Raw genomic sequence first — 144,179 nt, 5'->3', positions numbered from 1 at the left:
TCTGTTGTGGAAATTGCTGGATGCTCTTTTATGCAGAAAAAAAACCCTACATGTACGTTTACACAACATTCGCGTCCCTAGCGTCAAATTGACTACTACAAGTCTCGTTTGGGTCAAAGCTGAACATTCTGTAGCAAAAAAAAAAAAAACTTACGTATTCACATGTGAAATACATAAAGGAAACTATTGCAATCTACTCAGTAACAAAAAAAAAACTTCATTTCTACAGCATCTGTATATGTGTTATATAAGGTTTATGGCTAAGGTATCTTGAAGAAATCTTAACTGCAGCACATTTTTTTATTTGGTGTTAAACACAAATAAAGATTGTATTCAAACCTGTGACGTATAACTGGTTTGGATTTGTCAAACTAGCCGACAATATACACTTTGTCGTGTAAAATTGATCGATAGCCGCGCGTTTGAGTGACCTCATTGCTAATATAATATTCTTGTATACTGTATTAAGATGTGTTTTTTGATCAGTTGTCTAGAAAACAATAAGTGGAAGTCAGTTTGGACAATGATAACAATACACACATAACGACACACGTTATCGCTGTTTGGTTCGTTTCATTAATAGTGCAAACTATGCTATACCGCATAGGAAACACATTTCATATGATGCATACTACTTTCCAATTGGACCTCTTTTAGATATAGCAGACCGCCTACTCAATTTGTCCTTGTCTACCGGTGTCACTTGCTTATGAAGCGTTCACAATTAAACCAACGTTGAACTTTGTCAGACTCCAAAGGCCCTAAATTGTCTTGCTGTGTTGCTGTTCATTCTTGTCTGAAACCGCGTTATACACAAATAAGAAAGTTTTCATAACTTTTGCAGCACTAACCTTTTTTATTTCTTTAACGTTCTTGCATTTGTCTTTTTCTTTTTTAGTGATTCACTTGTTTTGGGCTCAAATTTGTAGTTATAAATAAATTAAATAATTAAATGGTCCTTTGTATTCTCAGCTTAGTTTTTAATTCATTATTTTTTTGTTTTGTGTATATTGCCTATGTTACAATATTTTCTTAAATTTTTTGAGCAACATATCTGTCGACATGTTCTTGTTTTATTTATTTGCTGCTAATTGTATCAATTGAGTTCTTGTCGACTTGGCATTTTGAGTTTCCATTTGACAATCGAGTCAACAATCTTTTACATTTATGTTGCTATATCTCATACTTAGCTTTATCATGCATCTTTACGTTTTCATTTACAATTAGTTTTTCTTCACAAAATGTTTGCATTTTGTCAAAGTAATATCGTTCCTGCAGTGTCCTGTAACTTTAGAACGGTGTATAACAAGAAGATACTGAAATTTTATGCATAGAGATTAGATAAAGTCTAGTGCTTGATACTAATATAGTCGAACATACTTTAATAACTACAATGTGATACAAAGCGTTAATTGATAAACGACATTATTTATGGCAACTTTTTTATCTCGGTAATTGAAATGTCAATATATACTTCTCGTAATAAATCAAAATGGCTGTTTTGGTTTGTTTTAAATGTATCTAGCAAATAAAGAAGTTTACGGTTAAGTGTTATCAGTATGTTTGTCAATGATGGCCAATTAATTTCTTCTTTGCCCACAGAAATCTGAATAAGGGTCAAATGTTGAACCGTTATAAACTATTGTATGAGTGAAGGTATGTACTTATATCCGTACATCGTCGAGTGTGTTTTGGTAACATGTATCTGGTATACCGAACGTTAACACGTAAAATGTTTTAGCATCACTCCTTGCGGAGAATTTACTACAATCAACATTACCACAACGAAAGAACCAAATTTCTTCATGGCACTTGTTACTGATTAATTAATATACTATAGCCAAGTAGACTAGAGATAACATGATTGCAGGTAAGTCATAGGCCTATGTTGCATTCCTATTTGAGAGTAACTTATATTGTTTCTTTAAGCATATTATAAAGGAAATTAGTGCTCATTCATCTAGTCAATAGACTTCAAACCGTTAATACCATAATCTCTTATTGCAACTTTCTTAGTTATTTACCAAATCCGAAGGGGCTTAAGCTCCGACATCATCTTCAACGACATTTGAAGAGTGTACATGTGGCAAAGAGGAAATATGTGTGTAATATGTGGCAAAGAGGAAATATGTGTGTAATACGTGTCAAAGGTCTTGCTCAAGACGGACGACTTAATACAATATGACCTAAAACACGATGTAGAGGACAACAGTTGGAAGTCTGACCCCGTGACCTCGAAGAATGATCAACGATCACGCATATCATTAAATTTGAATTTGCCCGCATTGAACGTAAAGTCGGTCCTACATTTCACTCACAGAATTTACAGACATTGATAGTTTACAACTTACCGGAACCTCACAGAATGGATTAAAAGTAATTCCAATGTATGGTAGGGCAAAGATACCCGAGAAAAAATCAACGAAAACCTATGAAACAACGATTGCAATCCAACTTCGTCCTCACACATGTATTCCTAACTGACACAAAATAGGTCAAAACGAACCAACGAAAGAGAGTTACAGCAAAAAAGTTCTCCCATTTGTGGATCTTGTACTCTCCTACATGATGCTGTAAAGTTTCGGTGAAATGGTTGTCTAAGACGGCCAGTCACAAAACGATTACCTAGACTCGGCGATTTTGTTGCTGTCGCCGCCATTTTGAAATTAGGTAGACTTTCGCCAAGCCGTTTTCATGCTATGGGCTACTACCTACAAGACTTCACTCAAATCGTTTTCAATGTAGTGGAACCCATTCCTTTAGTGTACGGTCTATTAGGAATGTTAGGTTTTGTGGCGTGAAATTAAGTAATTTAAGTTGTGCTAAGGTTTGGAAGAAATTTTGTCCCAAATTCTAATATATGATTAGGTAAAATGTGAAATTACTGAGAGCTGCGTATGGGAGGGGTAAGAGAGACAAAATTGGGGAGGGGGCAAGGGAGATGGTGTTTACTTTCTAGCTAAATTAATGGCGGTAACTATTAAGGTAACACAAATTTTCCAGAGTCTGTTGTCAAAACTGAAGGGGTCATACCACATGTCGAATATACAAAGGTAACATGGCCTAGGCCAAACCTTATTTCTAGTTGCTTTCTAAGGAACTTCCAACAATTCCGAATGATTTATACCTACAATACCAAATGATTTATACTTACCCACTTACCATAATTCCACAGTAGCCCTTACTCAGTGAGATTCTGCAAAGCTGGGTACTCATCTGTTGCTTATATTCATCAATAAATATCAGTTAACAGTTTTCCAGTCAATACCAATCCTTGTTTGGTTCATGTATCACACTACATAACCACTTGCCAATATTGAAGTTAAGTACTGTGGCTTGGGTAGGGGTGTGTTGTTTAGGGGAGGGGTGTGGTGTTTTTAGGGGTTTTGGGGAGGAAATGTGGTGCTTAGCGGATTTGGGGAAGGGTTTGGAGTTTTCCAGCTTTGGGATGGGTGTGGTGTTCACCAGCTTTGGGAAGAGTTAGGGTATTTTGGAGGGATGAGGTGGTTTTGCCACATATGGGGACTTTAATTAAAAGCGGACTGTCAGTACACAGGACGCGTTTGGATACATTACGTTCTATGGATACTCTGACCAAATATTTTGAGTAGGGCTGTTTTCTTTTTCTTTTGCACATGCATAGTAGAACATTAGTCAACAGTGGAAATAGAGTTGCCTGGTCTTTTATTGATTTTATAACTGTAACAATAAGGCACTTTAAGCAACAGAAAAAAGAAAACAAAAAACATTTGGTGTGACACTCTCCATGAAAGAACATGTTTTAATGTCCTGTGAAAATATGGGCATGAAATATAAATTACTTTGATCACTTCAAAGTGAAATACTTTGTTCAAATGGAAGGAACAGCTTAACAAAATTTGAATACTTCTTGAAATGAAACTCACTTCATACTGTGAAGACTTCATACAATAATATTGTCTGAAAAAAAATCACACACAATGTCAAGTGCATTATGACTGGAAGGGGTATTTCAAGGTGGCATAGTGAAGGCATGACATAACAAAAACAGTTCAGGTGGCAGGATGGATAGTTTTGTAACTTTGAAATGGTGAGATATACCTGTGACATATAGCATAAGATTAAAATTAAAAGACAAATATATAAAAGTAAAAGGTAAGAGTAGAAAGTAAATAAATAAGTCCAAACTTGACATATAACTTTAACAACCTGGTCTTCTTCAGAAATAGGAGCACCAATAGCATCCCAACGATTCATACTTCCTTTCATATAATTCAAATTATTTCCAACTGACTTGCCCTCTGCCATTTCAGTTCTGAGGTACTTTTTCTTGAGCTGAATTTTGTTGGTTAGAGAATCCTTTTCGAACAGAGTACGCAAGGCATCCTAAGCATCACTTGGTTTGTCACTTGTTGTAATTAATTCCAGCTGACTAGATGCTATTGCAAGCACAATGATGAAAAATGCCAGTTGTGTCTTTTTCAAGTTTGCACTCTTCTACTTCTCACATACAGTAACCCCCAACTTTCCTGAGCCATCCTCATAGCCCACAGGCCTTTTGCAAGAAACAAATGTCTCATCTGGAAATTCCATGTCAGCCAGTTCGAGCCATCCATTTTGTTAATTTTCCACGTCATATCTTCTGTTGTTCCAGCCACATTGGTCAGTTGTCACGACTAAATCAACCAATTTAAGTACCGACATTTCCCAAGAAATGGTTCCAAAATCAGCACATAAATTCCAAACAACAATCTATTCTACACAGTTTACTTCCAGTGTATGTGTCTGGGCCAATACCCTGTTCGAGTTAGCTAGAGAATAGGCATGAGACTGCTGAGTATATTACAGCCTGTTGCTGCACACAACTTGTTCTTTCTATAAGAGTATAACAGAAACTGAGGAAAAATGTAAATTACATATATATAGAAAACAAAATTGCTTAAAGGTAGCACACTAATAATACAACCTGATTAAACAAACAATAGTTTGGAGCAGAGTTGTAACAACAGGCACTTAACTGATCCACAGGCTGCATTCCTTCTTACTACGGGTACATATAACAGAGCTAGTAACTTAAAGATATATAGTATTAAATAGAATGTGAGACTACATTTATTAGCAGATTTCTATAAATAAACTCTTATATGAAGACTTCAGATATGAGGATAATAAACATGAGGATGTAATAAACTCTGGAAGCTCTCTGGGCTAATACTTAATACCAGTGGAACTGCATTTTGCAATGTTAGTCATTATACATAACAAAACAAATCTAATAGTGAATGAAACTTTTCTTCTTTTTGGGAATAACTTTTTTTTGGTCATATATACATGGGAAGCACCTTAGAGAAATCTGTGTGTGACACACACACATAGGGAAGACTGTACGTGAATGACTAACTAAGTACTTCTACTACTGTACCTATCATAGAAAACAACATAACAATAAAAAGATCGTAAACTCTCGTTAACAGCAAAACATGTTGTCACAAAATGATCCCTGATATTGTTTTAAGTCACCTGGAATTATAAGTAGCTATGTACAACTACATGGCTCTATGAGGTGCAATTGTTCTCAAGTACCAGCAGTAGGTCTAACTGTAATAGCAATAAGTAAAAAGTGTAAGCAGTATAAAGCAAGCTAGTTTTATTTCTGTGTTACGTATCTTGCTCTACATATTAAGAATAGGGAATTGGGCCTAGACTTAAGTCATGGATCTAATACCGGTCTTGAACACTTGTAACAAAGTGACATTGAAATGGATCCCGATCCCAGCATGGAGGAAATTTTCACCCAGTCCAGCTTTAATAAAACTCATAATAAGCCATGATCTTAACTTATACATAGTACAAAGGCAGTCTACTAGTACTACTAATAATTTTTGTATAATAATAATAATACTAAATTGTATCTTATGCAGTCCAAATCTTTTCAAGAACAGGCCCCTTAGAATTATTAATATTACACAAGGACAAGAAGGCGTAGGCTAAGAACTAAAGGTTATAAGCCTTAGTCCATTATTAAAATTGGACTAAACTATGCAGGTATTCTAGTATTACTAAAACTAGGCTAGGGCCTACCTGTGGTAAAAACTTGTCGTAGTATATTACTTTAGTAAATACAAAAGTACTAGGCCTATAGGCTAGCCTAGGCTTGTACTAGGAGTAATATTACTGTCCGCTATGCCCTCGAATTTTTAAATTTTAACTATTTAGTAGCAATCAGTAGTACCGTGACTTATCAACTCCCTGATTTTTCCATATTAACGCAAAAAAATGAAGGGAATCTATGCCGAATAGAAAGATTACGAAAAATACGAGACGTTGCAAATCTAGCACTAGCTACATCATAGTCGACATATAGCGCTAGGCTGCACGTTATAGGATACGGTGCTTTCGTGTATATGTGTATTATGTACGTTAGGATACATGTATTAGGGGCAACCAAAACCACATAGGAGCACCATTTTCGTTGACCAAAAAATCACACTTTTCGGGGGAGTTACAACTTTTCTGAAAAATATGAGTAAGATTCAAGCTTATATATTACAAAAATGCTATTTTTACGGTTAAAAGTTGTCTAAGACGCGAAAGTCACATAACGATAGACGTCGACTCGATTTGACTTACCTTTATGTTTTTGCGTTGGTCGTCGATAAGAAAATGCACTGTTCTATTGGTAAAATCTTCGTTTCTTTCCGGAAATGATCGTATTTGAGTCTCTAAAGTATCCTTTATCGAGCTACGATACTCGTAAACCCGAATGACATTGGGATGTTTGCGAATTTTACCGATTACATCCATACATGGAAGTAGCGAACCGAAGTCCGTAGAACCGGATTTGCGCGAAACAATTACTTCCGGGTCAAGTAGCTGTGCTCGAAAATTTGCTTGTAACGGTCATATATTGAGGTCAGACTCCCAACTGGACAAGACCAACGCATGTAACGTTTGTGAAAAGATATTCCTAAGCAGCTGGGATGCTTGAGTCAGAAACATGAAAACGCATCATATGTCATCTATTACGAAAACGACCGATCCTCTAAGCAATCACGAACATCATCAACCGTTCGTCAACTGGACATGTGGACGTTCAGGAAGGGGTCACGGAAAGATGAGAATCAGGTTCCGATGAAGACTGAGAGGAATGAGGTTTACTATGTGAAAGATGCAAAGAGATTACATACGACGAATCACGAGCAAGGGACCGGAACTATCTAGTGATGGTGATTTGGACTTTGGAGCAACCAAAAACGTTGAATGTGATACCAATGAGAAAGTATAGCTCGAAGATCCGGTACGCTTTCTCGATAACATGTCTTTCGACCGACGGTGTTAATGAACTATGCATAACAATGCGACAACCACGATTTGAATTGACTGTACAATCAAACTGGCTAGATATTCGTATTAAATTCCAAACGAAAGGCAGACTTAGATGTAGTTTCAAGTTCCGATTACAGACGATGATCATTCACAAAGCTAAAATTGTTGGTTTGATGCAAACGTCCTCACTTGTGGGCTCTCATGCAGAAGGTGCCCACAGTTCCATATCTAATACATTAGGAAGAAACGGGTTTCGAGAATGAAAGGAGTCGTCCTGTGAGTATCGAGTGGCTGGGGTGGGACCCTAACGTAGAGTGTTTTCGTATTCGACATCATTGGAAAGATAAAGAATACGATTTACACTTATACCCGCCGATGAATACAAACACTATTTACCAATTGCAAGGCAGCTGCATGTTGGCACGCTTATGATTGCTATCTGATAAACAAAGAAATATAACATAGAGACAGATTGCAAAGTTTTGAGACCAGAAAAAACAAAGGAAATTAGATAGTTCATTCAATCACTCCCTAATAATTTAACCGTATAATTACAAAGAATTGTTGGGAATGTCATTATTATCAGATGCGTGACAGAGCCAAACCATCCCATGATTTCCTCCAGACCATTCAGCTATTAAATTACACCGGAGACTATTGTACGTGATGTTCGAGATGATCACTTATTCGGTGTCATCGAGTCTGATGGTCTATTCATGTGCCCAAATTTGCGGAAACTTTCCCCATCTTCAAGAACCCAGAAATCCATATTTCATCTCAGTGTTCAGAGATGATCACTTATTCGGTGTCATAGGTGATAGTGTGGTAGGTCTATTTAAGTACCTGAAGCTCTGTAAACCTAAATTTGCGGAAATTGTTCCCATTTTCAAGGACATATCAGAAATCTTCATCGACGATATTGTTTTGGGTCTAGTTCAAGTAGAATTCTGTTAGAAAGCATTTTTGAGAGAAGATACTGTTAGCTACACCTCAAGTGGTATATTGACAAAGGTTTAAAACAAATATTCGAATTTTCAACAAAGTCTTGCATCAAAGCATTCGGAGAAGCAGTATCAGATGTAAGACGGGAAGGTGATGTCACATTAGAGTTGAAAGGCCAGTGTATTTTACTATTGGTATATAAGCTGGGTCATCTTTTGCATGAGTGAACAATCCTTTGTGTACTAAAACTTTAATCCAGGGATCTATAGTACAATGATGTTGGCTATATAGTAAGAAACGGAAAACCAGCCAAGCCACTTGTGTATCCGTTTGGGGTTAATTTGGATCCCATTCGTGACTTTCATCGGACTCAGCCTACTCAATCCACAATGACTGTTGTAACATCTCTATGGCTAAGAGAAACTAAAAAAATACTGAGAAGCGTTGGAAACTTTGAACTCTTAATATTGTGTTCACAAGTAAATACTGTTAATATTATGTTGTAAAATCAACATCCTCGATGTATGAGGTATAACCTAATTTGTGTAGGGTAAACGAACCGCTGGGGTATTGAGTAAATGTTCAGTTTGAAAACACAATGTCTGCCGAAAAACACTAACATTTGTTAATCTCGTGCAAATGGTTTCAATTTTGCGTAGTACCTCAACTCCATGCTCATACCAGGGTGATATTGGAATTATATTCAATTATTTATTAAAGAAAGGCAAAACTGTGTGTATCTTTGAAGAATTAAATGAACTATTAAGCTTATACTTGGATGTCTTGGTAAATTTCTTGAACTGTGTATTTATATTGGTCGGGACAGCCTCTATTCGAACAGGCCATATTGTACCCTGCTCTTGTAAGTGACACGTGACAGAGATCCTGCCAAGACCATTATTGCCGATACGATGAACCTCATTGGAAATTCTTCATACGACAAAACCATTACGAAACCATAGAAATGTCACCAGTGTGACTGAAGATAATGTTTCCGGACGGAATAACGAAACCACCTTTCGGGATTTGTGATGAATTTCATAGAATGGAACAAACATAGATAAGTTCAGCTGTCAAACAAAACAAAAGGCATCAACAGCAAACGTCAAAAAAAGAAATAAATTTAGACGTTCTCAAGACCGAGAACTCAAAGACTGGTGAAAACAAAAGTTTTAGAGTAAACAATAACCAATGTTTCCCCTTAGTTGAAACAGGGTTTACCTATTTTTACCCGGAGAGGAAGGTCTTAGCAAACGGCGTTCAGACCACTCACCACGATATCTAAGTATCGCCTGTGTGGTTTTTCAGTAAAACAACCAGTAAGCGGAAGGAGAAATATATCGTTGCGTCGCAGAAGGGCGAGGCCGTGGCTTTAACATACTCTACATACCTCTCGGAGAAATCCAACACCACCTCCACGTAGGTCTGAGGCGGTACCGCCCCATTATTTTCGAGCACGGCGAACATGGCTCTGGTACTTAAATACTTGTATTCATATAATATATTATTAAGGGGTCTAACATGGTTCTAAATATCTCACATATGAAAGTCAGGGGAACTGTCGGGACTTTTGATTTATTCTCAAAAAGTACTAGAGTAGGTATTGCCATGGTGGTATCACGTATGATACATCGATGTAATCGCTAGACAAAGCATTTCGTTAGCTTTAGCGTTATACACCGTTCCAACGTTAGGAATACTTTTTTATTTGTGTATAACGCGGTTTCAGACAAGTATACACAGAAAGTCAAGTTAGAGCCTTTGGAGTCTGACAAAGTTGAACGTTGACAAGTTCAACGTTGGTTTTATTGTGAACGCTTTATAAGCAAGTGACACCGTTAGACAAGGAAACATTGAGTAGGCGGTCTGCTATATCTGAAAGAGGACCAATTGTGAAAGTAGTATCCATCAGATAATAAAATGTGTTTCCTATGCGGTATAGCATAGTCTGCACTATTAATGAGACGAGCCAAACAGCGATAATTGTGTGTATTGTTATCATTGTCCAAAATGACTTTCACTTATCGTTTTCTAGACAACTGATCAACAAACAAATTTCAATACAGTATATACAAGAATATTATGTCGCCAATGAGGTCATTCAATACTCGCGGCTATCGATCGATTATTACACGACAAAGTGTTGTCCATTGTCAGCTAGTTTGACAAGTCTATCCCGTTATATAAAGTGACGTCACAGGTTGAATAAACTCTTTATGTGCGTGTCACGCCAAATAAAATAAAAATATGCTGCAGTTAAGATTTCTTCAAGATAGTTGAGCCATAAACCCAATAAAACACATAAAATAACGTTGTAGAATGCATTTTTGGTTGTTTGTTACCGTGTAGGTCGCAACAGTTTTCATTTTGAACCTTAGATGTGATTACGTGTACGGTATTTTTGCTCTACAGAACGTTCAACTTTGACTCAACGGCGTTGAGTTTAGTGTTGATGACGCCGGTGTTTTGAGATGATGATGAGCGAAAATCAGAGAGGAATCTCTGATGCTAAAAACCACGTGAGTATAGTCAGGCCACTGAATTATTTCATTGATACACTTTAGGCTGACTGAAAATTGTTTACTGAGTGTCATATACGGATATAACATGGATTTTACTGGTAGAAATTTACAATGTGTGGCGAGTATTAAATATTGAATCCGATAGATATGTACACTTAAATTTGCAATGGGTTGCTAGTTTTAAAGATTGAAACCGAGTGATATGTAAACGTAGCTATTCAGCTAACATTGAATAAGTAACTGATGAAGATCTCATTTCAGTCGTCCAAATAGTAAACGACCGTACGATAATTTGGCAATCAAACTGGCTCTGATAAATCTATAAGCTATACTCTATCCTTGAAATGGAAAGGTACTGGCTGTATGGAAGAAGTTGTAAAGTATAGTCACATTGGAAAGTCAAACTAAATTTATCAATGGGAACTTAACAGATAATCTTTGGAAGGTTAAGTCATTCTGTATCCCATCTTGACATCGTCCTTGGCATTCCTGGCTGGCCTACTACCAAACCAACTATCTACAATCTTGAAATCGTACTTGCCGTTAAATGCATTACATATGCAGCACAAGAGTAGTTAACAAGCTAACCCAGGCTGGTATTCATATTGCATGTACCTAAAACAGCAAGGAGGTTTTACTAGTATCAGGAAGCATAAGTTTCACATCTTCATTGAGACTGACCTTTGGGTAATTTACCGTGTATACATAATCGCTTTGGAAGGTTAAGTTCTCAAGATAAAGTACTTTTGATATTTTGCCCATTTGCACCTCTGCAGACCCCAAATGCCATGCACACTAAATAATAGAGTTCTTGTACCCATTATATGTGATGTAACCTATCTTGGTATATCGTGTTTATAAGGTTCGTGTTTATGAAGTGTTACAGAGTTTGACCTTTCATGACCCCAAGTGACCTTTGACCTCCACCAAAAATAACAGCGTTCTTGTAATCATTTTAGGGAAGCCACCTGCAAAATATGACAGCCAATAAAGCTTCCTATCTGGTAACAATGTTTACAAGGATTTCAAGTTTTTTAGATTTCCATAGTTTGCCCTCTGTTGACCCCAAATGACCTTTGACCTCCACCCAAAGACAACAGGGTTCTTGTATACTACTTAAGGGGAGCAACATTTCAAAAAAGAGGACTGCAGAGGTGACTTATCTTGAGGTATCGTGTTTACAAGCGTCACATTCACACAAACAGGCATACACATACGCTGACGGCAAACGTTACTTGCCAGGCTAAGGCAAGTAACCAAAAATTGATTAACAGAGTCTGCAATTCGGGAAAACTAGTGTGTAAAAAGAAACAAAAAATATCGTGTGTAAGTCCCTCATTCCTATAAATTCACCTAGCACATGCATTTGTCACTCATTGTTGTAAAAAAGAGATTTATTAACCATTTTGTAATTTCTATATATTACTTTTATTTTCATAATATGGCGGATCCTCAGCAGGAGACGGCGCGATTGGAGAGTATTTTCAAAACACCAACCTGCAGTCAATAAATCTCCTGCATCTAAAATTGTAAGGCACAAAACGTATACGATATAAAGTTTACTTAAGAAGAAGAACGTCTTAGTTATTCGAACTCTGTCATTGGTGTAAAACACGTTAAATATCTTTAGGTGTCCGTTCTACCGTAAGATTCTTCACATCTGTTACTGTACAAGTGTACACAGAGATGACTATACATAGACTGTAAGATTATGCAATCCAATTATGTTTTAATACGAAAGTCTTTAGTTTGCACGGTTTTGCATGTGAGTAAGAAACATCTGTTCTTACACTAAATATATGAGAAACCGTCACATGAACAAGACCTGCGTTCTTAAGCAAAATAACGTGAAACCCCAAAAAACATCATATTTCACATTGTTGACGTAGACTTTGTTTGTCAAAACACGTTGTCGTGTATAATTACTGTTTAAGTTTTGACCACTTCTTAACACTTTTTGACAAGAAATACCGTAAGGATTCTCCATAGCCTTACACCTACACGAACACAAAATGAGATGACAAATATACTTTCAAAGTTACTTAGTGGACGTTTATTTGCAAGAAATCCCCAAAACGTCTTCATATACCAAAGATAATTGAGGAAAGGATCAAAAGCAATTGAGGATACGGTAGGCTGATGTGTTCTGATACAACCAATTACATGTTGGACAATCAGTTACAACGTTATGCAGCACCAAACACAGTTGACGACATTTTTTGCAGACAAGGTATAGAGAGATGCGATTTTGTATACTGTTGAAAAGAATTAGCCTACTCAAACAAAACCTTTCTTTACAAAAGAATTAAACGTATGATGTTCTTTAGTAAAAACTTCTTTCCACCGACCATCGCAATATCCAGTTGTATTTTCACATAGGCCCATATTTAAACTAGTAGATGTCGATTTAAATTGACATATACCGATGTATTTTACATATCATTGATTTTAATTGGCATCTGTCGATTTCAATCGATGATATGTCGAATTAAATTGGTATAAGTCAATTTAAATCGACACCTACCAGTTTAAATCGATGTTATGCCAATTTAAATCGGTATAAGTCAATTTAAGCTGCTAGAAGCTGGTATAAGTCGAAGGAAATGGTTAATTTCAATTTAAATCGGTACATGTCGGTTCCCCTATGTTTTGAAGTTAATTCAAGTTGCAAAATATAGCACCATAGGACACTTAATTAATAAAAAAAATCCCAAAGGGGAGGGGGCCCGCCCTCCCCTTAGACCCTCCCCCAGAACGGCATTTACAAATAAACATTGTGCCCCCTAATTAAGTACTGTGCCCTCCCTGTGACCCCCAGATTGAAATGATCTGGCGACGCCATTGAAGAGGTGGGGAGGGGCGGGTAGAGCAGCGAATGGTTTATATGCCTACCTGATTCTCACGTGTGATTTATCATATAGCTCATACCATTCAGCCACTCTCTCATTTAGACCTTCGTTTCCTCCAGTCAAGGTCGGCATGTCCCAATGAGTAGGAACTGCAATGAGAACTTCCCCCAAGCTTACTCCTATTTCCCGTTTCGTTGCTTCAAACATGTTACGTGAGGCAGAAGTAAGAGCTTTCTGTGAAGGGTTGAAGTGACATTTAAAAAAATAAAAAATAAACATTTAAGTTGCATAAGTGTTACAGAATTGTTGGAAATGTGTAGAATTTCAACTAACAAATCAATGCAAAATGTAACAATATATTACAAATATATAAAATTAAACAATAAAAGCTCAGAAGCAGACTATACTAGAATTAATTTTACTATACAGTAATTAATAAAAATAAATAAAAGTAATAAATAAAATAATAAAAACAAAAAAATAAAATATAAAGAAACAAAAATTCAGTTCGCGTGTACAAACGTTGACGAGAATTTTGGAAGGTTTTTATCACAAACATGTAAATTTACAAAATAACAATGAATTTGGCTCAAGATTTGAATCGGCCTATATATGGTAGTTGTTTTCTGGAAATAGTTATTAATGTTAGCTAGAAAAGTTCAGAGACTTAGTTTACTACATGGTGTACCCGAAATAAAGTGAAAGCCACAGCCGTAGGCGTTTCAGTTTTAAAGTCTACTTATTCCTGAGATGGACAACTTTGATCCATATTTGTTAATGAATTTCAAGCCGGGAAGCATTTATAAGAAAGATTTTGCTTTTCATTCTTCGTTTTTCATAGAGACAATAGGCCTATACCAATCAAGGAATAATTCTTTGCACACTTTGACAGTCGCGGCACAGAATACTATTTCCTCGGTGGATAAATGAGTTTACATTATGAAGAAAAACAAAGACATCTTTAGCTAACTTGCCATGATCACATCATCACTAAACTCGGCTGGTGCCAGATATGCATTTATAAAATTAATTATATTCGAAAGAAAATTATCACCACGATACAAATGCAGCCCATTAGAATGTGGTTCTGCCTAAAAGCGTAGAACATTTCCAGCTATCATGTTAAACAGCTATTTAAATATCCTTTAAATACGCACTACTCACCATTATGTTTGGAATTATGTCATCATCCTGGTCAACAGTTTCATGTATTGCTACTAACAGCTTCTCATAACGTCCATTAATGAGTTGCAGGGGTAGTCTCCCCCACACTTCATCATCCTTAGAATATTCACTGTTGACGTAACCCGCTCCGAATCCAATCGTGAATATTAATATCCATGTACAAAGGTTCGGGCCTGCTTGAACTTCCATATTTAGCCAATGTTGGAGAGAACAATGCGAGGTTGAGTCTAAAAGTCACTTCAAACTGTCATCTGAAACAGTAACATTATGTAATGATAATCATGCGAGTTGCTATGACTATAATAGCATGTAGACTAAATATCAATATTTGGTAAACTTACAGAGTCGTGCCGAACTCATATCATTTTGTTGTATATGTACCTTCCACCGAGTAATGCTTTTTCCCCTGTGACGCTGTTAGTCCTGTAGTACAGGAGAGTGAACGTCAATTATATAATATATTCCGTCAAAGTTTACCCGCGTCGAATTAAGACTGTCCATCCTATTCACAGTAAATAATTCTTGCAATCTCTATTCGAATCAGTGCTGCTATAGCTTTATATGTACGTGACAGTGGCATGCATGCAGTTGTCTCTGTTCAGTTACCACTGTGCAGTTGGCGTATATAAGCATATTCTGTGGAAATTCGAGACAAATGATGAACTGTAGCCTGACACCGGGATGTCTGCTGTACACGCTACAGGTCCTGAACGACCTAAAAAATATTCGGGGAAATTCCCTCGCTGAACTTGATTGATCGCAACAACCAATCCTCACGTGACAGTATTGGTGATCACAGTATTCCTTACCATGCATCGCCAGGAAAAGAATATGGTGCGCCTGGTGTGCCATAGGTCCTGAAATCGATATATGTCGAATTAAATTGACATACATTAGTTTCTCGTGCTCCGATTGGATGAAATCAACCACTGGTGTGTCATAAGTGGTAAAATGGACATATATCAATATAAATTGACGTTCATGGAGGAGCTTAAATTTGAAAATTCCTAAATAAGACATTTTGGTAAAATTGAAGGTGAGTAGTGCTACAGTGTATGTTGAGACAATGATATATAGTGATATATAACTTTTTGATATATGTATGGTGCAATAGGAACTGTTTGCAATATTTGGTCCGTCGGCAGGGAGAGAAGAGGGAAAGAGAAGGATGAGTCTTATGATTTTATTCTGGTGTGGAGGTGGGGGGGGGGGCGTAGATGTATATGCAGTTGCGAGCCTGCACGTAGCACAATAGGCCTCCTAAATTAGTGGCAGGCTAGAACAGGAAGAAACTTTAACATATCGACTATTTCTACTGAATATAAGTACATTTCAACGATGAAGACGCTGACAATCCAAACAAAATCATTTTTTAGTAACCGGGATATCCGGCGCGCCTGCATGGTTGCTGCAGCTCCCTGGTGTATGGTGACTTCAGCTGCTGTATTGTTTTACCAGAGCATCGCTCTTTGATTTGACTACTACTAACAGTGAGTTGTTGCTCATCCACAGGTCAAGCAGGGCTTGACATATAACAACTCCCTGGTGTTTGCGTTGGTTTTCATGAAGTAGTAGAAGTAGCAACATGTTATTAGTTGCAATACTGTAGCTCGAAAATGCAACTTTGATGACAAATATTATCATGTTATTTTGATCTTTCGGTCTATATATATATATATATATATATATATATATATATATATATATATATATATATATATATATATATATATATATATATATATATATATATATATATATATATATATATATATATATATATATATATATATTTAATTCCATTTGTTTGGTGTAGTTGTACCTCCTGAAGAGCTAAAACTGAAGGTGCCAATAGTGGATTGGCTGCCAAGGGCAACGCTAGTAAATATTGACATTAAATTCTCAACGGCTTTAGAAACTTGAATTTGACGGAATAATAAACATTTATCACCGTACAAGAAGAAAACCGGCGTCGTTATAAACAGCGTTAACCTCAGATGAGTTATTTACGGAAGCTTAAAAGTGCCCACATATGAAGTATTGGTCTTGATGATGCGTATTCTTCCCGGCTGTTCGTCATGATCCAGCCGTATAGTTGGTTGCTATAAACCATGGCTCCATGCCATAACAGACAAATCAGTAGGATGCGTACCATGAACGTAAGCTGAGAGTTCTCATGAACAGTAACCGTGCCTAGTGGCGTCGCCAGACGTTTCAATCTTGGAGGGGGGGGGGGGGGCACAGTGGGGGGCACAACACTTAATGATGGGGCACAATGAGGTGGATAAAAAGTGTACAAAAAATAGAAATTAACACCTCTGCTTTGATAATTTTTCATGTTTAATGTTTATTAAGATGCAATTTGGTGCTATCTGGTGATTATCCATTATGAGAGAACAAAACATGTTTTCCGCTTGAATAGTTGGAGCGGAAGCACACTTCAGCCCCCATCAAGAGGGTTGGGGAAAGTTAACAACGTGTTGGAAATTAAAATTTTAAATTCATGCAGGGTAGTAGTGAAGTTTAAGCACTAGCGGTTCACGCCCCGCGAATTTTTTTTTCCCAAACAGGTTCTCAATTACGGAGTTTTCAGCCAATCAGATTGCTCGTGACGTCAGCATCAAACGCTTGATAGTTCGAAGACATACACTGAGTCACACACTGACACTTAATAAAGTCTTGTTACGCGGTTTCCCTGCAAACGCCCTAACTTTTACTTTTAATGCTTGGATAACATGTTTACCTTACTTATGATACATACGCTACATTCTATCGGTTTCGTGTTTACGCCATCCAAGATTCGTCAGCCGTTCTATTGAAATCGGAATTCGTTTCGTAGAATGGGTAGGCCTACACCAAAATCAACTTCACGACGCGAGTTCAGCCTTGAATGAATATACGCAAAACAGTTTAGTGTATAGTCAAGGCTTCATAATTGACGCACCCCCGTAATTGACGCACCCCCGTAATTGACGCACCTTCAATTATTACTAGCAACGATAGAGCAGGCCACCTAAGCTTTATGCAGTCAAGCAGAATTACATATTTCATGAGTTTGAATCCATTTCAGCTATTTGATGACCAAATTGTGGAATTTTTAAGCTTTTAACACACTTCCCCCGGTTTTGTACGTTCAGTTTTTGGGCATTTGGAAATCTTGTACCCTATAAATAACCAACATTTCCTCAATATCATGGACAACACTACACTCTGGGACCTGATCTGTCTAAGCTTAGCGGCTCAAAGTATAGCAAACAGCATCTAAAGTCAATGGATGTATACTAAAGCCTTCACTACAGTTAGCTTATCGACGAATGTGTCAATTTAGGGGTATGAAAAGAACTTGACACTGCAGACATTTTGTGGCCAAGTTCTGCTCAATTGTACGTTGCATATGCACAAAACAATAAATATATTGAGATCATTACATTTCTGAGGAACCACACACATGAAAAACACATACAGTTGAGTGATTTTGATTTTTCCTTCATAGAAATCGTTGATCAAATCCTTAAGTGCGTCACTTATGAGCCCACCATGCTACAGTATGATGTATTTCCGTCACTGCACTGTGTACACAGTTATAATACATATAGGCCTACATCGCATGTGTTATATACCCCTGTACGAAACTTTCACTGTGCGATGTTATCGATAAATGCCTTCACAGAAAACTTCGATCAACGTAGATCATACAATACTAGTGTGTTCATTATGTCTAAACCAATTCCAAACACATCTACATATATTTACGAAAAGCTGCGGGTAATTTTGAACGGGTATATCTTCGTTGCAACGAATGGATGCAGACATTTTGATAACCTCGAAGTGAAGGGTTTTATTGTTATGACGTAACTTTTCCGACCAATCATGAGAGACTATTTATACACAATTGAGAACCTGTTTGGGAAAAAATTCGCCGCCGGGACCTCAGTGACCTTGTTAGTGAGAAAACAACTGTTTATTGTGTTGGTCGGTGGAAAGAAGTTTTACTGATGCACACAATACGTTTCGTCATGTGTAAACAAAGATTTTGTTTGAGTAATTTTATTAACACTAACAATCGCATCTGGGGGGGCATCTTGGGCACTATTTTGGGGGGCACGTACCCCCCCCCCCAGGCCACCCCATGGCAACGCCACTGATCATACCTGTGTCAAATATATTTCAAATTCACTTTATAAATTGAAAAACAACTGGAAACTAGTACTGTACTCTAGGGGATGATTGTATTACGTAATTGCAAGATGTTAATCTTCATATGTGACGAAACAATTTTATGCATGTAATCGGCACTCGACCTGACAGCAGAATTTATTTGGGAATCTACAGATAAGTAATCTAAATAGGATACTATGTGGTACAAATAATGGAAATATTTAACCGAAAGTAAATTTAAGGAAACTTGGAACGATCGAAATATCTAACAATTGAAATAAGTTGGTGATTTGTTCTTCCGTTTCATTTGTCTTATCATACTTTCATTTTTTGTTATTTTATTTCGGAAGTCACGGGGTTCTTCGGAAACCAAGAACCGACCACCTTGTACGGACATGTCTACATACTTGAATACTGCCGTAATGAGAAGTTACAAGTTTAAAAATCCCATAAGAGAAGTCACGTGCACTGTAAACATTAGTTAGTCACGAATAGCAAAACTCTAGTCACAGTGACTAGAGTAAGCTAGTCATTACCAATTCGTTAGTTGCAGACCAATTTGCATGGTCGTTCGACAAACATAAATTAGTCACATAAATTTGTACGAACTTTTTTGACACTCACTATGCATGTCATGTATGTAAGCGTGACGAGAATATTCTAGTCTTCTGTTTGTTTACTTTCTATAACCTTCAGCTTTGACCAATGACGTCATTATTTTTATCCAATCATCGTACCGTAGAATACCGTGTAACTCAGCTGATCAGAGATCAAAAATTCAGACGACGGCCGGCGATTACATGTATACTGTATGCACGTACGTGGTACGTCGTACGTCGTACACTGCGGCCATTACCTAACTGCAGATAGAACATGCAGGGCCATCAACAAAATAAGAAGATTCTTAATCATTTAACAAATTGTCAAAAGCAGTTTCAAAATGTGGTCAGTTAGGTAAGCTCAATCACAACTGAAATTCTAATGAATAATAATTGACACAATTGACATAATGTTCAAAGAAGGTTTGAATATCCGCGATATGTTTGGCTGGAGAGTATGGGTAAAATTATAACGTTAGGCCATAGCAAGCAAAACTGTGGCTAACGCTAGGACGAAGCTAGGCTAGGAGTTTAGTCTACCTAGTGTAGCCCACATGCGCTCGTACTTCGTAGATGTATAGTACTATAGAAGCAGTAATACACACTTATATGACATATTTTATATAAATGTGTATGATTAGCTAGTATACTAGGCCTATATTCTATAATGTTACGAGCGCCTGTGGTGTAGGCTAGCATACGTCAAGTTTCTAGACACTTCGTCGACCACCAACCCGGTCTGCATTTCGTGCACTCTGAACTGAAGATCTTCGGAGTGGTACTTACCTTCTGCTCTAGTACATGGAACAAAGTACATGGTACTCATATTTTAGGTTATTTTTGATAAAGTTGAGAGTACCTGGTGTTTAACTAAGAACAAAAACTCAGTTTCAATGCATGAAATACCCATAATGTTGTTAGCTTAGGCCTCAGGTTCATAGTGGCGCTATCATGCTATGTTAGTATCCTACTTCCTAGACCAAGTCTACACCAGCTGTAGCCCAATGTTGTAGGGTTCTGTATCCTAAGTGGAGTGGCTGCTGAGTGCTAATACCCTGGATAGAGAATGTTTTGAGTCTTGTTTAGCAAATAATCCACAAAGGTATGCATTTTCTGCTCCTGCATATGAGCATCAAGGGGTTTTGAACCTACTCAGCCTATCATTAATTTTCTGTTGTTTGTCAATTTTCAGAGAAAGTTGATGTGCCAAGTCCTCAGCATTCACAGCTATATACTTTGAATGGTTGTGGTATCAATGGACTCAACTGGTTAGATGAGGGAACAACAAATTTCAAACAACTCTGACAGCAGAAATAGATATCCAGATACTTCCATGGGAGATCTACTGTAGTAACTATAGGAACCAGTGCTTGCCACCCATGGAGAATAAGGTAATTTGACGTTGTTGTTCTTTGACGAGCAACAAATTTGAATGTTTTATCACAAATTATGCCCCCTATCTACCTCTTGTCCCCTACACCTGTCTTTAATACATTATAACAACCTATGGATAAACCTGTAAATGGACTGGATATGTTATTGAGGTGAACTGTGTATTTAGATAGCATTTCAGTAAACTTTCCTTTAGACTACTGTACATACTGTTACAGTTAGGCTGTGGTTTACAAATCCCAATGATCCAGTTTTGGCAAAGAACACCTTCAATTCTCTTATTCTAAGTAACTTAACAGTTGCATTGAAGTGACAGGTAATATCAGTTTAACATGTTCCAAACAGTTCAGGAATATATTGGGGTATATCCTGTAGGTCAGTTTGGGAGGAATCAACTGAGCTAAACAAAAGTAGTTTTCAATTTCATCACATTTCAGAGCCAGAGACGAAAAAGCCCTCCCCGCTGACCCTTCTCTGGATGATGTTGCTGCAGGTATGGCAAGCCAGACCAAGTGGACTGTGATCCGGATACCAATAAAACCTGCAAGAATCAAAATGCACCCAACTTGGTCAAGTTTATCAAAATTGGTGACTGGAAATGTTGTTGCAGACGTAGACCTGGTTACTGCTTACACAGTATTGCTCATATGTGTATTTACACACTGCACAGTGCATACTGAAATCTCTGAAAAGACATCTTTATGGACCAAAAATGATAATTGCATTGAAATATGTTGTGGTTTATATTGTGACGACTATAAAAAGTATCATTTTGGTATGAAAAAAAATTAATCTCTCACTTAAGTTGGCATACTCCTATTAGAGCCTATATCCATCCCTTCGATTGTTCCCCTTCAGGAAAAGTGCCAAAAAGCAGCGGGGAACATCTTTTTTAACCCGTTATCAATCATAATATAGTTTTGTGTGGCTTGCATGTTGAAGAGCATGAATGTACATGTGGTGAGAAAATTGGGTCAATTGAGGCAGTTTTAGACCCCTTTAGGCTTCCCAGGAGCAGCGTAGGAAAATTGTTTACCTCTGAGTGAAGAGGTTTGTTTACAAGTGACGAAAACTTCCGGCTCGAATAGCAAAAAATCTACATGGTCATGATACAGAAAATTGTTAGTGCCATGAAAGGCCAACTTGTCAGCTATCCGGTGATAGGTAGCATTTAACTAGTGAAAACTTCTATCTAGACTTAGAGACCACATTACTTTTGTGATTTAGTGTGTAAGTCAATGGGGCTTTAAATGGGCTTATGCTACCTTAAGTTACATATAAGGAACAATCTGTGATATATAGTGCGCATTATGCAATCACTGAAATAACCACAGTACGTAAAGACATAGAGAAGTTGTGGCGGAATGGTTGGGGCACTGAACACATGATTCCATAATCGTAGGTTCATGTACCAACCTGGTCGATACGTATGTATCTTTAATGAAGACACTTAATCTCAATTGCCGCTCTTTACTCAGGTGTATAGGGTACCCTGGGAGGTAATTCAAAAATATAGCATTTGCACCGCTTCATGGCTGCAATGATATGGGATGTCCCCTGGGGAACATGTAGCTGTAGCTCAGCATTGTTTCTACCATTCAAGACATAACTTATAGTTTGTGATAAAGTACTTCTAGAAATGTTTTAACTACTTTGTTTTCTGTTCCACCCTAATGTTGCGTCAAGGATAATAACATATTCAACTTACATGTTCTGCATTAATATTGTACCATCACATCCATGGTCAGAAAATGATAATAATATCACTTCCAAGTTCCTAATTCGAGATGAAGATTATAAGGATATTTGCTGGCCCTTTTTAACAGCTAAGGTCATATAGAGCTACTCAAGGCCTTTTTATACCATTTGATTTGACATGGGGTATTATTTTTATAAAAAAATTTATAAATATGATATATTATTTTGTGTATATTAAATATATGTTATGTATATTTAAATATTAATTAAGATAATTTATTTGGCTAAACTTCTATTTATATATTTGAGCTGCGTACTCGCAAATTTTCCCTTTGTCTGCCCACACCTCTTCCATGCTGCTATTTTGATGAAACTGATAGAGCCCATAATGATGCATGGTCAGTGGACAATGAGGGTCTTTAAGAAATTGTAGGTATAGGTTCATCAGGGGGTCTAATTGTTTGAAAACTGTTGAACACTGCCAAATTAATGGCTTAGGAGCATTTCAAAGTAATCCCATAAGTATTCTCAAGATGTTTTGTGGGAAAAGATTTTGACAATTTTGTAAAAATAAGTTTTCCCAATTTTCCCATAAATATTTATTTTAGTTTTAAATGTTCTTTAACCTTTAGTGTTTGTTACTGTTCTTTATGAGATGACTTTTAAATGGAATGTTTATTTGTCACATTTTGCATTAATACTGAATGTTAATAAAAATTACCATGACACTTACAATGTGTGTCACTATCTCATTTCTTAACTAATCAGTACTTAATCTTAAACTAGTCTTGTGACCTAAATAAGTAGTCACAGTTGCAATGACTAATATTTTTAGTCACTGGACTAAGCTTTGGTCGATAGAGGCATCGTAGTAGGACTAATTTTAATTAGTCAAAAAACTCAATTTAATTAGTCACAAAACTAATGTTATACAGTCAAATGACTAGAAAAAACTGGTCGATAGAGACATCGTTGTGACTATTTTTTTTTAGTCATATTGACTAACTATTGTTCACAGTGTGGTTAATTTTAATACTATATCGTCGCAGTGGGGGCCAAGAATGGTCTGTAGGGGCGCTTTCGACACTATCTAAGCGGAGCGCCACCACAGGTTGGCGCGGAGCGTACAGAGATTTTTGAGTAAAGATACTCCCTAGATCGCAGGAAGTGACCCTTTCCAAGCCTTGCTAATTTGCAGATAAACGAAGAATAAATAGGTGTCATCGCCATTTTGTCAGAAAATTACACCAACAGAATGTGACAAATGTCAATAGGTAGATGAGAGCGCAATTAAAAAGTCAATAATCGCGAATAAGTAAAAAGTACTAAAAAGCTGTAAAGGGCGCCAGCAGTCCGTTTGAGTCCGTCAGGGGGGGGGGGGCATCCGCCCCCCTGACTGTACGGACGCTCCGCCAATGTATCGTCGGCCAACTTGAAGTGAACAAAAACGACTTCAGCACAGCCTTTACGTAAGGATGATCTCTCCCTTGATAACTGACTGGCATACCAAATACCAGGCAGTGCCACCTTATCGCAGACATCGGAGAGCAAGCGAGGTGGCTGTAAAGCATCGCAGACCTGTTGAACTAACATAACTCTCACGTCACGCAGTCATATATGCATGCACACCCATTTTAGTTCTAGCCAAGCACTGTCACGGTGCCAACGCTCATTACAATGTATACAGAACAAAAATTACAGTCCATATAATTCTCGTAGGTTGTCTCTAGATCTGATGTGTTCAATCTCAATGAAAGCAACATAGACCTCATGAAAAGTAAAGTTGCGATCGCGAAGTTTTTCATGATGCCGGTAACAATAATTTGATGGTGAGTGTGGGGTGTGGGTGGGATGGGGGGGGGGAGAGTCCGGGAATGATCTCCAAACTTAAAGAGGACTGTGAATTTGAATTGAAAAACAATTTGGATAAAACAGATATTATAGAACGCCGTTTGGGTATATATTAATGAATCATATATTCGAAGTAACAGTTTGTAAGAAATTTTAATAAATATGGACCGTGGACTTTTCCTAATTGAAGTCTCAAGGCCAAATTGATGGACAGAGCTTCCATCACATTCAACGGCAACATTTGGCTGAAAAAAACTCAGGATATGTGTGACTGTTTATGTTTTGTATTTAAGGTAATATTGTCTTTGTTCTAAAAACTTTTGGGGGGGGGGCGGGGAGGAGGGCGAGCATATAAACTCGAGGGCAGTGCCCCTCTTGGCTACGGGCCTGTGACACATTGTATGTGAACGCACCAGTGATCAGCTCAAAAGACATTACGTAATTACGACATTACAAGACACATTTACGTTTTTTTTTTTTGTATCATGGTCATGTTATCTCATATAAGCCGAGATTGGAAGAAGCAGCCAATGGCGATATGTAGGTTTATTTATTTCCGCATTACTACTTCTTATGACAACTATCTGGTAATTAAGGAGTTTGTCATTGCTATATGGTGGTTGAGATCGTAACTTCTGGCAGCGAAACCCTGATAAAGCCAACCCAGTACGTTACGTCTGCGTCTGATTACCAACTTTTTATCACCCCACACCAGTGAAGTGCTTTGACAGATCAAATGGCAGCGAAACACGCAATATGGTACACCAAGCTTGCTGGAAGTCTTCAAAATTGAACAAGTTTGCTCTTTGCAAGTCAGAAAACACTGAAAAACTCACTGAAAAGCATTAATGTCATCAATAGATAGATGACATTAACCTAAATGCCATATATATCTGATCACTTGTAGATTTTGTGGAATCCAGTATATTGGTGAAACCAAATCCACCCTCAAGAAGCGATTCTATGGTCACAGACCCACAGTCAACCCCATGAAGACTGAGATCCCCGGTTGGAGAACACTCTAACATTTCCAACCATACCATTAATGACATTTTCATACAGGGGATTGAATCCCTGGGTAGCCTTTCCTGACCTAGTACGAATCAGCAGAGAAAGACTGCCGATGCAACGCCTTCGCAACACTCAACCTTATGGGCTCAACATTCAGGAAGGACATGACTAACCTTTCTTCTGCCCCCCCCCCACCTTCCATTTCCCCTTGTTTCCCCCTCTGTCACCACTCTTCTCGTAGCTCTCTTCCACCTTTGTTTTTTCCACATCTTTCTGTCTTTGTCCTTCTGCAATTTACTCTCTACCATCTTCCCTTAATCCTCTCTTTGTGCTTCTGTGCTTCTACTGTTTATCTCCTACCTCTCCTCTTCCCATATGCGTAGGAGCCCAATTTGATTTCGGGGGCTGGAACGACTTGCCCGAAAAATGTAACCAAATTTTTTTCGCGCGCTCCACGCGCGTTCAACATCTTAATGTGCATATCATATAGGCATGTATCGGATATTACACCGCATGCCAATAACATACAATCCCGTGTTATCATAGGCGTACGGGACCATTTCAGTTCGGGGGCCAGAAAATTTGTGCCTGAAAGTTCCCGTGACCCTATCGAAGCGGAGCGCCACCATCAGTTGGCGCGTAGCATACAAGATATTTTTTTGGCAATAAATTCCTCTCAGATTGCCGGAAATGGCACTTCTGAGGCCTTGCAAGTTGCATCTAAACATTCTTTTTTTTATAATCACACGTTTTAGAAATTTACACTTCCCCAAAAATATGGTAAATTAGAAGAAGAAAAAATGGTAACATCACTTTCAAGGGGAAAATAGGACAGTATATTTTTAAGCTCCTTTTTAGTTACCGTATTTATTATTTTAACACAGTACTCAGCTACCTCCAGAAAAAAAATACATTGTTCAACGACACGTAGGCAGGATAATGTCGCTATGTCGGGTGAGACTGCAATTTGTCTCACAAAAAAGTATGAAAAATAACAAAGAATATTATAAACCTGTACTCCCCCCCCCCCCCCCACCATCCGTGAAAAAAGAAAATGTTTTTTTTTTATATACACTCATGTCGGGGATGTCCAGGTATACAGTTGACTAGTTAGAAAAAAATGTTGACTGCGTTTTTTTTCTGTGGCCAAAGATGTCGATAATCGGTGGTGTTACACGAAAATATTCGGGCATTATGATGCTAAATAAAGAAAATCATTAGGCCTATATTAATATTAATGTCACAAAACAAATAACACAAAAAGCTCTCCACGGAATTGTGGTTCAAAAATGTGAAAAAGATTCGGGCAAGCTACTGCATATTTATATATATATTTATATATAAAACCTTTTCTCCTCTAAGGCTGTCCGAATTTTCAGGACTTTTGCCCGAATTTCTTGTCCTCTAGAAATTGGGGGGAACTCTGCCCCCAGCCCCTTGCCCCCTGCCCCCCCCCCCCGCCTCATACAGCTATGCGTGTTATTACCCTTCCATATTGGTTACAATTATTGGGGAAGTCGTTACAATAATAATGATAATAATAAAATCAGTTTAACCATTGCAAAACACGTTACATTATTTTTCTTTTAGTAGGTGCCCGAGAAATTCTCAGCATATTGCCCGAATTTCAAAATAAGATTGATTGGGGGCTGCAGCCCCCAGCCCCCCCCCCCCCGTCTCCTACGCCTATGCCTCTTCCCCTGTTGGTTTCTCTCCGTCCCTTGTCTTCTTACATCTATCTCTTTTGTGTTCACCCTGCTCATTAACCTGTCTGTATTCTGCGCTTGTATTAAGAAGAAGCTAGGATTGAAACGTCAGGTCCACTTACTTTTAAGCAAACTTTCATTTTATCTTAAATTCACACTTTTTAAACGTTGCATTCACATTTTTATAAACGTATTTTGGCCCATCGGTGCTTCCGTGGTACGTAGACTATAACAGCAACTGCTAAATATCTATAGATCAACAATTGAGCCTAGATAAGAAATGTTTTCTGAACATCAACAACGTCCTCAAATGATCTCAATTGACCTTCAAAATGCACGAAAACAGATGTCCCCTATATTCCGCACTCCATGCGTATGGCGGGCCATCAGTCTCAAATCATGGGAGATCGACTTATACCGATTTAAATCGACATATACCAGTTTCCCTCGACATATCATCGATTTATTTTACTTATCATCGATTTAAATCGACATATACCAGTTTCCCTCGACATATCATCGATTTATTTTACTTATCATCGATTTAAATCGACATATACCAGTTTACTTCGACATATCATCGATTTAAATCGACATATACCAGTTTCATTCTACATATCATCGATTTATTTTACTTATCATCGATTTAAATCGATGATAAGTAAAATAAATCGATGATATGTAGAATAAATCGATGATATGTCGATTTAAATTGACATATACCAGTTTCATTCTACATATCATCGATTTAAATCGACATATACCAGTTTCCCTCGACATATCATCGATTTATTTTACTTATCATCGATTTAAATCGACATATACCAGTTTCCTTCTACATATCATCGATTTATTTTACTTATCATCGATTTAAATCGATGATAAGTAAAATAAATCGATGATATGTAGAATGAAACTGGTATATGTCGATTTAAATCGATGATATGTCGAAGTAAACTGGTATATGTCGCTTTAAATCGATGATAAGTAAAATAAATCGATGATATGTCGAGGGAAACTGGTATATGTCGATTTAAATCGGTATAAGTCGATCTCCCATGATTTGAGACTGATGGCCCGCCATACATGCGTACCCTTTAACCAAATTGCACGCATATCACACCGAAGATTGACGCATCAGATCATTTTAATGATCACGTTGACAAACAGTTCATGCCTCTCGATTATGGTAAGCCATTGAGGACATAAATGGTTGATATAAACGACGGCATGAATTTCAATATGTTGACATGAATTCGATTTAATTAATGCTCCCACTTTATAAAGGAATTTGAAATCGGATGTAGTTTAGTCGAATAAATTAATGCCAGTTCGAAATCAAATTTATTTCTGTGCTGGGACGGTGCTAGGAATGTGTACTATTATGCAACATTAAAATTGCATTTAAATAACAGTCGTGGTTGTAAACTAACAGCTGGAACTTAAGAAGGATTAACAATTATATGTGGAGCAAACATCCATCCCATGATGTTTCTAGTAAGAAGTTTTACTGAACCTGTGCATGACACGATTGTTGTTTTCCTATGAATCTGGATCTTAAAGACCTGCCAGCTCTTTTGACCCGTCACGTTTTGGGTTCCAAAAGCTAAAGACAAATACATAAAAATGAAGGATCGAGTTTCAAGCAAACTTTCTTTTCTTTACATTTCAACACCGCTTGTAACCATCGGTTCCTTGTTTCGACACGGAATGATATTGAAAGGGTAATTCATCAACTGTTCTTTTTGAGTTTCGAAACCTTTTTATATTGGAAGGGAATGCCCCTCGGAAATGTCAGGGCTTTCAAAGGTTATCACATGAATATATTTCGTAATGTCACCATGGTTATAGTAACAACTTGAAACCGACCACTAAAAGTAATGTGAAGGTGATTCAGATTATCATTGGAAACGGTGTGTTAAGTATAGAGCATGCAGAGATAAAACTACTTGTTAAGTGGTACGGTGATACTTCGTGATTGTTACTCACTTACTTGTTGACTAGTTTGGTACTCTAGTGCGCGTGGAGTAGTACTGGACGTACTACAATTCCATACTTAGAAATACAGATGGTAAAACCGACTGGTACTCTATTGACTGAAACTCGAATAGCTAGCTATCACCTGCTGGCTGGTGGTCTATATTTGTTTTGTGACTGGTATTCTATACTTCTTGTTTATTCGTAATCTATGTTGCGTTGACTGGTTCTCTACTTACAGTTCCATACATAGAGATTTATACATAGAGAACGAAATGGTAGCACTTTTGTTGCCATTACTCTTTTACTCGTTGATTGGTCATTGATGAAGTTGGTAGAACACAAACAGCAATGCGTAGTCACTGCATTGTACGTTGGCACATTTTCACTTGTTGTACTGGTACTTAGCCGACTGGTATTCTATATTACTTGTCAACCGTTCCTCATCGTACAATAACTTGTTATCTGTTACCCATCTCTTTTCCCATATTTAGAAGGAAACAAATGGTAGAGAATAGAAATAACACACCAGGTATATCGTAGAAATGATACAACATTGCTTCTTCAGTGGAACTTTTTTATCTGTTGAATCAGGAGATTAGCCAGTCTTCGTGATGTGGAGAAACAAAGACAAAGTTATGTACCCAAAGATTAATAGGTTCTACTTTCTGCTTCCTTGCTGGAATTGTAATAAAACCTAATATAGACATCCAACATCGCAGAAACGGTAATACGAATCTCGTTCTATGCTCACTATGTCTATGGCTAATGAGGAAAACCTTCTGAGAAGCAGATGACATCATGCCTTACAAACATGCAACCTATCGAGTACATATCTTATTCATTGCTGTTTATTTATTTATTTGCCCATTTTTCTGCCGTCCCCAGCCGAAATGTCTGTGGGGGAGTGGTGTGTCCCCTACCCCTACTCCTTCCCTCTGGCTACGCCTCGTGTTGACTGATAATCTGTATTGTTTGACTAACTGGTACTTTATATTAGTCTACTTGTTGAATAACGGGACTGTTATACAAGGTATACGTATGATGACGTAAGTTGGAAATAGTTGTATAGATAAATATAGAGATAGTTACTTTGATTTTGCAGTAGCCGCTTACTGCTTGTGTCGCTTTCAATGAGAGGTTTTGTTCTTTACTTTATGACTTTACAAATTCCACTTGCATATTAGTGATAAGATTTTTCACAGCAACGGCGTGCCTGTGATTTTTTTATTTTATTGTAGTTTATTGCAAACCTTGATGCAAACAAGGGCAGATAAAAACTGATTTTTCTTAGAAAATATATATATACGCCTCCTCCACCTCCCCCCCCCCCTCCTTTCCAGGCTCCCCTTCCCCACTGATGCAGGTTCCCATTCCCCACCAATGCAAGTTCCCATATCCAGAGTCCCCCCTCAACTTGGAGTGCGTTATGAGGAGTGCAACGACGGGATCCGGTTACATAACTGTTCCCACGTTGGATCTGGAAGTCCTGAAGTAGCGAGATTTTCGACTAATTTATAGCACAATAGCTTCCGAATTCGCAATAACTGAGTTCTTACATCTCAAACGGACTTCTAAAAGACTGCCATTCCTCGGCCTTAAATTTGGTGCTCTTAAATTTGGTGCACTCCCCTCGCGATAGTCAATCTCGACCTCTCAAACGTTCAAAATTACACAGTCCCAGAACTCAAACCTGATCTGCCTACCTATCAAACGGGCCGGATCATGATTTCTTCTCAATCATTAAGTTTGACATTACTAGTCCGACAATATTATACTTCTTAAATTAGATAATATAGCATTTCTGTAAGGTGCTTCACCTTCACTGTGTGTGTAGGATCATAGAAAACAGCGGCATGGCAATAACAACATGAGTGAGTGTGCATTAGTGTAGGGGGGAGGGAGGGGAAATCATAGTCAACAAAGGACAGCATCTGTCACAAGATCCATGAAGGACCAATTGATTTCAAGTTTGGCAGACGCATCTACACTGACGCAACATGTTGTGCCTACGTAACTCCATAAAGAGCCAAGATGCATGCAGATGTTAAACGAAAAAGAAAACAGCCGAAGTGCTGGTTTTGTTATTGCGTTTGCGAATGGTTATTGTATTAATGGAAAGCTATAAAGGTAATGACTATCCGTGAGTGGTGACATCATAACGTCAGCGGTCAAAGGTCATGCATGATGAGATCTTGCGCACTTTATTTCAGTTGCAAATTGATCAGGTAAAACAAAAGTCAAAACAGCGTAACAACTTAAACCACGTATAAGCTACATATATGACTGTGTAATAGTTGATTTAAAACGGTCTATTTAGTCCGGCCCCGCATTGTGAAGTAATCATTCTTCCTTAAGTAATTTATAACAATGGGAATACAATATGACAGTTGAGTCACCGACCCCGCATTGTGAAGTATTCATTCTTCCTTAAGTTATAACAATGGGAATACAGTATGACAATTGAGTCACCGGCCCCGCATTGTGAAGTATTCATTCTTCCTTAAGTAAGTTTATAACAATGGGAGTACACTATCCTCTATCTCTTGTTCCCCGGGACCCCTACTTGGCTCCGACACAAAGTTACATTTAAATGTTGTAGATCGTTAAAACCAAGAAGGAAGCGACTGCAACCAAACTGTTCAACATGACAAAGTAACGAAAAGGAATGCTTCAATGATGCGATGAATCAGAAAAGGAGAGACAAACCGGGGACAGTCAGGTCAACTCTGGTGAGTGGTCTGCTGTTTACAATATAGCACTGCGCTATATACGCAGTCACATTTTATCTAAATTTCGAATACACTTACGAAACGCCATTCCCTTTTGATCATAATGGTGAACCCTTAAAATGGTTACCTCCTCTTACGTTTTCTCAGGCCCAATACAAACAATACAGAAAAAAAGATGAAAAGACAAAAGAATGCAAACTAATTAAAAACGTATAACAGATTTTTGCCATAGTCTATTTTCATTATTTGGATATAGATTTCTCGGTAAGCCTACGTATAAGCTCAAGTCCAGGAATCCTTCATTCAGTATACTGCTCCGAACCATCGGTAACGATACGTTTCTACAGGTATCCACCTTACGTGCCCTCCGCCACTTACCGAAAGGACCCTTCAATTGCACCAGCCAAAATGAAGAGTTAAAAGTCTCGCGGAGAAGCATGCTCTGCCTCATGCCTTCCGACATCCACGTTACGTCATATAGGCAATAGTAGGTTGGCGAGACAAAGTTGAGACAATATCTACAGATACAAATTACTAACTTTCCATAAATCCCATAAGCCTCTTTCGTAGCCTAAATGTGTACGTGAATTGAAAGCCTCAAAAGCCACTGCAATAACGTAATTTTGAGGAACAGCATCGAGACATGGTAGGCCATTACGTTGCAGTAATCTGTACAATTTTCCTTTTATTATATCTTTGTAACGTTATTTACATGATTACAATATTACATATGCACAGTACCACATTTGTAGTTGTTAATTTCTTTAAAACGACGGACCTGGTCACACAACTATAACACTTAAAAAAGTCAATATAAGTATCATTTTATGCATTCAATCCAAAACTTACTTGTTTAGAATAAATCAACAATGTTACAATGTAGAGTTATTTCATCCATAAGGCTTAACATAAAGAGGTGTATCCGTTGTTTATAGCACATTTCTCTCGATTGTAACATGTCTACTGCCCGTCCAAGGTTTAGTTGATCGATTGATGATGTCCACGATTTCCAAAGACCAGTACAGACGTTGCGGATCAGGACGCATTGAAGTATGTTTGTTCTTGTGCTTCGGATGTTTATTTCAAAACCAACGGAATGGACCCAGACACCTTTTGCCTCGATTTTACTTTCTTTGCAACCAAAACTGATACTAAAACGAAAATCCCTGTTGCAGATAAAGTACCAATTAAAACTATTAAGGAAAATACAACTTTAGAAAGGTTGCCTTGATTTATCTCGGTTTGCCCTGTAGTTTGAAGTCTGTAGGGTGTCACCGGAACGGATGTGTTGCCGCTTATTAAACTGATTTCCAAAATGTTAGAAATATCACCGAAATTATTATATTCATCAAATGCTCTAATTGCTAAATAAATTCGACTGTCAGAGTAAAATGCGACTGTAACATTCAAGTATTCGGTGTTTAGTGCAGGCTTTGGCTTTTTTAATGTAGCGTAAATTAGCGTATCCTCTGTGACCTTTTCGACTTGACCAAAGTCGTCTCTTATTGCTGATCTGGTGGAGGTAAACATCAGTTCGTATCCTGTAGCTAAAATTACAAATAAGAAGAAAACTTTAAAAGGTATGGAAGTATATTTCCAACAAAATCGGGTGAACAATGAAAATTGTTACATAGAGAAATGTTTCCATCCATTCACTCACAGGAATGATGAAACTAGGTATAACCATGGACGTCTTAATTACTAATTTAGAAATAACTTACCTTGACCTTCCATGAAATCATCCCCTGGTGCGGTCCAAGCTAAAGTAAGGGTTGGTATGCTTTCCAAAACCGTCGTGACAAGACGTAGATCTGTTATGATAGCAGGAGGCAAGTAATCCAAAGTTTGAAAATCCTTTGGTACATCCGAAGCTGTAAATGTTATTGGCAGTGGAGCTCTTTGAAATGGTGGTAAACCTCCATATCGGTAACGAATAGGATATTCTTTAAAACAAACAAAAACAATAACAAAACAGAAAAAGCAACGATATAACCAGAAAGCCAGTTTACTTTGTGAGTCCTTGCTGTATAATTGGCTCAAACTTCCACGCTACTATCTGACTAATGCAGAGCAAGTTACTTAAATTTGTCTAAGAAATCAATGAAAACCAAAAAAGATCAGAGATTTCCAGCTCTTATGTGTATCACTCCCATGTGGGCATTAACCATTCAGTTCCCTGGTAAGGACTGAACAGTAGAAAATATTTATTTCAAAATCCAGAAATATATCGCAATATCTATATATAATATTAACACATAGATGTATTAATAAAAGGACGTTGTCTTTTACAAATTTCGGTGAAATCAGCTCTAACACCTACAATATCCGGTTAATAATTAAAATGAATGAATGAAAGTAATATTACTTTGTTTATACAATGAATAAAACAATTCTTCATATCAACTTTCCACTTTCCTGTATGTTATGTTAAATACTTATAGAGCCTCTTCACAGAACTGAACTGAACTGAATTTGACCAACAAGTTTCACCAAAAGAAAATCGTACAATTGGAGAATTGACAAATTAATTGTAGCTATACTTTTTGAGTTATCATGTTTAAAAGGATTTCCGACTTAAGCCCCTTTTGACCTCATTTGACCTTTAACCACTACCGATTTCAATAGGGCTCTTGTAATCACCAAGCTTGATCTCCAAACTTAGTATGAATTTCAAGAAAATGTACTTCTTGAGTCATCGTGTTTACAAGATTTTCAGACTTTGACCTCTGTTGACCCTAAATGAACATTGAACTTCACATAAAGTATTAGGGTTCATATAAGATGAATCGACATACCAAGTTTGAAGTTCATCCGCGATGGGCATTGTGCGGCAGAAAGCATCTACGGTATGTGTATGTAATATGAGACCATATAAAAGATGAGACCGAATCCATTCACTTAAAAGTAGGAGTTTTAGGGACTTTTACTCAACTACCTGAACCCTCCTTCGGCTCCTTTATACCCCCCCCCCCCTAAAAAAAAACACTTTCTCATCTTCGCCTTCAACCATTTTTGTCAGTCAAATACTTTGTTGTTCCACATATTCTCTATTAGCAATTTTGTTTTGGCCAGGTGGAGGTGGCTCTTTCGATATATTGGGGTCCCCTCATGATGAATATTCATGATGACAGCTTTTATTCCAGTCCGCCCCTGCTGGTACTACATGTTTATCTTCTACTTGCTGATACATTTCTAAGAAGTTGTGACTTACCATGACTCATGTAAATGCACTGTACTGAATGAAGAACAGCTGCTGGTTGTGCTAAACACAATATCTATATATTAACTCATTGAATATCTTCAAAGTACTGAGTCACCCACGCATGCCATTGCCTACCATTTCAAATCACATGATTTGTTGCCATCTGTTTATTCCTTTAAAGCAGCATTTTGCGTCCTCGACTATGGTATTTCTCAACCTCACTGACTCCACTATGCCATAACGACATACATAACTAGCTTATCTATTTATATTTTACTTCAAATGGTGGCATAAAAGTCGAAAAAATTGCAACTTTCAACTGTGTTGTTCTCCAAGATATTTTCCGTTGGGAACCCAATAAACCTCGCCCATAATATGAATATTTAAACACTACGAACGTCATTGACAGATACGTAATATAACACCACGCTTGATTTGTGTACAGTCTATATGGCAGTTGTACCAGGGAGTTGTACCAACGCAAAGTCTTGAATCTATTTTTAGCAACGGCTCATATAACTAAACCTGCATCTCTGATTGGTTGAATTCAAACTAGTGGGTTTGGGAACTGAATGCGATTTAATTTTGTTTGTGGAATACTCGCTAATTAACGTTTTTGGCAGCGAAAAACTTGGCTAATATCTTAATTTGCTGTTTTGTGATTTGATGTATGTAAAAAACTCGATGGACATGTCAAAAAAGTAGAAAACGGCGACCAAACGCAAAATGCTCATGAATAAACATACTATTCACTGATTGGTGGAATTCAAACTAGTGGATTTGGAGATATGAAAACTTTGTCGAGGACACTTTTACTCGTTATCGATATAAATCGTTAATTACTCGCTAATTAACGCTCTTGGCAGGATGAAACTTGGATGGTATCTTAGTTTGCTGTTTTATGATTGATACATGTAAAAAAAATCGATGCACATGTTAAAAAGGTGGAAAAAAGCGACCCAACGCAAAATGCTGCTTTAAGTATTATCTCACTTCGCATATGCATTTTAAAATGTTATTAGGATTTATTTATCTGACTATTGTGACTTTTACTCGTGACATGTTGATGACAGTTGTAAGATGTTCTTTGTATCCTACACGACCTCGCGCCAGCGCTGTACAGGAAGGAGCTTGTATTTGCAGGTCGTGACCTTCAATTGATATCCTCTGAACTAGGATAATGTTGTCAGCCAACATTAGCTTGACTTCTTGCACAGTTTTAAGTTATATTCCAAAGAACCAACGAGTAAACCATGGTTGTGTACTGCTTAAACACCCAATCTACTATATAAGGGTACTTGCAAATTAAACAGATATATGAGACCTTACTGTTACCGCACGAATCTTACTTAGTTTGGGTGTCATGGCGCCGCTAGTGAATAAATCATCAACTCTTTTCCATTTTCCTCGTTTTCTGATTTTGACGGACATGTCGACATGGTAATCCCCATTGGACGTGAAATTAGTGAAGTAGGCAGAATAAATACCATCCTCTCTGTGGTTGTCTATTCCTGGTAACAAAACAATAGTCATGTTAATGTATTGGTTTTCCCTACGTAAGATAAGGTGATGCATCACTCACTAAAGATACATTGTGCTTATTTTAAAAACGCCTACAACGTAACTATAATCGGCTTCGTAATATGAAGAAAGTGACATGAAGAATTATGTATGATGTATTTGTTTGTTTTGGAGTGAACTGATATGCATTTTGTTAGTTGAAATGTTAAATAAAAATATCTTTGAATAAAGCATCGATGAGACAAAATGAGAAACATTAAGCTTCGCTGGAGAGAAAACAATCGGCTGTGACAGAGATTTATTTCAATATACTTAGTAAATTGCTGACAGTGTTATAAACTGCATCCGGTTAGGTCAATACCATATCTTCATATCACTTTGTATCGCAAAGATATTTTTTTTTGGATGATATCTTGTGAATGCACCTGGCAACAACAGGTTGAATGTTGTAATCAGTGCAATGCAGCCGAAAGTTTTTTTATGTTTTCATCAAAATCTAACTATAGAAAATATTGAGAGCTAACGAAACATGCCAAATGTATCAGGTTTCATGGATAAATCAACACCAATTATGAAGCTTGTTACAACAATTGTGATGACGACAGCGCAGACCCCCTACTGTGACCCACTTCCTGGAATAACTTCGTATAGGTTAAGCCAACCAAATTAGGTTACATTCGATTAACCATATCTTGAGTTAGGAACAATATATTCAGATGGGATTTACAACTAACAATTGTAGAAATTGCCTTGTTCTTCAAAACAAACATCAAAAAGAGAACACACTATAAAAATAAGCTGCCTTTTTTACGCTATAATCACTAGGGTATTAAGGGTGGAGGGTGCTCAAAAGTTCAGTTTCTTTCTGAGAAATTTCGAATATATAACATTTTTACCCTTTCCGTCGTCTCGAAATAGCAAAGTTGTTTTTCCTCCTTCCGGGTTTATAACGTCTGCTTTTACGATACAAGCTGTGATTGGTCGTTCTACTTGCGAGACAGTTCCGTAAATGCGAATCATTCGCTCTTTTGTAACATTGACTAACGAAGAATACATCATTAGGGAAGCTCGAACAGGTCTCACAGCTACAAGAGCTTCGTCATTTCTTACTGAGAGACCAGTGAATACCTCAAAAGTGATAGTTTGTGGAGATGGTTCTGTGCTGTTTAGATATACATATATCTTTTGGCTGTTAATTAGCTGTGGAACAAAATATCAACGAAAAGCATTACATACGTTTTTATTAGGTTGAACAAACCGATGACAAATATGAATGAACTTGTGTTGTCACAGGTGCCATATGATACGATGTTGGTCAAAATGCTGTTCAACTTTGATCTCTAATGCTCTCTGTATGCTTACCTTGGAACGTACCAAAACATAATTTATTCATTGTAGTCCTTACAGGAAAATAAGTAAGTCACGATTCAGATCAAAGAGATGTTTAAGCTAATCAACTTGAGATACTGACCTATGCTGAACATTAACCAGAGGCTCCCTCAGAAACAATTTATCAACTATATTGAAATCTAATTATAGGTTAGCCTTTATGAAATAGTATATTTGTAACCACATGAACCACGCATTCGCACACCCTTAAATTTAGTTCCTTAAAATGGACCGGGTTGCATGAGCCAATCGGTCAACAAAATGTTTTACCATTGGATCTGCTTCCGAGTAATTGGTTTTCCGCCCGATGTAGTCGTTAAAATAGTTGGCTAAAGTCGTTCCATCTTCCATGGTTACAGAAACTTCAGGTTTACTATTCCTCCAAAAGAAGCGAAGGAATACTTCTTGACCGTCAAAGGCAACGTCGATAGTCACATGGAATCTGTACTCATCATCTGTATCGAGATACACTTCTTCCTTGGCTATCTGAAAAAGATCCCCAACAAGGCAACATGGTTAGTTATTCCTTGCCACTCTTCCATATACATCCATTAGTAACACCGATCACAATCTACATCAAAATCTAGCATCTGTTTACAATCATATTGACCAACGTATCATGTTCATCCACATTACGTAGAACACTTCTGGAGCTTTCGTACTTACATTATTTCGAACTTTGTCTATGGGACATGTGAGTATGATGTGAGTATGTTGTTCGCAATGGTATAGAAAAGGACACTGATTATGGAGTTCGGATAACCGTTACTTTTACAGTCACTATTTTTCCAACATCTTAAGACTTTTATCGACCTCAAATGGTATTTGTCCTCTACAAACAAAACATATAAGCAATATGAATCTTGTACGGAGTCGATCGATGGCATTGAAACATTACTATTGGAATTTTCCTCTTTACAAGGTATCTCATACAAAGTACCATGTTAAAGCGCCATGTATTTTTCAAAAGTATATACACAGACGATGTATCACATATACAAACACAGACACACACGAACATACATACAGGCTGTAACTGTCGTATATATTCTATTAGCTTTCAGCAAGAATCAAGAAACCAGTTATCGGGTGCTCTCTTTTGATATAGTAAAGACGGAAATTATTCCCCTTTTACCAATTTAAAAGCTCTGAGTAATAACTTCTCCGGCAATTTCATCGCGGGGGGGGGGGGGGGGTGAGGGGGATGGGGGAATCAGGTCATACCCTTATAAATCTTGTCCAATCCGTCACTCTTGTTCCTTGGTACCGTTGATGAATTTTGCCATTTTCAAGGAATTCTGTATATTTGACGTCAACGGTGTTGGGTAAGATAATGTTTTCCGAGAAGTTTGCGCTGAATGGCAAAGACGCCAGGACGACCCCCGCACTCGCGATATCATCTTGTACATCAGCGATGGTCGGTGTAATGTCATCAGTTCCGTCACTCATGATAAGTATGACAGAACCACTGATATTATCTCTCCGCTCCTGTAGAATCTGTCAACAGGAAACAAGGCAATTTAGAGAACTTCCACACCAAGTGATTAAAAACTGGAAAAAAAAGTAGCCAGACGAAAAAAATACAACGTGTGAACACATCTTTCATCGGAGGTGCTCGTCACTTTACGTTCCTATTGAAATTGACTCCTCCCATTCTTGTGGTTAGAAATTCATTTGAAGCAATAATGGAATACTTGCAAAACAGTGTATGAAGTTTGAGTTGCTTTAGTTGGCCCACACAGCTAACATGAACCGCTGTCTGACGTTGACACTGGCAGGTTGACAGATAAATCAGGATAACACTTAATCTTGTACCTTTTCATATTTTCTACGATCAAGTGATCGTAGTCGGAATATCAAATGCCACACTGTGGAAGACATTTTGTCTTCATTTATAGCTTAGAAATATTGAGGATTGCTAAATCACGCTTACCGTTAAATGTAAATAAACTTATTCACAGCTAAGGTTCATAGTATGACATGTAAGTACATATCTGTCTCATTTTGTTGAATAACTGGCTTATATTTCATCTTAGTTTTTCATGTCATGGTTTTATCATGATTGCGTAAAAACAAATTAACTATTTTCCTCGGTCGTTCTTCTCTCAGGTTAGTTTCTAACGTCATTGTAAAAAAATTGTTTTCGTAAAGCTCCACATAGCTATAATAGAAAGAGGAAATTAAATTTAACAATAATGAGGCAAATTACCCAATTTGGTGACAAGCGTCTTATGTTCTGCTAAGAAACGTTATGTTCTCAATCAGCAGAAGCGAAAGAGCACATTGAACCAATTCAACCTTTGCGTCCTATTGCCGGAGGGGAAACTAACATGAACATATTGTTATATCATTTGCTCTTGTGTAACAGTCATCCGATGAGTGCAGGGATCAATCGGGATGAAACTTAATTATTTGAAAAACGGAAGAAATTCTAAGATCCATCACATTTCTCATGCTATTCCAATGCCACTTATGACTTGCCTTGACAAACCCAGTCCTTTTTTAAACTTTCTATCTTGGCGTGCAGTAATAAAAGAATAATTGCATCACCACATGACAATTTTTTGCCTATACGAATGTGTCATAACATTGTATAATTCTTACAGATTTCAGAAATCATCCAGACCTGTATAAGTGGCGAGAGAAATGTTACAGTGGGAAGCATTTGCGACTATGTTCATTTGATGGAGTATGGTAATTGTGTACGGTTTTAGATTAAATTTGCAAGCTTGGTAGGTAAACTCACAGGATCTAGTCTTATTTGTTCAAAACATTTTACGAAGACACGGTGTGTAGACTATGCGTCCAAATTTAAATATGATTACAGTTTTGCCAAATGAAATAGATAATAACAAGATTTATAGCACTTTTATTATCGAATAAAACATAGATTGAGAATTTCCAAAAGGAAGATCGTATCAATGAGCACATTTCACCAGGACTGTAAACATGCATAACGTAGTCAGTGTTAGACAAAATGTTCCCATAACGTAGTCAGTGTTGGATAAATATTTCGCCCGAACTTTTTAGAGTGTAATCATTGTACCAGTATTTACAAGTCTTCATTTAAATTGGTAACTCTGATTAGCAAGGTATAATTATTCCTTAAAAGCAGTAGAGACATGTTTTCATGTTTACTTATGACGTTTAGTCTATAACAAGGATCCTCAAGTCGGCCCGCTAAAGATAACAAACCTACCCGCGAGAAGACCAATCGACCCACCATCATTTCCTAATTGGGTACCGTTTGAGGGTCCATTAGCCGATAGTCGTGACCACCCGGCCGACCTACCCTGCACATTATTCAATCTATACTGATAATTTGAATATTGAATATCCTTGTCCTCTAGAAACAAATTAACTAGTTTGTTTTGGTTTACAAGATATATAATATGTGAGTTTGGCATTTGTCAAAATATATAGTACCATTTCTTTTTCATTTCAAGCTTTCCTCTACACAAGGTGACAATTGGAATACTCTTAAATTAAAATTAAACATTGCGTACTTAAGGCTCAAAACTGAAAAATAACCTATTCAATGCAAAGATGTATCTAAACTATCCCAAATTTACTACATAATTCGGTTCATTTGAAATAGAACACAAGATGCTTTACCAAGTTACATATCCGGGTTAGGCGGGGACGGTTTGGTGAATTCATCTGATATTGCTTAGTGATAGGTAAACAAATATAGTGAGGGCGGTATGTTGAATTGATCGACTTTATTGAGTTAATTACAAGCAATACATAAACGTTAGGAATTTGAAACACTATACAAACGTTAGTCGTTTCAAGCACTATATGAACGTTAGTAATTTTGAAGAACTATAACGTTAGTCGTTTGAAACATTATATGAACGTTTGACGTTTGAAGCACTATGTGATCGTTAAACGTTTAAAACACTGTATGAACCTGCTAGTGATTTCAAGAACTATGTGAACGTTAGTTAGTCTTCCGAAAACGAAAACAAATATTTGATAAAGACAAGGACATCGTTGAATACTCCCATGCATGTGTTTATCTCTTGATCGTTATTGTATCTCTGGTGTACGAGCGAGTGGCGCTCTTTACAAACCACTATATGACCATCATGTTGCCAGAAGGAAACATATCTAAGGCTCAATAGTCTTCGAATTAGGTGTGCTTAAAATTTGCGGTGGGTCATCAGAGAACAGTACGAGGAATTAAATCTAAATATTTACCTCTATTGCCTTCGGTATTGAAGCGCCAAGACTGGAATGATTCACGGGAGCTGTTGGTAAATCTCTGTCCATAAACCATCGAAAGCCTGGGGTTTCCCAAAGTTTCAGGCAAGGGAAAACCTTCTCAGTGGTCTTATTAACGCTAACGACTCCAAGATGGCTGTATGGTGGAAACAAATCGTATACATAGTGCTTATACGCTTCCATCATTCGCTGGAATTTATTATTTTCCTGTAAAGAATAAGCGGAAACGAATAATTGCATTCAAGTTGGGTTACTTTTGTAAAATAATGTAAGTATGAGAGGGGAGGGGTGGGGGTCATGGTGGGTAAGAGGGGAACTATAATGATAAGGCTTTGTAAGAGATCGTCATTGCTGAAAGATAGAATTAACTAGCAAGAGTGCATTGATCAAATGTTCAGGCCCGTAAGCAGGTGTTTCTATGGGGTTGTGCGTTTACTGAAAATGTGGCCTTCTAATTAACCATCGTCTGAAGATGGGGAGGGGTCTACTCTTGTATATTAAGGGAGTATAGATGCAATGCGGTGCATCAAATGCTTCTGTGACATTTTCCGCAGTTAATATTTACTTTCCCCTTAGCAGCACGACATACCATACACTACCTAGGAAAATATTTATAATTTACCATAACTAGACCTATTTTATGTGCCTACAATACCGGAAACTGACAAAACGTACCGATAGCATGCATGTACCTTAGCTGTGTTATCACAGTCATTCAAACAGACGAATTATGTTTTCAACAATTTAATTGATTTTTTCAGGATATGAAAGAAACATATCACGAAATGACAGGTGTGCTTATTAAATCAAACCTCCATGTATATTCATAACAGTCCAACATATTACATTCATGTGATTACTCCCAACCTTCTTTACAGCATACTCCTCTCGGGACTAACATGCACACGATTTGGAGTCTGTCCGTCGGTCGCTGCGATACCCCTCCCTCCCACTAGCCATCACACTCCTCTCAGGACTAACATGCACACGATTTGGAGTCTGTCCGTCGGTCGCTGCGATACCCCTCCCTCCCACTAGCCATCACACTCCTCTCAGGACTAACATGCACACGATTTGGAGTCTGTCCGTCGGTCTCTGTTATACCCCTCCCTCCCACTAGCCATCACACTCCTCTCAGGACTAACATGCAGACGATTGGGAGTCTGTCCGTCGGTCGCTGCGATACCCCTCCCTCCCACTAGCCATCACACTCCTCTCAGGACTAACATGCACACGATTTGGAGTCTGTCCGTCGGTCGCTGCTATACCCCTCCCTCCCACTAGCCATCACACTCCTCTCGGGACTAACATGCACACGATTAGGAGTCTGTCCGTCGTTCGCTGTGATACCCCTCACTCCCACTAGCCATCATACTCCTTTCATGACTAACATGCACACGATTGGGAGTCTGTCCGTCGGTGGCTGAGATACCCCTCACCCCCACTAGCCATCATGCTCCTCTCAGCACTAACATGCACACGATTTGGAGTCTGTCCGTCGGTCGCTGCAATACCCCTCCCTCCCACTAGCCATCATACTCCTCTCAGCACTAACATGCACACGATTTGGAGTCTGTCCGTCGGTCGCTGCAATACCCCATACTCCCGCTAGCCACCATACTCCTCTCAGGACTAACATGCACACGATAAGGCGTCTGTCCGTCGGTCGCTGTGATACCCCTCCCTCCCACTAGCCATCATACTCCTTTCATGACTAACATGCACACGATTTGGAGTCTGTCCGTCGGTCGCTGCAATACCCCTCCCTCCCACTAGCCACCATACTCCTCTCAGGACTAACATGCAGACGATTTGGAGTCTGCCCGTCGGTCGCTGCAAAACCCCTCACTCCCACTAGCCACCATAATCCTCTCAGCACTAACATGCACACGATTAGGAGTCTGTCCGTCGGTCGCTGCAATACCCCTCCCTCCCACTAGCCACCATACTCCTCTCAGAACTAACATGCACACGATTTGGAGTCTGTCCGTCGTTCGCTGCAATACCCCTCTCTCCCACTAGCCACCATACTCCTTTTAGGACTAACATGCACACGATTTGGCGTCTGTCCGTCTGTCGCTGTGATACCCTCCTCCCACTAGCCATCATACTCCTCTCAGCACTAACATGCACACGATTTGGAGTCTGTCCGTCGGTCGCTGCAATACCCCTCACTCCCGCTAGCCACCATACTCCTCTCAGGACTAACATGCACACGATTAGGAGTCTGTCCGTCGGTCGCTGCAATACCCCTCCCTCCCACTAGCCACCATACTCCTCTCAGGACTAACATGCACACGATAAGGAGTCTGTCCATCGGTCGCTGCGATACCCCTCACTCCCACTAGCCATCATACTCCTTTCATGACTAACATGCACACGATTAGGAGTCTGTCCGTCGGTCGCTGCAATACCCCTCCCTCCCACTAGCCACCATACTCCTCTCAGGACTAACATGCACACTATAAGGAGTCTGTCCGTCGGTCGCTGTGATGCCCTTCCGTCCCACTAGCTATCCCACTTTCTCCGATGCCCTTCTGTTTCACGTTACCTCATGACAAATGGGGTCCCACAGAGCATACATACGCCGCTTTGCTAGTCACACTTTACTATACTGTCATCACCGGAGTTCTTGTTTAGCTCCCTTTGCCATTTTACATTTCACAATCAAATCCACACGCAGACAAAAACGTATAGTGATTATTGTTACCTCAAACCAAACCGAAACATCCTTAATTTCATATACCGTCCTAGACGGTAATCCAGGTTAACATTGACCTCTTAAAGATTCATCTTAAAAAATTCTATCCTCACCTTCATGTTTTCTCTGGCATCTAAGACAACGACAAATAACTGATCAACCTTTTGAACTATTCGGAAGTTTGGTTTAGCATGGTTCAGCCTACGTGTTTGTGACGTCATGATATCCCCAGATTCTACGATAACGTCCCAAGAGCTCTTTCCCAAACATAAACGATTTTGCTGAGTTGGAGCCTCGTGGTTATGACGGGAATTCACGTCACCTTCATCTTCACTGTGACAAAACTGTTTAACCTGTCGAGAAATTTAAGACAAATGAAACCGGGTCATCCGTAAAGGACATCCAGGATGCCTAGCATGGTTGCTTGAAAGTATAACAACCGTCAGGTGTTTAAATTATTATAATGTATTACTTACATAGTGAACATAGTATAAATATCCTTAGGATTTTTTCATTTTAACCTGGCATTCGAAACCGCCGACATAATGACGCAAGGACGCACTGTTTTGCCGTACAGACAAAACCATGCCAAGTTTGCGACACAACAAAAGACAGTCCTGTTTGGTCAATTCACTTAGAACAAAAATCTTTTTAAGTCCTGGATCCCGGTGCAAGAATTTGTTTACACTTTCATATATTGTTGAGGTGTATGGGACAAAGTACGGACTTGGTCTTTCTAGAAATGTGTGACTAGAAATGCTTTCAGAAGCGTTCACTTCATCCACGCTTGTAAGTTCAAGGAACACCATTGGATGTGATATCGTTCCTGGTTTGCTTTTAGAAAGATGATCATGCATGGTTGTTGCCTTCTTTCACCTCACAACGTGTGTTCTTTTATTTCTGAGTTGTTGCTTACCCCAAACAAATTATACGATTAACCTGTATTCTCCACTCTATGTGGTTACACAAACTATTCAGTCTGGCATTACATATTTCTACTCATTACATACATGACTTCAGATGATTGTGAAACTCATGTGAATCTGTGAAACATGTTGTACTTGATTTTGGCGATTGACACTGGCCTGTTAAAACATCCCCCAAATCGATTATACATGGAGTTAATTGCATTAAAATCGCGTCTTTTTTATGTATTACATTGTGTTCGTGTGGCTTGACGAGAATGATATATTTGATGAGACAGAAGTAATAGAACAATGTATCACATGCAACTAATGTTAGAACAATGTATCACATGCAAATAGCACTTACAGAATCTTGAAGATAGGATGACATCAATGAACCTCTCCCATTCGGTGTTCGTGTTAGCCAACCATCATCATTGTCAGTAAGAAGGAACTCACAAGAAACATTGTTTCCTCCGCCCGTACAAACAGACAAATTAGCGACCTCCCGATTTCCCTGTAAAACTTTCCCTGTTAATTCTGCAGGACAAAATGATGGTTCAACTCTGCCTTGGTTAGACTGAAAAAAGAATTGGTCATTCGGAGTTGTGGGAAATTCATCAAATAGTCCCCATCTCAGATGACCCCAAAGATGTACAATGACCTTTGCTAGAAATGAAAAAAAGCAGACATATATTAATTAGCATAAGATGCATATTAATATCACCGTTGTCCTCAGCATCTTCGCTCGCTAATATCCAAAGGAAATATTCTTGTTTGTGAATGATGTTCTAAATGACGTGACATTGACCTCGCCTCGTGATCGTTTGACCTCTGTTATGTCTGTTCTCACAGCTGACACATTGCCTAAACGGGAATATTTTCAATTTACGTATGACAGGGGTACGTTGAAGAGAGAAAACGGGGTGGGAGGGGGTAAGGGGACTAGAGAAGGTGGGGGAGGTGCACTAGCTGTTCACATACTAAAGTGATCTTAACCATCGATGAATGTTGCGAAAGGTAACTACATATTTTAAATATGGGCTACATATAACTAGACATGAATTCAACTGGTTGGAATCGTGATACGCTGATGCGCAGGTACAGAGGTATGTGATATCACATTCGTTTTAATCTTTCGAACCATCCTCCGAATTAGTGTAATAGATCTGCAGATTTTGATATGACATCTGCTTTAGGACATTGGAAAGAAGACATGGAACACCTGGAACATTTGATTTTTTGACCCACTTTTTCTTACTTGGTTTGTAATATGTTATATTTTTATGCCGTAAATGAAACATTATATCGTCATTTCAATTTTTGTTCGCTTATCTTACTCAAGTTAATATTTATATCGCAAAAAGAAATCCAAAATTGGCTTGCTACGGTACTCATTGCAATCATGGATACGAGAAAATCATGCATTCATGACAACTGATGACGGCTGCATATCATCGTGTGTCCGTTTGTTAATGTTCTGGGGGAAAACACAGCTTTTGATTGATACACTATAAGATCTACTGAAGGAAAATGACTTAAATCGATAAATGTGTCTTAAAGAAGGCAATTTCTTTATTATTTGTGAGGTCAATGTAGAATAATGTTATATTCACCAGGATCTCCGAATATAGAATGTTCAGATCCGAACAAGCGTCTTGGCAGGTACATATATTCTCCTTCCTCCCCACACCCTCCCGGCTGGCGAACAAATGGTACCGCTGGAGGGGCAGCATCACTCTCTTCATCTCTGCAACCATCAATGAAATATAACAAGTACTTATATATTTGTGTGTATGTTTGTAGTGCTTTGTTTAATGTAGCTATCCATTGTTGTTTATTTTCTACATTCTGCTGGGGGTAGGGGTGGGGTGGGGAGGGTGGAATGACCTTTGAATCATTTTATATAAGAAATCTCGCGGCAGATGGTGGAGATTCTGCAATTAAGCTGTCGATAGTGTAAGTTGCAAGAATTTTCTACTGTACAAGACATGAAGACCTAAATATAGTGAGTCCCTACTAGTTACTCGTATCCTAGCATAGTTTCATGTACTAATAATCTTTCATTGACTTGTGTTTGTACTAGTTACTCATATCCTAGCATAGTTTCTTGTACTAGTAATCTCTCATTGACTTGTGCTTGTACTCGGTACTCATATCCTAGCTAAGTTTCATGTACTAATAATCTTTCATTGACTTGTGTTTGTACTAGTTACTCATATCCTAGCATAGTTTCTTGTACTAGTAATCTCTCATTGACTTGTTCTTGTACTCGGTACTCATGTCTAAGGAAAGTTTAATGTACTTGTAATCTCTCATTGACTTGTGCTCGTACTCGGTGCTGGTATCAAACATAGTTTCCTGTAATCTCTTATTGACTTGTGCCTGTACTCGGTACTCATATCCTAGCTATGTTTCCTGTACTTGTAATCTCTTCGACTTGTTCTTGTACTCGGTACTCATATCCACGTAAAGTTTCATGTACGGTACTAGTAATCTCTCATTGACTTGTGCTTGTAATCCTACTTCGGATTTTGTGGGAGTCTGGAATAGCTATACTATAGTGCAACGTGAAGTACTCGCTCTTGCACTATGCACCTTGTACTCGCACTAATGATGTACTCATATACTTAAACTCGTACTCACATCAAGGGGAATTCTACTTGTACACATATTCATACTAGTTACTCCTACGACAAGACAGGTACAATACATGGAACACTATTGCCTATAACCTTTATTAGATATTCACGAAAAAGTACGATTACCTCAAATATAAGTTAAAGGGTGTGTTGAAATTAAATTGTGGCTTTTACCTGAGGATTACACGTGATGTATGGTACGTTTCGTTTGGTCGCGGTGATTCATATGAACTATTTTTGGACCACTGGCTGGGTACTAGAATAGAAATATCTTGAAAATAAACTCTCTGCTTCGTTGCTTCGTACAAAATTTGCGATGCTTTTGTGAAGGCGTCCTGTAAAGGAGCAAGAAGACAACATGTTATAAATACCAAACAATAAAACAGCAAAGAGAAGTCATAATCATGTTTAATGTTTATTCTGAGCCTGTACTCTTTACGCAAAGGAACACTGAGCTGGTACTAAGTTGCATTCTCATCCAATCCGAGGTCTGATCAATATATACAATGAAACTAGCGCAACATAAAATTAGCTTTAGTGTACAGCGGCGCCATTATATTACAACTATTTGTCTTGAAGTGATATTTATAGTCCTAAACAACTCAAAAGTGGTCCAAATAAATAGAATGCAAATCTATGTTCATCAATCAGTAAGAGATAAGTTTACCGCCGAATCCCTGAACAATCGTTTTAAGTAGATTATTTCCCAAATGACTGGTTCCTTTACCTACTGCGAAATTAAGAATATATATCAAAACAAATATTTAAATAAGATTTGGTTTGACTAACAATATTCTCTGACATGTTTCCTTTTCTCATGTGTTTTTTTTTTCTGCATTATTCCTGTGATATCATGTAAAAAACAACAGATGTACCTTTTTTTCCCCAGTCACTGAAGGGAGCACATGAGTGAATAATTTCCATTTATGTGGCTGTGGTTTGCTTACAATTTAAGCATGTCATGGAATTGGATGTAGTTTCTTTATTCTCATACCGTTAGCGATTTGCGCTGACATTATTTCCCGTGGACATGTACACAACAATAACTATTGTACAGTCGTTAAGTTATGTACCACAGTAAAAACTGGAGCTTGCCGATAAATCGGTGGTATGTGCTAATAGGATTACAGTAAGAAATGAGGATATGTGTAATCCCAACAAATACATCACACTTGATTTTTTGGGACAACACATATACTGAGTTCTTACTGTAATCCTAATAGCACAGGCTACCGATTTATAGCACGATCCAGTTTTTACTCTGGTACAAAACTTTAAGATCGCAGCAGAGCAACGCTCTTTCAAGCTTCACTTTTGGAGTTTTTGTATGGACAAAGGTTTCACAGTTTGAACTCTGTTGACGAGCTTCGAACTCCACAACACCAACAACAAAACAACCCCAAAACAACCCCAGAACAACCCCAAAACAACAGGGTGTTATCAGTATTTAAGGTGAATCAAAATAAACGAACTTCTGACACGCAGAAATTTGCAGTTATTGTGTTTGTAAAGACATGCTGAATTCCCTATTACTAGATTTGTTCTCCACATTACTTAGAATCCCTGTTGTGGATATAAAACTCGTTCCTTTCATAGCTACCATTGCTACACTAAACTGTCTCATGGGACATTTGAACTTTCTGATCTTATTACCAAAACTTTAACCACGATTTAATTTACGGAATTTCAAAGTTAATTTCCTCTGGGAAAATTTCTTTTGCATTGTACTTGGGGATGTACACGACATAAATGGTACACATAACTGTGCCTTTCTGTCCCTAACACGTTCTACTATGGATGGTCTCTTACACGTTCTAGTTAGTATATGATTATCATATAGTGAAGATTTATGAGATAACCGAGGATATCCACCAGCTGCAAAACATCATGTTCAATGATTTATTTATCCTTGTATTCCAAAGACCGTAAATTGTAAAAAATAAATTAAATTATAAATCAAAATACACTACCAATCTCATAAAGTCTATAGATTCTTTAGATTAGGAAATAATTATTCAGCTATAGTATTTTCTAAACAATGCCTCACTCAACAGGGTGTCGATATAGTCGCATAGATCACCACTCAATGGCAGAGCGAACAATCCTGTTATATTTTATGTTAACTTTTACAAAAAGCAATATATAAGTTAACTTTGATATCTTGTTTCTTCTGCTAGCCTATATCATTTGATGATATCATAATTATGATTGTACTCTGAAATATAAAGGTAACCTTTTGCGATTTGGATTGTTGCTTTGATATACGCGTGTTACAGATACTCTCCTACCTACCGTCGATAAATTTCAGAGTTGATGTTACGGTAACTTATATAACCGAACACTTCATGGACATTCATCCAAAACTGTAGTTAAGTATTACAGATAGAGATACGTCTGTACTGAGTGAGTGTCATTTAAAGATGGAAACCTACGAAGTTGCGCATTGTCTTTTGGGGGAGGCGTGGGTGAGGGGGGTTAGACATTCCATTTCATATCGTCTGTAACGGTGTTGTATAAACATCGTCCATCTTTTTCTTCGTTCACACTCTCTTAAACTCTTCTGGCCCTGATGCAGAATTCTTTATATGTCTATTTTGTAACAAGGGAAAACCCCATCGCCTTGATACGAAAGTTGAGGAACGTCACTCTACGCTTATCGTTTCTGAATAATGAACGAAGCTGTCTATGGTTTTAATCATTGCAGTAATGATAACTATCACATATAGTGACTTATATTCCGCCATTTTCACCATGTTGATCATGAGTTTAATAAGTCAACAAATCATTTATGTAGACGTGTGATGTTTTGGAAGCATATCAAGGAAGTTCACATTTTTGGCACGGTTCAAGATTCTAAGCTTGGAACGGGACACATTCGAGTAAATAAACTTGTCAACAAAACGATATCCGATTTCCTCACATTTGTCCTTAAGTTCTTTTCGAGTATTTCCGAGTATTTCACTAGTTTAGTCTGGCCCCTAAACTTAGATACTGGAACTTATGACCTGAGCTGAATCAACTGTTGATCTGTATATTTGTACAATGTTACGTATATCAACGCAACTTTATGGGGTTGTTATTGTGATTATACTTTGGGATTTCGCGTTTGGTCAAAATGTTGTGTCAGGGAGTAAGCTTTCATACAATATTTACTGACAGCTAGCCTACAGCAAGACGCTATCATACTATATACTATCATTTTAAACACCACAAGGCCCAACCTTATAGTACATATAAATACATTCCATCTTGAACTTGAACAAGATTATTTAGATGTGCAACAAGAAGTGATAGCGTAATAACGGTCTTAGCCGCATTTACTCAAACGTTTTGAGGCTTCCCCGTTTCAGTATACCAGGGAACTGCATCATGCAACTATACTTTACCATTAAATATTTGTTTGTCTCCTCGATTTAAAATCTGTTATTTTTCTTCAAGTTTTACTTCAAACAATATTTTAAAGATTATTTGTTGGTATAAAAAGGACTGGTTAATTAATTACGCAATAGTATTTGCTTTAAATACAATTAAATTATACCGTATAAATACTGTCTATACTAAAATACAGGTAGGTGTCATAACATTCATAATGTATTTGTGGGATTCTTCTATGAATATTCGCTAAAAATAGGCTATGACTTTATACAACTAATTTAAACATCGAAAACTTAAATACAACACACTGACACCAGGAAGATCTTACTTTAATGTTTTCGATTAGACCAATGGACTCTTTGACTTCTCCGTGGACCGCTACCAGTAGGTTCTGATAGCCTCCATCTTGGATAAGAATTGGTTGTCTTCTCCATGGACCTTCGGGATCCTGAAAATCTTGAAATTCAAGTAACTTGGAAAAAGAACCTTTCAAACTCCCAAAGACAAGAAAAGCCATCACTGTATTAACGACAAATAACTTCATTTCCTTAGCATCAAGGTTAAGTCAACTATACGGGATACAAATTGAGTTGTGACGTTCAAACTTCTCTGTTTATATTCCTTTGAGCGTATATACGTTTCTATATTGTTCGTCAATCTAACGTCATTTAATGTGTACGACGTTGTATGACACTATACAGGCTGGGATATCTCTCGTCATTTTATATCGCGTGGAAGTATAACAAAAACAGACCGTGAAACAAAGCTTAATCTTACAGTGTTTACTTTCAATCGGTCGTATCGGTATTCCCATAAGCATATACCAATAACCCTATAAATCCCCTGGTTTCAACGGTGCATCAAAAGTTGACCTACAAAAAACTTGAGTAAAGGATGCCTGGCTCTCATTTTTAGCGGGCAGATTCTGACTAACGCATTCAGTCATTGAACTTAGTAACCAGTTTGTTAAGAACGGCCTTTGACCAGACCTATGCGTGCAAACGGGACAAACTAAAACGAATGACAGCGAATGACAATTGACTTGGTACAGGGTTATTTATCATTTACGAATGACAGCGAATGACATCGTCTGTCAACTAATGACAGTGTCGAGTGGAGATAGAATGATTAACGGAGTGGAGTAAATGCGGTTATTGGTTTTCTGCGCAAAAAAGGTTTGAGGAAAATCGCATGTTACGTGGTTGCAGGGTTTTGGTGTAATTTACGGATAGAAACCACAGGGAAAGTTTTTGTGTGAGAATGCGCTTGAGTGCTTTGCTTTTTACCTCTGTAGATTTATATATAGAAAGATATAACTGAAGCCGTTTCAAAATTGTAGTATTGTTAGTTTCTCGGAAAAATGACGTTAAATTTACTTTTTAAAATCAGACTTACAATTTCGCTCACTTTAAGGTGCGTTTTTATCTTGTCCGTACTTTACTAGATCTAGATACCCACGAATTCTGAACTGTGATATCCTGTTGAAGCAAATGTCTGTGCTGTCATTACTGTCATTCGTTTTAGTCAACGCAATTTTTTAGTGTGTACAACATATTGTCATTCGTTATGTGAATCGCAATTGTCATTCGTTTTAGTAACACCCGTGCGAACTCCTGATTTATGGATGTAAACTTACGGCAACTCTTCTTACTCCTGATATTGCGTATATAAAAGCGATCGTACAACAGCCAGTTTTCAAACATTTGGGAGTTGTTTATAGGCTGAAAAGTATCTAGAAGAAATTATTCACTGATCTTATAACTGTAGAATATTCAACATAATCTTTAAATAACGATAAACAAAACAAAACAAAGAAAACCTTCGTGGGGAATTCGCCAGTGCGGCCGCACTGAAGCGCGCATGTTTCGAACGAACTGTGTCTGAGCATGCGCGAACGGGGTATGTTAGTATTTTCTCACTCATCATCACTTCATAAATACAAAGACCAAATTTCAAACATCGAAATTTCTCGTTTTATCAGTTTCATTTTACCATACAATGTGATATTTTATTTCATATTACTGCTGTAACTGCATATTACTCCATGTTATTGTTAGTGATATCTCATTTTATTATCGTCACCATAATTTCTATTTGTGAAGTTGTGAACGTTGAGATGGCACATATTATGTCACAAACATAGACTTCATAGTCACAGGAATAATGTACTTACACAATAACAGAAGGATGAGAAGACGAGAAAGAGGCTGTTAGAAATGTTCTTAAGTCTCTCTTCTTTTCTTTTTCAATATTGTTTGCTATTTTTTATCTCTAAGTTTTTTTTTTTTTTTGGGGGGGGGCGCTTGTTCATGGCATGATAAAATTATACAACAACTAAACACATACAATATTTGTTGATATAGGATTCTCTTCAAAATGAGGGTTTTTAATGTTACATGATCAGGTTTTCATTGCTTTCCCTGACTGTTTGGGGAGGGGGGGGGTCGGGTCGATGGGGATTCTTACGGGACTTCTGACTAGTTCCTCCTCCTTTCCTATGTAGGAACTGAGAAATAATTTATGGTGTGTGTATAATTTATGAGTAAAATATAATTAAAATTTTAGTCAACGATAGTTTTTTACTTAAAATTGATTAGTTACATTGACTTACAGTAACTTAAGCCAAAGTTTAGTTTATCAAAGTTTAGTTCATGTTCCTTGTTAAATTAGTGACGAATACATCAATGGTGACCACTGTTTGAATGGGGATCTGACCAAACCTTCCCTATTTGAAATATTTGTCAGTTTTTTGTTTGTAACCACAAGGTCAGTATTTGTATTCTTATCAGACTTTCCCGAATAGTCAATGTTTGACTCGCTAATACAGTCATTGAAAGATGGCGATGATTTACTTGATAAACATTGAATCAACGAACAGTATGTTAAAAAGCGGTGAATTAAATATTCCATAAGATTGATAGCAGATGACTCTGATATTAAATAAATGTTCTACCGAAAGGCAAGATACAGTACTATTGTATCATTGCGACACAAACATTGACAGTACGGCACGGAAAATCGTTTATTATGCTATTCATGTTTGATTATTCCAGTGTTGAGAAACAATTTTTAGAATTAATACAGATAAAAACACTTCAAGGATAATTAACAGTGAGCGTAATTAAACATGCACTGCGTTATTTGCTATTGCGCTAGAGGCTGAACATTAGAAAGGGTATACGTTGAACACATTAAGCAAAAGCAATGTTGTCCTTGTTGTCAGTCGAAAGTATAAATGTTGAAATGGAGAAAACAGGATATTCATGGTATTCCTCCTTTCAGTCTCACATATTTATTTTTTAATTGTTGAAGGTAAGGTGATATAGGTGTGGTTTGCTAAGTCTATCACGCGTGTAATGTTTGAGTACATATTTTCGAGTTGGTTAGCATCATGTTTGACATCTAGAGTAAGGCAAATATGTCATCAAAACAGAACTAGTATCGTTCGATCCATGTGTCAAGCGCCTACAGTGGAATTACGACCTTCCTTACCGGTTTTGAACCTCTGGACATACAATCAGCGTCCATAGCCTATAGTGGTTGGGGTGTTCGCATATACAGCGGGAGGCCCGGGTTCGAATACGGAAACCACAAGATGTCGCTCAACCACGAAAAACACCAAAACGCAACGGAACTCTCGAAGCACATCTGGCAGCTGAAAAAGAACAACCAGCCATTCACTATCAATTGGTCGATCGCCAGCAGAGCCAAAGCCTACAGCAACGAGTCGAAGCGGTGCAACCTCTGTCTCACTGAAAAACTCATCATTATCAACGCAGACAAACGGACCCTCCTGAACAAACGCCCAGAGCTCATATCGAAGTGTCGCCACGAAAACAAGTTCTACATAAACAACTCCAGTCCTACCACCAAACACCGTCAAGAGAACCACACACAACTAAGGAGCGAGCACCGAAGGAAGGCAAAAAACCCCAACAACAGAACGGACGCAAAAGACAATACACCAACAGCCGAACACCGAAGAAAGTCTTACAAACCCACCAACAGAACGGACGCAAAAGAGAATACACCGGCAGAACAATACACCAACAACCGCATTATCCCCGGTAATCCCGACGAGGATCCTATATATTCATGGAGCATAACTTGAAGCTACCAGTTGTCTGAAGATCGCTATAACGCTTGAAACTCCGAGTAACAACTACTAGTGTTCCACTAGTCTCATCTAGTATCAACATATATATATGTATATATATATATATATATATATATATATATATATATATATATATATATATATTGTAACGACACGTCAAAGCTCATTGTGTGTCGTTAGCGTTAACATGTATTTTCTCCAATCAAATGTTTTAACTTGGGTTGATTCTTTACATTATTAGACGTTTTACGGGAATTGTTTGTTAGATAAAATCTTATAAGGGGTGTCACTTACTTGATTTATGAACGACTGTTAAGGGGGAACTCTCTCTTGTTGACCGATTTTGGAGGTCACTGAGTAGGACGTCTAGTTTACGTTCCGGGGGGCCAAAAATGTTAGGTCTGGGTAAATCTTAACCAGCACGCATGTCGTATTTAATTGTGTTTTATTGGTTGATGGTTGTAGACTGGGCGTGGTTTATGTTTCTAATAGGTTTAAGTGTAGGTTCACACGTTATAGGTATAGGAAGTAGTTTCTGTTTAAAAGCAACTGCGGGCTCGGACCAGGGGTTGGTGAGGAGGATTCCATGCTCGGACGAGGGGCGGTTCCCGGCTCGGAATAGGAGGGGTAGAACGATTCTGACCATGAGTTAGGAGACGAACGAGTCATCTATTGGCGAAAACAGTGGTGGAACAGCCCAGGAAGTCGGATCGGACGACGAGTAAAATAACCTAGAAGACCAGGTTCAACACTTCGGTTCGACTGCGCCGCCGATCACCAATCCGCGCCGCAGTTCACCAATCCGCCGACTGCGCCGCAGTTCACCAATCCGCCAACTGCGCCGCCGATCACCAATCCGCGCCGCAGATCACCAATCCGCGCCGCATTTCACCAATCCGCCAACTGCGCCGCCGTTCACCAATCTGCCAACTGCGCCGCAGTTCACCAATACGCCGACTGCGCCGCAGTTCACCAATACGCCAACTGCGCCGCCGATCACCAATCCGCGCCGCAGTTCACCAATCGGCCAACTGCGCCGCCGATCACCAATCCGCGCCGCCGTTCACCAATTCGCTAACTGCGCCGCTGTTCACCAATCCGCCGACTGCGCCGCTGTTTACCATTCCGCCAACTGCGCCGCAGTTCATCAATCCGCCAACTGCGCCGCCGTTCACCATAGCCCAATCTTCAGCGCCGAAATCTATCGTTCTGCCCTCCGTGTCGAGACCCGCCATTAGTAATGTACTGTGTTGTATTTAACTTCATCGACTTCTGAGCATGTGTTAAAACTTGGTTTCGTATTTAATAATTGCCTCTGTAATGCACGACCACTGTGCACCATCTTGACATGTATATAGATCGTAAATAAACGGGTAAAACTTTAATATCTCCTGTCGACAGCCTCATTCCTGTGTTCCCGCATTTCCACTCTTCCTTGCGCTCACCACCGAGGACGGCGCGTTACAATATATATATATATATATATATGGCCTCCGTAATTTTAAAGGACTTGTTCAGGTGTTTGACATGTCTATTTTGTATGAAAGAGCATAAAAAGATCAAAAGAACAGTGAAGAAACTATCATATGACACTTTGAAGATATCAAAACTTCTTTGAAAATGACTGGTGTAGAAAGACTTACTGTGGGGGTGTGATGTCACATCCTCACTCCCTTAACATGTGTGAATATATTTCTTTAAAAATTATTTACATTTTTTAACACATTTGAAAATAATATAATCAAAAATTCTTCAGATGTTTAATCTCAAATACTTCCTTTGACAAATATGAGATCTCCGATATATCTTTTAGTTGAAAGTCATGAAATCTCACAAAATATTTAGGAAAAAAAACAAAGATTTTTCAGGAATGTGAGGATGTGACATGCACAGCTAGTCAGATTTCAGCAGTTTCTACACAATCTGATAAAACTTTACACTTGAATATCTCTTTAACCGAAAAAAAAGATATTTGAACAGTTTTTTAACCATTGTGGTCCTTTTATTGTCCACTTTCATATAACATAAACATGTATGACAACTGAACCAATCCTTAAAGGGGTCAAAGCTTCTGGATGAGATGGGGTGAATCTTCCGCCCTTGGAGTTTCTGAACATTAAATTTTTGGAGGTGGAACTGCTGTCGAATTTAATTTTATGGATGATGGTTACTACCAGGACTCCTGCACTAAATGTTAGAATATTACTGTTAGGGGTAGAATAGCGTTTTAACGAAATGGTCTTTAGCGGCTCACGTGCGGATGTGAAATTACACATTCATTATCATGCTTTATCAATGGTAGCATATATATAGCGGTAGCCGTTCAATTAGCATTTTTTTACATGAGTTGACTAATAGCGCGGGATCCAGGAGAGGGAATCCACCAACATTTATACTAATAGTAAATGTAAGAACAAACTGGTATTTCGTCCAAATGATATATGTCAAGGCCTCGTTCATATCCATAGATGCAAGATTCTGATAAGTCACAATATAACACCACATACGTTGGTACCATACCTTAAGGTAAAGAAGGAATCCTCCTGCAGTACTAAATTCATTTAATAAAAGTAACATAGTAAACAATTCTCAAGTACAGATTAGTTTCATTTAATTAACTCGTATATAGATGATGTGTGTGGACCACTTCAATTAATCCCAACGTAAACTATGCATTTCAAGACGGTGATATTGTTATATGTTAGCAGGGGCGTAGCCAGTATGTAGCACTGTAGGCCCGGGCCTACATTTTTTTTGGCCAAGTTATCTTTTTTTTAAAAGCACCCATAATTCAAATCCATAAGCTTGCTGGACGAGTTTAAGAGCCTAGTCAGGAAAAACTATTGAAATGAACGTAGCAAGAATATGGCTAAATAAGGTGACCTATTCTTCTGTCATCTAGGCTGTCATTTCTATCGCGTACCGTTTCATTCAACACTCTACCCGCCGAAAAAGACTAGGATCCGATCTTGTCAGTTTTTTAACATCTAGTTAAGACTAACGATGATTAACCATGCCAATAGCTTCGGCAACTGCTGAAAGGTCTTTCAGCGCAATGCACAGAATAAAAAACTACATGCATGCGTTCTACAATGAATGATGAGAGACTCAGCGGTTTGGCACTCATGCACATCCACCAATGGCGTAGCCAAGGGGGCGTAGGGGGCGACATCCCCCATGAAAGCTTGTCGCCCCCAGTCGCCCTCCCACTGGGATTTGGGTGTCGAATAAATTACATGTGCGAAAATATATCATTGGTCTGAATGGTCTCGAATCTCCATGATGACCACTTATGAACGACCATTCGACCGCAGTCGCACATGCAGTCGTGGCGGATAGCTTCCTTCGCCTATAGAAAGTCCGGTGACATTTTGTGGCATCGTTCCTATAGGCCTATGTCTGAGACCCTGAGGTCATTCCTTGACCGACTTGGTGCAATATAATGTGCCCATTTCGAAGTAAATTTATTCACAGATTGTTAGTTGTCATGGGCTTGAACAAATGAGGGGTATTCTATCCTGAAACATAGGGCAAAATGGGGCTGGGGTTTCTAGTTCGCCGCATCATTTGTCAACTTGCACTGGATTCTAATGTTGATGTCAATTGGAATCGCTAATAACAGAAATAATCCACCGAAAATTAAGGCCGCATGAACTTTATTGCAGATTTCCTGAGTGACGAATTTGTAATTTTCTCCCGAATTCACGCAACTAGATGGCTGCTATCCAGTCTGGCAAGTGCCATCTCCAGCGATCTGGCAGATATTGAAATCTGAAATTTTCTTGGTACGCTGCGCGCCAACCGATGGTGGCGCTCCGCTTAGATAGAACTTGCGGCCGGAATACTCGAATCAATTACGCCCCCCCCCCCCACGTTTCAATTTGGATTGACCACCCTGCTTACAAGGTTTGGGAAGTGTTATTTACGACGATCTAGTTTTTCTAGTTTTTAGGTACGCTGCGCGCCAACTCATGGTGGCGCTCCGCTTAGATAGTAACAAGACGCCCTTCCAGGAAATGGTCAAGCCCCCCAGCGCCCCCCACTGAAAAAATCCTGGCTACGCCACTGACATCTACAGAGACTTTGCAATTGACGTTGATGCTATGCTGAAGAAATTTGCATCAGATGGCTCTCGCCTTCGGATAGCTCTCGCCTTCTCTTATTAGGCTAACTTAAACATTTACTAGTTACAGTTGTATCAAAGACAATTACTGGCTATTGTTGTATCAAAGGCATTTCTGGCCTATCTTTGTATCTACAAGTATCAGAAGTTGAAAAGTAAGACTACTCTGTACATGTACCTTGCTAATTGTTTATACATTACGTAGTATTGCATTACGTACTATTTTAACTCGTTTGTTTTTGGGTTTAAAAGTGATATTGAATGAGGTGTCTCAAGTTATCATGAGGCCAGGGAACCAGAATGAACACTCGGAAAGGGCCGTTTCCGGCCATCTGGGGGGTTTGTAAAACCAAAAATTTTCTTGTACCCTCCGCGCCAACTGATGGTGGCGCTCCGCTCAGATAGTCGTGCCTACAACTTTGGAAATCCTGACTACGCCCCTGGTTAGGTCATTCGATATTTAAGTCATTTAACAATGTAGTTCATTAGTTGAACCGGGTAACTTTCATTTCAAATTAAATTAAGTTAATTAAGGAACAACTAAAACCAAAATATTATAATTATAAGTTTACAATTTGTTTTTTCACATGTGAAGGAAGTTGTCTACAGGCTGACAAAATGTTGACAACAGGACGGAGTCATGAACAAAATCTATAAGAAAATGATTTAAACTCATCAGTTCTAATCTTATCATCTTGAATACTAGGTCTAATAGTTGGTAAATTTGCTATTTCTGTAAATATTCGCAAATAGCTGCTTTTAAGGTATCCTTCTTCGCTTGTAATCAATAGCCTATATGTAAACATGTCATCGATATAGCTATAGGATGTTGCCACTACACATAACACATACAAATATTAACGATGACGCATTTCCACTGGATCATTATTGTGACGCAGTTTAGGGTTAAATGATCTGCTATATTTGTCACTCATTCGCCACAGGAGTTCTAACGCTGACAAGTACCTGGATAAGCGAGTAATATGTAAGGTTAAAGTTCATCCCCGCTTTCAGATTCTTTATCAATTCCCACCACTGTTTTATAACACGGACCAGCAGAACATCTCTCTCGATGTGATAACAGACAGGGTTGGGGTATTTGTGTGTGTGTGTGTGTGACTTGAATGTTGAAGAGGATGAATGGAAGTATAGGCCTACATGTGGTGCCAAATTTGGGGGAATTGAGCTAAGTTTAGACCGCTTCAACATGCCTTCCATGACCAGTGGACGAAAGTTGTTTACTGTTGAGTAAGAGGCTTGTTAACAGGTGACGCAAATATTAAGCTCTTCTAGCTATATAGTACCTGCCTGATGGTCATGAGACGGAAAATTAAAGGTGCCATAAATGGCCAACGTGTCAGCTGTCCAGCGATGGGTAGGATGAGCTCGTGAGAACTTCTGTAATGACTTATAAACCACGTGATGTAGTGTTTAAGCCAATGGGCCATTTATAAGGAGTATGCTACCTTAAACTTCAACATAAACATATTGCGCAATCTGATTGGTCGAATGAGACGGATATGAAATGGCATTGTCCAGGGAAAATCTTGAGAGAGAACAGATTAGAAGCATCCTGGTGAAAGTCGCATTCAACTCCAAAATAGCACAGCTAGGCACTCGCGATATTGATACTTGAAATCGTTACAGTTCTGCGTGTCATATAGTGAACTTGAAGCAAACAGGTGTTATGTCACACTTGCACACAGACAGGACAGTGTTTTGTTTGATATATGTTTCTTTATATTTTATAAGCCTTGGATTGGTTAGGGATCTAACTTTGATTTAAGTGGAAGTGCAGTGAACAATATCTCATACTTAGACTGTGTAGTGATTCATATTAAGCCATACACAGCCTCGACAATGATGGCGCAAAGAAATTAGTTCTATATGGGGTAAGGCATAATGGGGCACAGAAATAAGCTCTATATGGGGTAAGACATAGTGGGGCAAAACAATAACTCTCTGTGGGGTAAGGCATAATGGGGCACAGAAATAAGCTATTTGTGGGGTAAGACATATAATGGGGCAAAGATAAATCTCTATATTGGGGCAGACATAGTGGGGCAAAGAAATTAGCTCTCTATGGGGTAAGGCATAGTGGGGCACAGAAATAAGCTCTTTATGGGGTAAGACATAATTCAGCGGTATAAGGCAACAATAATCGGCGTTTTATTTTCAGATCAATTCCATTGAGGATATAAGCTACCGATTGTTAAAACCTAATGAAAACGTGACACTTCTAAACAATACAGCGTTCGTCACAATATTTTTTTATGTCCCCCCACCCCCCCCCCTAAAAAATACATGTAGTTTAGGAACCTGGTTAGTCAATGAACAACATGTGCAGAACAGCTGTTACAACGATACTTAATGATACTCTGCCGAATTATAATAGACTGTAAGAACAAAGGAGGTCTTCTAGGAATGCAAGATACATTAAAGCGGTACGCTTGACGTAATATAATTACTTTAATATAATTACTCAACTATGACACGTTTACCTCCGATCAGTGTCATAAACATTCAATTTCATCGATTGTTGATCGAAGAATGATAGAAACGAAATTTATCGATTGCTCATTATATCTTTGAATCCTTGGATGGATTTTGATGTAACTTTTCACCGATTCTGTTATGAGAGCGTGATTTTTTTAAAGATCATATCAAACTAGGTGGAAAATGTTTTATTCCGAGTCCTGGATTTTCATTTATGTAACTGAATCGCTTGGTTTTTTTAAATCTCTATGCAGGGATACTTCCCACGCCACCACGCTACTGACATTTTAGCTCAAATTTCCCCATTAAAAAAAATGAAAAATTTTGATTTTCTGGATCAATGTGTGACGCTAACCAATTGTTTAGTGTCAGTGAGATGTATGGCCATTATACAGATCAGAGCCTCGAATGTATACTACAAAGGTAAATGAAATGTACGCCATAATGAGGTTACTTTAACATCTCTGTATTTATTGACTTTTAGTACACGGTACCGCTATAGATTATGATATATGGCCCGCGCATTCGGTAAATGATGACATCGATTGACCTTTGTCCTTACCTCGCGCAGGATCAGTGAGATAGAGGCAGGTGCGTCTTCATGCCAGATAATAAAACAGTTAATTTCCTATATGGGGCTGATTTGTTTTTTTACCTTTTGGCTTGGACTTTTTTTAATACAGAAGTCGATCTATGCATGGGATTACAACCTGCTCGGCAGTCTTCCTCGAGTTACCGTTGTAAGCACTGCTTTGGAACCATTTCATCGTCCCCACCCAATAAATGTATTATCTTATTATATATATATATGCATAAATATATATATATATATATATATATATATATATATATATATATATATAAATATATGTTTATATATATATATATATATATATATATATATATATATATATATATATATATATATATATATATATATATATATATATATATATATATATATATATATATAAATTTTTTATTTGCTGCATATAGCGCCCTAACATTTTTGCAAACTTTCGACACAGAGGGTCCAGATAACTCCCTGTCCCTATGGTTACAGTGTTTATAGGGATTCTCCGGTGCCTGCTTGATTGTATTAATTTGATGGAACTCTTCTTTTTTTTTTTTTTCGACTTATGGCTGAAAGTAAAAGGAATCTATGTGACAACGATGATGTGTGTTTGTGCGTGCGTGGATGGGCGTATGTGTCTGCGCGCGCGTATGTATGTTTGGACGCATTGCTTTGTAAACACGATAACTCAAAACTCTACGGGTGGGTGAACTTCATATTTGATACATGGATGCACCTTATTGAGTAGCAGGACTCTGTTATTTTATGTAGAGGTCGAAGGTCATTCGAGGTTAACAGACGTCAAAGGCTGCAAACTTTGTAAATATGGTATCTCCAAAAACGAAGCTTGAGAAAACTTCATACTTGGCATGTGGATTTACCTTGAGAGGAAGAACCCCTATGCTTTCTGGAGAGTTTAAAGGTAATTTGAAGTGAACAGAGGTCAATTTCTGAAAACCTTATAAACTTACTTATAAGGAAATCTTGGATTTAGTTCATACTCGGTATGTGGATGTACCTTATTGAGTACAAGTACCCTTTTGTCTGCTGCAGAGTTCAAAAGTCAACAGAGGTCAAATTCTGAAAACGTTGTAAGCTCTCAAACTCAAAACGGAAAGTTTGAAGTTACGCGGATACAAATTATTGGGCACAAAAACCTTTCTGTTTTCTGTATATATTGTGATCTACTTCTGCATGGAATAAGAGAGGGTTTAGCTAGCCACAATAGGTTACATTCAATCAACCATATCTCGAGAAATGGATAAGGTATACAGATAGGGCTTTCAACTAACAGTAAATGCATGGGAACTTTGTTTCTCTTTATAATAAATGTTACACTGTTTGCCATCGGAATGTCCATTTAAGCCGTTCAAATACAAACTAATAATCTAAATTAAATCACAGAGGAGCCGATCACCGTCAGATTTAGTACCTACTGAATCTGTGTAAAGCATGCTTTAATCAGTATTTGTACCACGCAAAGTTGTGAAAACTGACAAGATTTTCAGTCTAAAAGAACTGTATAGATTCAACTAAAATGAGTTGTTATGGTAATTGATTGGGATGGGTGGGGGGGGGGGGGGGAGGTTGGGAGCAGGAAGCGACAGTTTCACTGCCATTGTCCTTAGAAGGATATTTGTCGAAAATGTATAAGTGTTCTTACCAATACAGTATACCCTGGCCTGTGACGTAGGCCGGATTCGAGAAAAGATCGGTACTTTAAGGGTTCCTGTTTAAAAAGTATACAAACTATCTATTTATGGATTGCACAACGATCGCTATATTTAACATTGTTTATGAACAGCATTGCAAGAGCGGCAGAGATTCATGACTATATACACTGTCAGTCTATCGCCATGTTCTTGTTTGTTATTTCATCAATACGTCGCTAACCCTATCACAGACGTAGTTGATGACGTCATGCGATATTCACCCAATCTCTATGCGTTTCCGTTTCTGCCCACGAGTCTATTGAACATGAAAGATGATCCCTGAGACTCCCGTCGTTGTCTTGTCATCATTACGTATATGGAAACCGTGTTAGCCGAACGTATACCTATGATAGCTACAACATGAACATGCGCTGCTAATAAGTTCAGTTTCTACATTTTATGTTGTTCCGTGTTTATCGTGAATGGCAGAGACATTTTGAAAGTTCTTTTAATTAATTTCATCGTTCCATTACTTCATCCAACATGCCTATTTACAAACATTGCATATTTCTAATAACCTTGTCTTTGAGTATAGCGTTAGTCGCGTACAGTGAGATCATCGAATTTGAGAAGTTCGTTTCTCCAGATGGTCCGTGGGGGAGACAACCAATCCTACTTGATGAGGATGGGGGATTCAGTAATATTCTGGTAGCCATTCACGCTGACGTCAAGGAATCCGAGATAGATTTAGAAACAATTACGGTAAGTACAATGAAAACACATTCTAATTATAGAACTATTAACTTAGAACGAGGAAACATATAAGACGAGAGCAAACAGGGATAAATTTATTCATTTCTTCCTTGTCATAATTTCCCACTTAGTTTTCCGTGGTTTTATTTATTTTACTTTTCATAATTTATAGTCTTCGCGATGATAATTCAAAAGATCTGAAATGTCAACTTGAACACTTTCATGTCATATTTGGTAAAAGTGAGCAGCAATTTGTTTGTCATGTGACTCTATCCTATATGCGCTTTCTGTTTTTGTTATTATGTCAGTTCATATCGGCCCCCTCATGCCCCCCCCCCTCCCTCATAGCAGTGATGTCCATAAATCTAATTTGTTAGGCCAACTCTGTTGAAATGTCATCCAAAATTAGAATATGAACATCTGTTTCTCCCACAAGATGAACCTCGGGTGTTGCATTCATTTACGAAAGTTTTGAGACTATAACTACATAGGTCTATGACTATTGAAGGGTTTCCCTAAATTCATTACAGTAGGAAGTATGCATGTGATATCACCATGCCACAGGTTCTTCAAAAGCTGTTCATCCTTTTTATAATGTTATTGTTGACTTGTCTTGGAATTTGAGAAAGTTGAAATGTTCTCTATAATCTCTCATGAGTTCATGATTTCATGTAAAATGGATACAAAACCTATATCCTTACATGGATTAATTATTTCAACATTGCTGAAACTCTAAAAGACAGTTTTAACACATCTACCATGGCGGTGGCACTCATGCACTCTGCTGTTGCAATACTTATATATTCACGAAAATTCACCAATAAAACTTGAAAAATTCACAACTTCACATTTGAACACAATATGCCTTGCATGGTTTTCAGTGACACTACTGGAAAAAAAAAAAAAAATTAATACACATGAAATACAACTATGTTTAACAGCATTCAAAGTTTGACCGCCGACATAATGTTTAATCGTTATAGTAACGACAGCAGGGTCAATAAATCTTTCCGCTTCCAAGATGTGTTTTTCAGCGGTTTCCACTAGATATAAACATTTCAGTGAGTCTTTCAGAGTATTTCCTAAGTATTTCTAACTGGAACGTACCTACCTGTTTGGAAATGTTCAAATTTGTGATATATATCTTCATTTTAAAAATATTTAAGATGTTAAGAGGTAAAAAAGAGAATCAATGATGAGAGACGTTGATTTTGCGGAAGTTGATATTGGAGGCTGCCATACTGCAATATGACGCTTATATAGTAGGTAAAGATTAAAAGGCGGGACAGTAAAATGCATAAACTTCGCTGTTGGTCCCTTTTCATTGAACTTTGAGTTATGCATTGGTTTTCCACTCCTGTGGCTGGTTAAAGTATTAGTATCGTGTATGATGAACATTAACATTAGGCCATATCACAAGTTGGATATGTTAGCAAGTCACATGATTGTTATCACAAATTATTACCAGTTTAACATTTTAACCCCCTCCCCCCCCCCCCGCCTTGTGCTTATTATTTGTGCCTATAACTTATTATCTTTTGCGAGAGGAAGCGCTTTAAACGACCAATCGTTGAGATACATTATCAGAAAGTCCGACCCATCTACAGGTACATTTCAAAATGGAAAATAAAATGAGCAAAATTTAAGCATAAAAAAATATAAATAAAAAATTTAAATATAAGATATGAAAAGAAGGTGTCAATGACCCAACCATCATCGTTGGCTGATATGACAGAGATATTTGTAAAGATGTAAAATTCCTCCAAACAGTTCAGATTAACAGCAAATACAGCTGAGAAATCCTATTGTTTAGTGTACTATAGGCTGTGTATGGGTCTCAGAAGGTACAGTCATTTTGTAATATGTGATGTCGGAGGGCCATAAGAGGAGTATAATGTTTCTGAGCTGTTGGGAAAGATGCAGGAAGTTAGTCTCAATCAAAAAACCCAATAATGTTGGTTGGCTTTTTGTCTACTATAACGTTTCATGTCTCGCGCACTGAGCGTAGGAGGAGCGGCACCTTCTTATTATTATTCTTTTGTGATAGGTTAAAGGTGTTCCAATTATATGTTAAATATCCAAGAAAAATTGCAAAATGTAGCTCATATCCTCTGGTCAAAGGTATTAACCCACCCCCCCCCCCCCTCCCTTCTCTCTCTCTCCTCCAAAATGCTTTTCTCGAAACAGCGAGTGACAAAGTTTACCATTCACGAATACATTACGGATTGGAAAGATTTCTTCATTGTGTATACATTTGCTATCTTTGTCTTTGTTTATCGGTGTATATTGTTTGGTCAGGTCAGGTCATTTTCTACTACCTGCTACTGGTATCCTGTAAGCCAGTACTACCTGTTTCAGGGTCGGGCCGTCGGTGACTAAACCGGCAACCCCACTAGTCATCTCCATCTAGACTAGTGAGGAGGGTGGTTGGACACCCTGATAGAACTAAAAACAAGATCTGTCTTAAGGGCGCTGGCTCAGTTAAGAGCCAACAGCGGCCATCCAGCAACCCTTATCTCTTCCAACCGGTCTTGGGCCAGCGTGGAAGAGTAGGCCCACAAACCAGCATGAATAAGTCTTCATTACCACGGCCCCCAGTCCCCAGCAGCTCTGCATCCTTGGACCAAGGTGGCGGTTCAGTCAGGAAAGGAGCAGGGGGTGCGAAGAATCTCTGGGTAAGGACAGGCCACCAATGGAACCTGAACGTAGGAACTTACAATGTCAGAACGCTACTGGGTGAAGATAGACTGATAGAGTTGGAACAAGAGCTAGAAGAGGTGAAGTGGGATGTCATTGGTCTCAGTGAAGTTCGGAGAAGAGGAGAACAACTTGAACAGCTAAAAAGTGGCCACCATCTATTCCATATAGGGAAGAAGGATAAAAGTGAGGCAGGAGTAGGATTTCTAGTTCATAAAAGTCTGGCAGGAAATGTAACGGAATTCAAAGGAGTCAATGAACGACTGGCACAGCTCACTATCAAGATAAATAAAAGATACAGTCTCAAAATCATTCAAGTATATGCACCCACTAGCAGTTATGATGATGAAGAGGTAGATAAACTGTATGAGGAAATCAATGAACTGCTTCAAAACAACAAGACACACTTTACTATAATGATGGGAGATCTAAATGCAAAGGTCGGAAAGAAGGAAGATGGGGAAGAATCAGTGATTGGAAATTTTGGACATGGACAGCGCAATGACAGGGGAGACAGACTAGTCGAATTTGCCATCAGCAGCAAGTTAAAATTCCTGAATACATTTTTCAAGAAAAAAGCAAACAGAAAGTGGACTTGGATAAGTCCAGACAGAGCGACAAAGAATGAAATTGATTTCATTCTTTCATCAGATCTAAACATTGTCAAGGACGTAAATGTTCTCAACAAAGTCAACATAGGCAGCGACCACAGAATGATAATTGGGAAGTTTCAAATCAACACTAAGTTAGAGAGACAGAAGCTACTTAGACCAAAGTATAGCAACATTAACCTAGACAAACTCACAGAAAGAAACCATGAATTCCAACTGGAACTAGCAAACAAGTTTGGTACACTTAACGACGAGTGGAGAGAGCAAGATCTAGACACATGGAACCAAGAGACAATAGACATCATTCAAGAAACTGCACTCAATGTAGCAGGCAGGAAACCCAAAGACAGAGTTAGCAAACTATCAGACAGCACAAGGAAACTGATTGGAAAACGTAGACAGATGAAGATGGACAGTCAAGGTACTGACAACATAGAGTACAGGGAAACCTGCAAAACTATCAGGAAGAAGATACGTGAGGATGTCAGAAACTACAACACCAAAATGATACATGACACAATAGAAAACAACAGGAGTATTAAGAAAACCAACAAGAAGCTTGGCCAGGGAACAAAGAAAATCAATAAACTTCTGGACTCAAATGGGCAGGAAATAACAGACCAGGATGATATTCTGCGGAGAATAGAGAATTTTTATGAAGAACTATACCAAAGCAATCAGCAAACCGGAGACATAGATGATTCTCAGGAGGAAGTACCCAAAGTTGAATGCTGGGAAGTAGAATATGCTTTAAGCCAAATGAAACGGGGCAAGGCCCCTGGACAGGACAACATAATGATCGACACACTAAAAGAAGCAGGGGATGCAGTTGAAAAGGAACTGGCAAAGCTCTTCACAGCTTGTCTTCACCAAGGGAAGGTGCCTCAAAAGTGGAAAGATGCCAACATGATAATATTGCACAAAAAAGGAGACAAAAGGGACTTGAAGAACTACCGGCCCATTAGCCTTCTATCCAATATATACAAGCTTTTTACAAAGATTCTACAAACAGATTGGAAAGACTTCTAGACGACAACCAACCAAGGGAGCAGGCGGGATTCAGAAGAAATTTCTCAACAATAGATCACATTCACACCCTCAACCAACTGAAGGAAAAATGTCAGGAGTTCAATATACCTGTATGCGTCGCTTTCGTAGACTATGAGAAAGCTTTCGATTCCGTTGAAACCTGGGCAGTTCTCGAGGCACTGAAAGAGCAAGACATCAACCCTAACTACATCAAAGTAATCAAAGACATCTATACTGGCAGCACAACTACTGTTAAGTTACACAAAGAAAGCAACAAAATACCAATAAGGAAAGGTGTGAGGCAGGGAGATACCATATCTCCAAAGCTCTTTACTGCATGCTTAGAACACATCTTCAAAGACATCAATTGGGAAGATAAAGGTATCAATGTGAATGGGGAGAAGTTCAACCACCTCCGTTTTGCTGATGATATAGTCATCATAGCTAACAACTTCAACGAAATGGAGAGCATGCTACAGGACTTGGACATAGCAAGCAGGAAAAGAGGACTGAAAATGAATATGAAGAAGACCAAAGTTATGGCAGACCAATCAGTTAAACACAAACCAATCATCATTAATGGAACAGAATTGGAACATGTATCTGAATACATTTACCTGGGACAAAGGTTCACTCTCACCGAAAGGAATCAAGATAATGAAATAAGGAGAAGGATCAAAGCAGGGTGGCAAGCATTTGGCAGATACAGCCACATCATGAAGGGCAATCTACCATTATGCTTAAAAAGGAAAGTGTATGACCAATGCATTCTCCCATCAATGACATATGCATCAGAAACATGGACACTAACAATTAAAATGGAAAGAAAGTTAGCAGCCGCACAACATAACATGGAGAGGAGTATGCTTAACATAACATACAAAGATCACAAAACCAATAAGTGGATAAGGGAACAGACAAAGGTACAGGATATAATGGAAGTAATCAAACATCGTAAATGGACATGGGCCGGCCATGTCACTAGAAGGGGAGATGGAAGATGGAGCACGCTAACCACTGTATGGACACCGCTTGACGGGAAAAGGAACAGAGGCAGGCAAAGGAAGAGATGGAGAGATGACATACAGAAATTCTGGAATGAAACCAATTGGTACACAAATGCAAGGGAGAGAGAGAGTTGGAGATATCATGCTGAGGCCTTCATCCAGCAGTGGATCGACAACGGCTGAAGAAGAAGTATATTGTTTGTATTTGTGGTAAACCTGATATGTAAAATGTATGTAGAATTCTATAGTGCTTTTGAGAGAATTAAATATATATATAAATATAAATATATATATATATATATATATATATATATATATATATATATATATATATATATATATATAGCCTAGTTGATTAGGGTGTCCGCGTACAAAGCGGGAGGCCCGGGTTCGAATCCCGGTGGAGGCTGGAAGTTTTTTCACTGTTCTGGATTTTCCTTCTCATTACGTTTTCATTTATATATATATAGCCTATATATATATATATATATATATATATATATATATATATATATATATATATATATATATATAGACACATATATATATATAGACATATATATATATATATATATATATATATATATATATATATATATATAAATGAAAATCGTAATGAGTTGGAAAATCAAGAACAGTGAAAAAACTTTCAGCCTCCACCGGGATTCGAACCACGGGCCTATATATAGACACACTCCTGGCGATAAAGCCTACATTCTGATAACGTTTTTCCACACTTTTGCTAGCTCTTGAAGTTCCCCTTTCAAATAGTAAATCATGAGAACATGATATTTCTGAATTTGTTCTTGTCGGCAGTTACTAACAATCGGCATGGAAAGTGTTTAATTTAGTTCATGTATATTCATTTGATTATGATATCACGAAGGATATCTTACTTTGATTATTGTAAGATTGGTTCCAGCAATAAGGTTTGAGAAAAAGAAGATAAAACTCAAAACAATTGTTGTGAACGTGCGTTGTTACAATTATACAAAACTGGTTCCATGGCAGTAAACCGTTAGCTGTATAAGCATATTAGAGTAGCAGCTCCCTGTGTTAAAATAATATTCCTGACGAAATTTAACCTTTTGACTGAGATACATGATCAGTAGACGACGACATCACCTCTAAAGAGGATTGTGTCAGAGTACATCAGTTTAGAATCCGAGTACCGAGTACAATCACTTTTCATACGAGACCTTTAGAGTACTTGTATAAGTTTATAAAATACAAGGGCCTTAGGCTTATAATTGCTCCATGGTGGTCATGTAACAGTTGAATGTGATGACAGTGTTTTGGTTATTGTTACGGTTTTGCCAAATTCAAAACGTTTCCTTCTGATATTGGAATGGCTAAGAAGCAGTACGAGACAACAAGGTGTATAGACACAGACAGAGCTGTTAGACTTACAGTAATACTGCAATACTTTTCTGGAGTAGAGAGGCATGTACACTATTACAGAGTAAGAAGCCTACAATTGAATGTCAAAACGACCGAAAAATATCAGGCTTCCCATATATGTTGTTTAGAAAAGTCGTTTCTACGAAACTTCTTTTAAGCAAGCCTACTCGTCCTGAGCGAGCACCAAGTACAAGGAAGAATACGATAGCATCCGAGTGTCGCGACTACTAAGTGACGAGTATACGAGCTATTCAACATCCGAGTGCTTTTCACTACATGAGCACGAGTACCAAGAATTCACAAAAAGGTACCCGAGTAGCGAGTGTCTCTCGAGTACTATACATCACTGGATATTCTTCCATGACATTTGACCTTTGACCAGACTTTGATTATGTGGGTCTTATTGTTCTTTATTAGACAGATTATCAAGTAAACAGCAAACATAATGTGGTTTCTTTAATGCCTCAAAAGCTGGATCGTTCATCTATCTTAAGAACAATTAATGTAATATTTTCCAGAAATGGAAGGGATTGCGTGGGGAGGGGAGGGGATGAGATATCTGGCGAGGTAGGGCTAGGAGCATCATAATCCTTGGAAACATTTGCTTATAGAGCGTGGTATAAATTAAGGGAATCTCCAGAAATCTCAAGCCGATTCTTTTGACAATAATGGGAATTTTTACCCTGTCACCCTATATAGTAGGCCTAAATGTTATAGGTATATGTTAGATTGAGAGAAATAAATGATTACTTTAAATTAAATTGCTTCATTAATAACATTACTCCATGTTTATAATTATTTAATTTACAGTGATTTTTTCGAATGATATGTAGACGTGTGACATTAAGTTTCTTTCTTTGTTTCAATGTTCGTTCACAGGGGATGTTCAGCAATATGTCTCAGATACTGTTTGACACCAGAAAGCAATATTTGAGTGAAATTTCAATCCTTATTCCGGACAATTGGAAGTCGAAACCAGAATACGAACAAATTCGTCCTAATCAAACACTGCACACAGCCAGAGTGATTATAAGGTATATACATTCATGATATTCCTTCCGATGACAGGTAATGTTACAGTTAAAGAAATGATAAACGTTGTACGACGAAAACGCCAGAAATAAAACTAGATTTCTAATCGATAAAACTTCGTTGCTTTGTTTTAACTCGTGATTCTTGATACGAATCTAATTGAGGAGAGCAGTCAATAAATGCATACCAGAGTAGATCCGCGAAACTGGTTGTTACTATTTCAGCCTTAGGGTTAGTAGTACATATATCGCCTAGTACATATAGGAAGACGAGCGGCGGTCGAACAACCAAACCGACGACTGCAACCATGCATATATTTGTCTGATCAATAATTTCTCTAATAAATTACAGTGAGTGGTCGGTTTTATATTATCGCCGTCCATTTCCTAAGCTTCAAATTGTTGTTCTCGAATCACGAGTCCAATAAAATGTGAAACATTGGAATGTTTTCTTAGCTGTCATTTTAGTAAGAATTCAAAAAGTCATATAAATGTTTGACTTTATTTCTCTGTCTCTTTACTTTTGAATGAATATTAAATTACATGTGGATGTATTGAAATATATTTACTTTATTAAGAAAGGAAAATAATACATGGTCAGCGAGAATACCATGATGATGTCACTCCGCACTCCATGGAAGGAATACACTTTCAAATCCTCGCTGTCAAGTTGTGAGGGTAGTGACAAATTATGTAGCATACGTACGATAAAACATGCTTCAAAGATGTGTTTTAACATTGCAGCGTACGAAATAACACGATTTCTTGCAGTTTTTACGTTCATTCGAAATATCCTTTAAAGGATATTCCATGCCGTTGAAGGGACGATTCATATAACAGTAAGGTTGTCATCAGGTATATTTAGTTATATTTACCAGGCCCGTACGGTCCTGGTAATTCAAAAGTCAATCTGCTTTGTTATTCTTCCTTTATGCTTTTATGGTCTGCAATTTTCAACACAGACGCGGAGACAGACATAGGATAAATTAAAGTTTCTACTGTTTAAGTGATAACGAACTGTTAAGAAGAACCCTTGATTTAAATTATAATGAGTTCATATGACTGTGGCCACACGGGTATTGTGTAAATTTATTGAAAAAGTCCAAAAACATAAACATAAAAAAGTTGCATTTGTTACTTTTTTGCAATTCCACATGGGTATACAGTGCGGCTGATACGTGCCATTGATAGCAATCATCAATATCGAAGGTTAAACCTTTCTCAAATAAACATACAACCGGAAATTGAATGGTTCTCAGAATCAGTCTCGAGTTACGTTTCACCAAGCGCGTCCCCTGCATCACCCCCACATGTCAACCTTTGAACCTACAGGATAAACAACAGTCTAACGTGGCTCACCGATTGCCATGCCCCTGTGTATCGCTAAATAACTCATCCTATGTTGGTAGGGTACGCGCAGATTTAAAGTACACATGCGTCACACTGGCTGTGCTTTACATGCATGAAACGTGGTCAAAGTCGCCTCGTCCGCACCTTCAACGTGTGTTTGTGAACCTTTATTAGGTCAAGCCAAACGCCACGACTATACGTATGAGTTGTGACGTCATTGTGGATAAAGAATGACGTAAATTGTTCTGCATAGGTGCAGCGACGTAGCCAGGAATTTGAAAGGGGGGGGAGCACTTTTTGCGATTGATATGGATTTTCAAAGTTGTAGGCACGACTATCTGAGCGGAGCGCCACCATCGGTTGGCGCGGAGCGTACAAGAAAATTTTTGGTTTTACAAACCCCCCAGATGGCCGGAAACGGCCCTTCCCTAGTGTTCATTCTGGTTCCCTGGCCTCTTGCTAACTTGAGACACCTCATTCAATATCACTTTTAAACCCAAAAAACAAACGAGTTAAAATAGTACGTAATTCAATAATACATAATGTATTAAAATTAGCAAGTTAAACAAGGGCGGCGGAAGCACTTTTAATCTGGGGGGGGGGGGCACCGACATCAAAGGGCACTTTGCAGAAATTCGATTGGACTGATGCAGCCTGATATTTAGTACCCTTTATAAATCTTATTGTATTATCTTATTTGCGTATGCACATCACTCCATCAATGCCCCTCCCCCCCCCCCCCCCCCCGTCTTAGTAGTCTTACTTTTCAACTTCTGATACTTGTAGATACAAAGATAGGCCAGAAATGTCTTTGATACAACCATAACCAGTATTTGTCTTTGATACAACTGTAGCTAGTAAATGTTTATCGAAAAGGCTGTTTGGAACTTGGAACGCCGATCGTGACAACAACAGGCAACAAAGTGCTGCAGCTCTATACATATAAAGTCTGTTAATCAACGATAGGCTTATTTGACTGTGGAATGTTCTCAACTGAAATTTCATCTGCGTAAACGGGTTCTTAAGTAGATGTTAAAAAACTGACAAGATCGTATCCTAGTCTTTTTCGGCGGGTAGAGTATTGAATGAAACGGCACGCGATATGAATGACAGCCTAGATGACAGAAGAATAGGTCACCTAATTTAGCCATTATCTTGCTACGTTCATTTTAAGATTTTTTCCTGTCTTAAATTCGTCCAGCAAGCTTATGGATTTGAAATTATGGGTGTTTTAATGAAAAAGATAACTTGGCCAAAAGAAGTGTAGGCCCGGGCCTACAGTGCTACATACTGGCTACGCCCTGATAGTTCTAAATTAGGATTAGATCTCTTACTGAAATATCGCTGACCTAATAAGGTGCTCAAGAGTACAAGTTTTATGTAGAAAAAGGGCACATTTTTAACCTGAGGAAAAGTGGGGGGGGGGCACTTGCCCCCTGTGCCCCCCGGTTCCGCCGCCCTTGAAGGTACATGTACAGAGTAGTCTTACTTTTCAACTTCTGATACTTGTAGATACAAAGATAGTCCAGAAATGTCTTTGATACAACTGTAGCTAGTAAATGTTTAAGTTAGCCTAATAAGAGAAGGCGAGAGCTATCCGACGATTGCCATCTGATGCAAATTTCTCAAGTGTTGTCTCAACTGAAAAATTATCTGCGTAAACGGGTTCTTAAATTAACTACATGTTAAAAAACTGACAAGATCGGATCCTATAGTCTTTTTCGGCGGGTAGAGTGTTGAATGAAACTATCGTGCTACATACTGGCTACGCCCTGATCATATGATATCAGTATCAGCAGATTTTGTTTCCTGTTTAAATTCTTTTACATGTTCTTTTACATAATATATCAGAAAGACAAACATAGTGCTCTTTTACAAGTTTTCCAGTAGGATGATTCTTGTTTATTGTCCAATGTCTGGACTTCAATACATTTGACGAACTTAACTGATGGACAATATAAACTTCCATATTTTGTAATACAGCCAGATATGCAGTGGCCTAAAAACAAATATCGTTATCGCAGTGTATTAGCAGTGTAATAATTATTTATAGGAAGTGCGTATCACGTACGATTGCTAGCTTAGCTTCATAACATGCTGTTCGTGCAACAACTTAGGACGACTCATTGAACGCACGTTGTCGACGTTGTTGTGCATACAGTTCGTGACATTCCATAGAGTCCGGTTAGGTAGGCAATATGTATTTTATAACGCAGTGGCCAACTGTAGGCTTGTAATTGGCTATAAGCTAAATTTAGCTAATTGCATCTGCCAAACTAAGTAAGTAGTTGAATCAGTAGGCGTGAATGTTACTACGATTACAATCGAGTTAACGGAGCTGACGAGTATTCAAGATCAAAAGAGCACTGACAAAATACCATGCTAAAAAAACGACAGTTTAAAAAAAAAAAAAAAATCGACACTGAAAGGGGGGGAGCGGTCGCTCCCCCTGCTCCCCCCCCCCCTGGCTACGTCCCTGCATAGGTGAACGTCGACGTAGCGTAGTCATGTACTTACGGTAACATTTTCTTATCGTTTGCAGAAACGAGACCAGTATTGGTATGCCGCCATCTTATCCCTTTGTCCGCCGTTTCAGTGGTGGCTGTGGTGAGGAGGGGGAGTACATTTACCTACCATATGGCAATCTAACATCCGAGAAATCGTCCACCCAAGGTTATAACACTTTTGATATGTTTTAATGTTTTGCTCACAGTCATGTCGCAAAATATAGTCCTAGTAATCGTAAAGTATTTCCCGAGTATATAATCCCAAAATATCTCATCGATGTTCTGAAGTTTAGCAAAGGTTAGCAAAGGTTGGCAAAGGTTGGTTAATATATGAGTTGGTATGTCTTAACAGACGTATGGTTACAAACAACAATACCAAGTAAGACAAATGAAGCCATAAAACGAATAAACTAGCGAAGCTCTGGCTTGTTCATGGAGAAGATAAAGATAAAGTTAGTCTAGGTTTACGTTTATCATTTATATCTTTACAGCCGATACCATGATCGAACTTTGGGAACTGCTCCTCGCCGAAGGTACGGAGTATTGTGGCTCTATTGCGGGAAGAGTGAGTTTCATTTCACTTCTTCGTTTTCAACCAGCTTGTTAACATTGGTCGGTATCCACACTGTAGTAGAACTACTGTAATTTGTTTGAAACTATACAATTTTCCCTGTTCCTTGCAGAGCCTTCGGTGATGAGGAAATGCAATGTGCGGCCGTCAATTTTCCTCTCACATGAAGTAGCTTTAGCCAGGGAGTGAGAAAGTTCCACCTCCCTGGTTTTATACCAGCTATGTGATAAATTAATCTCATCCAAATTCGACTTTGTCAAAGGTATCAAACACCAAATGTCCAAATGTGTTATGATGAGTTCTGAAAGTATGTGACCTATACAAGACAAAGATGCTTCCTCTTGCAAATATTAACATTAGCTAACTCATGAATAAATAAGAGTAATGATACTTTCCACAATTCATCACAAAACATGTTATGATGTGAAACGGAAAAGGTAGTAATGTTATTCATTAATATTATTTTAATCGTAGAAAAGAACGACAGTTAATCAAGTTTGCGTCCCTTTCTCTGTTAGGAAAGAGAGAAGACATCCGAACAATCTTTCACGCCGGGTCCTCCCTCGTTTAGACTCCTGAGGAGGAGGAATGAACTGAATGTCGTAATTCTAGATGCAAGAGAGACTATGCAGGTATAGATTTCTCTACCACGAAACGTATGATTATGGCATCAAATATATAAAGAAGAATGTATATTTTCATGAAAAATACAGCTGCATTGTTGAGTTCCATGACTCTTTATCTCCCAACGTTAATCCTGAGTGCATTTTCAAATGTTCATTGGAGATACACATACAATGACGCTTAACAGGTCTTTGATAACCACCTTCTTATCCGTGTTATAGTTTTATAATAAAGTAAGAGGGTGAGGGAAGGGTTGTCGAAGAATGCCCAATAGTAGAGCAAAGGAAATGTATGTATTTTAGATCCTCATGCAAGCAGGAACTCCCGAAGAAGCCTCATTGGATTATCAAAGCTGACCGAAGTCAGTCTCTTACATTCATATTTAACGTCCATGATTATGAATTGTCAATTGTCAACAACTCTGTAACTGGACGACATACATTAATCTGGGAGTGACTCGAACCGGGGACCTTATGATTGAAAGGTACCGGCGTTAACCACTGAGCTAACACTCCTATACTTGAAATGGAGGGTACTTGAAATGGTTTATAATGCAATTGGGGGAAGGGGAGGGATGGTGTCTTTGGGATAAACGTGGTTTATTGATCAATGACCCCTTACAGACTGAAGAGTAACGAGCTTTTATTCTTCGTCTGAAAACAGCCCGGTCTTGTCTGGCATCTGAAAAAAAAGTAAAATGTTCTTTGTCTTTATTTTCTTTGTTTGTCTGTACACAATGCACAGGATAACAATAAGTTTTCCAGAATGATGGAAAGGTTTGAGTACTATATATGGCACCTATTCCCGACTTACAGTTGGCTGGGTATTGTCACTGCAACAGACACAGTAAAGAAGATGGTACCTTGCTTAAAACTTTGGGAAAGTCCGAACTTTCGACAGTCGTTTTTGTTAAGGAGCAACGTTCCGCAATTCGCAAGAGGATCGTCAAGCCTTGCTGATGCAGTGGTAAAAGCGTTGGAGGTAAACACAGATAGATTGACGTTTTAATTATGGCATCACCATGTGCTTTTCCATGAAATATACTGCATTAAGTACACGTAAAACATCTCCGTTTGTGCAAAGCGTATTTTGTTCCGCATGGATTATGTGTAATCTAACGCACTTAATGTTGATCCTATGACATTAATTGTAAATTATTGTGTAAACACAGTATGCGATGTAAGAGTTATGATATGTTTACAAGAAACAGAAATATAAACTTTACTTCATACCAAAATGCTTCTGTTAAAAAAGACATTTACTTAAAGTACAATTCTCAGAATAAATAGAGTAAGCACAAATTATTTAAAGTTAAGACGTTGTAGTTTCATCTTCCAGATCAACCTAATAAATTTTGTCTGTCTGTATAGGTAATATTTCGTAAGTGAAGTGCCTGCATACAGTTTATATTTCTCTAACTGTCACCTTACATAGCGAAGTGCCTGCATACAGTTTATATTTCTCTAACTGTCACCTTACATAGTGAAGTGCCTGCATACAGTTTATATTTCTCTAACTGTCACCTTACATAGTGAAGTGCCTGCATACAGTTTATATTTCTCTAACTGTCACCTTACATAGTGAAGTGCCTGCATACAGTTTATATTTCTCTAACTGTCACCTTACATAGTGGAGTGCCTGCATACAGTTTATATTTCTCTAACTGTCACCTTACATAGTGAAGTGCCTGCATACAGTTTCTATTTCTCTAACTGTCACCTTACATAGTGAAGTGCCTGCATACAAGTTGTCTATAACTTGGGGAGGGAGCATGGTTGTCGTACATTTCAAACCTTCAGCTGATTTGACTTTTCTTCAGGTTTTAAAGGAACGCAGAACTGACGTAAGTGGCTCAAGGATTTTTGTCATGAGTGACGGGACAGACGTCAATTCGACGCTTGATGACGTTTATGAGCTAGTTGCCAGTGCTGGTGTTATTCTAGCGTCACTTCCTTTCAGTCAGAACGCCTCTGAGAATATCCAGCTGAATCATACAATAAATGAGAACTTTACCGTTAGTGACCTCGATATGCTGTACCGTCTAGAAGACCAGAACATATATTCCAAAGTAAGTCAATATTCAGTTGGAAGTTTTCTTAGTCCCATATTCAAAATCACATTTAACACATTAAGATAATAATAATGTTAAAGAGAGTAAATCTAAACAATCAGTACTAAGCAGACTTCAGGGTGTATGCGTACTGTGCCCACGACCGGTTCCTGTCACGGGCTCTTTTGAGTGAATATACTTGAACTTGGTAGTTGGTAAGCCCCTCCCCCCCCCCCCCTTCCAAAGTTTGAAATCCTGCGAACGTCACTGATTTGAACAATCTATGCATCTTCTCTAGTTGAAATTGTGCTGCATACATTGTGATATTATATACATGTATTGGAAATATGTCGAATAACACAGAACATTCCCATTTTCATCATTTACAACACCTTGATATATTTTCACTGATTCGACGGGAGTAATGGTGTTTCTCGTATGAAAGTGACGGTTCTGTAGTATGGATTTATAAATTAGTACTCTCTCGTGTTTAAGATAGCTTTATTTTATTTTTTGTTCAGATTTTAGCCGTAGATATGAAGGAAGTGGATGACTTAAATCCTTTAAGTTTTCGAGTTGAAGGGGACTTTTCTAATCGAGCGGCCTTGGTCAGAATAAAGAGTAACAATGCAGCGTTTCTGAACATCAGTGGTTTTTGTGAGAACAGCGTATGTGTACCGGAAGAAATCATCTTTACTGAAGAATATTTGGATGCAGTATTTTATACAGAGGTAAGAGAAAGAGCATAAATCGGCAGCCTGAATTATGGTGAATGTTATACTTTATTCGCACCAAATCCCACTTACTTTGTTATTCCTTGCAGAATGTAGAAGTAATATTTGATGGTGATTGCGTGTGGTGTGTGGTGGTGTGGTAGTTACAAATGTATTGTTTTTCTATAGAGGTGGAAGATCATTGTGGAAGATTCAAGTCCAAAAACCTGGTGAACACGTTAATTTACAAATTGGAGGTTGGCTAAATTCCATATTTAGTACATGAATGCACCTTATTGAGTAGACGAAACATTTTCTTTCTATGGAAGTCAAAGGTCATTTGAAATAAACAGATGTCACAGTCTGAAAACCTTGTTAACACAATAACACACACACCTTAAGGTGGATGACCTTGATATTTACAATGTGGATGCACCATATTTAGTCAAAAAATGTTTTCTGTGGTGGCTTCTGTTGAGGCTTCTGTGCAGGCTTCTGAAAACGTTGTAAGCTCTCATACTCAAAATAGAAAGCTTCAATTCACGAGGACCCAACTTATTGAGTACAAGAGCCCTTTGTTTCTACTGAAATCTAACGTTATTTGAGGTGGTCAGTGGTTAACATGTAAAGTTACATAACTGACCCAACTACAGAATTGATGAATATTGTAGTTGGGTAATTGTTGCCTATACTACCTGCATTTAGGCAGACAAATACTTAACATATTTAATACCTTCTTTCGCAAAGTTACACAGGTTACAATGGTTTCCTGTCAATCTATGTTGACGAGGGGGTTGGGAATGGGGCATTCTTCTGCAATTTCATATTTGACATTTGGTAGGGGGCTGTTACATTTCACACTAGGGAGGGTACTTTGAAATTGTGCCATATTGGTCACCATTTACCTACTGTAAGTACCAGTTCTATATTTCCGAAACAGGTTCATCACGTTAATAGCTGGGAAAATTTCAGGCAAATATAAGTCTTGAGTTCAGAAATGAATATTGAAGAAGCAATATGACAGACTGCTTCCTTGACTGTTTTAAGTTTGGGGATTGTAAGTGGGCTTAGACGATTTTCCGCTGTTATCTGTCATCAACTTTGAGACGGGTTTAGTACCTTTCCAATGGTCAAGATACCTGGCACTCTTTCCTCAGTTGTTCTATCAATCAGGACTTATCCTAGCCTTCGTTTACATACAACATGAATATTGAAGTGAATATTGAAGAAGCAATATGACAGACTGCTTCCTTGACTGTTTTAAGTTTGGGGATTGTAAGTGGGCTTAGACGATTTTCCGCTGTTATCTGTCATCAACTTTGAGACGGGTTTAGTACCTTTCCAATGGTCAAGATACCTGGCACTCTTTCCTCAGTTGTTCTATCAATCAGGACTTATCCTAGCCTTCGTTTACATACAACATCCTGGGCAGACGGTGATCTTGATTTTTACTACTGATACTAATTTTGGGACGTATTTTCTGTTTGAGTTGAAAACAAGATATAGTCGCTGGAATCGTGTCCTCTGTTGCCACGATAATGCAACATGTTTTGTTAGTGTATTTTCTTGGCTAAGGATCATGGTCGCAAACGCAACTATAGTCTCGTGATGAGAGCATCGATATTTGTTTAATAGAGAACTTTTGGTTGCTATGCTAAAATTGATTCGATGCCACACATGTGCGTACGTATGTATGTAGCCTACCATATACCTAAAGTATACTTAATTACATATGCCTACATTTGTACTTTCAAATGAGTTGATTTTTTAAATTATTTGAGAAGCCTTTTTATCCGAATCTTTTATTTGCAGACTTTAGATGAACTTGAGATAAATTCGTTCGTCGAACAGAATATATCACTTGAGGTGTTTTCAACTTTTCTCGGTCCTGTTCTTACGTATGGTCAATCCATTTATGTCAACGAATATCTTAAAGCTCGCGCCATCTTAAAACCCATCGTCGTTAATTTTACTACAGTAGAAGAAGGTGTATCCCTGTTTACAATTCTAACCAAGAATGAAAGACCAGTTCTAAATGTCAGCCTAGTGGAAGCCAACGCTATTTTTCCTGACGGTATGACCGCAAGTTGGCAACTTACTGACAACGGAAAAGGTACTATACCCACTTCTTGATCAGAGTTGTTGTCAATTGACAATTCATAATCATGGACGTTAAATATGAATGTAAGAGACTGACTTCGGCCAGCTTGCGGCTTTGATAAGCCAAGGAGGCTTCTTGGCGAGTTCATGCTTGCATGAGGATCTAGAATACAAACATGCAATACATACATAACTATCAAACACGTCGTTATAGACAGGTAACACAAAATTATGTAAATTGGAATTACAAATGTAAAAATACTAATTTTTTCCAAGGAGCGACAGAAGGGGGGGGGGGCAAGGGGAGGTTTGCGAAGCGGGCGGGCGGGTGGAAGGTAGATGAAGTGTGCTCTAGTAATAATCAGCTGGTAATTTGTGTGATTCTCAAATACCGTAAATATCCTGCAGGAATTGATGAATAGAATTTGCTTGGTTGATTATCGGAATTGATTGATTGATAGATTGTTGATTAATCGATATATTTCATTTGTATCTTCTCAGATGCCGATGAGTCGATAAATGATGGTTCATATTCTGGTTACTTCAATGACTTTACAATCGAAGGAGACTATTCAGTTGCAGTCCATGTAACAAGTGGGGATCGTAGCTGCATCGCTAAAGTTAACACTAATGGAGAGTCTGGTAATCACATTACCAATTTACATTGCAATCTGCATTTTCTTTGTAACTACATGGAGTTGTATACCTTCGTGGTAACAGATACGTTTCGTATTTGTGTTTCTCTCGCCACTCAAACGATGCTCAATTTGTATATATATATATATATATATATATATATATATATATATATATATATCATTTTTTCATTAAACCTTCTTAGTAAAAGCATCAGGGAGCAGAAGTATATCAATGCAATATTCGTATTGCAATAGACCCCACCATAGATGCACTGGCTCGCGCATATATGTAATTTTGTCATGTATGAGCATTAATCACAAAGTATTGCTCATCTGATAACATCAAGGGCACAGAAGTGGCTTGTTTATATACCCAGATGACCTCCTTGTTCTGGTGTCTTTCTTCCAAGTAATGATCATAATTATATTTAAACCCATGATAATACTATATATCTTTAAATGTTATCAGTATTTGCCTCCAGGTATTTCTAGAAATTCGAATAATGTTCAATCATTCTCAAATGTAAACAAACATTTTACATTTAGCCCCCCTAAAATGATGATTTTTTACATTTCGTTGTGTAATGTTGCCGGAGAACTCCAAAATGAACACTTCTTAAACGTATGTGAATAATTAGGAGTGCCAGAGCCTCCCAGAACGTGCCAACAACATCTAGCTAGTTAATATAATGTTGTGAGAGTAATGCAAACCTGAAGGCTTCAAGTTAGTAGCGTACTTTTGTTTATATTGTTGTCTCTTTTGGATTCATTTACCGGAGGCAGAAGGAATCTACACGATGGTGACGGTTTGTGTTTATGTTTGTGCGCACGCGCGAGCGTACGTCGGTGCGTCGGTACGTGTGTGTGTGACACATGTTTGTAAACACAATAAGTCATACTTAGTATGTAGATTCTGATTGATGAGTACAAGAATCCTATTGAAATTGGTGACAGTTACCGTACTGTTCATTTAAAGGCAAAGTTTGAAAACCTTGCAAACAAGATAACTCAGAAAATACATCTTGTTTGAACTTGATACGTGGCATGTATTGTATAGTAAATACATGAAACCTATTGACATTGGTAGAAGTCAAGTGTCATTAGAGGTCAACAGAGGTCAAAGTTTGAAAACATTGTAAACCCGATGACTTATAAGGTACAACATGGTTGCAGTTCATATTTGGTATGTAGATCCCGCTAGGTGCAACTATAATCCTTTGAAATTTGTAGAGGCCAAAGGTCATTTCAGGTCAACAGAATTAACAACATGTAAAGCGTTTAAACATGATAACTGCCAAAGTATAACTGAGATGGACTTCGTACGTGATAGGTAAGTCCGCATGTTTGCAAGAATATCGCTAATCACTTGAAGTGAGTCATAGTCAACATAACTCTTGTTTCCATTTTGACTGTTAAATGTTCTTACGCAACATGTGGCAAGGAATGACTAATCCAAGTGGCTTTCTGGTTCATTGTGTTCACTAGTTGGTGGTTGTGACGCCATACCATACTTCGAACAATACATCAGTGCACAGACATTCACAGTCATTGGCATCCCTCCAAGCCCTATTGATGACGTCACCATTACGTCAGTGAATATAAGGACAGTGAACCTAGAATGGACAGCACCAGGTGAAGACTTTATGATTGGCAAAGGTAAACTTGTTTTTCCTAATACATCCGAATAATGTCGACTTGTTTACGTAATAGAGACACCAGTACAAATTACATGCGATACTACATCTCCGCATGTATAACGTTTGCATCACGTGCATTATATACAATCATAGAATGAAAACAACTTCAACAGAGCATCCATGTAGGATTGTTAAGTATCATTATTATGTTAGATTCCAACAGAATATGCCAAAATTGTGTCCTGTCAATGATTTGTGTCCAGACGTTGTTCCCACATTTTAGTTATCAAAATCAAATTACCAAGGTAAGATTACGAACCTGAAAACATCCAATTTACATTAATATGAACTTTTAAATTGTTAATCTCTTCAGCTGCACGGTACGACGTCAGGTTTAGTCAAACTGAAGACTCACAAGATTTCGATCTTGCTACACCTGTTACCTTCGACTCACTCTTGTCTGGAACTGTGACTTCACCTCAAGAAGCACTCTCCAGTGAATCTATCGAGCTACATTTCAGCGAAAATAGCGGCGCTGTTTTTTACATCACTATCAAAACTATTGACAGTTCTGGTAACGTTGCTGACGTTTCAAATGTAGCGAAAGTGGTATTTGAGGAAATTAAAGTAGAAACCGTCGACGATGATAAGGACGGTTCGACAGAAGTATCCTTCATCGATACCGTGAAAGGAGTAATGGGAACACCGTCCTTTATCGGTGCGGTTTGCGTTATCGGTGTTGTGATACTTGGTATTTTTTTAATTCAATGGTGGAAACATTCGAGGAAGGGATCATCAAGTAGTGTGATATTTTTAAAACCTTCGCCGTCACGTGTTACCCCACAGGTGGTCAGGCGATCAGATCCACGTGGACCAGCGGAAAATGCCATTATCATCGAGGATTTTTGATCGTGAAAAAGAAGTCATTATTTAAGAGATTTCGAATGTAAAGTCGCTGATGATATTAGTGGATAACATCAGAGTCTGAGACACATAGGAGGAAGACACATCGGAGCCTGCGACACATAGAATTACGCAAAGCAGCGACAAGTTCACTGTAAAGGAAAATACTCTGAATTGATATAATTACAGGTGGCGTCAGGTCGCCTTGTATATAATCTGTATCTGTAATCATTGGGTTTATGGTATGGCGTAACTGACTGTATAGCGTCGCTAGTATGGCTTGATTTAGTAAGGCATTGATCACCATGTATTATGCAATGATTGTGTTCATTATCACTTTGGAGAAGATTAGTAAAAAGTTGTGAAATATACATGTTCTAGTTAAACGTACTATAGTGTAACAATTGAAGATGATACGCACAATAAGGTTGGTATTGTAAATACAAATTTAGTTGGTTTAGTCCTACGCAGAGAATTTCAAACATTTCTTATCCGACCATTTACATTTGCTCCATGACAGTTTTTCGTCATTTATACGCAACTTAAATTTTTACTTTTGTTTTATTTTTACTGCATAGTATGAAATCAAGTGTACATGTAATTGATGCTAAAATGTCACCATGTAGTAGTATGACTATAGTATAAATAAGGAGAAGGACGTAAACACATGCATGTAAGCCATGAAAGTGTCAAGAAAAATAACAGATACTAGGAATCGGACCAAGTTCAATATCTCAAAAAATGGACATTTATTGGATGCTCATTAGTATTGCAAACTTATAATATAAAATGTATTTCTCCTTTTGCGAGCAGAATTCAATTTGCGAAAGAATTCACTACGGTTTAGATAGTAAGACCTGCTTTTCCGTAAGACAAAAACTCCTAATGATGTTTTGGCGATAAGCAGTTTTTGTAAACCTTTAATTCGTTTCATGAACATTTCTTGGTCACTCAAGCCACATCGATTCACCAAGTAAAAGCATTGACTCAAAAACAGTGAATTAACCACCTTTCGCCCCACCATTAGAGCAATTGGGTTATGATGGCTTGTATTTATATATTTTTATATTTTTTGTTACTTTTCGTATGATGTATAGTGTACAATGATATCACGTGTAGGCTAAGTCTTTCATCAAATTCTTTTTCTTTCTAAACGAAGCTTACATACATTCCGAAAAGTGTGTTTCTCATTACGTAGTTAGATCACATTTACATGCAAATGCTTAGTTTATACAATAATGTGTCCAAAAGGAACGATATAGACAAATGCTAAGGACATTTCTTAATTGAACGATTCGCTTTTGAAAGAATTGAATAAACATACCAAAATGGAAGACCTAATCCTAACTCTACTTTCTTTGTACATAATGGTAAAGTTCCTCTGGGATATGCCTCATTATCATATATAAGACAAGGGCAAGGACAGAATCTCTTTATTCAAGGCCTCCCTCTTTCATGCAAGCACCATAATTGTGTCGAAATGACGTCGTTGTCTAATTTCATTCAGTTTTTGGGGTTATTAATCAACAATTTCAACTGTATCTTTCTGTTAATAAAGTATGTTGGCTCGTCCATACAGATCACATAAAGAGGCTTCAATGACCTCAGTATCGCACCCGCTACTTTTTGGTTACTTGCCGTAGACAGACAAGTAACCTATGCAGTCAAGTTGGCGAATGAGCGCGCGTGTGTGTGTGTGTATACGACGCCCTAGCTTTAAAAACGATATCTCAAGATAGGTAACACTTGCAGTTCTCATTATTGCAATGTTGCTTCCTCATAATTAGTACAAGAATCTTATTGTTTTCGGTGGAGGTCAAAGGTCACTTGAGTCAGCAGTGGGCAAAATATGAAAATCTCAAAACGCTGTATATCCAGAACCATAACATCAGCTCATATATTCATTGTATGATGTGGTGTAAAGTTTTACCAAATTTGGTGTAGATCAGATTTCATTTAAAGATGAACGATAGTGATTTTTAAGCATCGACGAAAAAATACGATTTTATTCAAGAGTATCCTAGTTGGTTTCCATTTTACACATGTGAAAATTCAAGTCAATCCGATGTTGGGAAAGGCTTAAAATAAATTCCTAAACTCGTTGATTTTTTAAACAAAAGTTGGGCTTTTCGCGAAAAGCGATATGATGATCACGTGATCTACAGTGACATGTGACGTAATTATGATGATAACAAAGTGAGCTCGGCGTAGTGTACTGCAGCAGTGTGCACTTAGTGTGTAAGTTTAGTTGCAACCTACTCTATATTGGACTCGACAAACAACCTAAACCACTAGAAAAATGCCAAGAAATTGCGTTGTAGGGGGATGCATCAGAACGAATGTGGACTCTACAATAAGTTTTTTCAATTTTCCAAACGGAAAAAAGTAGTGAGAGATATCGGAAACTCTGGATACGATTTGTGAGGAGAACCAGGAAAGACTTCATCGCACCAGGAGTTTCTCATGGCAAGAATGTGAAAGTTTGTTCTGCCCACTTCACAGAAGAAGTGGCTCAAATAAATAGGGATTTACTCCCATTTGAGGCACATGAGCTTCGTCTGCATCGTCTCCAACTCCGTCAAGTTCAATGTCATCATTTTCGTTTTCTGATTCACGCTCCGAAGATGATGAAGAATCGCTGAAGGGTGAAGCTACGCATTCCAATTCAATGTAGCCACCAGCTGGTTCTTCTTCGACTTCAACCTCGGATTCGGATATGTTGGAGGCCATGTTTAGCGCAGTAGGCCTACCTCAATGTGCGTCAATGAATCAACGAATTTTAAGGCCGACTTTGAAACTCATGCGATAAAGTCAGCACTAACGCTGTAATAAATATGGGCCTTAGCCGGAAATGGGACAAGAGCCCCTCATCGATTTTTTAACTTAAACGTAAACGTAACATTGAAAGGGAAGAGAGGAGATTTGATATACTGCGGGAGACATTTAACGGTGTAATTTTAATAAGGTGTTATTGTTCCTGCTTTTTCTTGTCGTTTTAGTGAAGCCGACTGCCCCAATGTAAATTACGGAATAATCGGTCATAGAGCCATCTCGGGCCCAATTAAAATTTGCATGTGGCAAGGTCACTAAAGTAAAAAAAGTTTGAAAGATTGATGCTTTTATGCCGCATTATTTATATATATCCCGATAAATGCAACAGTAAGTGTTGGAACTGGAAGACTTGTCAGACGTGAACAACCTAATGACTATGTGAGGAGAGAATCCACGTGCAAATTTCAATTGGGGCATGGACGTCGCTTAGGCAGAGTTTTTTTGGGGGGGCAGAGATGTGTTCATACCCTCCAAACCACTTCAAATGTAATACGAATAGGAAATGTGTGTATGCTCGAGCGAAGCAAAACATCGTGTAAGTATATACTTACGGTAGCGCACACTGTCACTTATGTTTGCACAGTGTGAAAGTACCGTTTGCGGACCTACGTGAAGTTGGGCTATAGAATACAATTCCTCCTGAAGCCCAAACCTAGAGGCATGCATGTGAATAAACGCAATAGGCATTGCATGTAGTGAGAAAATTGTTCGAGCTAGACTAACTACTCGATTGAGTTCGAATTCGGTTGTATTTCAAGCTCAATGAAACCTTTCTGTTGGATTTAATGACGCACGGAACAAGGAACGTTTATGTTTTACAGTACTAGGCCTAGTGCATACAAGCGAATCTACTTTGTTTAGAACTTTGGATTTTCTTTTGGATGTTATACTAATCTACGTTTGAGACTATCATCACTATTGTTATTGTGCCAGTTTGACTGGTAAGTGAGCACATTCATACAGCACTCTGTGTAAAACCCGCCAAAAACGTGATCTTGATGAGATTTACGTTACTTTGGGTCAGCTTGCGAGTTACCTCTTCAGATATTGGGAAATCGTTGCGAAATTTCGTAAAAAACTTGTAAACACGTGGTGAAGAAATCAAGAAACACCATGATATTCATATCTATATATGTCTTGAACATTATGCCGGAAAATTAAACTAAAATAATAGTTATGCTGACACGAAATGCACGCACAGCTCCGTACTGAACAGTGCACAACAGAAAAGATCATCACAGTGACGTCATTCACTGACTTGAGGGCTGTTCAAGGTCGTTGCAGTGTTTGCAAATTCCTAAATTACGGAGACGAAAAACGATGTTTTAATTCCCTTTTTTATAACTTTCCGGTGTGCTATTTGGAAAATTAAAAAAATATGTTTCTTGGTAACATATAAACTACATTATATATGAAAATGGGAGATTTTTTTTCTGTCACTATCGTTCTACTTTAAGGTCACAAGGGGTCAAAACTTGAAATCCTTGTAAACACGATATCTCCAGATATGAACTTGATTGGCTCTCATAGTTTGCATGTGGCTTCCCTATGAAGAGTAGAAGAACCTTACTGTTTTTGGTGGAGCTCAAAGGTCATTTGGGTCATCAAAGAGGACACTCTGTAAGGCCACAAACCTTGTAAACACGATATCCCCAGATAGGTACGACACAGCTCATCTTTGGCATGTGTATTTCTTATAAATAATATAAGAATCCTAATATTTTAGGTGGAGGTCAAAGGTCATTTGGTCAGCAGAGGGCAAAATCTGAAAATCACAGCTCATCTTTGGCCTGTATCTTTCTTATAGTGAGTGAAAGAACCCTATTATTTTGGGTGGAGGTCTAAAGTCATTTGGGGTCATCAGAGTTCCAAATGTCAAAATATCAAATGGATCTCATCGGGTTAACTATTACAAATACAAATTCAGCTCTTTATTGGTAGGTTGTGCATGTAAAATAGATTACTAACAACAAGCAATGTCCCTCTATCTATATTTCATCGTTGTTGTATTATGTCACATGATCACCAGTCATCAAACCATGTAAGAACTCACTCTGTTTAGATTTATACTGCTATCCATCTGCAGTATTAACTTCAGCCAGGTCAGTAGCTTGCAGGTTAGTAGTGTCTGCATGGGCCAAGCTAGCTTGGTAATGATATCAAAGTCGAAAGGAAATTAAATGAAAAACATGGTTAAACTGTAGGGTACAAACATTACGTCACATAGCATGATTCGAATGCGACCTGTAGGCCTACTCCAATACACCCTCATTGTGACACACGTTTAATGGGGCGGTCTCACCCATCACCTTGTGACAACCGTATCTCTTTTAATATTGTCTGACCTTAGACATACGTTTCTCAAGTTGAGAAACATAATCCGCTAAGTACAAGTCGTTCTATCTAATGATAGAAGATTCAATTGGCTCATTAAAACTGTTTGGAACTATAGGTCCCATGGATTACTTGACGAGAGGTCCCATGGATTACTAGACGAAAGGTCCCATGGATTACTTGATGAAAGGTCCCATGGATTACTTGATGAAAGGTCCCATGGATTACTAGACGAAAGGTCCCATGGATTACCTGTAACCTCGTAGTGAAACTGTTTTATCAACAACTGTTATAAAGTATATGAACAGATTCGGTACATCGATGTTAGAGATACAGATAACATGGGTCGCTTTTTTCCTGCAGTAAAATCGTGTGAAATTGTAAACAAAATAATTTTTGAAAATGTTTCTTCATCATACTACGATTCGAATGATTTTCATCGAGAGATGAACTGAAACCTTCCAAAACGCTGTCATGCAGCCTATTAGCCACTGCAGTCCTTCTTATATACGTAATGTAGTTTTACACGATTCAGAAGCTTATGGGTGATTGGTTGATATGTAAACGTTCTTTTGAATGGTTCCACTGTATTTTCCAACTTCGCCACAGCCCACTTAATTAATATCAAGAAATGTAGAATGATTATCTTGCCTTATATTAATATGATATCGAACATCTCGAATATGACTCGTCCCCAATACTGCCTGCTTTGATGTTTTGTAATGACATGTTTCGCATTCATACGTTTTTTTGCTTTTGTTTTTTGCTTTTTCGGATCAATCAAATAATTATCGTATCAATTGATAATTCTAAATTACTTGTTGGTACTACTATTCTATTATCGATTAAGAAAGTCGAATCATACGTCGAAAATTATGTATCATCGTGTGCTTTGAGTTTTCTGGCGACATTGCTGTGTTCTAACTATTCATAATTCTGGATTATCGCATCATTTATTCTCGATTCATAATCTTAGATCACTCATTGAAAAATGTATTTTATTTTACTACATGATCATACCGTATCGATTGATTGAACAAGACATGCGACGGTCACCAAAGAGTACTTTCACCACAGATGTGATGAACAGCTAAGAATTAAAGTCGTGGTGTTCACCTTAGACAACCTCTAATGTATCTTCAAAGGTTACCGACCGGGAATATATCAACATGTAAACGTGGTATGTGAGACTGTTTAGTTGAAAAGAAAATAAACCTTACGGATACCAGGTCGCTTACCGGGGAGTGAACTTCCATAACGAGGGAATATGAAACTCCTTTAGTTTATCTGCACTTTTTTAAGTACCTCGGGGGGAAATTAGAAAAATTTACATTCTAGCAAAGTACAGTAGCATTTCGTTTCCAGGAATTCTTTAAGTAATTTGGATTTGTAACGTAAGCTGTGATACAGAGGAAAGGAGTTCAAGGAAGGAACTGGTGGTGGTGAGGTGGTGGTGAGGTGGTGGTAAGTGGGGGGGGGGGGGAGATTAATAGGATGGCTGAGGGTCCATGTACAATATATTACCTGGGTTCTGTACATATAATTACCGGACCACCATAATGGAAGAAGAAAACTGTATACCAAAAGACCTGGATTCACTTATCATTCAGCAAAAACATGATTTTATTATTCAGGCTGCTCAACGTGTTTTACTTTTGTTCCCTAAGGTGGACATAATAAGGAGTAATCATCCTGAAAGTAACAGACTAAATTGTATCATTATATAACATGTGCAGAGTTCAGGGGCGACACCAGGCATACTTCTGGCTTCAACCCCTCCCCCTCACATCACCCCACCCTCCTCATCCCCCTCAAGTAAAACCAGCGGGCCTTCCACTGGCTGACAGATTATTACAAGAAATGCTGGTGTACAGTACATAAATATATAACACGTATATACGGTACGACGTAAACAATCGAAAATTCCTCAACATTATTTCAAAAGTACAGGTCTTTTCAAGAAGCGTCTTACATAAAGAAGCAAGTAGTTATCACCCCCAGATGTTATCAAATTACTCAGAAGTCACTGGATCGTATAAACAAACTGAACCTTTATCATTCATCCATGGAGCTATAAACAAACTCCATGGTTCACCAGAGACTGCAGAGGTTCCTCAGGTCACAGTTATCGTTCGCTGTTAAATATTTATATCACTTTCTGCAGGGCATTACTAAATTCAACACTTTACATTTTCAGATCACTTTATTCTCAGGATTATTACCACATACTACCGCTGGTTGCATTTGGCGTTATCAAAGAGTGGGTCAACCCCCACCCCACCCCACCGCCCCAACCCCATCGCCCCAACCCCACCCCCACCCCCACACCCCCTAAAAAACCCAGTTATGACAAGCAAATATGAATACCTTTAGTTTAGTTCCGTTGAAACCAACGTCAATTATAGTTGTGAAGTGTGAAGTGTGAAATAAAGCCCATTAATACTATTTGGTAGCCAAGAAGTCCTAATACATATTACTTATGATCTTTGGGGAAATGCCTTTGTAGTTTACTTAAGCTTTTGGGCAGATAGAAAACAAAGTCGTAAATGACAATAAAATGTGACAGATGGAAGGCCAGCAATAGTAATTTTGCTAGTGAATATGTACTTACCCCAAAAGCTGGTACACAACCTGTAATATACTTTAGTTAGTAAAAATAAAATATAAATTAAATGCCATAATAATGATCCCGAATATAAAATATAAACAATATATAAACATATACATAAAAATATATAATTAATATGCATTAACAAACTCAAATATGGTACCCAAGAGCAAATGGATATACGGATTAAAAAAACCTTTTTGTGTGTTGATAATCATTCATGGGTAGTGCCCCCCCCGCCCCATCCCCGCGCCCCATCCCCGCGCCCCTACCTCCCAAACAACACGTCTCCGTCGTCAAAGCTGATTCTGTAACATGTTAGATATATTCAATTTGAGCTAGGTAGGTATACGGTTGCGACACGGTAACCCGTGTCCCTTAAAGCTGTCCCACCCACGCAATAGTACACAGACAGACATACACATTGCATTCCAAAACAAGCGAAGGTTTCAGTGAGATTTATGATTGCCTATCCTCTTCAAAAATCTTCTACGTGAGAACATTCAGGTGGCATCAAAAAGGAGATGTATCCTTTAATATAATTTTTTCAGGCAAAGTAATCCCCAATACTAAGAAGTAGCCTACATTAAAAGTACAAGTAACTTTGCAGACGTATAAATGTATCATCGACCCTTTTTGAGACCCTGAAGTAATGTAATTCTTATCGTTAAATATTTTATCCGACGGGAATTTTTTGGGTATTTTCCCTCACTCTAGCTCTCATGAAACAATACATGTGAACACAGGTCACAATTATTGGCGGTGATGTGCAATCCAGGGGGTAATTAATTGGTGTCAGCTCCCGAATAAATGTGAAGGTCACATAACGAGATGGATATCTGTATCCCGCAGTGATATCATTGTAAGCAACAACAATATGAATATTGCTTATCCCGATTCTATTCTCATCGATACAGCTATAGATATGTCTACCTATTTCAACTGTTTTACTTTAAAACAAAATATATTCTTCTTGTTTTAAGTTGCTTAATTACTTCCTGATGTAGCTGTTTTGACAAAGGAAAAAGAAGGGAGGAGGATCGTTCAGTAGTAGGTGAAATTATTATCATAGTTCTTGCATGTTTAGTAGTGTATAAAATGATAGTTGAAAATCACAGCATGTTTTGTTGCTATCAGCAGCCGGTCATTACCCCCACTAAAGTCTCCAACATCGGGTAGATGTACGTGTCGTATACCACAATTAATTGCACCAATAACTTGCAAACTAAATTTGTTATTTTCCAAGATCGCCATAGGCTATATCACACACATAGAACGTTTCAACTGATATGTCACAGAGTATGATAGCCGATGGATTGGGTTATCACGGCACAGTCAACATTTCTCGCTTTTGGCCGTTTAGATTTGAGCCAGAAGATGTCGAAGTTTTATCAATTATTCCCCATCCCAACTGCAAGCTCTCGCTGCGAAATCTGTTTCACCTACGAAGTTATAAAGCGGTGCATTATTGCTATCTATATCATCATCTTTATCAAGTATAAAACATAATAATGATCTCAGGAGACATACAGAAGTAAAATAATAATAAAACACATCAGAGAGGCCATTTAATTTAGGGACTTCGGTTAACCTTCCAGGCAGATGCATTAAATTATGTTGTACTATATGATATGTGTTTGAGAAAATCGGACAACCTGAAATGTAAGGGACTGCTGGCGTTACACGTGTTGGTCGCGGAAAGAACCTTCTGATAACGTCAGAGTCCAACATAGCTATAATAAGCAATTTATTCGGCTATGTGGGCCTGCTGTTTACAAAGCTTTCACAATAGGAGCTGTGTGTGAACCATAGCGATGTCATGGTGGTTTGTCCAGTACGGCGTTCGTTACCTTATAAATCGTTATGTATCCCTTGAGCAAACACTCCTTACAGTGATTTTGCGATGAGATATGAAACTCCGAGGATTGCTCTCTTGTTCTGTGTTTTTTTTTTTTTTTTTTTTTTTGGGGGGGGGGGGGGGGTCGGGGGTCTATCTAGATGTGAATAAAGGTAATCTCTAAGGTTATCATGGAGGCTCTGTACATAAAATCAGACATAAAATCGAAAGTAATTCTATCTTACCAAGTATTATTTTCTTTAGAGCCGGATCTGCGTAGGTGGCTAAACCATTCTCTCGCCATCAATTCACATGATAAAGTGTTTCGTGAACGTCACCAAGAAAAATGGGCTTTAATGAAAGGATGTTGATTTGAATGTCTCTGGTGATGGTGAGTTTTGTTTGAGCAACTGCCCAAACTGGCAAGGAATGTCTTGTTTCATTTTTGAGATATATCCTTGTTCCAAGGGGCAATGCCTGACTTGTCATATTGCTGTTGGGGGATCTTACTTTTCTATTCAATTTCTGTAGTTTGAGTAAGTTAATTAGTGTGAAAGTTGGAGGTATTAGTAATGTCCGTGGTTGTATACCGACATCAACGCCAGTGTATATGTCGTAATGTTGTGGTAATGTAGGACACTTCATCATTGTATAGGTAACACATTTGTAATTAACATCTTATCACGAAACATAAACAGAATAGCCATAACAAAAGAATCAAATATTAATTACAATTGCATGTTGGTTCCTGTGATGATACTGTTAAACTTGCTCAAAGTCCTTATCTAGTGTACGAAGAAACAAAGAAGATATCACCCAGAGTCAAGATTGCTTAGGAGAGATGATCATCGGAATTAGCATCTCCAACACGTACCGGTACCATTTTAATAATGGTTGGGTTTGTGATATAGAATACGGATCTAATTCACATTGCATTATTCCATATAGACCTACCTAAGTGAGTGATAGTTATGTCCGACCCATATATGACACAACAAATGGTGAAGAGTGCTGAGCAAAATGGCTGGCATCGACTCTTAGCGATAACAATAGCTTACCGTTATGGAAAGATTAAATCCTGGAAATTGATGAGAGAAAGAACACTTTTCTCTGCAGTATTGTTAGTTGAATAATATCGATAATCATGAAAAAGATATGAGAAATAATGATAAGTCCTCTGGAAAAGTTAGAATGTTATTGTCGAGCAGTTGCGTCGTGCCCATTGGGGCCCGGGGGGGGCACAGGCCCCCCAAATTTTGTCAAAGGTGTCATACAATTTTGTCATAATTTAAAAAAAAAAAGTGTTTTCGAAATCGAAAAGTAGACTAAATAGTCAATAGCTCTTTGATGGTCGTTGCGGATTTTCCACACACCTCAAAGACGACATATCGGGATTAGTAATGCCATTCGGGATAGGTAGTTTCGAAAAAAATGAATAATAATAATCATTTCAAATACAGTCACAATTAACCTGGAAAATAATCACTTCGTTGTCGCACGTTTTACCTTAGGTTTCGCTACTTTCGCTTTTTCTGCCCATGTTTTCAAACGGCATAGCTTTTTCTTCACCCAGTCACCACTTCTCACGGGCATGTGCGGCGATCATGGATCAGCCAACACAAAAATGTTTCGATTTCTTCAATTTTGGGCCCTTCTGGGAGACGAGGAATTGGTAAACTGAGGAATGATTTGCGATCACTTCCTTCAAGAATATTTCCCAAAATAAAAAATTGCCGGAAATTTTTATCAATTTTAGGGGTGTTGCTTACTGCCATAAGGCACGGGAAGTGCCGTTTCCTGCAATCTGAGGGGTCTGCCAGACGAAAATTTTTCCAACCTGTGGTGGCGCTCCACTTAGATAGTCATCACCTGCTCACGGGCCCCCCAAAATTTATTTTCGCACGACGCCCCTGTTGTCGAGTGCTCTGAAGCGTCTCAGTTGAGGAGATTATTCTCTAACTAAAGTAAGTAGCTGAGCGGAATTGTTGTCTGAGAATGACTAAACAGTTACAGTTCTTGACTTGTAAATAAATCGACAGTATAAATCACAAAATGTACACAAACTAAAGGGTGATTATATCTCCTATTAGGGGTTAATGTGTTTGCTTGATAATAAACTAACCGATAAATCATTTATTTAACAAGGAAATTTGGGATTTTCCCTCTGCCGTCAACGTTCATATTTATGATAAACAGTACCTTATTGACGCTGAGACGTTTTCGCAATATACCGCATTAACCTGTTGAGGGAATAACCCTGTTTAATCCCTAGGAACGGAACCTCAAGAGTTAGGCGTTACTATCAATTCAAGAGGCAAAAGTAAGATTTTGTCATAGCGATGGTTAGATTGCAAACACAACTGAAAGGTGGTTTCCCCAGTTATAGTTAAAACTAGTGAAGCAATTAGAGCCGTCCCAAAGTTTCCCTACCCCACAGATAACGTGACGACACCCTCCGTAGGGCTACTACGGGATACCACTCCTCCCCTCCCCCTCCACCACTTATGGCATATAATATCCACATAATAGAATGTCTGAAGAAGGTCTACCTAGTAATTAAACCTACCCTAGCAACCAACACCCCCTCTCCGGCATGTCATCCAACTAGAAAATATATACATGATAATGCTCACAATAGTTCCGTCATTAACATGGTTGCTGTAGGAGTGTTGACACTTTACATGGTTTAAATGTTGCACGAATAGTTAGAATCAATGTCGTCACATTAGGTGTAAGAGGGATGTCTTATAGTTTTAATAGGTGCCTGGAAGAGGAAGACAGGGACACTAGGTGTAAGAGTCTTAGTTTTGATAGGTGCATGAAGAGGAAGGCAGGGACACTAGGTATATAAGAGTGGTGTCTTAGTTTGATAGGGGCCTGTAAGAGGAAGACAGGGACACTAGGTATATAAGAGTGGTGTCTTAGTTTGATAGGGGCCTGTAAGAGGAAGACAGGGACAATAGGTATTAGAGGGGTGTCTTAGTTTGATAGGGGTCTGTAAAAGGAAGACATGGACACTAGGTATAAGAGCGGTGTCTCATTTTTGATAGGTGCCTGGAAAGAGGAAGGCAGGGACACTGGGTATAAGAGCTGTGTCTCATTTTTGATAGGGGCCTTTAAGAGGAAGGCAGAAACACTAGGTATATAAGAGTGGTGTCTTAGTTTGATAGGGGCCTGTAAGAGGAAGACAGGGACAATAGGTATTAGAGGGGTGTCTTAGTTTGATAGGGGTATGTAAAAGGAAGACATGGACACTAGGTATAAGAGCGGTGTCTCATTTTTGATAGGTGCCTGGAAAGAGGAAGGCAGGGACACTGGGTATAAGAGAGGTGTCTCATTTTTGATAGGGGCCTTTAAGAGGAAGGCAGGGACACTGGGTATAAGAGCGGTGTCTCATTTTTGATAGGGGCCTTTAAGAGGAAGGCAGGGACAATAGGTATTAGAGGGGTGTCTTAGTTTGATAGGGGCCTGTAAGAGGAAGACAGGGACAATAGGTATTAGAGGGGTGTCTTAGTTTGATAGGGGCCTGTAGGAGACAGGGACACTTGGTATAAGAGCGGTGTCTCATTTTTGATAGGGGCCTGTAAGAGGAAGACAGGGACAATAGGTATTAGAGGGGTGTCTTAGTTTGATAGGGGCCTGTAGGAGACAGGGACACTTGGTATAAGAGCGGTGTCTCATTTTTGATAGGGGCCTGTAAGAGGAAGACAGGGACAATAGGTATATAAGAGTGGTGTCTTAGCTTGATAGGGGCGTTTAAGAGGAAGACAGGGACAATAGGTATTAGAGGGGTGTCTTAGTTTGATAGGGGCTTGTAAGAGGAAGACAGGGACAATAGGTATTAGAGGGGTGTCTTAGTTTGATAGGGGCCTGTAGGAGACAGGGACACTTGGTATAAGAGCGGTGTCTCATTTTTGATAGGGGCCTGTAAGAGGAAGACAGGGACAATAGGTATTAGAGGGGTGTCTTAGTTTGATAGGGGCCTGTAGGAGACAGGGACACTTGGTATAAGAGCGGTGTCTCATTTTTGATAGGGGCCTGTAAGAGGAAGACAGGGACAATAGGTATTAGAGGGGTGTCTTAGTTTGATAGGGGCCTGTAGGAGACAGGGACACTTGGTATAAGAGCGGTGTCTCATTTTTGATAGGGGCCTATAAGAGGAAGACAGGGACAATAGGTATATAAGAGTGGTGTCTTAGCTTGATAGGGGCCTTTAAGAGGAAGGCAGGGACAATAGGTATTAGAGGGGTGTCTTAGCTTGATAGGGGCCTGTAGGAGACAGGGACACTAGGTATAAGAGCGGTGTCTCATTTTTGATAGGTGCCTGGAAAGAGGAAGGCAGGGACACTGGGTATACGAGGGGTGGCTTATTTTTTATCACTTTTGGAACATTGCCACCTGAACGCAAGCAGCTGTATTAAAACTACGGGTCACGTCGATAGTAATAAATGCATGGTGGGAGACCGATTGCGGGCTTCAAATAAAAGAAAATTTTAAAAAGTAACTCTAGGCACAATCTTAATTTCGATACGTTGTAGATCATAAAAACTATGATGTTAGGCGCGGTTGTAATTCTACCACATTTATTATTTTGAGAAATGACCAGTAAGTATTTGAGGTTCATCAATGACAATGCCTGAACTATTTGGTCAACTAGAATTCAGGCAATTAGGGCAGTTCCTCGGTAGCAAACTAATAGAATATGATATGTAGGTATAAATTGTAATTCTACCATTAGACTCTAGATAGTAATTCTACCATTAGACTATAAAATGTAAGTACTGGTTGTAATTCTATCATTAGACTTGAACATGTACCGTATGTGTAGTTTGTAATTCTACCGTGGACTCTAACAAGTAAGTATAGGTTGTAATTCTACCATTAGAATCTAATATGGAAGTATATATTGTGATTCTACCATTATACTATAATATGTAAGTATAGGTTGTAATTTTACCATTAGGCTATCATATGTAAGTATATGTTGTAATTTTGCCATTAGATTATACATATCAGTCAGTCAGTTGACTTGTCTACTATGTAGAACAACTACACGCAGTGTTTGCAAGTGAACCGAGGGCGCTCTGTTAGAATGAAATTAAAAAGTTTTCGTTGAGTTATTATTAGCCCTAACCCCAAAACCGCTACCAAGACATCGACATCATCGTCAATTTGCCCTAAAGGAGCACTCCGGAGATTTGAGACCGAATATCTTAGAAACCTGAATAGATTTTTAATAATTATATCAAAAAAATTGTCACTGTGTCTGATGTTTTTCTTCTTTTAACTGACACTATAACATATAAGGACTGAGATACTGCATAAAGTCTTCTAAGCTATATCCGTCGGAGATCCGAGATTTATTAATGATTCGAGATCATATGGCAAAGATATACGAACGGAGAGAAAACAATTAAAGTATAGGTAACTCATATTTAATGTTAACTGACGGCAGAATAAATCCTAAATATGGAGAACAAACACTAGAATGTTCTAACAACAAGAACGGTATTGCAGAGATGAAGTTGTGCTTGGTTAGGTTTCATCTCCCAACCAATTACTCGTGCGTTGATGTAATCATAACGATCACAAGCGACATATTCAAGTTGTTGAGGATCAACGGAAAAATGTTAGGTCTACACTCTGCATATAGAATGCACAGTGTTTGTAATATTTCTCATACAAAGACTTCAACAACTTCAAGAGAACTCTAAATAGTTGCAGCATTTTGTAAAGTAGAGAGCGCTATTTCGTTTTTGAGCAAGTTATACTCTACATGATGATAAACATGAATGGCGTACTATATTGGCAAAGTGACATTATATTTTTATCGGTCACGTCATAATCCGGGTGTTCCATATATCCCGGATGTTGAAATCTGAACTAATCAATCAATCGATCGATGCTTCTAAGTACTAAGTTCCATTAGCCGTTTGCATCATCATGGACCACATGTGGAAGAGGGGCGGGGGGGAGAAGATCGGTATCCGTTGTGAGGGAAGATGTATTCATATTTATCAATGATATGAATAGGAGGCATACTACGGAGCATACTCGTGATATAAATATGTATGCATGTTATTAGTAAACAGTTTGTTGCATGTATAGCTAACTATGGATACCTTGGCTATAGATACCCTAGCAACGATAGCATAATGTTACATTAGCTATAAGTTTACCCAGCCTGTATATATTAATGTGTGTTTGAAGCAAATAAACAGTGAATGCATATAACTGGAAAAATAAAGTCGGGTATAGGGTAGGTATGTATTATAATGAATAGTGAAAACATAACTGGATTCCTATCACGCAGCAGATTGAATTTTCAAACACGATTGGTTCATACCAAGCCTGTAATATGGTGTGGTATACACACACACATATATATATATATATATATATATATATATATATATATATATATATATATATATATATATATATATATATATATATATATATATATTTATATATATATATATATATATATATATTATATATATATATATATATATATATATATATATATATATATATATATAATATAACGGAAATCCACGTTTACTCCAAAAGTAAATATTATTAGAGAAAACCAGAGAAATAAGATATGACTCATAATTGACAAATAAGGAGAAAGTTTTAGAAAATATATTGGAATTTTCGGTCCCCCTGGGACCTTCGTCAGCAATACTTGGCAGTCGAATGAAAAGTACAAAATGTAACACAATGAAAGTATGACGCTAGATAAGTGTAAGTTGTATTGATGGAATTAAAACCAAAATAAACCATGACTATATAGGAAGCGGATTAATGAGCAAAGAACGGATTACATATGCTTGTAGAACTGATAGTTGTTAAGGGGTCCCAAGTCTTTCTTGAGGCCTATGTTATGTATTAGGTCAAAGCGTATTAGAACATGCGTATCAATACGTAGGCTTATATAGTAATTTCCCGTTGCTCTAGGCCTAACCTTTGTACAGAATATGCAGAGTGTTTTGTAATACGATAACTTCAACTGCGGACACAACTTCCCTTCTTGTAATGTGATCTCTGCATGGCAAAAGTCAGTTAAGCATATGTTCATCAAATGTGGGTTTTAAACAAAACAAAGTATTCTTGAAAACTGTGCGAAAGGTTATCAATTCTAGAAAGACCTTTCTCCATAGTGAGCATCTTAAACACTTGAAGAAATGCTCATTTTCAGTAATTTCTTAATATGTAAACGATATAGGTGTTGCCAACCAACCTTGATCTACATATCTATAGCTTATATTGATAAACCTAAAGATTAGACGACAGTATAACCATCTTTCCCTCGTTTGTGATATTTCTATGTTTATATTGTACGAAGAGTAATTAAGGCCTCACACAAGATGACATTCAAGCATACTGAAATAAACTTTACGTGCGAGTCTATATACATGTTTCAGGTATACAACCTTTAGTCCCAGCCTTCAAACCCACAGTTTTGTCCTATTCGTATCTTCCGCGTCCCTCAAAATGTGATATAGTTAATTTCGAAGAATTTATATTCTTTATTTGAAATTACACTTGACTAGTCAAACCAACGGGTAAAATTTGTATGGAATTTTGGAGAAATTTGTAAAAATCAATTAAGATATAAGTTTAAATTGATACATGAAAGTTTTACCAATGTCTTGGTTCGCAATTTTGATGGTATTTATCTAACGTCACTCAAATTCGACGTCAAAAAACAAAACAAAAAGGTTTTAAATAATACATGAACCATGTTAACAAAGCAGATATTTCATTTTATAAAGTGCGTACTTAATCTCCTATACTTTAAAGTCGGCATATATTGTTTATAATTAGCTTAACACTTCAACAACCTGCCTTGCGTGTGATATACTCATTTTGATCATATCGTAACATTACTCAAACACTATATAATGCTGTGTACATTTCTACAAGAAACGAAACTGTAAAAAGTTAACGTTTTGCTTTCACTGTTAACATATGAAAGATTCTTAGAGGATCAAATGGGTTTTATCAGGAAACCAAAATAAAGTTTAGTTAACCATAGGTCGTCTTCCTCGGATTACACGTCTGAGTAAATAAATAGAAGGAAGCATATTATAAACAAGGCACAAAGCAAGGTAACATGGGACAACAGTTGGTAGAGATTGAATTCAGTCGGGGAGGGGGGGGGGGGCTGTCCCAGACCTGGCACTACCCTCCCCAGGAAAAATACTGGAGCCCCACTGATTTCACGCGGACTGGTTCACTCGCAAGTACTCTAGCCACCGAGTCCTAAACTAGAGTATGCCATGTCGCAGAACGGAGGTAAACATAGAAACAAATTAAGCTGTTAAATACTGGTTTCTTCTTTCTTTGCTTTTTGTTTGTTTTATTGGGGGAGGGAGGTGGTTGAAGGTGGGGTGGCACGAATTTATGGTACTTGTTCGTGTAATGATCTTAAAAAGGATACCTTGTCAGGGAAGTGCCGTGCGGATTTGTACGGTAGTGTAATCCACGTCCTGAGGGAGAGGTCTAAGATGTGGGGTTACCCCTCCCCTTGGAAAATCCTTTGCAAATGAAGTATGCTTAGATGGCACATGGTGTTATAATTTTCCTATTCTGAAGCTAAATTCTGTGTTAAGTATTCTCTCATATTTGTGGTAATGATAAAATGCGCTAAATTAATCATAAAAAATCGCGCCCGGCGGAAATGTTTAACATAGGCCTACTGTTTGAACTGACGGGCTCTGCTAGACTATCCTATACATTTATTGATCCCCTTTATGTACTTGGTAATCGGTAAAATATCTAAGTGGTATTGAAATGTACAACAAAAAGATAGTGGTGTTAATGTCTTGATATTCTGCCTTTAATTTACGTCGTCATAGTAGCAGGATTAGTCCACGCAGCCGGTATATTAATCACCCTTTAGTAAGAACACAGGATGCTTTACATCCCATTATTCACAACGTCATAGATTAATTTGATTTAACTGTGTATGCACAAGATCAGGGTTAGCGCCCTCGCATTTATCGTATCAATATAAATAGACTATAGTCACTTTTTAATCTTCATTACGGAAGTAATTTTTGACTATAAATGTAAACTGGCCCTCCCTCGACAAGTAATTTCATGCGGCAATCAGCGACAGAAACTTCTCAAGAACGGAGTAAGGTCATAATTTTACTCACAAATATTATTTGGTGTGAATAATCCTGTTGGAATTATAAGTGAAGGGACCGTTCGAATTATTTTCGAGGAGTGACTGTATGGTTCATTGCTTAGGTCAACTGGCTATACACGGGGTACAAGATTGGTACCATTCTGGACTGCTAGTCAGGGTGGATAAACACTTTGAAGGTCGTTTATACATTGAACAGCCTGCACGGAGCAGTAGAAGACTGGAGACGTACTGCAAAATCGAGATGGAAGTTACAAAATGTGTTTGTTTGACTGTTTCTCTACTCTTGGTTTGTAGCCTTCCGGTAAAGTCAACGATTATTGAATTCGAGGAATTCGAGGACCCAGGTGGTTCATGGGGACGACAACCCATTATTTTATCTGAAGGAGGGTACAGCAATATCTTGGTTGCTATACACTGGGACGTGACGGAGTCGCCCCTCGTGATCGAAAACATTAAGGTGAGTATATTATAAGTATTGTCAGAAAAGCATTTCACGATTGGCAGAGTAAATTCATATAAAACTGTTGAAATGGACAAAAGCGAGCGATCTCTTACATATCTCACCCCAAAAGTACGAAGTCAATGTGGGTCCGGGCTCGAATAAAGAACACCATCATTTTTAGGACCAACCAGAAATTGCATTTGATTTTCATTGATATGGCATTGATAAGCGTTGAATGAGGCAAATTTCAAATTTGAAATGACACCAAGACAGTTTCCAAAGTAAGAGAAAACCACATAAGAAAATTATACAAAACTGGAACCTTTTCATTCCCCCACCACCCACCCAAGTATTCTCATAATCTCATATCCGTGTATATGTGTACTTTTAGGCTAATTCCTCTTCGTGGCACATCAGATGATGTTCCCGTGCATCATGGCACCCTACTACTCCCCAACTCTCTCATCCCACAATGATCCCAGTTATACGAGACGCCTTCCTTACACTGATGGCATCTGACTATAAATAGAACTTCAAGGAATATACATCACTTTTATCACCCCTCATTAGGCACACCGATGCCGATATTACTTACATAACGTTTTCAAATTGCAATTTTTCTTGTTATTTAATACACGTTCCTGCGTTGAATTTTTTACACTATTTATTAAACAAGTTTACAACCTATACGATACATACAGACTTATTAGTACAATGAGCATAGACTGACTAATGTATAATAACAGTGCCGTAGGAAGGGGACTTTTGAGTGGGGGCTGAAGACTGATGGCCGGCCTGGGGGAGGGGTCTAAGGGGAGGGGGGTGTCCCCCTCTGGAATTTCTGGAAATCCTCTGGAAATTGGAAATTTTTTGCATTTCCAGGTGGCCTCAGATGCAATTTGGTGCAATATAGCACACTTCAACACCCACTCCATTTTGTAAATAATTTTTCATTTTCACCTGGCCTTAGATGCAATTTGGTGCTCCAAATGAGATTTTTTTCTCATTTGGAAATGAAAAAGGGGTTTTCTGACTAGCGAAGCGGGGGGGGGCGGAATGATACTTCCGCCCCACCATATTTTTCACTGGTTCCTACGCCCTTGTATAATAACGTCAGCAGAAGCCTGAACAAATCATCAAAATCATCTTTGAGTGCTGCCATTTCAGCCTTCTGGTTTTAAGTATACCCCAGCAGTTTAGTGACTGGCGTACAGATATGACTTTCTGCGGCATTATATTAACTTGTCAACAAATTATATCATAGTGAGTCCACTGGTCATCGTTTAGACACTCAACCTTTGACCTTCGGCTTAAACAAATATGAAAGAATGAGTTGTCAGCGAGTTTTAAATCCCAGAGGCTAATCTGTCAATTTGTTAAGACACTGAGTCTCATATGATAGAACTACTATCCGTCCTATCCATCTATCAGTACATATTAACCTGCATTAGATAAAATTGTCAACGGAAACTTAAAATCATTTAATATTGTATAAATAAATCAGAAGGTCAAGTAACCACATGTAGTTTGTTACCTTCGACGATATCGGATGATCAAGTTGACAGGTTGCAATGTTATTCCGTTGTGGACCTCACTTTAACCACCAGCAAAAGCTGGTTTTAACTTAAATACGATCTATTTATGTTATTGTTCACCAAGAATGATATATTAATATCTCAAAAACGCTCATAAACAATAGTATAGTATATGTGTATCCACCGAGAAATGTCTAAAAAATTGCCATGTAACACACTTAATGTTGATAAATAAACTGTTTACTTAGATTACAGCGAATGCTATATTTTCGCTTTAATCGATTCAGAGCGATTGAAACATCGAAAGCCTCCCACTGGTATATGACTCTGAGCCTCTCCTGGGTTTTTCTGTCGAAGAAATTTTAACGATGCCCAATTCCAAATTAATATCGTAGGTTTCAATAATATTGAGATATTATAATACAACCGGTGTAGTTTGAATCAGATTTAATAATTTAGTGTGAACTTTCTGCTCTGTTTGTAACCTTTCTAACGACCCATTACATGATTGGCCTTTAACGTTCGTTGTGATCCGGCCTGTCTTATACATATTACAACATGTGAATAATATATTGAGTGGTGGTCCGGAATCAACAATCATCATAAAACTATGTGCAGAGGAGTATACCGCAGGGTATGGCCTATACGAGGGTATAACACACAGCTAACTGTGTGTGATAAACGTAACCATATCAAATATCGAATATATTAATATTTCTTCACCTGGTCTCACTTTGAACGAATCGTATATGATGTATCCATTTTCCTATAATGCAATTACATGAGTGTAGATTTGTACTCAACTGGCTGATTTTGTAATATTTCTGAATGTGCTGGTATCGCATGGGTGAAGCCAATAAAACCCGATGCTTTCACATCATGCGACTGAAGTCGATCTAAATATAGGTAATGCAATAAATATCTTAAATTATAATGTAACTCCATGTTTATGATTGTACATATATGTATGATTGTACATATATACATATGTATGATTGTACATGTATGATTGTACATGTATATAAGCATGATTGTACATATAACTAAAATGCAAAACGTATCACGCAAACAAGTGGTAGCTCTCGATATGATTTGGCTGCACACATTTAAAAGAATCCAAACTCTTGTAAACTTTACTGGTTCTATTCGCCCCCCCCCCCCAACGCCTCCTTTTTTCGGTGTTGTTTTAGGTCTACTCTGTTTGTTCTCATTTTTATACCGGTAAGGTTCATTGACCTTCTCGAGATTGAATTCAGATAATCTTCACTCATCTTACAGTATCTGTTACCAACCCTTTGCAATTTATAATTTCCTGCTTAGCGTGATACTTCTGCTATATTTTATTGCTTTAAAAGTCATAATATGTTTATGTGCCTCGTGTTTGGTCTCTTTCTTTTCTTTAGGGTTGTTGGTGTGGGGATTTAAAGTACTTTATCCAATTCTCATTTTGGTTTACAAAGTTTTGAATGTTAATGTAGCAGCCCTAAAATGTCCTAATAATAGTAGTGTCTATACAGTTTTGGCCCCCTGTATAGTGAACATTTCCTCTTCACTTGTTTTATTTTCCATTTCCTCCCATTTCTTCATTGTCCGCTTCTTAGTAATGTTCACAGAGTCGGTGACCCTGGTTACCCCTATTGTTTGCTTGACTAATTCCTGCTGGGGGGGGGGGGGAGCCGCCTCTTTGTGCTCTTGGTAGGCTACCACAAGCCCCATTATAGGCCTTGTGTGTTAAGTTTCATATAAGTGTACTCTGAGGTTATCCTAAGTAATCGGTGTGTAACCTGTGTTTCCCTTCGAATTAATACTAATAGGCAAGGCTTTGTTTATATTCTCCTTTAAGAGTTATGTCTTGCTCTCTGTAATCTCTGGTGGAATAAGTTAAAGTTGTGGGAAGACATTTTGTCTACTTCCTGGAAGATGTGTGGCCAAGTCTAAAGTCAAATCTTGTATGGTAGGTTGAGTGGAATCACAAAATGTCTGTCATAGTTTCCATTGTTCTAAAATTGCTTCAAACACCTAAATTTGCAAGAAACTCTACCATTCACCAAGACACTTCAAGCTGCCATACATTTGCAGTAAAGACGAGCTGTAGAAGAATATTTGAAAATAAATGTATTAATTTCCAAAGAGTAAGAGTTCATCTTTTAATTTGCCCCAGAGCTACAGGAGCCTAGTCATTTTGTTGTACATACCTTGTGTACATTAGTTGTGAATGTATACATGTTTTCATACAATGTAGTGGAGGTCAAAGGTCATTTAAGGTCATTAGAGTTCAAACCCTGAAAACCTTGTAAGCACAATATTTCACAATAGGAAACTGACATATGGCTTCCCTATAATGAGTATAAGATCCTTAATGTTTTCGGTGGAGGTCAAAGGTTATTTAAGATCAGCAATTGCCAAAATGTGAAAACCATATATGTTTCTCTGTCCAAAGAACAAAATTTACTCTACCAGGCTCTCATATGACAATTGGAACACTAAGCATTTGGTTTTGGGTTTCATGGGTTTTGGAACTATCAAGTGCTATTGGAAAACTCCTGCCGTGCAACATATCTTCGAAATATAATGTATTTTAAATTTAAATAATTGTAAAGTTGTTACCTTATAGTGATTATGATGTTGTTTAAGATATACTGTCTAATGAAATTCGATTCATAAAGACAGCACAAAGAAAGGAAATATCGGGGATGCCTCGAAGGATGACGGAAGGAAGAAAGAGTATATTCAATGTTTGACAAATGTAAATACAAAAACGAGCAAATGCAACTTATCTTGTTTAACGTGTTCAATGAATATAAACAAGTGGTTGAATCTAAACATCACGTTTTCGCAAACTACTTAGAAATGGAACCTTTTTTGTTTTTTTATAACGAAATATTAATATCAATGCGGGTCAATAACTGTGATATTTTCGAGGACAGGAGGAGTACATCGAAAAAAGACTTACACTTCCACTTTACAGTATATGCTAAACTGAGATTTTGCTATTTGGGGATGAAACGGTTTAGGTGTGTACCCTAATATACACCCGAAATACTGTAGTTACTAAGATTCGATATGCTAGTCAGAGCACTGTATAAAATCATTTCATTATCGATTCCATGCGTTCATTTCAATAATATATATATATATATATATATATATATATATATATATATATATATATATATATATATATATATATATATATATATATATATATATATACATATATGTATATGTATATGTATATATATATATATATATATGTATATATATATATATATATATATATATATATATATATATATATAATGAAATTGAAATTGTAGTGAGTTGAAAAATCCAGAACAATGAAAAACCTTCCAGCCTCCATCGGGATTCGAACCCGGACCTCCCGCTTTATGCGCGGACACTCTAACCAACTAGGCTATGGACGCTGATTGGAATGTCCAGAGGTTCGAAACCGATAAGGAAGGTCGTAATTCCACTGTGTAAATATCAGTGTCCATAGCCTAGTTGGTTATGGCGGTAAACGGGAGGCCAGGGTTCCAAACTGAATAGAAATGCAACATCTGCGGATAACAGTATTACGGATCTAGTCATCCTGTAATCATTATTGGTATTGTAGTGTATACGTGAATAATCTCTGCATATCATGTCATGTCATGTCTGCCTACTATTATGTATTGTTTTGTATTTTACAGGCAGTTTTAACAAGGGCTTCTCATATTCTCAATTCATCATCGGAAGGAGTTCTGTACTTTAAGGAGATTTCAATTCTGGTTCCGAGTGTGTGGAATTATAGCCTACAATATGAAAAATCAAGACCAAACGAAACTTACGACACAGCTAGAATTGTGTTAAGGTAATGAATCACACAGCTATAAATTCGCATAGCTTGGTAAGTCGGAAGACAATGGATATTACATTGCTCAAACAATCGTAATTATTGGACGGTACAGCTAATGAATTAAACATAGCATCGTAATTATTGGACGGTATACATAGCATCGTAATTAATGGACGGTGCAGTTAATGAATTAAACATAGCATCGATATTAAAAGACTACAGAACGATATAATTGGTTTGCAGGTATGGACTGTTAATGGATTGAATATGGGGTTACTTGATTGGAACAAGTTCCTGGATTAGTTAGATATTCATCTTTATGTCATCTTTAATTTCCCACTAGTTGTGAACATTTAATTTATGTCAATTTTTACGAGAGACTGTACATATGCTGTCCCACATATACTGTTGATAATTTTATCTCATCATTACATGACAGTTATGCTTTATAATCACATTGTAAAGTTTACATTTTTCAAAATATGTGTTCGTATGATGATTTTTGTTGTTGTATTATATCTATTTTCACTTGTGAACAGGAATGAATCGAGCGAAGGATCTCCTCCTGGTAAACCATTCGTTCTTCATCCCGGTAGTTGTGGGGAGGAGGGAGAATATATCTACTTCCCGGAGAAAGGGCTGGAATCGAAGAACGATACATTAGATCGTGAAATTGGTAAATATTCTGAAATTCGATACTTAGTTCAGTTGATTGTAAGCGAACAATTTTCATCACTCCTTTATATAAGCCGTTTACATGCATAACATTGATTGATTTAAAATCCTTTTCTCTTTTACTAGGTGAACTATGTGTTTGGTTTTAACGTTTTAGTTGCCTTGACTTCGGCGCTGTTAAAATGTAATTTTAATAAACCATATATCGTGCAATTACTGAAATCGAGATACTAGTGGGTGCCGGTATAACTTACACTGGTATTTTACCAACAAATGAATCTTGTTTACAGCAAATTCCTAAATGATTCTAGTAATTTCTCGTTCATATTACTAAAAAATATTGTATTCAATATTTGACTACATGAATGTTGATTATGAAGTCCCAGGGTCGAAAATGTGGCAATGCTATCACAATGATTTAATTCAATCAGCTATTAGCTATTATTAATTTACAATGTTCATATTTAACGTTGTGTGTTTCATTCATTACTATCTTTAAATTGGTCTTAATCGCCTTAGATATATTTAATATCACAGTTTGTTGTCTTAACAATTCTTGATTTGTTTTGGTCTGATTCCTCGATGTTTGCGTTGTTTGTGTTTATGTGGCTCGGCTTGTACACATGCACGACAGCTCATTTGTTGCATTAATATCATACTTAGTATTTATATTAGCTTGTGGTGCACATACACATGTGTGGAACAGAAATATACACATGCCTACAGACATTGCTAGACGGGCAAGGCTAGAACAGCGAACAAACTTCCAGCTTCCACCGGAATTGGAACCCAGACCTCCTGCTTTAACAGCTCTAACCATGGAGTTGTTATAACAACTCCCTGCTCTAACCAACTATATGGACACTGATTGCTTCGTACACTGTTAAAACAAAGAGTTGATCCCTCATGTAACAAGAGAGTGGTTTACTGGCTTCTTCCGGACAAAGTTTATGTCCGGACAGCTTAATACGACACGTTATAGAATCCGATAAAATATATAGGGTTCATGTAGTTGTTGATGCTGGGATGTATGTAGAACATGTGGAATGATAATATTAATTAAAGGCACGAGTTTAAACCCAAACTTTGTTATTCTTTAATTACGTTAACATAATTAATGATCCTTACGTGGGTAAACTACATGTTAGACTGTTATGCTGTTTTAGCCAAGTGTAACTACAGTATATCTAACCAATGCCATGAGAGCTATAATTAAAGAATAATTTGATATGCCTTGTTACCAAGTTTTTATGATTTTATTTTCATGTTAATGCGTTCTTAGAAGTGTTAACATTTGTCACACATGAATTCATATTACTATAGTTTTGTTTGCGTTTCATTTTAGGAGAACTTTTTGTGAGTTTGTGGAGCCAATTAAAATGGGGAATGCACCAACCACGGATGGAAACAACGTATGAGACACCACCGTCATACTGTACCATGGATTCGGTGAGAACATGCGCCCTCTACTGTGTAAATTGACAAATTAAAAAAACAACAATAGTATCCAGCTGGCAATCACTACGAACGGCATGCATGTGAAGTCGTTCTTCATTCAGCGCGTCTTACATATAGATTTAACACTACTAACGAAGACAAAAGTTAGTAACATCGAACTCAATCAAGTGTTATTATATGTTTACCGATATTGATAACGACACTTCACACCCCTCCCCTAACCCCTCCAAAGTTGACCCTCTGAGTCATGAAGTCTTGCAATCTAATGTGCATATCTCACCTCTGCAGAATACCGTCCGGCCTTTGCTAAAGCAGCGTACAGTTTGACCTAAATTTTCTATTTATTTTATGATGGTTTCGCGCGTCTGTGATATGACTCTCAAATAATAAAGTTATGGCAAACCGAAAATATCCTCACTCTCTATGAAGTTGAGAAAAGTCTAATACCAAATAAAATAATGTAATAGGCAATATATCCTTGTCCATTGTGCATTGTAATAACCACATGGGACCTTGGTTCCCATGGCATATATTATATTTATTTTTATTGAAACTGTAATCCTACACGTTTTGCCTACCACGTATTTTTTTATTTTTTTTTATTACAGAGCCTATGGGAAAAGTTACTGCCGTACACAGAAGATTACCAGTTTAGCTTACAAAGTGCAGCTATTCTAGAGCCAAGCTCCGTAACCCCGGTCTTTCGTTTATTAAGACATTCTGACGAATTCTCAGTTGTTATTTTAGACGCACGTGAAAACATGAAGGTAGGAAAAGCCTTTCTTCTTACGCTCTTTTTTTTTCTAGAATGAAGAACCCTTTTTGCACTCTAGAAATATGGCAAGTCTAGGACCATCGTGTACAACGTTAACGCTACCCACAACTAGATGCGCAATTGCTTCATGGGTAATGCCGCGCTATATACGCAGTAGCCTGAACCACGCGAAAGGTTTACATGCAGCTGTTCCGTTATGATATGAATAGTGCATGTGGTGATGTTTGATTAAATGTGTGTTTGGTGACGTTATGTCCGTCTAACAGTTCCTATGGTTAAGTTACGAAAGAACCGTTTACTTGATTTGCATGAATGTTACGAGCTGTTATGAATGTTACGAGCTGTTATGAATGTTGCAAGCTGTTGTGAATGTTACGAGCTGTTATGAATGTTGCGAGCTGTTGTGAATGTTGCGAGCTGTTATGAATGTTGCGAGCTCGTGTGAATGTTGCGAGCTGTTATGAATGTTACGAGCTGTTATGAATGTTACGAGCTGTTATGAATTTTACGAGCTGTTATGAATGTTACGAGCTGTTGTGAATGTTGCAAGCTGTTATGAATTTTACGAGCTGTCATGAATGTTGCGAGTTGTTACCAAACTTGTACCTGTTATTGTCACCATATTAAAGCTGTTTATTGCTTTGTAATATTACATCAGATCTAACCAACTCGGGTTAATTTTTATAAAGATATATGTTGTAACAACCGTTTAATTGCTCATTAATGCATTCTATAAACAGTTGGGCAGTTAAGTAGTTATGTTGGGTTCAATTTACGCAATTATTTTGCAAGACTTGCAATATTCGTGAGCACAAGTTTGCTTCATGAGTGTGGCTCTGTGTTTTACTGCGTTTAATTCAATACATATAAACTGTCGTCTCCCAGAAGCTTTAATTTGAAGTGCTTGCCTAAAGTCATTGCTAGTTGACTACAAGTGATAATTACCTTTTCAGATACTCACTTCAATGTTCTAGAATAGCGCCACCAGTTACGGCAAAGTCACCTCAACATGTTGCAATTAGGGCAGCCGAGGAATACTACCACGTGGCAAAAGAAGCTCACTTCATTATATTTGTTATTCCCTCTCATATCATGTCCACAATGTTCGCTGGTTTTGTTATATATATAACAAAGACTGGGCGATAAACTTCTGATGCATCCCATTTTTGGTATTTCTCGGTCCCAACAGTGACTTCATATTTTCCATTATGCTAATGACTGCATGTACAGGTACTTAATATTTCGTACTTTATCAATGTTCATAATTTAACAGCTGAATGTTTCTTTATAATTCTCTTTTAAAAGGAAAACAACAAATTTCACAGGATGATAGGAAAATTCAGAGAATATATCTGGCATTTCTTCCCGACGCACAGTCGGGTTGGAGTTGTATCAGTAAATAACACAGTGACGCAGGTTAAGCCTTGCCTTAAAATCTGGGAGAACTACGCATTTCGTTGGCAGCTTTATCAAGGTTTACCAAAGTTCCCAACTGGTACTTCAAGTCTAGGCGACGCTGTCATTGAAGCCATTCGGGTTAGTATTCATTTAGTATGTATAGTTGTATGGAAGGTAAGTCGCGTGAGTGATCTTGAGGGGAGAGTCGTTAGAGGGAGAGGTGAGTTGGGGGGGGGGGGGGCGATGGTGATCATGTGAGGTTTTGAGTTCACAGTTCTTCAGAAGTAAATGCGACGTATGTGACGTAATCAAATAGCCGAAGAAGAATTACAAAGTTTACTGGATTGATTCATCAGTAAGACTATAAAGAGCAAACAGAGTTTTGTCCAAAACATGAAAGAGATTCGGACCATGTCACATTGTTATTCATTCTGGGTCCTGGTTTTCTGTTTGTAATGTTCATAAACCGAAGGTAACCGAAATATACAGAAAAATATCACAAACTACGAATAAACTTCTTTTTCTTCTGTGCGATAACAGACACGGTGTATATGTCTTACAAGGAAGGACTACCACAGTTAATGTTATCGGACCTTGTCCTAATCATAGAAAAATCACACTTTATTGGCCCTTATCATAATCACACTTTCACGTTGCAAGCCTTTATTGGCTCTGATCATTAATCTCAATTTCACGTTGCAAGCCTCTATATCGGCCCGTATCATAATCTCAATTCACGTTGCAAGCCTCTATTGGCCCTTAGCATAATCACACTTTCACGCTGCAAGCCTCTATTGGCCCTTATCATGATCATTCAATATGAGCTCTCTACCGGCTGGTAACAAGAGGGTATACGTCACCGTTTCTGACACATTTTTTACGTTAAATAAAAAAAAATAGTTAGTCAGTTCATATGACGCATCTTGCATGTTTATCCGTTACAATTGAACCAATCACAAGAGAAGGAAGGAAACTAAATGAATATGCTCTTATCTTCTAAGAATGAATGTCAATTTGTCCGCCAATGAACTGCATATCAAATTAAGGGCGTAGGAACCGGGGGGGCTGGGGGCGCCAGCCCCCCCAGTGAAAAATGTGGAGGGGCGGAAGTATCATTCCGCCCCCCGGTTCGCAAGTCAGAAAACCCCTTTTTCATTTTCAAATGAGAAAAAAAATCTCATTTGGAGCACCAAATTGCATCTAAGGCCAGGTGAAAATACAAAATTAAGTTTACAAATTGGAGTGGGTGTTGAAGTGTGCTATATTGCACCAAATTGCATCTGAGGCCACCTGGAAATGCAAAAAAATTCCAAAGGCCGGCCATCAGTCTTCAGCCCCCCACTCAAAAGTACCTTCCTACGCCACTGTATCAAATCGATTCAATCAAAAGGGATCCAGTGAAGTATTTTCTCCTTTCTTTACTGTCATTAGCTTCTGTCGTATTCCACTCAAGGTGGTACAAATGGTACGAGGATATTCATAATGACTGACGGGACAGACGAACTTCATCCCACCCTGCCTGAACTCCAACATGTACTAGACGCTGCCGGGGTCGTCTTAGTGTCTCTTCCCATCAGCTCAGACAAGTCGGAAAATATCCATTTGAACAATACAATAAATGAAAATTATACAGTGAATGAATATAACCGTATGCATCGTCTTGGAGATGATGGGCGTGCTGTACGTGTAAGTATAACTTAATACCATCGCAGTCCTCAGATTAGAGTGTCACGTGTAAGTATTACTTAATGCCATCATAGTCCTCAGAGTAGTGTGTCACATGTAAGTATTACTTAATGCCATCGTAGTCCTCAGAGTAGGATGTCACGTGTAAGTATGAATTAATACCATCATTAGTCCTCAGAGTAGGGTGTCACATGTAAGTATAACTTAATGCCATCGTAGTCCTCAGATTAGAGTGTCACATGTAAGTATGAATGAATACCATCAAAGTCCTCACAGTAGAGTGTCACGTGTAAGTATAACTTAATGCCATCATAGTCCTCAGATTAGAATGTCACGTGTAAGTATTACTTAATGCCATCGTAGTCCTCAGAGTAGGATGTCACGTGTAAGTACGAATTAATACCATCATTAGTCCTCAGAGTAGGGTGTCACGTGTAAGTATTACTTAATGCCATCATAGTCCTCAGATTAGAGTGTCACATGTAAGTATGAATTAATACCATCAAAGTCCTCAGATTACAGTGTCACGTGTAAGTATGAATTAATACCATCATAGTCCTCGGAGTAGAGTGTCACGTGTAAGTACGAATTAATACCATCATTAGTCCGCAGAGTAGGGTGTCACATGTAAGTATAACTCACTGCCATCATAGTCCTCAGATTAGAGTGTCACATGTAAGTATGAATTAATACCATCAAAGTCCTCAGAGTAGAGTGTCACGTGTAATTATAACTTAATACCATCAAAGTCCTCAGATTAGAGTGTCACATGTAAGCATAACTTAATGCCATCATAGTCCTCAGAGTAGGATGTCACGTGTAAGTACAACTTAATGCCATCATTAGTCCTCAGAGTAGGGTGTCACATGTAAGTATAACTTAATGCCATCATAGTCCTCAGAGTAGGGTTTCACGTGTTAGTATGAATTAATACCATCAAAGTCCTCAGAGTAGGGTGTCACATGTAAGTATAACTCAATGCCATCATAGTCCTCAGATAAGAGTGTCACATGTAAGTATGAATTAATCCATCAAAGTCCTCAGAGTAGAGTGTCACGTGTAATTATAACTTAATACCATCAAAGTCCTCAGATTAGAGTGTCACATGTAAGCATAACTTAATGCCATCATAGTCCTCAGAGTAGGATGTCACGTGTAAGTACAACTTAATGCCATCATTAGTCCTCAGAGTAGGGTGTCACATGTAAGTATAACTTAATGCCATCATAGTCCTCAGAGTAGGGTTTCACGTGTAAGTATGAAATTAATACCATCAAAGTCCTCAGAGTAGGGTGTCACATGTAAGTATAACTTAATGCCATCATAGTCCTCAGATTAGAGTGTCATGTGTAAGTATGAATTTATACCATCATAGTCCTCAGATTAGAGTGTCACGTGTGAGAATAAATTAATACCATCAAAGTCTTCAGATTAGAGTGTCACGTGTAAGTACAACTTAATGCCATCATTAGTCCTCAGAGTAGGGTGTCACATGTAAGTATAATTTAATGCCATCATAGTCCTCAGAGTAGGGTGTCACGTGTAAGTACAACTTAATGCCATCATAGTCCTCAGATTAGAATGTCACGTGTATAAGTATAAATTAATTTCAGCCAAGTGAGATATTTCCGAACTAGTTTTCAATGTATTTAAATCTTAAATATGTGAACTTTTCGTTATACGGTGATGATATTTTTTCTACATGTTTAGATTCTCTCAAGAAAGAACTTTTGCATCGATGATGATTGGAGAAGCGTGCCGTTGGTCGTGGATCATTTGGATCAAAGTCAAATAGTAGTAGTTAGGGTCCATGGCGATTACATGAGAGATGTTTCTGTAATATGGGAAACACCAGACGGGACTGGTCGAGGTCCAGCTTTCTCTACTGACTATACATCGCCCGTAATCAATGATTTTGAATTGGAGCTTTATGAAACGGTATATAGTTCTTTTATTTTTTTACTCCAATCTATTTGTTTCATATTATTATGATTTCTTAGCTTCAATTTACTTCGTATGTTTGACGAGCGCACGTGCATTATAAATAATTCGTATTTCACATATGGCTACATAACACGACAGTACGTTGTCTATTCATAAAGATAGAATATTGTCTCAGTCCTGGTAACACTCTAAAACATGAAAGGTGTGTTTATGGATAAAACTCGCCCTTATGGATAAAACTCGCCCATACGTTTGATTCGCAAGGTAGAGACGATAATACAACATGTGCAGTATTAACGATGAACGTCAAGGCGAATTCAATACATTAGTCCAAATATCAAGATTCTCAAGATTCAGCAAAAGTCTGAACTAAACAAATTTATGACCAGTCACCTCATTCAAGAAAATGCTAAAGTTTAAATTTAATTAAGAATCGTACACTCTCCAGGAATCAGTTCAAATGCTAGTTATTAGGTGTAATGGTCAAGGGTGTTATTAACCTTATTATTAGGTATTTACCGATCTATGTCCAGGTGAGGGGTCTAAAGAGAAGGCTGCTCACTTTGTGAAATTTTGGTATATGATTAAAAATGATCGGTGCTAATATTTCAGACTTTTGAAGAAAATTGATGTTAAGAACTTTCAAATCTTCGAGTCAATTTATTGGTTGGGTCCAGCCTGCCATACCTGATCCAGCGCCCATGGGTAGAGGGCGTAGTAAGGAACAATAAATAGAGGGATTAATAGACAATTATAAAAACAAATCATAATTATGTTTTCTTTCTGCTGATAGGGTGTGTTCGAACTCTTATTCTATTCCAATGAGACTCAATGCATTGATATTGATGTCTACATCGCCAGACTGTCAGCTACTATCACGAACATTGAGTATACGGATGAGATGTTAAAAGTACGACCAATCTTGCTCCACACCCTCGTAGACTACACCGAAACGACAGACGGTGTCCCTCTATATATTTCTATCACTCAAAATGAAAAGCCGGTGATCAACGCTTCAGTAACAGTTTGGCTAAACACGCCAGATGATGACGTCACGAAAATACCAATACAAGATAGTGGAGAGGGTGAGTTATGACGATGACAATACGCCTATGGCATCATTAGGCTACCGTATAATGTGGTGCAATACTTCCAATAAGTGAGACCGTGGAGGAATGGAAGTAAAATATCCCATGATCCCACTCTGCATATATCCTACCAATGACCATTTTACGCACTCTGGGGTTGCCAAGCACTTCATTTCAAAGTGGGCCACGTTGATCTAACCAGAGTGGACCTTAACGAGTGGGAGAGGGCTGTGGTAACAACTAACAACATTCTCGGCTCCTGTGGCATGAACAGTCGGATTTCATTATGTTTACACTATTTAATATAATATCATATAAATTCATGGATATTTAATCCACATTTAAGAAAATCCAACTTTCTTACTTACTGCCCCAACTTAACAACACGGCCACCCCTCTCTCACATTTACAATTACCAAAAACAAACTGTCCTGCATAACTTAAAATATGCGGAACCACCCAGATTATATATATGTCATTTTCGCGAGAGTTGAAATTCGCCGTTAGGCCTCTTATCAAGCAGTTAGATAATGTGATTCCCCCCCCTCCCCACCCACAACCCCCACAGCACCCTCTCCTTCCCATCGATTTCAATTCATCTGACATTGTCATCGACACTAACTGAGCTGGTAATACGAATGATGTTATTAGCACTTTATGCCTATCTCTTGGCCACACATAAGGGCCGACAGGCTATATTATTCAACAGTCAAACCTGCATGGTTGATCTTATAGGAAACACTACTTGGCATTACCTTGCATGATAAGAGTGAAATGTCGCTCGAGTAAAATGTCTTAAAATTCTCACCGTCGTAAATGTGGTACTATATGGTTACAGTATTAAACCTTACCTCACAGGAAATGATGCTAAGAGAGGTGATGGTGTTTATTCACTGCTTTATACTAATATTACGACTGAAGGAACCTACCAATTGAATATCGAAGTTAACCAATCAGCAAGCTGCTTGATGAAGAAAAGTCCTACGTCATCCAGTGAGTTTAATTATACGTTTTTCTATCCAACTAACAAACATGGAAGGAGCTGTCGGTAGGATGTGTGGGGTAAGGTAGGATGAGGTGGGGTAGCGTAGGGTACGGTAGGGTGGGTTGGGGTGGGGTGGGTGGGTGGGATGGGGTGGGATGGGGTAGGGTAGGATGGGGTGGGGTTTGTTGGGTTGGGTGTAATTCAAGGAGGCTGCTCTCTCCATTAGACAATGAACTCTAAGATGGATGTTCCCCCCAAAAAAAGTTTGTTGAATCTACGGACTCGTTAAAAAATCTGGCGAATTTTATTCAGCTTAAAATGTTAAACGACAGATAACTCCTATAAAAAAAATATAATTAATTTGAACATTGCATAGAACGGTGTTATATTCACTGAGCTTTTAGGGCAGTAATCACGAAAGGTCGAAGTTAAAATTTGGCAAACACACATTGAGACTTTCATGGATCTTTACACAGAATAAATTCACACTAATCTACGTACAGCAAATTAATATAGTAACTCAGGAAGCAATGAAATCTGTTTGATATCGAAGTAGACGATTTATTTGACAATAGACATTAGACATCGCAGTAGACGAGTTATTTGAGGTGCGCCGCAGACAGGATCGACATCGGATAACATGGGAAGTTCTCGTAGTCGTAGAAACAAAATCCATCCCAATACTTCACCTTCGTTTGTTATAAATATAATATTTCATATTTTCGCGCTTTCTGTTCTTCTTGAAAAGATTGCGAACCGTTGCCTCCTTTCACGAGATATCCTTCTCCGATGGAATTTACAGTTCTGGGTATTCCGCCGAGTAAAATCTATGATCTCACAGTCCACTCAATCATAGGAAAGACGGTATTAATAACGTGGACAGCACCAGGAAGAGACCTGATGACTGGCACAGGTAAAGGGAACACCCGAACCGAATTGTACAATGGCTTATAATAGCGTTTTCGACTTGAATATATTGCGCATTTATATGCATCTGTGTTATAACATGATAACACGTGTTATGCTAGAGGCACATTTTATTGCGGCCTGTGTTAAAAAAAATCAATATATAAAAATATAAAAAAATATAAAATATAAAAATATAAAAATATTTTATATTATATAAAAAAAAATAATAATAATATATATAATACCACTACGATTTACTGTATTGTATCTTTAACATATCTAGCTCTCGCATGCTCCCAAAACATAACACGTGTTAGTGTGTTATAACACCCTGGCATATAAATGCATAATATGCTACACGTTAAGAACAAATTTAAGCTTACACCTTTTCGGGTTGGGTGAAGGGAAAGTTGTGTCAGAACTGTTTCTCTTCGTTTGAAAGTTTTCCGTTGTTGTTGCTGTCATTGATGCAGATATTTCAAATTGTTCGAGTGAACCCGTGTCTTCTGTACCTTAATTCCATTGTACAGTTCTTCATAGACTTATGTGATCAAAATATCACCTGGAATTTATCAGGATACATTATAAAACTTCATTCGACTTGAAATGTGCATGTGATGGTTAAAAATATCGAAGAAAAGTAATAATGACAAAGCGGCAAATATGTCTAGTCCCATTGCAGAGGTGAATCGCAATTAGTATTAACATATTAAGCAGTTTCAGCTTGCTAAATATAGGCAGAAAGAATTCAAAAGCTTATCGGTTAATTTCTGGAGGGTTCAAACCTTTCAAATTATAACTAGTGAATATACCAATGGCTGAAAATGATCTCTCTTAAAAGTTCGAACATGCGTGACCATTATTGATCGTTCTAGCATATTTTTGAAACAATACTAATGATCTTGACTGTTACATTATTTTGTCAGATTCAGAATAGATGTTGTGTTTCTTGTTCACTTTATAGCTGACTACTATGAAATGAAATACACTGACAACATGGACGCTCTCCTGAATAACTTTGCTAATGCCCCAAATATCGCAAATGTCTTGACCGGAAGTTTGGATATGCCACAATCGTCGGGCTCATCGGAATACATAAATGTCAGTTTTGCAAAACTAGACGCCGAGTTGGTGTTTGTTGCTCTGCGTGCAGTCGATGAATTTGAAAACAAAGGAGAAATTTCTAACGTTGTCGAAATTTACTTAGAGGAATCTCGTACAACCGCTGTCCCTGATGATACAATGGAGATAGAGTTCGTGTCGACTTACAAAACGCCCACAGTTGCTATGACTACAACATCAGCTGACCAACTCATAACTAGCACAGAGTATAGCACGGAGTATAGCACGGAGTATGGAACAGAGGGCGCTCATACCTCTAAAGGAATGATTTCAGAATTACCGACTACTGAAATGATGAGCAGTTTATCAGTTAAGACAACTCATGTGAAGAACGATCAAATGACAACATTTTATCCAGATAAGATAACAACACAGTTCAACGTTGCCCCTGTTGATCCAACGGAGAGAGAGTTCGTGTCGACTTACAAAACGCCCACAGTTGCTATGACTACAACATCAGCTGACCAACTCAAAACTAGCACAGAGTATGGCACAGAGTATAGGACGGAGTATAGTGCAGAAGGCGCTCATACGTCAAAGGGAATGATTTCAGAATTACCGACTACTGAAATGATGAGCAGTTTATCAAATATTAAAGTTAAGACAACTCATGAGAAGAACGATCAAATGACAACATTTTATCCAGATAAGATAACAACACAGTTCAACGTTGCCCCTGTTGATCCAACGGAGAGAGAGTTCGTGTCGACTTACAAAACGCCCACAGTTGCTATGACTACAACATCAGCTGACCTACTCATAACTAGCACAGCGTATAGCACGGAGAATAGCACGGAGTATAGCATAGATGGTGCTCATACGTCTACAGCAGAGGGCGCTAACACGTCAACAACAGAGGACGCTCATACGTCTACAACAGAGGGCGTTCATACGTCTATAACAGAGGACGCTCATACGTCTAAAACAGAGGGCGCTCATACGTCTACAACAGAAGGCGCTCACACGTCTACAGGAATGATTTCAGAATTACCGACTACTGGAATGATGAGCAGATTATCAGTTAAGACAACTCATGGGAAGAACAATCAAATTACATTTTTTCCAGATAAGATAACAACCCAAATCAAAGTTGCCTCTGATGATCCAACGAAGACGTCTAGAGAAAGCTTCGCGAAGGCTACGAAGGAGTATGTTGGAACTTTAAAGTCTCACAACACGGAGGCTGTTACTGAGACAGATAAAAATCTTATTAAAACAATAAAACAGAAAGAAGAAGACAATGAAACTTTCTTCGAAAAACTAGTAAACGCTGTCCAAACAGATACTGTTAAAGCGTCATTAGCCACAGGCGGGATTGTAACGTTAGCATCAATAACTGGATTATTGGTACTTCTAACGAAAAGAAGAAAACCTTCTGGTGATGCTTCTCATGGGACAAAACCTTATATTGTCGATATGGAAATGTTGTGAGATAAAGCATTACCTCTAGTAACTAGAACACCGATGAGATGTATATACAGTATAACAGAGAATTTATAGCCTAGTAGAACAGATAATGTATAGCCTATTAGGACAAAGAATGTATAGCCTATTAGGACAAAGAATGTATAGCCTATTAGAAAGACGCGATAACGTGTGAGCAATGTTATCATATTTATCGTTTTCTTTGTTTATATTAGAGGAGAGAGGGGCAAGGGTGATCTTCCAGCTGAATCGTGCAAACCAAGCGAAACGAATTTCTCCAATTGATAAATACATTCGCTTTGCATTAAATCAAGCCATGTGTTCCTGTATGTAACGTTCTACAAATACGGTGGCGCTCTTTCACAACCTCATAATCCTACATCCTATTACAACACTGGAGCAGAAGTTCGCACTGGTCATTTCTGAAATTTGAGCTTCCCTTGGGGCAGTGGCTTGTGGAAAAGGGGAAGAGATGGGGCCATTCTTTTCTCTTATTTTGTTATTTCTACTACTTGAAAACAAATTAATTCCATTGTAACTATCCTTCTGTATCGTAACTAATCTGTTTTTTCTTGTCTTTGGGAGGGGGGGGGCGGGGACGATCCTGTTGGTCGTGATAGGCAGCACTTTAAACTTGTTTATGCACTTTGTGAGATCACACATGAAAACAAAGTTTTACAAAATGTAGGCTTATAAATGTCATTCTTTGAAATGACTCATGAAGATAATGACACTAGTTGTTATGTAGGTTGTTATGTGATAATAATATCAAAGAGCTTCCGAATATTCTTCCGAATCAACTCAAGCGGGGGATTTAGCCTTACCTCTCTTTGTTACATTTATGACCGCTTAATGGTCGGTTGAATTGCAATATTCCGTTGTACGAGTATATTAACCAAAAAAATAAACAAACAAAGAAAAACTAGAGACAAAATGGATTCTTTCTGTACGATTCAACTGTTTTATTGAGTTGGCCCGAAGACAAACGCAGAACACTATTGCTAGAGATCTGTATTATAAAATACAGTATGCACACGAGAATCACAAATTATTTTACAAATTCACAATCCGAGCTAAACTTGATATGAAAAAGAAAGGAATACTAAGTAATGTACAAAAAAAAAGAACTAACTGAATGGAGATGCCATCAAATGATATTGATTACAAATAATCCTGTTACCCTTTATTTTACTGTCTGCAGTTATAATTAAAAAAAAACTCTAAGTCGCATTGTGTTACTTCTCCTAACAACCTACACATAGGCTTCTAAATCGCACACAATAGACGCACGCATACGAACAGGATTGTGTGGTGTGTGGCACAAACCAGGAGACACATGTCCATTCTGTTTTGCATTTAACGACCAAGGGACAGACATGTCCACTTTGTATTCACTAAACGGTCCAGAGAAGAACATGTCTGTTTGGTAATTCATTAAACCACCAAGAGACAGACCAGTGTCTGTTCTATATCACATTCAACCACTAATAAGAGACAGACATTTGTTTATATGTACTGCATTTAACCTAAGGACAGACATGTTCATTCTGTGTTGCATGAAACAAAACAAGAGACAGACATACAGTATGTCCCTTCTGCATTTCATTTAACAGCCACGGTAACGACCTGTCTGTTCTGTAACCACCAAGAGACAGACCAGCGTCTGTTCTATATCACATTCAACCACCAGGAGTCAGACATTTGTTATGTACTGCATTAAACCTAGACAGACATGTATGTTCTGTATCGCAGACCTATTTGAATGATATCAAGCAAACCGAGACAAACAAGTCTGTTCAGTAACCACCAAGAGACAGACCAGTGTCTGTTCTATATCACATTCAACCACCAGGAGTCAGACATTTGTTATGTACTGCATAAACCTAAAGACAGATATGTATATTCTGTATCGCAGACCTGTTTGAATGATATCAAGCAAACCGAGACAAACAAGTCTGTTCAGTAACCACCAAGAGACAGACCAGTGTCTGTGCTATATCACATTCAACCAGTTTTACACATTCAATAATCTTGTTCCAAAATTTGCAAAAGATAATAGTTTGGTTACCATGATCTTTTCTTCAAAAAAATTCAGCAAATTTAATGTAAGTTTCAGCATCATTTCCAAAATGATATGTCATCTGTTAGAACATTAAAAAATCTCTGTGGTTTTTAAAACTAAACAAATACTTCAAAGTTTTCTGAAAATCTATTCAATTGACTTTGTTGAACTTTATTAGTAGTTGCTTACATCTCTATAGAAGAATTAATGTGATATTGCTTCAATTCCAGCCATGTATCTATTTACTGTTTTGATTTTGTGAGTTTAGTGTACTCATGAAATCTTTTAAGACACAGAGAAATAAGTACAGTAAAAATCACATGTGGCTCTAGGTCATTAACCATACAACTACTGCTTTTGATTTCCTTCCTGAGCCAAATGCAACACACATAAAATCTATCTACCATCTACACATCTCCAACTACAGAGTATTATATCAAAGTAGGGAGGTGATTGTCTTACTGTAGTTGACAATGTTTGTTAGTGGTTACAGAAGCTCTAGCATTACAAATCTTTAAATGTTCTGAAAGTTTTCAATTGCTTTTGGAAAAGTCAGAGTCTCCTGAAGACCACCACCAATGGATGGTTGAAGTGTGCACGGTCAATGCAGAGCGGTTTTATCACATGGTTCATTACCCACCCATAAAGAATCAATGGGACAACCAATTACACTACTGTGCAGTAAGTATGTAGATGAGATACAGGCCTAACGACCAACCTACCATCACACCACACTGTGGAACATCAATTAATTTAGAGTTAAAACCTTAACAGGAATACACACTTCCTTGAAACAATGCTACAGAATACTGCATTCAGTCAATCATTCATCAATATAAATTATAACAAAATAAACATGATAATCTCAATAATGGCCTAGATAATATAGAAACTATAGGATCTTCATGTACTGAAAAATGAGATGACACTCCAAGTCTCCAACATAGAAATAAATAAAAGATTAAATTCTCAAATATTCACCTTGCCAAAATTCACATTAAAATAAATAATTGAAGTTACATCATTTATTGAAGCTATTTCTTTGAAAGACCACAAAACTAGTTTCTGTGAATTTTTAAACAAGCAAACATCCCTATCCCTTTTTTGTGTTCTCTCTTTTTCCCTCTGCTTTTAACTTTCAGGAACTTTTTGACCTGCACCGTATCATGTATGTAATATGAATCTGTTTTCAGCACTGACAGTGTTGTACAGTACTCATAGTACTTGTCTTCAATGTAAGGTATCAAAAACTGAGAGATTCCAGAAGTCCTTAAGCCTTAATCTAAACGATGTTTGTGGATACTGCAGCCATCATTCTGTGTTGGTCCGTACACAGCCCACTACGTACAGTACGTAATTGTTCAGCTGCTGCTTGGTAAAATACATACTTGATTAAAATGCACAGACAAAGGGACTTTGCACCACCACTTCAGATCCAATCAATCAAGTTAGTCATTAATCAAATGTCCAATAATTTATTGTAATAATCTTTTCTTTTTTCCATATTTACAAACAATATTCAACAAAGTCTGATACAGTAGTACTTGATAATGCACAACTCTAGAGACCAAGGCAAGATGTTGAGTGAATAAAATGAATTCAAACCAATTACTGTTAAGATGTCCAAGGCCATCATAACCTTCTTTCCATTCCTTTGATCAACTCCAGCCTTTCTGTTTTTATTCCTGTTGTGTAATTAAATCAATGACAGCATTTTTTAATCTAGATCAAATCACAAAGTGTGAAAGAAAGCCAACCTGATTTGGATCAAGGCCAAAGTCACCTTTTTGACAGGTATCGCCTTCCGAACATGGTGCAAGAAAGCAGGTTGCTTTCATTACAAGGTCCCTTTACTCTGAGATGATTAAAAATAGTAAGAAAGAAATAAGTATTGCTCAATTTGACTTACTATGATTGTTTGGGATTTTTCCAAGAAACTACACCCACATGTCTGTGAAGCTTTCCATCCATGAATTATTCAGTGTACTACTATTTCATCTCACCCATTTCAACTGCCTCTGGAAACAATTCAACAGGAGAGAAACCATTCTTTGATTTTTGCTGGGCTTTGACGTCAGCCTCTACCTTGACCACTGTTCTTTCTACAACTTCCTTAACAATCTTGTCATCGTCAGGCTTCTCCTCCTCCTCCTCCTGTTTTATTTCTACCTCCATCAGAGGCTGTTTCTGGCCCTTCTTCTCCTCCTCACCTGTGTCTTCCTTCACCTGTGGTGGTACTGTTTCTCCCGCACCATGGTCCTCTTTGCTACTATCGTCCTCACTACTCTCCTTCTCTGGGTAATACATCTTATGACGGACATGCCATGCGATGCTGCTGCAGGCTCTCACGGTTTTGAATTGATGTACGATATTTCGGGGAATGAAATAAATGTCGTTGTGCCTGAGACGGATTTGGGCGTACTTGATCCCCTCTCTTCTCATCTGATTAAGTTTGGCTTCTTCTATCCATTGGACGCACTGTGTAAAACGATGACAAGGAACGTTACTTGAAATACTCACTATGAAATAAGTCATTACTTGGCATTAAGATAACTGTATTATTGGTATATGAAATAAGTCATTACTTGGCATTAAGATAACTGCAGTATTGCTGTTCTTAATCAATGAGAGAAAAGCTATTCACAGCAAGCAGAACACCCAAATACCTTTCTTGTGATATCAGCAGCTCTACACTCGACACTAGTGCAACATACTAACAGGGCATCTTTGTACCAATGCACCTACATACATATTGGGTTACTTGCAGAACACTGTACCAACTGGTGAAGCCGAGTTTGTCAACAACCATACTACTGTACAACAAACTTCGCAACAATGGTGTCTTGTGATTTCATTGTAATCAATTACCTACTGTAAACAAGTCTCATCAGAAAAGTTATACATACTTTGTTCTTTTCTCAAATTTGCTCAAAGCTGCCCCAAAAGGAGGTCAGCAGTGCATAAGTTACAGGTTTTGTCTAGGAGCATCATCTCAACAGTCAACAAGAAACAAATTTTAAAAATTTGGGAGAGAAGTAGAAGATGCTACATGCTTCGATACAGCAGCAGAGAGAATGCAGGATGTCGTAACAGTTGAGTTACTTTACGATACTATTACCACAGACACTACACATCTGCATGGTAGCCTACATACATGTAAACTTGGGGAGTATGGAAACCATTATTTTACAACACAATAACATCACAGCACAATGACATTATAGTGGATTATTTAACAAAGTTGTTTCATACCTGAGATACAGGGGGTTCATGAAGGTCCATCTGAAGCATCTCTGCGACCTCTAAGAAACTGCTGGCATGGAAGGCAACCACATCCTTTACATCCCACTCAACCTCACCCTCACTGAAATGGGAATTTAAGTCATTCATTTGTGTATGATTGAGAGATATGTCTTATTGTCTTATGAAATTTAGTCACATTTTTGTCCTCCCTTGATAGGAGGAGGATGGATGAAGAGAATGGGAGGGGTCAAGAGGGAAATAAGTTTTTCTGGGGATAGTAAACAGTCAATAACCTGTCTCTTTTATGTAGTTGTAGTAGTTCTCAAAAATCTTCCTCTCACCCAACCCCCCCCCCCCAAACAAGAGCCCAAGGGCACTGTGGTTCCTTGCTTGGGATATATGACAATACACATAATATTATCAAGCAAGATTGGGCTCAAATAGTCCAAGTAATTGTGGTCCTACATGTACCCATAAAGTAACCAACACTATAGCCAACACTTTTGTGATCACAAAATGTGATCAGATTTTTTATCAAAAGGCACTTTTGAGATCTAAATATGGCGTCGAAAATGTAAGAAATATAAGGTCACCTACAAGCGGGTCAACAGATATGATAACATTGGTGACCTCAGATGACATGACCTTTAAGTTTGACAATGTTCCACCACCCCATTCACAACTTGTCCCAAAATATCAACCGTGTCACACCTTGGCATTGGGATTTAATTGCATTAAATGTCTAAAAATTAACTTTGAACTTGTATACATAACTTCACACGGAAAGGTCACCCGGAGGTCAACCATTTGACATTTTTGATCGGTTAGACCTAAATAGAGCATCAAAACTGTAAAAATTCAAAGATTTTTTCTGTGCCCATTTTCTCCCCCCAAAATACTAGTTTTTTAACATTCGCTGACCTTTGGTGACCTTGGATTCCATGACCGCTAAGTTTGAAAATATTCCCCTATATCATTTACAACTTGTCCAAAAATATCAAGTATCAACCTTGTAACACCTTGGCACTGAGAGTTATTGCATTAAATGTTTGAAAATTAACTTTGACCTCGTATAACTTCGCACACGAAGGTCACACAGGGGTCAACCCATTGACATTTATGATTAGAAGGTACCTTTAACATCTGAAAATAGCATCGAAACTGTAAAAGTCCACAAAACACGAAAAGGTCACCAGAGGTCAAATTGAGGTCAAGGGTCACCCAGATGCAGGTCGACAATTGGATTACATTGAAGCAACTCCCAACCCTAACGGACAATTTGTTCTCAAGTTATCGCAAAAATACTAGTTTTTTATCATTAATTGACCTTTGGTGACCTCGGATCACATGACCGTTAAGTTTGAAAATATTCCCCTATACCATTTGCAACTTGTCCCAAAATATCAACCGTGTAATACCTTGGCACTGGGAGTTATTACACTAAATGTCTGAAAATGAACTTTGACCTCATATAACTTAACATACAAAGGTCACCTTGGGTCAACTTTTTGACATTTTTGATCGATGAGACCTAAATAGAGCATCAAACTATACAAATTCAAACATTTTTTCTTTGCCCATTTTCTCCCCCCAAAATACTAGTTTTTTAACTTTAATTGACCTTTGGTGACCTCGGATCACATGACCGTTAAGTTTGAAAATATTCCCCTATACCATTTGCAACTTGTCCAAAAATATCAACCATGTCACACCTTGGAAGTGGGAGTTATTGCATTAAATGTCTGAAAAATAACTTTGACCTCGTATAACTTCGCACATAAAGGTCACACCGGGTCAACCTATTGACATTTATGATCAGAAGGTACCTTTGACATCTGAAAATAGCATCAAAACTGTAAAAATCCCCCAAAACACGTAAAGGTCACCAAAGGTCACCAGAGGTCAAATTGAGGTCAAGGGTCAACCAGATGCGAGTCGACAATTGGATTACATTGAAGCAACTCCCAGCCCTAACGGACATTTCGTTCTCAAGTTATCGCAAAAATACTAGTTTTTTATCATTAATTGACCTTTGTTGACCTTGGATCACATTACCATTAAATTTCAAAATGTTCCCCTAACCAGTTCACAACTTGTCCCAAAATATAAACCTTGTCGCACATTGGCACCGGGAGTTATTGCAGTTTTAATATTTTGGGTTTTTGGACCACAACTGACCTTTGGTGACCTTTGTGGACACCAAAAACAATAGGGATCTTCCTCTGACTATGTGCTATCCACCCACCAAATTTGATCATGATACATCTTTTCCTTATTGAGATATCGTGTACACAAGCCAAGCGTCACATACACACACACACACACACACACGCCAAGTTGAATGCATACAGTAGGTTCCTTGCTTTGCAAAAAGCAAGGAACCAAAAAAACTCTCCCATTTAAATATTCCTCCCCCCCCCCCAAAAAAAAATATATAAAACTGTCCAATCGGCCTTGGTTTGGATGTACAAACACAACAGTTTTTACTTACTGTACCATAATTCTCTGGAGTTATTGAAACAATGTGCAGGAAGGTGAACATGATTTGCAGCTTGTCTTTCAGTACAAAACATAATGACCATCAAAGTGGATATCTAGCAGATCTATACATTCTGGTGTTGGTCACACTCACCAGCATTTACTATGCAATAACAGGAAAAGGTGTCAGTTAACTTATAAAGCAGTTTGTGGTACAATTACCTTTCACTTTCATATTGAAGTCCTTTCAAAATTCCTCCAGCTGCTGTTGTCATCCTATCAAATCCTTGGCCAACATGATCGGCGTGACATCTGGTTCGATCTTCAACGAGAACCTCTCTAGCTTCAGAAACTCTTGGCAGATACTGCAGGTTTCGAAGCTCGTTGACACCGGCTCTGTTTGAAAGCAAATGTCAAGTGATGATTTTGTCAGAGACGACATTAAAACTGTTCTCTTTCATGCAAAACTGTTAACTAACTTTACAGTGGTAATGTGGCTAATATGCACAATTCAGAAAACAACAAAGCCCTGGCAGAACTACTGGAAGAAAACAGGAACTTAAAGTTTGGTAGTTATGACCCGTATAATGATTTTAGCTACAGTACATAATTAGGGTTTTATCAGATACATGACTTATGTTACAGACTTATCTATTCCAACCGAGAAAAGCCAGAAAAATTGACTTTGTGCTCTCTATACGGTAAATGTACAACTTCCATAAACAGTACTGTATGTGTGATACTAACTGTGTGATAATACATGCAGTAGTAATAAAGTACTGTAGCTTATTGTACATCACCTCTGAGGCAGATTGTAACCATGTACCAGGCTGCACAAAGAGTCAAGGCTAACAGTCCACACGTTTTACAAATTATGTGACAATATCATATATATACAGTATAGAGATTTAATAGATCATGGGGACAATTTTATCATCTTCTAAATATATTACATTTGATGTTCTCTACTGTACACAATGACATGTACAGTATATCAGTACTGTCCCTCAAAAAAAGCAAGAAGCTAGTAGACTAACAATCTGTTCTCTTTGATACATTTTAGGTACCTAGCACTTGAATCATCACAAGTGCTGTCACTGTGATTAAGGGACAATTACTATAACATGTTCATGCAGTTAGTGGTTAATTTCTACTCTGCATGTAGCCTTACTAAATAACTCTTAGTCACAAGATAAAAGTACAGGTAGTTTACTTTATGTGTATTCTGCAGAGGAATGTCTTACTGTATATGTTATGTATTATTGATGGATCACGGTACTCAAACACTTTGAACCTTTGTGTACAGTAGGCTAGCACAGTGAAATATCTTATGTTATTTATGCTTGATGGATCATGGTACTGTACTCAAACACTGAACCTTTGTGCACAGTTGCACAGTGAAATGTCTTACAGTATGTTATTCATGATTGATGGATCACGGTACTCAAACACTTTGCACAGTGGAATGTCTTATATTATGCATTATTAATGGATTATGGTACTCAAACAATTTGAACCTTTGTGTACAGTAGCAGAGTCAAATGTCTTATGTTATGTATTATTAATGGATTATGGTACTCAAACACTTGAAACTGTGTGTACAGTAACACAGTGAAATGTTGAGATAACAGTAACAACACGTACTGTAGAATTGTATCTATGACGACAAACCTTTTCTTCTTTCTTGGTGATTTCGGCATATCTGCTGTAGGCACCATCTGCTCTCCTGGTCGGACCCAAAGAATTGGACCATCATTACTCTCACTTGGGCTATCCATCTCAACATGAGACAGGGCACCCCAGGGCATGGCATACTTCAAGAACGGGTTGGCTTCAAGCAAACTGAGATAATCTGGAAAGTATCCGCCCACCTCTTCATTCACTGTCCCAACAAGACTCATCTGAAGCATAGGGCCACTCCTAAGTGTTCCATGTTTGTAAGATCTACAAGCTTCATCTCGATACTGAGTGATCGTTTTGGTCAAAATGTCCGACTTTCCAAGAACTTCTGACTTAATGCTTGTAGAAGAATGGTTCTTACTGAAGTAACTCAAGGGTTCTTGCAAAGATCTCACACAGCCATGCACTATGGACATAACAAAGTCTGCGACGCCCTCCGTACTTTCATGGAAGGCCAAATCAAAAAAGACACTCACAAACCTATCCAAGGCCTCCTTATCGAGAGCTGCTATTTCATTAGAATAAACATGAAGTACAGCTGCGCCACCATTAAGCTGACGATCAATATGCAGGTACTTCCCAAACTCTGGATGGGAATGACATCCTGAGAAAGTTTGACTGAGGTCACCAACCAGTCTTTGGAAAGCAGGTGGAACTTTAGTATCTATTGCCTCTGGCAAACCTGATGAGATAGGGGACTCAGATGGTTGAGTCTGAGTCATTTCAACGTCCGTTTGTGTGAGCTGATGGTTGACTTGAGGTACCCTAGGAACAGCTGAAGGCAATCCTACTCCTGACAAGTCAGTTTGTATGCCCTTGATGTCTGTTTGCACATCTCTATGTGTGTGTTCATGCTGCATTGGAATGTTGGTAGTTACCACCCATGGATGGTGATCACTACTGCTTCGGTGATGATGGTGATGTCGATGGTGCTTCCTTTTCTTTGGCTTTGGTATGATATCAGATTTCTTTATGTGAATCTTCAGAGGTGAGCCATCTTTCTTGATAATTCTTGGCTGAAGAATTGTGGGTGACGTAGGAAGAATAGTCCCTGGGTTCTTCTTTTCCTCTGGACCAAACAAACAAGGAAGCAAATGGAATAAGAAGAATGGCAGTGGGTGTTGTAAACTTCACACAAGATGAAGACTAACAACACTACATGTCTATGAGATTACTGTAACATAGTGAACTTATCAAAGAGCTCTTTATTTCTGTTGCATCAAGCCATGTTATATTCACATGTAATGAAATATCACAGGCTCTAACTACTACAGTATACTCAAGACGGGAATTAATACGGTGTCGCAAAGCAAACTTAGAGCTACCCCTGCATGGATGGAAATTAACAAACTATTGCTATACAAACTTGTGCAAAAAACATATGAAATACTGTACCACTTTTTTGGTGCACAGGAACTGTACACTGTATAAGAGACAAACTTTGGAGCTTTCAAATAGCTGTAGACACATAATTTGAACACTAAATTCTTTCCTGTTAAGGTTTCAACCATTTGGCTGATCTTAATAGCTACAAGTAATTAACATTTACTGTAAATCAACCTTCATGGGTGGAACGGTCATTCCAATCAAGAAATCACAATTTCAGCCTTTATGTCAAGGTCATATTTTGTTAAAATCAAATGAAATGCCACATTCAATACAACTTATCTCCCAAGGTGAGTAATTTATGGCTCTTATACTAGCAACACTTTCTAATCCCGGTAGGCTGGTGGTAACCTGAGCGTCTGTCCCCTTAAATAGCTTCCTTTGTTAACTGATAGATGCTTACAAGTATAACCCATATAAAAGTCACTGATTAGTTTGGTGAAGAAATAGCAAATCAAAGTAGAAATGTATTTTCCTTGTATTTTTGTAATTTGGAAGAAATAAACACTAGGTATTTAAAAAAAAAAACCTATAATGGGGTTGCAACTTGTGGTACACAAACAAGGTATTTTACACTGAGTTAATTCTATGCCTCGTATAACTTGCTGAGTTGCCATGCATAATGGGTTTTAATGAACAGTTTATTTCCCAGGCTTACAGTACACAAGGTTTTAGTAAACACATAAGCCTACATGTGTGTTTAATACTTTCTTTAGGTTCAACATAACATTTGAAATATACTGTATATTTGTGCATGCATCTGTCACTGGATATACTTCAGCCTACTGTAGATAGCCAACAGTAACTTCTATTTAACTTACTGAGCTCTAATCCAACGAACAGAAACTTGAACATCACATGTGCGAAGTTTAAAATTCATACTGCATGGTAGTCCTTCATAACCAAATTGATAAGCATATTTGAAATACATTGTATGTACACTACTTTTCACTCGCATGGAATTACACCCACGTTACACTGGCGCCTACGTGACTAAGTGCACAGTAATGCTCACCTAGCCTTGCGTACAATGTATCTTTAGTGCTACACTACTGTACGCAACCTCATGTCTAGTAGTAATGACATTAACACTAACACTGTAACCAACGGTAACACGGATGGTACTTGAATATCACAATACTTCGTTACTTCATCATATGTAATGTTGTAGGCTTACCATTCATTGCACTAGTTATTAAAGTATCTCTTTCATCACTTTTGCTCAAACTCTTGCTTCTCTGCCTCACGGGCGATAGGGATAAATCAGAGGACTCGCTTGAATAGCGCTGCTTGTAGTCTCCATAGACTTCTTCCGTGTAACCTGAACTTGAAAGACGCCGATAATCATGGTTCGTTCTTCGGCGTTTTCTTTGGTCTGGGCTAGTTGGATTTGAGTCAGAATTTAGACTTGCGTCTTCAGACGATTCGACGCCTTCTTCAGACTTCATTAAAATCTCTGGAGCTTTATTTTCGCTGTCGGAAAGGTACCTTAAATTCACCTGACGACTCATGCTTGCTGCATATGGCTAGTCGGCCATTGTTATTTATTGGGAAATGCAGTGTACTAGGCCAAAGGTCAAACACGTATAGATGTTTCATTGCAGCCGTTTAGTTGGTAGGTAGTACGGCCGTTGTGTAGCGTCTCTACTCGTCGGTGGTTGTCTCGGGCGGATGATCCTGAAACAATAACGCTGACATTTCTTTGCATTCGGACTGTATTGTCGCACGTTTATTTTGACTGAGAATCGCATTTACTTGAGCAAATCTTAACCATATTTGAAATGAGATATATTCTGCGCCGTTAGTTGTAACCCGTATCTAAATATTTTGTTCCAAACAACGGTATGGCTGCTTGAACGTCTACTACTTGTACGGTAGTTGGTGGATATGACGTCATCTTGGCAAGCTCTAAAAATGTTGACTTTTTTAGGCCAACTATGATATTGTTGTTAATATGTCCTTGAAATGTGATACAATGATTTGCAACAAGTTTTCATTATTGTCTCCCTTCAGAAATCATCAATATGCATTTTTTTGTGAGAACTTTATTTTCATCATTGGATAAATTATTAAACATAATAAAGAAATCTGAGAATTTTCAATTCAATTTTCCCTGACTCAAAAGAGCCATATTTTGTGGAGAGAATCAAGTCACCACGTAACCTCCTAAGCCCCAAAGTGTTGAGATTCAGCAGCTGTAACTGCCTATAATGAGGAACACCCTTTAAGGAACTAATCATCCTAGTAGCCCTCCGGTGGACCTTCTCGAGTACTTCCTTATCCATAGCATGGGTTCCAAACCTGCACAGCAAACTCCAGATGGACAACTATGTCCTCTTTTAGCAGAAACAGGCCGGTAATTACGTTTAGCTTACTGTATGTAAATAAATATATTTGGTTTGGTTGCGAATCAATAACAGAAAGGAATAACCTTAATATACATGAATAGTAAATAATGCCATGCACTGGAAATACTGCAGAAACCTTGGTCACAAGATCGAACCAACGTAATGTGGACTATGACCCTTCATTTGCAGTACCAATTAGAAATCATAAACAGATAGGAGACTGCTTCGGCCCATCAACTATAGAACACAAAAGAAGCAAAAAGTCGTTGATGTTACTAACTTTATCATTTAATAAAACAACTAGGGGACGAAGGAGGGAGAAAACTACAATCAAAACTACAATTGTCAATCTGAGGAAAAGCTTACCCATGTAATTAATATATATATATATATATATATATATATATATATATATATATATATATATATATATATATAAATAAAAATAATAATATATATATATATATATATATATATATATATATATATATATATATATATATATATATATATATATATAGTGTTTACAAAAACCGACTGAGATAAATCATGCCATTCATTCAACATTTCTCTAAGGAAAGAAGTTCATTTGAACATTTCGCCCAGTGTACCACCTCCCATCGTCAGTCGTGGGGGGTGGTTCTGTCGGGGAATTTGGGGGGGGGGCTGAAGACGGATGGCCGGCCTGGGGAAGGGATTCTAAGGGGAGGATTTTTTTTTGCACTTCCAGGTTGCCTCAGATGCAATTTGGTGCAATATAGCACACTTCAACACCCACTCCATTTTGTAAATAATTTTGCATTTTCACCTGGCCTTAGATGCAATTTGGTGCTCCAAATGAGATTTTTTTCTGATTTGGAAATGAAAAAGGGGTTTTCTGACTTGCGAAAGCGGGGGGGGGGGGGCGGAATGATACTTCCGCCCCCCCCCCCATATTTTTCACTGGGGGCATCTTGAGACTATTAATTAGGTCCAATATAAGTAACTCTGGCGCCCCCCAGCCCCCCCCCCCGTTTCCTACGCCCTTGCACCTTTCTTCAACCTTTAGAACACGAATTATTTATGAGCAAAACCCTACGTTTAGAGTTACTTATATTGGACCTAATTAATAGTCTCAAGATGCTTCAGAATGCACGAATTGACGTCCGTCTCCCCAATCCACTTACATGGTAGTCGGCTTCAACATACATCCCTTGGACAGAATCCCCTCTTTTATCAAATCCTTGATTCGCCTCTGGCGTCCCATTTAGATTCAGGCTCATACCTAAATCAATGGAGTGAAATTTTGAAACCCACCCGCCCCTCCTCCAACCTATGCAATCCTGTTAACGCCACTAGTTTCAATAACCTAAAATCTGCGGAAAGACCCCCAGACAGAGGTGAAACTATGTTAAATTCAACCGGTGCGGACGACAGATGCTCGGTGACAAATACCGCAAAAATCAAGTACCCCAATAGGCGCTATGGTTCTTTATTTAAGTGCATGGAATATTAAAGTCTTGTATGTCATCACCCAATATCAATATATTTATGCCCACATGTACCAGCTATTAACCAACACATGTATTTCAAGTTTGGATACAATCTGGTTCAAGGTTGTGGAGAGTTATTGCAATTTAAAATGTTGTCCCCTCCCTTAAAAACTTGGGCCGATCAAATTTTAGGCCTAAATAGTCCCAAACATATTTGACCCAAACAAAGTGGCAGACAAATATATTTGCCACCAAAAATTTTAACCCCTAACATGTGGGCACGAATGGCCCCAGAAATTCGGGCTAAAAAATTGTGTCCCAAAGTGCATCTGAGGTGGAAATAAAATTGGGGCCTACCCAGCCCAAAAATGAGCCCAAAATTGTTAGGGCCCACATCGTCTCAATAAAATTAGTCTTATACATGTATCAGCTATTAACCAACAACTGTATACCAAGTTTACCAAAATCCCAGCCATCAACTGAAGCATGCATGGGTCACGGCCGTCCCGATAAAAACCAATCCGGGGAGTGTGATTGGGTTAGGGGAATAAAACCTACAAAAATAAATCCTCTCCTCAAAACAGTTAGCCTGCAGAGTGTGATATCTAGGTGTCAAAACATGCAAAATAGCTCACCATAGTCCAAAACCATGCATGAGCTGCGAATAATTTAAATTCTATACTTCTGAGGCTCGTTGATATATTGCTGCTCCGCTGCTTGCTTCACCACTTCACCATCCCAAGACACCCGATACCTGACAAAAGCGGTTTTGAATGTTCAAAGAAACTTTACCAATAATTTTGACTGAAATGACCGGTTTTCTTCACATACTGCAAAATGGGTAGGCCATCCACTTTACTTTCTGACGCTGTGTGCTTCTACTACGATTTGCCAGAGAATGAGCATTAAACGGTCAATTCAAGGGACTTCCCCTAACATCATCATAGATTTAGCACTTGTCAACAGCTGAAACACGATTGTGTCAGTGAAGCGGATACCATTCGGTCAAACTTTAAGCTTAATCACTACAGTTATATATTGCACCTTAGTTCACTTCATACGACATGTTTACTGGTAACTTACAAACATACTTCTATTTACATCGTTAGTTCACTCTCAAATTCGTTCATATGGAGTATTTCAAATATTTCGGTAACCTGTTCAAATATATTAGATTTATTTCATACAGATCGGTAGTAAAAGGCCGAAAGATTCTTAAGACTTATGATAGTTCTATTATGTATACAGATTGGTACAAACCTGTTCAGTATATTAGCATTTGAATTATGGTTTGTCATTCATATTGTAATTAAGGTAAATAGTGTCATGCGCAATAAAGAACTGACGAGATCACATGTCCAACATGACATATTCTGTGCTAGAAACATGAGTATATGTAGGTCAACATTTGTCGGGACCGTTGTGTCTAGAAACGAAATATTTTAGAAAAAGGCTCGCATCTTAAAATGTGAATATCAGTGTATATTAGAATATCACCCAGGTTCTTGTGCATTGCAAGGTATTAGTAGAAGAACAACGACGTATGCTTGAAGCTTAGGTTTAACACTGTGTTCATTAACTTTAATATATAGGCACACTAAGTGAAGTGGATAGGCTTATATCAAATAATGTTATTTTAACCCTGCATATAGGCCTACTTGCATGTTCTGGTTAACATTGAGGCTACAATATACGTTTTCCAGTGAGGCATTTCTGATTATCAGAATTACGCAGAACACAGACTGACATGCTCAGTGCATAAACTGCACACTATTGAACTGCAACACAACTTGACAATGTGTAATATAAGGTGATAAATGGATTGTGATGGTTCAACTGTGAAGCAAACACTTCAATCACACGGCTACCTTTTAAGGTACTGTGTCCTTGTCGTCATAATAACTGCAAATATTTAACGTGACGGAAATAGCTTTTGTTCTCGCGAAAAGGAGCCTGGCTGCAATAGGTATTTATTGGTGAAGCATGTATGTTATCAGAAATACCCAGATTGCAGAAAAAAGTAAAAATGTACCCAATATGAACGATGTTATGAACCTCTTACTATATGCATAGGCATATCAGTGAAAAAAGATATCGACTTGTACATTTCCTTTCCGGATCCCCCCACCCCCTACCCCTTTTACAAGCCTGGGAATTGGTTCTTTCCATGATTTGAAACAGTTTATCATAACTATAACGATTTACATATAATTAACGTGCCACAGCTCGATATTGTCATTCCGTAAAAACAAAACATTGACCGTTATTGCTTACCCCAGCATCAGCTTTGCACATATAAGCGTGATTGCTTTGAATATATATGCGCGCTTGGACACCATTTGTTCAGTATTGCAAAAAAAAAAAAAAAAAAAAAAACTTCAACATGTCTAGAGTGATATATGAATCGCGACCGTGTAAGTATGTTTCAAAAGGAAAGCATGCAGGTGTGCATGGGAATGAGTCCGATCCTTACCGCGGTTACATCATAACATTTCTGAAACTTGACACCCGATGTTGACCCACGTAAGAAGTAGCATCATTTGAAAGTATGGTCTGAATAGACTAGACATATTCGATCACAGCCGCTTACATATTGGTTCAGAAGAAAATACAACTTCATGATGGCAGTCTGAATCCATTCCTCGCACGGATGAGTTCATCTTGCAATATGCCAATATTATTATATTTTCTTCGAAATCCTATTAAACGACTGGCGTCTTAAAGGAAAGTAAATAATACGTGCCTATAAAAGATAGCGCACCAATACATAATAGTCTGCTGATAGTAACTCCTGAAATAATTGACCATTTCAAGATATTAGAGCATGGCTATATGTCCGTAATCCTAAATTATAAGCACGTGCCTAGAAAAACCCAATGTATGAGTAAACTGGCTATACCAAAATAACTTGATCAACCTTAGATTGTATTCTGCCTGACTGCAAGAAGCAAGGGACTGCTATAGAAATATATACCAATAATACCACCAGCTTGATATTTGCACGAACGGTGCACCGACTTGTAATGGGTTGGACATATATATAAATCTGCTACTTCCGCTATTGAGTATTTGGTTGACGAGAACAGACTTCTCTTTTATCATAAAAAAAAACTCTCTGTTGACTTCATTTTGATGGAAAACATTGATATTGATTCGATGTAACGTATCATATAGCACAAAAATCATGTCAAAACAAGCACAAATAGTAACAAATGTTAAACATAAACTAACAAATTATCATTGGAAGATAAGGATGATTAGCTTAATTTGTAGAATATAAAGATTGCATTAGCTAGGAACACCATATGGCCGGGTTTCCCCCAATCATGTTCTCGTTCTCAGTATTACGTCAGGAATGAGGTAGATCTTGATAATTTTGTTTAAAAAAGCAAGCATGTTTAGGTAGTTCCGTCACAGTTGTAGAAAATTCAGCAAAAAAACAATATATATGTTGAGATGGTTATAGTCATTTATAGTCATTTACATGATCGTCCTTTTAGGTAAAAGGTTTTCTAGTGACCTGATATTACTTAAGGTTGTAATCTTCAGCAGATTGTTACCTCCTTAACATTTTTTTATAATCCTCTTTAAGTTACTTTTTATACGATTTTACTTAGCCTTTTACAATGATTTCTATTTGCTAACATCATCTGGGATGTATATTTAAATAGTATTAGCTTGCTTTATGACATATTGGGAAATAAAGGTAGAAATTATAAAACCGAAATCTTCCAAATATCCCTGTGCTCATTCCATCTTTTAGTTTTTAGTTGACTTTTATACTTTCCTTCTTACTCTGAGACTTACTATATTTTACTTTGGATGTATAATGTCTAAGAATCTATATGGATCGTAATTAATACATTGGAATCACTGTTGGCTGCCTTTACATTCTCTATTTTTTCATGTATTATGCCATCAAAGAAATAAATTTAGACCGTCGAAAACATCTTTTTTCCCAACTATCATAATTTCTCTGCTTTATAAAGATACTTCAAAGATATATCGAAAACGAATAGGCATTAATATAGTAAAATTCTTTTATTGATACATTAATTTATAACTGGTCTTCTTGATGGAGTTCAAAAAGATATTTATATAACGATATACACTGCTTCAAGCATTTGAAATTTATTATTATATATGTGTTATTTCACCTTCTTCGAATTTTGCATATTTATTAAAACAGTGGTGGAAAAGAGGACAGCAGATTATATACCAACTACTGTGACGTCAGGCAGAACTGTTCAAGCGTTCAAAATGGCTTGCTACTTTGAATAGAGTGACTTCATCGAAGTGTTTCGAAATAAGCATAGTTCCAATAGGAAGGCCGTTTACGTGATGGAATCCCGCTTTCAGGGATATAGCAGGATGACCGGTCAAGTTTGTAGGCCGAGTGTTCACCGATATGTTTCCAAGATTTGCCAGGTAATCTGCAAGTAGTAAGGTCAAATAAATTGTTGTTATTAATCTGAGAAATCAATTACTACACGAGAGAATTTGCATATTGGCTATATTGCTATCACACTGAACGTATACGGGTTACACAGGAGATATAAATGACAGCAGACTGGTTCGTTCAAGCAAAGTATAGCGAAATATATCCATGTGCACATGGAAGCTGGATAATTGCATGTGGACACATGAATGGTTTCTAGAGATTAATTGTTTTCACAACGATGTCTTATCTAGGGCTCGGACTCGGGGTATAGGGTCTGTTAGACTGGATTACAACCCTGCTCAAAACGAAATTACACCTCATACACACAGGTGAAAGATATTACATTTTTGTCAAAGCCAATGTTACGCCCTTTCGTCGGATTTACTCATCAAGAAATTATAACGAGCGCCCCCTCAAAATAACTTTACGCGTGAACCGTCTAATATACGCCTTTATTTTTACCTTGTGATGTAATGTCACCACAGAAAATATACACGAAGAAGCCATGTCTCAACCTGTTGACACTAACACGCTTTGCAGCG

At 38.0% G+C, this 144,179-nt stretch overlaps 6 protein-coding genes and 1 long non-coding RNA gene across 23 annotated transcripts in view; 3 read left to right on the top strand and 4 right to left on the bottom strand.

Annotated features, from left to right (window-relative positions):
* LOC139961791 (hyalin-like) overlaps positions 1–15,521 on the bottom strand; it is a 58,501-nt gene extending 42,980 nt beyond the window's left edge. For 4 of the 14 annotated variants that reach the window (XM_071961293.1, XM_071961291.1, XM_071961294.1 and 1 more), the window contains exons 1-2: positions 14,783–15,518; positions 13,662–13,852 (exon numbers count right to left, since the gene is read on the bottom strand). In XM_071961293.1, the coding sequence (XP_071817394.1) occupies positions 13,662–13,852; positions 14,783–14,992 (401 nt within the window). In that variant the 5' untranslated portion in view covers positions 14,993–15,518. Of the gene's footprint in view, positions 1–13,661; positions 13,853–14,782 lie in introns of all 14 variants that reach the window. The other 10 variants (XM_071961304.1, XM_071961298.1, XM_071961299.1 and 7 more) reach the window with 7 other exon arrangements.
* A 3,924-nt stretch (positions 15,522–19,445) lies between these two features.
* Positions 19,446–23,385, top strand: LOC139961896 (uncharacterized). The gene is made up of 3 exons (XR_011791073.1): positions 19,446–19,915; positions 20,753–20,951; positions 21,390–23,385. It is a non-coding gene; the product is annotated as an uncharacterized lncRNA (long non-coding RNA).
* An 8,758-nt stretch (positions 23,386–32,143) lies between these two features.
* LOC139962009 (calcium-activated chloride channel regulator 1-like) lies at positions 32,144–52,911 on the bottom strand. Its single transcript, XM_071961804.1, has 12 exons — positions 52,218–52,911; positions 48,689–48,849; positions 47,489–47,622; positions 46,240–46,541; positions 45,081–45,320; positions 42,243–42,473; positions 39,264–39,536; positions 38,310–38,525; positions 37,547–37,850; positions 36,479–36,640; positions 33,649–33,870; positions 32,144–33,474 (listed from the first exon to the last, which is right to left on the bottom strand). The coding sequence occupies exons 1-12, from the start codon at positions 52,431–52,433 to the stop codon at positions 33,005–33,007; spliced, it is 2,931 nt and encodes a 976-aa protein (XP_071817905.1). The 5' UTR covers positions 52,434–52,911; the 3' UTR covers positions 32,144–33,004.
* Positions 52,912–65,212: 12,301 nt separating this feature from the next.
* LOC139961797 (calcium-activated chloride channel regulator 4A-like) lies at positions 65,213–87,807 on the top strand. The gene is made up of 12 exons (XM_071961330.1): positions 65,213–65,613; positions 73,229–73,383; positions 77,273–77,403; positions 77,729–77,802; positions 78,327–78,440; positions 79,177–79,413; positions 80,252–80,500; positions 81,004–81,213; positions 83,008–83,308; positions 83,797–83,937; positions 85,419–85,589; positions 85,944–87,807. The coding sequence occupies exons 1-12, from the start codon at positions 65,395–65,397 to the stop codon at positions 86,477–86,479; spliced, it is 2,538 nt and encodes an 845-aa protein (XP_071817431.1). The 5' UTR covers positions 65,213–65,394; the 3' UTR covers positions 86,480–87,807.
* A 17,337-nt stretch (positions 87,808–105,144) lies between these two features.
* Positions 105,145–125,311, top strand: LOC139961494 (calcium-activated chloride channel regulator 4A-like). Its single transcript, XM_071960690.1, has 12 exons — positions 105,145–105,704; positions 110,917–111,077; positions 111,602–111,738; positions 113,083–113,186; positions 113,804–113,962; positions 115,276–115,506; positions 116,800–117,054; positions 118,765–118,992; positions 119,792–120,083; positions 120,945–121,079; positions 121,820–121,984; positions 122,945–125,311. The coding sequence occupies exons 1-12, from the start codon at positions 105,333–105,335 to the stop codon at positions 124,531–124,533; spliced, it is 3,828 nt and encodes a 1,275-aa protein (XP_071816791.1). The 5' UTR covers positions 105,145–105,332; the 3' UTR covers positions 124,534–125,311.
* Positions 125,312–125,465: 154 nt separating this feature from the next.
* Positions 125,466–136,940, bottom strand: LOC139961496 (lysine-specific demethylase RSBN1L-like). Of its 2 annotated transcripts, none has more exons than XM_071960693.1 (5): positions 136,554–136,940; positions 133,982–135,059; positions 132,533–132,706; positions 129,842–129,953; positions 125,466–129,067 (listed from the first exon to the last, which is right to left on the bottom strand). In XM_071960693.1, exons 1-5 carry the CDS (start codon positions 136,885–136,887, stop codon positions 128,579–128,581), a joined length of 2,187 nt encoding a protein of 728 aa, XP_071816794.1. In that variant the 5' UTR covers positions 136,888–136,940; the 3' UTR covers positions 125,466–128,578. The 2 variants fall into 2 exon arrangements, with proteins under 2 accessions (XP_071816794.1, XP_071816795.1); XM_071960694.1 differs by lacking the exon at positions 136,554–136,940 and adding an exon at positions 136,198–136,479.
* A 5,379-nt stretch (positions 136,941–142,319) lies between these two features.
* The window catches only part of LOC139961498 (amidase-like), a 24,356-nt gene continuing 22,496 nt past the window's right edge, over positions 142,320–144,179 (bottom strand). For 2 of the 3 annotated variants that reach the window (XM_071960695.1, XM_071960696.1), the window contains exon 11: positions 142,320–143,629. In XM_071960695.1, coding sequence (XP_071816796.1) covers positions 143,430–143,629 — 200 coding nt within the window. In that variant the 3' untranslated portion in view covers positions 142,320–143,429. The remainder of the gene's footprint in view (positions 143,630–144,179) is intronic. The other variant, XR_011790901.1, reaches the window with a different exon arrangement.

The sequence above is a fragment of the Apostichopus japonicus genome, chromosome 20, assembly GCF_037975245.1.
Source record: "Apostichopus japonicus isolate 1M-3 chromosome 20, ASM3797524v1, whole genome shotgun sequence".
In the NCBI taxonomy this organism is placed as follows: domain Eukaryota; kingdom Metazoa; phylum Echinodermata; class Holothuroidea; order Aspidochirotida; family Stichopodidae; genus Apostichopus; species Apostichopus japonicus.
The sequence above is the reverse complement of the archived record's forward strand: the minus strand, read 5'-3'. Positions and strand labels throughout refer to the sequence as shown.

Bases quoted from the DNA above. Each gene is read 5' to 3' on its own strand.
- LOC139962009 (XM_071961804.1), bottom strand. From the start codon at position 52,433: ATGAAGTTATTTGTCGTTAATACAGTGATGGCTTTTCTTGTCTTTGGG. The intron at 47,623-48,688 runs GTAAAAGCCACA...TGATGGTTGCAG, and splicing joins ACATCACGTGTAATCCTCAG to AGATGAAGAGAGTGATGCTG. The intron at 46,542-47,488 runs GTGAATATAACA...TTTCATTTCTAG, and splicing joins TTCTATATTCGGAGATCCTG to CAAAGGTCATTGTACATCTT.
- LOC139961797 (XM_071961330.1), top strand. From the start codon at position 65,395: ATGCCTATTTACAAACATTGCATATTTCTAATAACCTTGTCTTTGAGT. The intron at 80,501-81,003 runs GTAAGTCAATAT...TTTTTTGTTCAG, and splicing joins ACCAGAACATATATTCCAAA to ATTTTAGCCGTAGATATGAA. The intron at 83,938-85,418 runs GTAATCACATTA...TGTGTTCACTAG, and splicing joins TAACACTAATGGAGAGTCTG to TTGGTGGTTGTGACGCCATA.
- LOC139961494 (XM_071960690.1), top strand. From the start codon at position 105,333: ATGGTTCATTGCTTAGGTCAACTGGCTATACACGGGGTACAAGATTGG. The intron at 105,705-110,916 runs GTGAGTATATTA...TGTATTTTACAG, and splicing joins TCGTGATCGAAAACATTAAG to GCAGTTTTAACAAGGGCTTC. The intron at 121,985-122,944 runs GTAAAGGGAACA...TTCACTTTATAG, and splicing joins AGACCTGATGACTGGCACAG to CTGACTACTATGAAATGAAA.
- LOC139961496 (XM_071960693.1), bottom strand. From the start codon at position 136,887: ATGAGTCGTCAGGTGAATTTAAGGTACCTTTCCGACAGCGAAAATAAA. The intron at 135,060-136,553 runs GTAAGCCTACAA...TGTTTGGTCCAG, and splicing joins AATAACTAGTGCAATGAATG to AGGAAAAGAAGAACCCAGGG. The intron at 129,954-132,532 runs GTAATTGTACCA...TTCCCATTTCAG, and splicing joins CTTCAATATGAAAGTGAAAG to TGAGGGTGAGGTTGAGTGGG.